Source organism: Durio zibethinus, chromosome 12, assembly GCF_047325235.1.
Source record: "Durio zibethinus cultivar Kanyao isolate XHJ-2024 chromosome 12, ASM4732523v1, whole genome shotgun sequence".
Lineage (NCBI taxonomy): Eukaryota > Viridiplantae > Streptophyta > Magnoliopsida > Malvales > Malvaceae > Durio > Durio zibethinus.
In genome coordinates this window covers 2,932,352-3,063,593 of record NC_143173.1, presented here as the reverse complement: position 1 = coordinate 3,063,593, position 131,242 = coordinate 2,932,352, and the positions used below count along the sequence as shown (strand labels likewise).

The 131,242-nt window shown below is 29.8% G+C and overlaps 15 protein-coding genes, 1 long non-coding RNA gene and 7 pseudogenes across 31 annotated transcripts; 7 read left to right on the top strand and 16 right to left on the bottom strand.

The window, feature by feature from the left end:
• Nucleotides 1-12,976: 12,976 nt before the first annotated feature.
• On the top strand, nt 12,977-18,403 carry LOC111295901 (5-methyltetrahydropteroyltriglutamate--homocysteine methyltransferase). Of its 2 annotated transcripts, XM_089769065.1 has the most exons (13): nt 12,977-13,419; nt 13,512-13,551; nt 14,330-14,681; nt 14,778-14,865; nt 15,458-15,585; nt 15,671-16,062; nt 16,170-16,333; nt 16,501-16,581; nt 16,699-16,865; nt 16,957-17,062; nt 17,158-17,408; nt 17,523-17,724; nt 17,832-18,403. In XM_089769065.1, exons 3-13 carry the CDS (start codon nt 14,332-14,334, stop codon nt 18,198-18,200), a joined length of 2,298 nt encoding a protein of 765 aa, XP_089625191.1. In that variant the 5' UTR covers nt 12,977-13,419; nt 13,512-13,551; nt 14,330-14,331; the 3' UTR covers nt 18,201-18,403. The 2 variants fall into 2 exon arrangements, with proteins under 2 accessions (XP_089625191.1, XP_022745459.2); XM_022889724.2 differs by lacking the exon at nt 13,512-13,551 and having other exon boundaries at nt 12,977-13,060.
• A 153-nt stretch (nt 18,404-18,556) lies between these two features.
• Nucleotides 18,557-20,502, bottom strand: LOC111295902 (uncharacterized). The gene is made up of 4 exons (XR_002690884.2): nt 20,214-20,502; nt 19,879-19,916; nt 19,665-19,746; nt 18,557-19,506 (listed from the first exon to the last, which is right to left on the bottom strand). It is a non-coding gene; the product is annotated as an uncharacterized LOC111295902 (long non-coding RNA).
• Nucleotides 20,503-23,159: 2,657 nt separating this feature from the next.
• Nucleotides 23,160-25,649, top strand: LOC111296804 (caffeic acid 3-O-methyltransferase-like). Its single transcript, XM_022891273.2, has 4 exons — nt 23,160-23,607; nt 23,832-24,145; nt 24,508-24,572; nt 25,146-25,649. The coding sequence occupies exons 1-4, from the start codon at nt 23,183-23,185 to the stop codon at nt 25,458-25,460; spliced, it is 1,119 nt and encodes a 372-aa protein (XP_022747008.2). The 5' UTR covers nt 23,160-23,182; the 3' UTR covers nt 25,461-25,649.
• Nucleotides 25,650-31,125: 5,476 nt separating this feature from the next.
• Nucleotides 31,126-34,405, top strand: LOC111297033 (caffeic acid 3-O-methyltransferase-like). The gene is made up of 4 exons (XM_022891612.2): nt 31,126-31,896; nt 32,141-32,454; nt 33,230-33,294; nt 33,864-34,405. The coding sequence occupies exons 1-4, from the start codon at nt 31,484-31,486 to the stop codon at nt 34,179-34,181; spliced, it is 1,110 nt and encodes a 369-aa protein (XP_022747347.2). The 5' UTR covers nt 31,126-31,483; the 3' UTR covers nt 34,182-34,405.
• Nucleotides 34,406-34,797: 392 nt separating this feature from the next.
• LOC149515583 (15.7 kDa heat shock protein, peroxisomal-like) lies at nt 34,798-35,343 on the bottom strand (annotated as a pseudogene).
• An 846-nt stretch (nt 35,344-36,189) lies between these two features.
• LOC111297424 (uncharacterized) lies at nt 36,190-37,578 on the bottom strand. The gene is made up of 2 exons (XM_022892163.2): nt 37,337-37,578; nt 36,190-36,790 (listed from the first exon to the last, which is right to left on the bottom strand). The coding sequence occupies exons 1-2, from the start codon at nt 37,419-37,421 to the stop codon at nt 36,258-36,260; spliced, it is 618 nt and encodes a 205-aa protein (XP_022747898.2). The 5' UTR covers nt 37,422-37,578; the 3' UTR covers nt 36,190-36,257.
• A 2,406-nt stretch (nt 37,579-39,984) lies between these two features.
• LOC111297193 (uncharacterized) lies at nt 39,985-41,498 on the bottom strand (annotated as a pseudogene).
• Nucleotides 41,499-43,743: 2,245 nt separating this feature from the next.
• On the bottom strand, nt 43,744-45,068 carry LOC149515582 (uncharacterized). Its single transcript, XM_089741595.1, has 2 exons — nt 44,908-45,068; nt 43,744-44,379 (listed from the first exon to the last, which is right to left on the bottom strand). The coding sequence occupies exons 1-2, from the start codon at nt 44,993-44,995 to the stop codon at nt 43,847-43,849; spliced, it is 621 nt and encodes a 206-aa protein (XP_089597721.1). The 5' UTR covers nt 44,996-45,068; the 3' UTR covers nt 43,744-43,846.
• Nucleotides 45,069-47,484: 2,416 nt separating this feature from the next.
• On the bottom strand, nt 47,485-48,899 carry LOC111297224 (uncharacterized). Its single transcript, XM_022891876.2, has 2 exons — nt 48,673-48,899; nt 47,485-48,147 (listed from the first exon to the last, which is right to left on the bottom strand). Exons 1-2 carry the CDS (start codon nt 48,758-48,760, stop codon nt 47,615-47,617), a joined length of 621 nt encoding a protein of 206 aa, XP_022747611.2. The 5' UTR covers nt 48,761-48,899; the 3' UTR covers nt 47,485-47,614.
• Nucleotides 48,900-51,333: 2,434 nt separating this feature from the next.
• Nucleotides 51,334-53,669, top strand: LOC111296008 (F-box/kelch-repeat protein At1g16250-like). Its single transcript, XM_022889980.2, has 3 exons — nt 51,334-51,540; nt 51,763-52,338; nt 52,764-53,669. Coding segments are annotated over exons 1-3 (1,152 nt in total). The 5' UTR covers nt 51,334-51,538; the 3' UTR covers nt 53,338-53,669.
• A 901-nt stretch (nt 53,670-54,570) lies between these two features.
• Nucleotides 54,571-58,858, top strand: LOC111296009 (uncharacterized). Its single transcript, XM_022889981.2, has 9 exons — nt 54,571-54,902; nt 55,023-55,227; nt 55,501-55,591; nt 55,674-55,819; nt 56,668-56,911; nt 57,014-57,118; nt 57,354-57,536; nt 57,613-57,817; nt 58,211-58,858. The coding sequence occupies exons 1-9, from the start codon at nt 54,674-54,676 to the stop codon at nt 58,720-58,722; spliced, it is 1,920 nt and encodes a 639-aa protein (XP_022745716.2). The 5' UTR covers nt 54,571-54,673; the 3' UTR covers nt 58,723-58,858.
• Nucleotides 58,859-59,475: 617 nt separating this feature from the next.
• Nucleotides 59,476-62,350, bottom strand: LOC111297423 (uncharacterized). Of its 2 annotated transcripts, none has more exons than XM_089769064.1 (2): nt 61,815-62,350; nt 59,476-61,055 (listed from the first exon to the last, which is right to left on the bottom strand). In XM_089769064.1, exon 2 carries the CDS (start codon nt 60,907-60,909, stop codon nt 59,695-59,697), a length of 1,215 nt encoding a protein of 404 aa, XP_089625190.1. In that variant the 5' UTR covers nt 60,910-61,055; nt 61,815-62,350; the 3' UTR covers nt 59,476-59,694. The 2 variants fall into 2 exon arrangements, with proteins under 2 accessions (XP_089625190.1, XP_089625189.1); XM_089769063.1 differs by having other exon boundaries at nt 62,245-62,350.
• An 11,957-nt stretch (nt 62,351-74,307) lies between these two features.
• Nucleotides 74,308-79,417, top strand: LOC111296911 (syntaxin-132-like). The gene is made up of 13 exons (XM_022891389.2): nt 74,308-74,593; nt 75,279-75,383; nt 75,577-75,633; nt 76,227-76,275; nt 76,478-76,566; nt 76,643-76,716; nt 77,511-77,553; nt 77,646-77,706; nt 77,796-77,821; nt 77,904-77,981; nt 78,305-78,385; nt 78,823-78,888; nt 79,028-79,417. The coding sequence occupies exons 1-13, from the start codon at nt 74,576-74,578 to the stop codon at nt 79,199-79,201; spliced, it is 921 nt and encodes a 306-aa protein (XP_022747124.2). The 5' UTR covers nt 74,308-74,575; the 3' UTR covers nt 79,202-79,417.
• Nucleotides 79,418-80,213: 796 nt separating this feature from the next.
• LOC149515581 (protein EMBRYO SAC DEVELOPMENT ARREST 30-like) lies at nt 80,214-81,441 on the bottom strand. Its single transcript, XM_089741727.1, has 4 exons — nt 81,363-81,441; nt 81,135-81,222; nt 80,858-80,938; nt 80,214-80,701 (listed from the first exon to the last, which is right to left on the bottom strand). The coding sequence occupies exons 1-4, from the start codon at nt 81,439-81,441 to the stop codon at nt 80,341-80,343; spliced, it is 609 nt and encodes a 202-aa protein (XP_089597853.1). The 3' UTR covers nt 80,214-80,340.
• A 474-nt stretch (nt 81,442-81,915) lies between these two features.
• LOC111296903 (uncharacterized) lies at nt 81,916-86,019 on the top strand. 2 transcript variants are annotated; one of them, XM_089769062.1, is made up of 5 exons: nt 81,916-83,385; nt 83,909-84,112; nt 85,237-85,341; nt 85,489-85,547; nt 85,696-85,825. In XM_089769062.1, exons 1-4 carry the CDS (start codon nt 82,165-82,167, stop codon nt 85,507-85,509), a joined length of 1,551 nt encoding a protein of 516 aa, XP_089625188.1. In that variant the 5' UTR covers nt 81,916-82,164; the 3' UTR covers nt 85,510-85,547; nt 85,696-85,825. The 2 variants fall into 2 exon arrangements, with proteins under 2 accessions (XP_089625188.1, XP_022747119.2); XM_022891384.2 differs by lacking the exon at nt 85,489-85,547 and having other exon boundaries at nt 85,696-86,019.
• Nucleotides 86,020-87,751: 1,732 nt separating this feature from the next.
• Nucleotides 87,752-88,981, bottom strand: LOC111296906 (uncharacterized; annotated as a pseudogene). Its single transcript, XR_016346822.1, has 2 exons — nt 88,457-88,981; nt 87,752-88,309 (listed from the first exon to the last, which is right to left on the bottom strand). The product of XR_016346822.1 is annotated as an uncharacterized LOC111296906 (transcript).
• Nucleotides 88,247-90,187, bottom strand: LOC149515580 (tubulin alpha-1 chain-like). The gene is made up of 7 exons (XM_089741725.1): nt 90,090-90,187; nt 89,373-89,586; nt 89,280-89,282; nt 89,143-89,211; nt 88,733-88,981; nt 88,474-88,638; nt 88,247-88,309 (listed from the first exon to the last, which is right to left on the bottom strand). Exons 1-7 carry the CDS (start codon nt 90,185-90,187, stop codon nt 88,247-88,249), a joined length of 861 nt encoding a protein of 286 aa, XP_089597851.1.
• On the bottom strand, nt 88,844-92,881 carry LOC111297422 (uncharacterized; annotated as a pseudogene). The gene is made up of 4 exons (XR_016346821.1): nt 90,555-92,881; nt 89,373-89,586; nt 89,085-89,282; nt 88,844-88,981 (listed from the first exon to the last, which is right to left on the bottom strand). The product of XR_016346821.1 is annotated as an uncharacterized LOC111297422 (transcript).
• A 4,370-nt stretch (nt 92,882-97,251) lies between these two features.
• On the bottom strand, nt 97,252-101,000 carry LOC111296907 (tubulin alpha-5 chain-like; annotated as a pseudogene). The gene is made up of 9 exons (XR_016326316.1): nt 100,632-101,000; nt 100,439-100,582; nt 100,109-100,119; nt 99,937-100,022; nt 99,666-99,803; nt 99,015-99,248; nt 98,726-98,924; nt 98,100-98,623; nt 97,252-97,932 (listed from the first exon to the last, which is right to left on the bottom strand). The product of XR_016326316.1 is annotated as a tubulin alpha-5 chain-like (transcript).
• A 1,734-nt stretch (nt 101,001-102,734) lies between these two features.
• On the bottom strand, nt 102,735-105,531 carry LOC111297421 (tubulin alpha-5 chain-like; annotated as a pseudogene). The gene is made up of 7 exons (XR_016326315.1): nt 105,467-105,531; nt 105,209-105,304; nt 105,019-105,108; nt 104,315-104,552; nt 104,025-104,224; nt 103,428-103,921; nt 102,735-103,280 (listed from the first exon to the last, which is right to left on the bottom strand). The product of XR_016326315.1 is annotated as a tubulin alpha-5 chain-like (transcript).
• LOC111296908 (uncharacterized) lies at nt 102,735-107,721 on the bottom strand. Of its 7 annotated transcripts, XM_089769058.1 has the most exons (7): nt 105,467-107,721; nt 105,209-105,304; nt 104,970-105,108; nt 104,315-104,514; nt 104,025-104,224; nt 103,428-103,921; nt 102,735-103,280 (listed from the first exon to the last, which is right to left on the bottom strand). In XM_089769058.1, exon 1 carries the CDS (start codon nt 107,503-107,505, stop codon nt 105,709-105,711), a length of 1,797 nt encoding a protein of 598 aa, XP_089625184.1. In that variant the 5' UTR covers nt 107,506-107,721; the 3' UTR covers nt 102,735-103,280; nt 103,428-103,921; nt 104,025-104,224; nt 104,315-104,514; nt 104,970-105,108; nt 105,209-105,304; nt 105,467-105,708. The 7 variants fall into 7 exon arrangements, with proteins under 7 accessions (XP_089625184.1, XP_089625182.1, XP_089625185.1 ...); XM_089769056.1 differs by having other exon boundaries at nt 104,970-105,304; XM_089769059.1 differs by lacking the exon at nt 104,970-105,108 and having other exon boundaries at nt 105,165-105,304.
• Nucleotides 107,722-119,275: 11,554 nt separating this feature from the next.
• Nucleotides 119,276-121,118, bottom strand: LOC149515579 (tubulin alpha-1 chain-like; annotated as a pseudogene). Its single transcript, XR_016346820.1, has 4 exons — nt 120,869-121,118; nt 120,580-120,778; nt 119,952-120,476; nt 119,276-119,815 (listed from the first exon to the last, which is right to left on the bottom strand). The product of XR_016346820.1 is annotated as a tubulin alpha-1 chain-like (transcript).
• Nucleotides 119,276-124,248, bottom strand: LOC111296905 (uncharacterized). Of its 2 annotated transcripts, XR_016346819.1 has the most exons (5): nt 122,260-124,248; nt 120,869-121,083; nt 120,580-120,778; nt 119,952-120,476; nt 119,276-119,815 (listed from the first exon to the last, which is right to left on the bottom strand). XR_016346819.1 is itself a non-coding variant. In XM_089769054.1 (2 exons), exons 1-2 carry the CDS (start codon nt 123,985-123,987, stop codon nt 122,271-122,273), a joined length of 1,602 nt encoding a protein of 533 aa, XP_089625180.1. In that variant the 5' UTR covers nt 123,988-124,248; the 3' UTR covers nt 121,792-122,270. The 2 variants fall into 2 exon arrangements, 1 of the variants encoding a protein (XP_089625180.1); XM_089769054.1 differs by lacking the exons at nt 119,276-119,815; nt 119,952-120,476; nt 120,580-120,778; nt 120,869-121,083 and having other exon boundaries at nt 121,792-123,861; nt 123,977-124,248.
• Between the last annotated feature and the right edge of the window lie 6,994 nt (nt 124,249-131,242).

Sequence of the window (131,242 nt, the reverse complement as noted above, 5' to 3'; positions counted from 1 at the left end):
ACCTATTTTTAAAAGCAATAAGAAAAAAAATCTAATTTACGCTTGTATATTAGTATATTTTGCTTTATATTAAACTAGCCTATGACCCAAGTAATGTATGTGTGATGCATGCAACTTTATCTATTTATTTAATATTATTTAATTTATATGTATAGTATATCTATAACACATGTAATAGTTAATTTACTACATACATTGACTAAATAGCATATTATAGAGAAAATTTTTTATAATTGTAAATTGATATACTCTTTTTTAAAATTTATTTGCCATAAGATAAAAATAGATTTTGGACTCTCTTTTTTCTTGATTATGCTTGCTTTTTGCCTATAACTATTCTTCTGAACCTTATCTCATATACTAGCTACGGATTTTTCTTTTTTTTGGATCAGGCACTTTATTTTGGTACCCTAACATTGAAATGGCTTGCATACTCCATAAATTTACAATATTATTGATAGTTAAATTAAAATGTATCAATCAATGAAGAAAATGAAGAAAGGTACCAATAAGTGCCATGTATACATATACAACAACAACGACAACAGACTAAACATTATATCCTATAACTCTGGGGTCAAAAAATGAAGAAAAATATCAATACATATCAATATATGCATGTACACATGCTGATAAATTAATAAACAATGCAAATTTACATGATTTTTGTTATCTTACCTCTTTTAACTGCTATCAAATCTATATATGTGTGAGATCCTGCATGTTTTGTTTCATTCTATTTTGTCACTATGCCAAAGTCGCTCAACTTTTGATTGTCATTTTGTGCATGAAAACACTTATTTTTAATGTACTAGACTCATAAAATACCCAAAAGGTGAGCTTTTTAATTATCCTATCTAAAACTAACCTTATCTAGCAAAATGTTTGCTGTTTTAAAATCTTGAAAGATTAGACTTTGTTCATGAAGATGTTGCATTGCTTGAGTTGAGTTTATTACTATTTGCTTAGTTTAAGTCCAATCAAGACCTATTAATAAAGAATATATGCAATCTATTAATTAAGAATACATTCAATTACAACTATTCTTAGGTTATACTACATACTAAATTTAACTATTAAATAATGTTATTCTTTAAAGAATTAACATCAACTAATTTTTAAGATGTAAGGATGGAAAAGTCACCTTTCAATCTTTGGGTCACATAACCATGTTTCATGTGCTCATACACTAAATACATCATCTAGTTCTCTGCTTATCCAATGAGTTTGATGATATTACGATGGCTGATAATTGATAGGTAATATTTTTCTACCTGTTAATTAGATACTTGTCAAATGAAATATATTAACACTAAATGCTGAATGGTAGTTAGTTTAGAGGTGGTTTACCCGCCATTGTTTCCTACTTTCTTATAATAAATCATGTGACATTTTAATGGCCATCATATGAATTATATCACCTTTGGGTCCAACAACCCAGCCCTTGAATACATCACCAAGTCCACCTTAAGAAATCATTTCTGTGAAATTTTTGGTGTAATTTATCATATGTTCAACATTAAACTTTTTTAGGACTACGAAGAAAAAGTTAAAATATGAATGAAACAAAGTTTAGTCTAAGGTGGTGTGATGTGATTTTCATTTAGAGTGAACTTATTTCTTACTAGTGCCATTATATTGATCTTCTCTCATAAAATTAATACCAATCTAGTTGTAATCCATGTTACTTTTATATTTCAAGATAATTTTTTTTGTAAAAACCAAGAATATTGAATTAATAACAAATATTGAATTAGTAATAAATAAGTTGCCAATTAGTAACTCTTGATAAAGGTTGCATAAAGAGACTAGGGATAAGAACTTTTGTTTTGGTACATTTTTTGTTATAATACATTTCTTTAAAGAGTTAACGTTAGATGATTTTGTGAAGTTGCATAATATAATTGTGAAAACATAGTGCTTCATAGTTTTCGGACGTTTGTACTTGGAAATGTCCATAATTTACTTTTTAAGAACAACTAGGTTCTACAAAGCCATATGGCATGAACACAAAATGCAGTATCTTACACCATATGTTTAGGGTTTGCATAAGAAAATTGCAATGTAAATAGGAAGTCATTAATGGAAGATAGGCCATAAAAGTCTCTTTGATCTTCGTATGCAATCTAAAATGCAATGCCTTTGGTAAAAGGTATTCCTAGAGTAATGAAGGTTATAACTTAAAAAGCATTAACTTTGCTATGTATTTTTTTTCAAGTTCTACTCCAATAGTTCACCCAATATCATAACATTTAAATGCTCTTGAAAAAAAGATACATATCGAAGTTAAATGCTTTTTAAGTCATAACCTTAATTACCTAAAAATACCTTTTGCTAAAGGCAATACTTTTGAGATTGAATGTAGAGATCAAAGAGACTTTTTATGGCCCTATCCTCCATTAGGTTATTAAAAAGGTGTTATTGGATTTTGAATTAAGTTTTGAGTAATAAGTTTTTGTGACTATTTTTATTTTAAAAATTTTATAATTGTAAAAATTTATTTGTTAGTAAATTAGGTTTAGAGTAAGTTATTTTGAATGAAGCTAAAACAAATATATTTATATGTTCTTATTATTAATTTAAACTTACTATTTTATGTGTGGGTACTATATGTATCTGTTAATTTTCGAACAGTTTCTACCTACAATTGAATGTTAATTGTTTAAACTTAGAACAAATGAGTCTATAGTTTCTATTATTATCTCTATAATGATGGTTTTGAATGAAGTCGAATTTCTTTTTGCTTCTATTTTTACAAAATAATTCAAAAATGGTAAATGTTGAAATTTCAAATTATATCTATTATAAATAATCTCCTACACATAATTACATTAACAAATCGATTATATATTTTTGTATCAAAATATCCCAATATATTTCCTTAGGTACATGTAAACAAAGAAATTTAAATATAAAATTTAATTCAAATTATTAATATAATATATTTAATGTGACACCTTACATATTTAGAATTTAGAATTTAATTTTTATAATAACAAATAATAATTCAAAGGAGTTTTAATTTCACAAAAATTGTTATACCTTTCAAATCACAAATTGGACACTAGCGTAGCTTGCATTGGGCATTGAAAAAGAAAGAAATAATGAAAGAAAGGGACGGTTTAGTCGTTAGTTTAAACATCAAAAAGTCAAATTAAGGTGGGGGATTTTTCATTAATTTTTTTGCTGAAAATGGATAGGAAAACGTAACAATCAGGGGTTGGTGGTGAGTGGTGACAGACGACTAGGGATGATTCGCCAGCCACGCAAAATGGCCTTCAACAATATTGGGAATTTGGGTTGGTGGTTTAGGTGAGTTTTTTTTTTTTTTTTTTTTTTTTTTTAATTGAAGAAAAATCTTGGTCTAAACCAACTTGCCAATAACTTAGGAAATTTGGAATATCCTTTTCATTTTAAATTAGTCTTCTTACTTGTGTAGCTTACTGATGGCTAAATCAAAACTTGTTTGTTTATAATAGTAAGAGGTTTTTAGGTTTAGCTTAATATATATATTTTTAGGTTGATTCAAATAAATTTATTTATATTAAATTTAATAAATTTATAAAAAGAATTTAATTTTTTATAATTTTTCAATAAATTTAAATTTAAAATAATCAAAAGAAGAATAAATACGTGTTGGTTGGTCTGAGTGGTTAAAAAATTATATTCTTTTTAAGTAAAATTTTGATTTCAAATTTTGTGAATAAAAAAAATAAATATAAATTTTTTTTCTTTTATGGTATTTGATTTAATTTGATTTCGAATTAATTAAGGTTTAAAATAACTACTTAATACTAAAAAATATCAAATAAAAAAAATTTTCTTTTTCAACTCAATTAAAATCTGTTGATACTTACAGGTTACTTACACCACGAGGGAAACAAGTTTTTTTGGGTAACATGGGAGTAGTTTATATTTGCTTGTTCAAAGCCAGTAGTCTCTAGTTAATGATTAAATATTGGTCAAGGGCAACGGGATTAAGAAAAGAAGGTGTTACTTCAAAAAAAAAAAAAAAAAAAAGGGTTTCACCTAATGTGTCTTTTTCTTTTCTTTGATTGTAATACGGATTTAAGGTCAATTCTGCTTTTAACAATGGCATGACTTTTCAACTTTAGCATAAAGAATTGAAATTTTAAGTAAATGTTTAATTAAATGTTTAAGTGATTGTTAAGGTCAATCATGTTGTTTTTTAAGGTAAATTGAACACGAATCTTTTTAAGACTTACCATAACTTACTTTAGAACTCAGATCTTTTAAATTTATATTTTTAATCAAAAATTTAATTTAATTTAATTAATTTAATTATTTTTAAAATTTAAACTTTTATATTTAAAAATTTTTTTATCATAAATATTACAATCTCTTTTATAAAAAAAAAAATTATACTTTTTAATATAACTCATGAATTATTGTAACAAATTGATGATTAAGATCAATTTTTATGAATATCTTATTTTACTCTTATTGTTTAAGTTCCAATGAAGATTTTTAAAAAATGATGTGACCTTGTAACTTTAACAGAGTTAAAATTAAAAGATCAAGGATTATTTGTGTTTTAAAACCTAAAACAATTTAAAAAATTATGGTCAATTAATCTTGTTTTCTTGACTTTCTAAGTGCAATATTTGGCACCTTGATTTAATACCCAAGAAAAGATTTGTAATTTTTGGTTTTGAACAATGACAGCCATTCAATCACCAAATCATGCATAAACATGACAAGATTTGTCATTTGTGGATAAGAAAAAAGCTAAAAAAGTCCATTTAGTTATATATTGTTAGGAGAGAGCAAAAGTTTTGCATAGCAAAAAGAAAATCACCAAGCTAGTGTAAGTTCTTGTGAAATTAATGTTTAAAGTTTAAAATTTAATACTTTTCTCTTTTTTAAATTTATTTGGAATACTACTAAAAAAATAAATTTTAACAGTACTTAACATTGTTGGAAAATATTAAATTATCCTAACAAAAATTAATATATAAATTCAAATAATCTATGGGATGATTTTTTAAAAAAATTTTGGAAATGAGAGATTTAACTTGATTTTTTTGGAAAATATATGTTTTTTAAAATTTTTAAAATGTATCTATGTATTAATTATATATATTTTTTAAAATTTTCAATTGACTTACTTTTTATTTCTAAGTAAATCTTACATTTTATCTTATATAAATATATAAAAATCAAAGCTTTCGATAAAAGAGGAATAAGTCTAATGTGGAATGTTTATTCTTTTGACATGTGGATAATTTTAGACAATCCCCATATGTTTTGCATTTAATAAATATACATTCTCAATTTAACAAATAATTTTTTGAAAAAATTAATTACAATTATTCACTTATAAATAATTAATATTCTTGCTTTCAATAAGTAAATTACTATTAAATACATTAAATCACTATCAATCAAATTAATTATATAAAAAAATTCTTTTAGACTATAATTTCCAATTGGTTACAAATTAAGAAAATTTAAAGTATGTATATATATATATTATGGTAATATGTAATTTTTTTTGAAAAAAAATCCAACAATGAAGGTTAACATTTATTTGATTTTCTAGCTATGGAAATAATTAAATTAATCAAATTTTAAAATTTTAATTTTTCACCCATAATCATAAGAATTTTTCTTTCTTATAAATAGTTTATGTTGCCTATAAATACCCTTATTAAAGTGAACGTAAACATGAATTTTAAATTTTACCGGCTAACTTTTCATTTTTTATTTTTTTATGAAATAATCAATAGGTTTTAAAACAATTTTCTTTTATGTTCTTTTTTTAACAAAATTTAATCTTTGTGCTACTTTAATTTATCGGTTTGTAGTATATTATATAGTATACTTCCTTGGTTTTATATATTTTACGTTTTATTTATTCTTTTTATTATTAGTTTTTACATTATTTTGATTTATTAAGTTATTAGATTATTTATATTATTTTTTGAAACCATACAATTTTTTTGCAAGTCCATTGGTGTGTCTTATTTTTTTATTAACTTATTTTAGTACTTAGTAAGTTTGTTTTATTATTAATGTCTTTATATTAGTAGTATTGTAAATGATTTTATTTTTAAACTTTATTATCTTCTTTTCTTAATATTTTGTATGAATAAATGTTTATAAATAATATCTATTATTTTCCATATATAAGAAAACTTGTATTTTGAAAGAGAATAATACTTTAAAAAAATGTATATTTTTTAAAAGTGGGTAGTTTTTTCTTTCTTTTTTTTAAAATTGAAAATATATACATATGCATATTTAATTGGATGTTTAATATTTTATTTTTTGTAATTCTTTTAATTAAGTCAAAGAGCATTATTATAGATAAAATGCTATTTCAATGTAAAATACTTTTATATAATGTCTTTAATTCAATAAGATTAAATTTCATAAATTTAATTCATAAATTTATTCATAAATTTCTCTATAAAAAAAAGGCATAAATCTATGCCTAATCTTTCTTTTTTTTTTTTTCTTCTTTTTTGTCATTTTTTAAGTGTGTATCATTTATATATAAGTATCTTCTACCTATTTTTGTGCAATCAAACAAAAAAGAGAAAAAGAAGATTTTATATTTATATTTTTTATTAACTATTGTATTTATTACTATATTTAAAAACATTATGTGATGAAGTTTTTGATTATCTAAATTGACATTATTAAATAGTAACTGAAAAAGATATTAAAAACCAAAATCAATTATTCATGGCATAAATTATTTTTGACATTATTTTTATAATATACAAATCTGGGTTTACAACAAAAAATTTTGCTATTATAAAAAAAAAATTGCTATTAATGATATCAAATAAAGTTGTATTATCTTTTATATGAATTTTAGCTGAGAGTAATTTAAGATAAATAATAAAAATAATTTTTATTCAAATTAGTTACAAAAATAAAGGTGGACTATTAACAAAATTAAAACTAATTATACTGAAAATATTTAAATTAGTAGTAATTATTCATATAATGTTTTGTCAACCACTCCATAATAAAGACAAGTAATGGAAATGGAATCAATGAAAATTTTAATATTTATATATATAGTTTTTAAATAATTAAACTATATCCTTTGAAAATTGTTTGGAAATAAATTTTCATTTATATATCCATTTGGATTAATAATTATATGGAAGTAAGATATTATTATAAATCTAACATATAAGTTTATTTTTTAAAAAGAATAAATAACTTATCTTAAATTGAAATAAATATTAATAATACAAAATTAATAAAGCAATCATGAGGTAATCCAATTTTTTTTACAAGATACATTCACTTTCTTTTTTTTAACAATATTGTTCATTGATTATTTTAAAAATTTTATTTACTTAGATATCACTTGGATATATGAATTTATAAAATTTATATTTTTTATTTAGTATATTATTTATATGTATAATTATATATATAATAATTCATGTATTATACGGACAAAAAACTAGTATAAATTAAAAATTAAGCCTCTTGGATGTACTAAGACAATTTTCGATTTTGCAACATAAATCATTTGTACCATGCATGTGCATGTATGATATACATATTAAAAATGTATTTAAAGATTAGCAAATTTCATTTTTCTTTTTTCTTTTTCAGTTATATGACGAAAAAATATAAAGTATCAATAGATCTAATAATTTAAAATATGACATAACATGATATAAAAATGATATGAATAAAAAATATAAAAATAATATGATTTAAAATTTAAAAAATTATAAATAAATTTAATAAAATTAAAAAATTACTTTTTATATTTTTATATCTATATAAATTATAACATATAATTTTTATATAAATTATAATATAAATATAATATTTTACACAATACAATAACATAAATTACCACACCTACAATTATTTATGAGCTAGGGCAACTTGCTTATTGCAGTAGTGCTTGACCTTCTACTTCTGAAAAGAGATTGGTTCGCACGAGTCGTAGAAAGAGCGTGAGACTTTTGCAGTAGAAACGTTTTTTTGCTTTTTGGAGGTGCCAGTTGTAAGGCAAGATCCGCGTTGAAACCGACACCGGCAGAAAGTACGTTCCACAACCCATCCACCGCACTTTCCCATTAAATCTTACGCCTTTTTTGCCTCCCATTTGATTTGCGACTTCTTTACCGACGCCCACCAACCCCGAGTCCACGCGCGCGCACGTGTACTAGTTACTTATTTTTCACTTTCACATTTTTTTTCATTTTTTTAGAGGTAGCTTTTTTTATTTTAACAATATCCAAATTAAAATTTTTAAATTATAATATTAATTGAAACGGTAAGGATCAAATTTATCATTATATTTAAAATAATGGATAAATCTATAACTTATTTTTAAATTGATGCAATTTTATAGTCATTTTATTATTATTTAAAATTTGTTATGAATTTTTTAATTTCACAAAATTAATGTTGTTTTTTATTTTTTTAATATATCTTAAATGATATGTATTATCCTACTAATCTTATTTAAGATTTAAAAATTCTATTAATGTATCAAATAATTTCTCTTATTATCTAAGAAAATTTTCATAGATTAATGCCTTTCTTTTTTATATATTGTTTTCATTTAATTGACAAACAACATTAAATAAGAAAGGCAAAAGTCGTGTGATTTGTTTGGTAAAGTGCTGAATTTTTAGATTTTATTTTGTAAAAATAACGAAAAAATGTGAAGATAAAATATTTGTTAATTTAATAATTAAAATTTATAATAATTTTTTTATTTTATAACTTAATTATTAAATTAATAAAATTTTCATCCTTATCTCTCTTCATCATTCTAATCAAACAAAACCTTAGGATATGCTTCGTTGAGGAAAAACGAAAGGATGGATATGGAATGGTGGAAAAATGGAAAATACATATTTTGAGTAGGCTCTGTAGAAAAAAAAATGAAAGGAAAGAAAATAAGAAAAATTATCATTTTCTAAATTTATTTATAAATACATATCATTCCAAATTGAAAGAAAATAAGAGAAAAAATAAAAAAGGTGTAAATAATTATTGTATATTTATAAGATTGTTTATCATTTTTAGAATTTTCTTTTTATCTTAATTTAAAAGAGATTATAATGGCAAAATTATATAAATTTTAATTTTTTTTCATTTTTAACTTTATCAAGTAATGGACAGAAAAAAAATTACATTTTCTTTAAACTATTTCATTTTTTCAACCAAGCACACTAATGAAAAATTTTGAGTTTGATTTTTTTTTATATAGCAAAAGTTTATTTTATCTTCCACTCTTTGATTAGGTTTTGGTTTCGAACTAAGATTTGATGTTTTAAATATAAATAATTTAAGAAGTTTACGTTAGATGTACTATGAGTATATAAATTTTATATATTGTCAGTGAATCAGATAATATTAATTTATTAATAAAATATTTTTAAAAAATAAGATTTTGTATGTTTATCTTTAAAAAAAATTTACTTGTTCTTAAGATAAATACATAAAATTTTAATTTAAAAAAATTTTCATTAATAAATTGATATTATTCAATTCACTAATATTATAATATAATAAAAATTTTATAATTATAATGTATCAAATATAAACTTTAATTATTGATTAATTCTTAAATCGGTTAATATATTATTAAAATTAATGCTTAAAAATTATAAATTTTAAAAAATTTATATATATAATATTTTTTTTATAAGATAAATAGGAAAATAAGAATTTAAAAATAGACTAAAAACTTTAAAAATATATAAACTCTAATTTAAAATCTTAAATTATTAAAAGATAAAAAAAAAAACCCTACTCAAATGGGGCGAAATACCAGGAAAATGTTGGGAGCAAGGACGCATTACTTGCTCATGAACCATAAATCACAAAAAGCTGACAAAACAAAGCAAAATATTTTACTACAATCGATTTCCACAACGTGAGCAACTCAACTCTCGAAATGGAATATTCTGAATTTTTTTATACCAATTCCTTGAGGAGTGCTATTTTTACTTCTATTCATACAAATCTAAAAAAATTATTAAAATATATAAGCACATCGTCTCTTGGATTTTTTAATAAACAAAGTTATAATTAAAAGAAATTTACAATTAAAAAATAATAAATTACATATAATAAATTTCAACATCAAATTTATTATATTATATTTTGCTTTCATTTTATATGATTCAAAAGTCAATTCATAATTTAGAGGCATTTTTTTAATTTTGTTTTTTAGTATTAAAATCTAATTTGAAAATAAATTCATAAATTTATTCTAAAGTTACATCCAAAATTGTTCGTGGATGCCATCATCCAGCACGTATAAATTTCATTCACTGGACCCACTCTACCTACTCACTCAACAAATCCATGGTTGGCTTCATCGAATTTGTTCAAATAAATGGGTATTTTTGGAATTTTATATTATTAATTTTTTTATTAGTAAACGTAATCTTCCCCGACCATATTGTAAAAGAGTGGACCACCAGCGGTACCCCGACAACTCTCAACCACCAACCCTCTACGTGGCTTCACTGTGACAATTTCACTCTCCAAGGAAAAGAAATAAAATAACATCCAATAAATAAATTTTTATTCTTTTTGACTAGTACGGTGGTTGGGTCTCAGCGTCTCTCGAGGCGCGTGGGATAACGTGTAAGCGCATCTTGCTTAGGAAAGACAACAAACTCTGATTTAATTTATTAATAATTACGTTTGATTTCGTGTATATTTGATATTGAATTATTATTTTTAATATTAATTTGAAATAAATATTTATAATTAAGAATAAAACTAACAAAAAAATGAATTAAAAAATAATTTTAATTAAGAATATTTATATTAATTTGAAATAAATATTTATAAAAAATAAAAAATTTTAATAAAAAATTTATAAAAATTTAATAATTTCATTAATATTATATATATAATATAAAATAAATAAATAATTTATATTTTTATAATATTTTGAAATGGGTTGAAAAATAACACCCTAAACCTACCTCATATCCAACTTTTTTTTTTTTAATTGGCATCCTTTCTATTTAACCTAAATTTTTTTTTTTTAAATCTCATCTTTATTGAATTGGGCTACGTCGAAATTTATTAAATATAAATTATTTTATCACCTATAATTTGGAGGTCTAAACATTCTATTTCTTTTCAAGAGTTTTTACTAATTTTGTTCAATATAATTTTTTTAATAAAAATTCCAAATACATAGAATTTTTAATTTAGATTTAACAATAAAGATAAGCAATTTCTTAATTTTATTTGTTGTGTAGATGCTAACATTTCTAAAATGTAAAATTATTTCTTGTGTGCCTTTACGTTTTGAACGAAAAAAATTAATTTTTTACAAAATGAATTGAACTCGAAATGTAATTCAATTGATCAATTATTCATACAATAATCTTTAGAATAAGTCATCTATAAAATTTAGGATACAAATTTTGATATTTGCAATTCCCTTGTCTTTCTTAAGTTTTGACATTCTTCTTAAAAAATGAATAAATTAATATAAAATTTTCTTTTGATATTTTAATGTGTTTTTTAAATTTTAAATATTTTTTAATATTTGAGATTATTAAAATTTAAATTTTGATCACTATATTTAAAAGTATAATATTTTATCAATAGAATTTAGAATTACTGATACATATTTTCTTTTTTAATTATATCAAAATCAAATTTTTTTAGATAACTTTAAGTATTCGAGATCATAAGAATGATTAAATATAAAACTTACATTCTCTTATATTGCAACTAAAATAATTAAAGAAGGTGTGGCCAAACTGATTTTTGAAGTTTTTATCCATAATTAAGGCCTTGAAATGTCACATATTAGAACCTATTCATCTAAAATAATTAAAAAAAAAAAAAACTCAAACATGAAGGATCAATTCTTCCTATCTACAATCTACAATTTGGTTGATAAAAGAATTTTAGCAACTTTGATATATTGGTTAAGTTTAATTGAAATCCTAAAGTTTGATTTAATTATCAATCTATTTTATAATCAAATAATGCATAGGAAAAAAAAAAAAAACACTAACCATATTTTACTCAAATCCTATTCTTTTGTAAGAAATAAGGTTTCCCTTTCCTGCCAACTTTTTTAACCACAAAGTTATTAGTATTTCCCAACTAACTAATAGTTACAGTTAATGTAACAATAAATACAATGATTAATATTGATGAGAATATAAAATTATTTTCTTTGTTGTTTTTTTAAGAAAAGAAGATAAATTTGTGTTATTTATTAATAATTGTGCTTCAAATGTTTCGAAATAATATTTATTTATATTGTTAAAAATATTTTTTTACCATATTCCTATAATTTGATTATATATATTTGTCTTGCTAAATAGTAACAAATACTAATTTAAAATTTGTGTAAATTTCATTTAATTTTATATTAATATAATTTATTTAATTTATTATATAAATATAAGAAGTGAAATTTTATTCTTTTTTAACTATTAATTTTAATATATCAAAGAGATGAGAGAGGCAAATTAAAAAAAAGACTTAATCTTATTTTTAAATTTATTAAAATTAATGATTAAAAAAATATAATGTATCTTATTTTTTTCATTAAATATAATTATTATTTAAGTTTTTATAAAAGAGAAAATATTATTAAGATTTAAATTTACTAAATTTCATTTTTATGATTATATGAATAAAATTAAATTTAAGAATTAATTCAGACCTAGAAATCTAGAATTATTAAAATAAAAAATATTAATTAAAAAATCTTATTTAAATTTTTTCAACATATTTGACACACCGAATTATACAAAATATAAAATAATAAAAATAGTGAGCCCAACAACCGCATAATTTTCTGTTCCAATATACTGTCAGGCCCACCCACCTACCCACCACCGAGATTTTCCACGCGCGGCGCGTGGGAAAAGTTGATGCGGTTTTCAGATCTGGTTTTTCAGTATTTGATAGCTACTAACTTCCATGTTGGCTATTATAAATTGGCGACTCTCCACTCCTTCAAATTGTGCCGCTTCCTCCACTGCATTTCTCTCTCTCTCTAAGGAACTCTTCTTTAGTTCTCTCTCCGGTTCAACCTCCGTTAATTACGGTACGGTTCGGTTCGTCCTAGCATTGCTCTCCTTCACTCGTTTCTATTTGCTCTTTCCCCATATATCTTCCTTCTCTTCTTTTATTATCCATTAATGGAATCTTACTCGTTTTCTTTCATTCCGTTTCAACTATCTTATTCATGTTCCTTAAAGATTTTAACATTGGTTTTTTTTGTTTGGTCTAAAACATTAAAGATTTCTGTCTCTTTTCACTGAGATCTACTGGAAAGTGTCAGCGTTTCTATTTTCCTGGTGTTTTTCTTTGTGGGTTTCCATTAATATGATTTTGACTTCTCTTTTCTAACTTGGGTTTTTTCATAAACATTACGAAATTGTATTTTTTTATTGAGATCTATTGGTAAGCGTCAGCATTTCAACTATACCAGTTGATTTTCTTTCTGGGTTTTCATTATTATGATTTAAAATTCTAATTTCAACTTGTTTATTTAGAAATCATCAAGTTTTTTCTGGCTAACATCTACTAGAAAGTGTAAGCATTGATCAGTCTTTTTGTTATATATTCAACTTTTTCAGTTGATTTTCTTTCTGGATATTTATTAGTATTTGATTTTTAACTTAAGTTTTTGGAATTATTAAATAATCTGTGTTTTTTGGTGAGATCTATTGGTTGCTGTTAGCATTTGATTAGTTTTTTTTGGCTTGTCTTTTTTGTTTTGTCTGTTTATGAAAGTAATTTAATAGATCCAATTATTTGGGGTTTGGAATTTATAGATCTAGTGTTTAATCACTGGTTTCTCGCTATAGATCTAAGGTGAAGTGGTTTCCGGGATGTTTTTATCTTATGTTAAAGCTTTTAGATCTGCATTTTGTTTGGTTATTTATATAAGGGTGTCTTTATCTGTGATTGTTCTGGACTCCTAGATTACTAAATCATGCGTGCCAATTGAGATCTTGAATTTAAGCGCATTTTGCCTTTTTACTAATTGCAGTTATTGTAAGATCCTTTTCTAGTTAGTTGGCTCAAACTTCAATTTATGTTGATTTTTTTGAAGCCAAGTTTTTTGCTTTCATGTTCACATCTTTTAGGCAAATATATATGGTTATGTTTTTTAGCTCATAACTTCCAAAAACATTAATTCATGTGAGCTTTTGATCTTAATCAATGCTGAATTACTGATACATCATGGATCTTAGTTATGATTCCATTGATTTTCAATTCAGGAATTTAGGACATGCAAAGTTGTTGTCTTTTATATCTGATTTTATATAATGAAGCTGAATTTTGTCTGTTCTTTTATTTGATTCAGAAATGGCTTCCCACATTGTTGGATATCCCCGCATGGGACCCAAGAGGGAGCTTAAGTTTGCTTTGGAATCTTTCTGGGATAAGAAGAGCAGCGCCGAGGACTTGCAGAAGGTTGCAGCTGATCTCAGGTCATCCATCTGGAAACAGATGGCTGATGCTGGGATCAAGTACATTCCCAGCAACACTTTCTCTTACTATGATCAGGTTCTTGATAACACATCAATGCTCGGAGCTGTTCCACCTAGATATGGCTGGAATGGTGGTGAGATTGGATTTGACACTTACTTCTCCATGGCCAGAGGAAATGCCTCTGTGCCTGCCATGGAAATGACCAAGTGGTTTGACACCAACTAGTAAGTTGCCATTCTTGGTCATACTTTATTAGCTTTGTTGTGCATGCTGAGTTTTCTGATTCTAATTCTTATATGCTGTGCAATGTGCTGTTTCAGCCACTTCATTGTTCCTGAACTGGGACCCGATGTTAGCTTTTCTTATGCATCTCACAAGGCAGTGGATGAGTACAAGGAAGCTAAGGCGGTATGTTCTTTGAGTCCAATTTTTCTATATATTATAACAATGTAGATTTTTTTTCTGTCATGAATACTTGTGCTAGTAGCTCAGTTAGGAATTAGAGGTAGGTATCATGATGTATGTTAAGATTATGTAAGTATAGATGTCAAATGAAATTAGAGCAGTGACATGCATATCTTTTCATGACATAGAATTGTGATGGAAATTGTAGGATTTATAAGTTGTTCGAAATGCTTGAAAGTTTATAATGGTCTGAATTTGGGATTGCTTCAAGGCTTTGGACCTAACTGATAAACGTCTTTTAGCGTACTTTCTTCTATGCAATGGCTTAGAACACTTGGTTAACTGGGTCATGGTTCAGGGAATGGTTTCATTTTTGCCATTATTTTGCCTGAGACTTTAGTTACTAGTTTATAGCTCTCTAGAATTGTATTCTTGTACGATCGATTTTTTGAGAATGTCCTGAGTGAGACTTGGAGTACTAATTAGACCCACTTGATTATGGTACCCCATTTTTATCATATGTTTTATGCTTCTCATTTGTTGTTTTTTATTCTTATAATGAAACTTTGAAGCTGATACTCTGTCCCTCATGCAGCTTGGAGTAAACACTGTCCCAGCCCTGATTGGCCCTGTCTCATACTTGTTGCTGTCTAAACCTGCAAAGGGTGTTGATAAGACCTTTTCTCTTCTATCTCTCCTCCCCAAAATCCTTCCTATCTACAAGTAAGAGTTGGTTCTCTTTTTGTCTTTGTGTTTTTATTAATATAACTGCTCTAATTTGCTATTATATAATTGAATCTCTCTACAGGGAGGTTATATCTGAGCTTAAGGCAGCTGGTGCTTCCTGGATTCAGTTCGATGAACCCACCCTTGTGTTGGATCTCGATTCTCACCAATTGCAAGCATTCACTGCTGCTTATGCTGATTTGGAATCTACTCTCTCTGGCTTGAGCGTTCTGATTGAGACCTACTTTGCTGATCTTACTGCTGAGGCATACAAGACCCTCATTGGATTGAAGGGTGTTAGTGCTTATGGTATGGATTTGGTTCGTGGAACCAAGACCATTGATTTGATCAAGAGTAACTTCCCTGAGGGGAAGTACCTCTTTGCTGGAGTTGTTGATGGAAGGAACATTTGGGCCAATGATCTTTCTTCTTCTCTTAGCACCTTGCAGGAGCTTGAAGCTGTTGTGGGCAAAGGTATTCTATTTTCATTTGCATTTTATGGCTTGTAATTGCATGGTGAATATTGCAATTTTGTTATTTATAATAGACTGATATCTGTCAATTAATTTTCTGATGTGTAGACAAACTTGTGGTGTCCACCTCCTGTTCACTTCTCCACACTGCTGTTGATCTAGTAAATGAGACTAAGCTGGATGATGAAATCAAATCCTGGCTTGCATTCGCCGCCCAGAAAGTTGTTGAAGTCAATGCACTTGCCAAGGCATTGGCTGGTCAGAAGGATGAGGTATCTCCTTATAATTTTGCCACTTGGTTTTGCTAGTTTTCTAAGAACTAGGATAGAATCTCTGGATGGGCCTTAAGCCTTCTGGGATGGTCTTTTTTTTGTCTTTGATGCTTTCTCAGGATTAAGATGACATCATTGTCACTTACTAGTTATTCAACTATGTTCAGGCCTTCTTCTCTGCCAATGCTGCTGCTCAGGCTTCAAGGAAGTCCTCCCCACGAGTGACCAATGAGGCTGTTCAAAAGGCTGTAAGTGTTCTAAAAAACTAAAATTCGAATTGTCTTTCAAGTGACTGCTCTGCAGTAATCTTTTCATTGTGAAACTCTTTCTTCGCTTACCATGTTTTACTTTGCTTGCATTCCCAGGCTGCTGCTTTGAAGGGCTCTGACCACCGCCGTGCAACTAATGTCAGTGCTAGACTGGATGCCCAGCAGAAAAAGCTTAACCTACCAATCCTCCCCACCACAACCATTGGATCCTTTCCTCAAACCTTGGAACTCAGGAGAGTTCGTCGTGAATTCAAGGCTAAAAAGTGAGTTAATCCGGGAATTTTCCTTGATATCTTTCTTATAAAATGTCACATTTTACTCTTCTTTTAACTAGTGTGCTCTTATTCCCTTCAGGATCTCTGAGGATGATTATGTTAAAGCCATTAAGGAGGAAATTAAGAAGGTTGTTGACCTTCAGGAAGAGCTTGACATTGATGTCCTGGTTCATGGAGAGCCTGAGGTGAGTGTTCCTTTTTGTTTTGGCCTTTTGCAGTATAAATGGAATATATGGTTAGTTCTTGACAAGCGACTTAACTATTACTTAAAATTGTGCAGAGAAACGATATGGTTGAGTACTTTGGTGAGCAGTTGTCTGGTTTTGCTTTTACTGTTAATGGGTGGGTGCAATCTTACGGATCTCGCTGTGTCAAGCCACCAATCATCTATGGTGATGTTAGCCGCCCGAAGCCAATGACTGTTTTCTGGTCATCTATTGCCCAAAGCATGACTCAACGTCCAATGAAGGGAATGCTAACTGGCCCTGTTACCATCCTCAACTGGTCCTTTGTCAGAAATGATCAGCCGAGGTATGCACGAGAAAACTAATAGGGAAAAAATGGTCAGAAATATTGCATTTCTAGCAGCACTTTTTTACTTTCAAATGTGAATATGTTTTGACATTCTCTGATTGCCATTTCCAGATTTGAGACTTGCTATCAGATTGCCTTGGCCATAAAGGATGAAGTGGAAGATCTTGAGAAGGCTGGTATCAATGTTATCCAAATTGATGAGGCTGCTTTGAGAGAGGGGTTGCCTCTTAGGAAGTCCGAGCATGCCTTCTACTTGAAATGGGCCGTCCACTCCTTTAGGATCACCAACTGTGGTGTACAGGACACTACCCAGGTTTTTATAGTTCCTCCCTTTTCACCTCTCAAAATTTTCTTATTCACGTAATGTTATCTCTATGATCACCATGATTCTCATTGGTCTCATCTTTAAACACCTTACAGATCCACACCCACATGTGCTACTCCAACTTCAATGATATCATTCACTCAATTATTGACATGGATGCCGATGTCATCACTATCGAGAACTCACGTTCAGATGAGAAGCTCCTGTCAGTCTTCCGTGAAGGAGTGAAGTATGGCGCTGGAATTGGCCCTGGTGTCTATGATATCCACTCTCCCAGAATACCATCAACCGAAGAGATTGCCGACAGAATTAACAAGATGCTTGCGGTGCTTGAGACCAACATCTTGTGGGTTAACCCCGACTGTGGTCTCAAGACTCGCAAGTATCCCGAGGTGAAACCAGCCCTCAGCAACATGGTTGCTGCTGCCAAGCTGCTCCGCACCCAACTTGCCAGTGCCAAGTGAGAGGCTCATGAGACATTGGAGATCCCTGCATGATTTATGCCCAAAATGAGAGAAGAAAAATTGAAAGAAATTTCTTTTTTTATTATCATTTGAATAACTGTGTTTCTTGATGAAGTAGTTTTTTTTTTTGGATTTTTTAAAAAATATGTTGTATTTTCGGGAATATATATGCAGCCTTCGATTTATTTTTTAAAGGCACAAAATTTCATGCACTAAAGGTTTAAATCTAACAGCCTAATCAAAGCACCAATACCAGTTTCATCCACTAGTGATCAAACAGATAAATCTAACGGCCTAATTTTTTTTTTTTTTTGTGTGTAAGGCTGTGGATATGGTTTAAATCTATTGCAATAAAATTCAGAAGGCATGATATAGAGAATTGTTATTGAAACAGAGAGCTATAAATAGCTTAGCAGCATACACAATTGTGGCCGTTTCTCCTGTACGTTTGATTCAGACAGCGTATTAAGAAGACCCGGAACATGGTGAAAAATAAGCAGCACGTCAAATTCAGAAAATGAAATGTGAAAATGTTGAAGTTTATCAAAACCAAATATTCATATCTCGAACAGGTCTGCGCATTTGAGTCTGCTCCTTAGATTCATTTCTTGCACGAGATCTCAAGTTAGGAGCTACATATTTTACATTGCCCTCCATTGCAGGTGCCTTGGCTGAAGCTTCTACTAATGCTACCTCTGCATAATGGCTTTCAGAAGGCTGGGATACACCAAGGGCTGTTTCACCAGCCATGTCACCTTCTTGTCCTTGCGGCAAAGACTTTCACTTTCTACACCTCTTTGGTAATGGTGCCTTGGCCGGAATTTCTTCCAATGGTGTCTCTGGATGCTCCTTCAGCTCAGAAGCTTCACTAGTAGAGTCTTCTGTGATATCATCCTCGACCATCATTATCTCCCCTTAATTTACCACCTTTTACCTTTGAGTTTCTATGCAAGTTTCCTCTCCAACTCCAAGTCCTCTTGTGAAACCATGTCAGAATTTGGCATCTTCATTTCAAGAAACTCTTCAAACTTAGTTTTCGATTTTCTTTTCAAATTCTTCTTCGCTTTAACCATCTTTGATTCATTAACATCATGATCTTCCTCTTACTTCAACTCACTAACTCGTTGTACAGCATCGTTTTCTTTAAAAAACTTTGGTGAATTTTCCTTTTTTTTAACTTTAAATCCCCTGATTTTCTCTTCATCCTCCATGATTGCTGTAATCATCAAATTGACATCATATAACAGAAAGAGTGATGCTTCTTGTCACACACTTTTGTCCTCCTAACGATTCTGACTCCTCGATGCTACATATAATTATTGGATAAATTCAATGGCATGGTCCACCAATCCATGGAGGATATTTAACTTCTTAATGAAAATATTTCAATTAAACAAATAAATTATTGCAATTCCAGGCGCAGCAAACACATTTTTCTAACAACAATATAAAATCAAATGTTACCTGGTCTTGAAGCCATGATTGATGTTTTTGCTGAATTTTTGCTAACCAAGATTCTTTTCGCCTTTTACGCGTGACTTACTCTCTGGCAGAATAAGAACAACAAAATAAAAGAAAATTCTTACAATCCTCAAAATAAGAAATAAAAAACCAAATTTACAAAAAAGCAAAAAAAAGTATGAATAATAATGAACTAAACCAAAAAAATCTTGCTTACCCATGATTCTGGTTTAAGCTTAATCAACAGAAAATAAACTGCCAAGACAAGAACAACCAATGTTAGAAGGCATAAACTTTAACAAAGTGGGTTATCAACAAGAAAGTTCAGGAGTCATCAGGATAAAAAGGCAATTATAATTCAGAATAACATTTTTTTTCATTCAAAATCAGAACATGAAATTCAAAGTGGACTAATTAGAATAGTTTACATTACTTATTAATAAAAAAGAGCAACAAAAAATTTAAAGAAAAAAGGAACCTTCTTTTGGGGTTAAATTGCTAAAGCAAGCATTTTTAATCACAGAAATAAACACATAACAAGAGAAAGAGTACCAGGTAGTAAGTGAAGTTGGGATTTTGGATTACAAACCGCCTTGCTTGGTGGGTCTCCAGTGAGGCGGCAAACACGGCGGAGGAGAGCGGAAGAGCGGTGGCTGGATTATAGGGAATCCGATTGGAGAACTCGATTTTCTTCTTTCTTTTAATTTTTATTTTAAAAATTTTTTTTCTTCATTTTTTTTTTAATTGGATTATTTTATTGAAAATCAAGATTGAGTTAGAGACGGATTTCATCTTTTCTTGACTATATATATTAAATTATAGTTTGAAATATTTATTTAATTTAATTTTAATATATATTTTATATTAATAAAATTAGGATTTAATATGTTAATTTATTAAAAATATTATATTTATACATAATTAAGATGTAATCAATCTATTATATAAATTTGATTTATTGATTTTTGTTTAACTTTCATTAATGAAGGTCTGACACGTTATTTTATATATATATATATAATTTTTTTTTTTACTTTTTTATCTTTAATTTAGATAAATTTTATGAAAAAAACATATGTATTTATCCATGTGGCACCTCAATTTACTTTATTTCCTTTCTTTTTTTAATTAAATAAAATTTGAAACCAAATAAACTTATAGATAAAAATAACAAAATAATTCACCTCCTATATAAGTCATTAAATTTATCTTTTTTTAATTAAATAATTACTTTAATTAGAATGTTTACGAAATACTCAATGAGCTTTTTTTTTTTTGTTTGTTATTGTGTTTTTGTCTTTCTTATTAAAGTAATTTTTTGAAAAAAAAAAACTAATAAGGGTATCCACATCTCACCTCATTTGGTTTTTTTTCTTCCGTATTTTTTTTTGTATTTTCTAATTACATAAATTTTGTAATGAAATGTGTCAATTAATAGATATCTTAAAATAATTTGTATCCAATAAATTATAATCTATTTCGATTTGATAAGATATTATTTTTTTAATCAAATTATCTTAAGATGAGTAAAATTCTTAAAAAACAAAAGTCAGATCAAAAGCATATTTATGGTGTTTTGCTTTTAAACATTTCAAAAAATATATATATATAAATATATATTTTATTATTTATTTAATTTCACACATATAAATGTATTGCATTAATTAAGTTTTTTTATCTTAATTTAAAAAATAATTATTTTAAACTGAAAATGATATTTCAATTTAGAATCCTTTGTGAGTTTTTTTTTATTTTTTTATTTTTGTTGTTTGTTTTCTTTTTTCCTATTTTTTACTTTTAAATTTTTTTTTTGTATTTATTCATTTTATTAGATAAATTTAATGAAAAAAAAAACAACAATTAAGATATTGGAATGTCTTTTCTGTTTTTTTTTAGCTTTCCTTTTTTTTAAAATTTTTAATTAGATAAGTTTTATAAAAAAGTTATATGAATAGATATGACGAAACAAAAAATTGTTACCCACAACAACGCGTAAGTATTTTTCTAGTAAAACTTAAAACTACAAGTGATATAAAAAAATAATAACTTCAATGCAAAAATGAAATAATAATTTCAAACTCATAATAATTTTTAAAATCATAAAAAATGAAGATTTTTAGTTAATATAAAATCAATACAAAAATAATTGTATATATTCAAATTTCAACTGTAAATGATATATATACATATATATATATATGTATGTATGTATATATATATATATATTTATTAAATATTTTTTTATTCAATATTTTTCTTTTATATTTTTTATTTTCATACATCTTAGCTAAGATGTTTTAAATACTAATTGATTGAGATGTTTGGTTTAAGGCTGATTTTATTCAACGTTTTCTTTATATTTTTCAACATCTTAGGCAGGGACAGCAATCAAACCCGTCCCCGACGGGTTTCGGTTTGACCCGACCTTATGGGGTCGAATTTTTTTTTTTTTGAATTTTGAGTTTCGGATCGGGTAAAGATAGGGAACAGTCAGGGTTGGATCGGGTTCGGATATGCCTAAAACCCGACCCGACATTATTAAAAAATTATTTTTAATTAATTATTTAATTAATTATTTATATATATATATTTATATAATGATATTTTTAAATATTTATATTAAAAAATAATATTTTATTAATTTCAAGTCGGATCGGGTCGGATACGGTTTACATAATATAAGGTCGATCTAGTATAAAAAAATAAAAAAATCGAATAGGATCAGGTTTGAATTTAATAAATCATAAAATCAAATTGGGTTCGAGGTGAGCAAAACCCGTCCCGAACCCGACTCGATGTCATCCCTAATCTTAGGTAAGATGTTTGAAATATTAATTGATTGTGATGCTTGAGTTAAAGCCGGTTTTTTCCAACATTGTCCTTTTACTTTCATACATCTTAACTAAGATGTTTTAAATAATAATTGATTGTGATGTTTAGGTTAATGTAGGTTTTATTCAACATTTTTCTTTTATTTTCAAACATCTTAGCTAAGATGTTTGAAAAATCAATTGATTGAGATGTTTTGGGTAGTATTTTTGTTTTCAATTTTTTTGGGTCTAAAATGTTGGCTTAAAGGTAAGACCGTTACCGATAGCAAATCTAGGTCAACTATGAATTAAATAAATAGGTATTAATTAGTTACCTCAAGTATCAGTTACTGCTCGAGCCGCGAGAACAAATGAAGCAAGAAAGTATTTGGCACATATATTTTCTTTCTCATTTTGGACGGCATTGTTAGTGACCCAACTATTAATTTATATGATTTTGGAGTTTAGCTCGGTTTCTTTGTATAATTAACCGTGAGATGTGACATTTAATAAATTTAAAATTTAAATTTTAACTTCGACAATCTTTTTTTTTAATCTCCAATTGCAGTTTTAATTGTGAAAATTTTTCTATATAAATCTCTCCCTTGCGGTATTACTATCCCAAAAACATGGTTAATTAAAGATCATTTTTTTTATCAGTTCACTCTTCTTCTTTTTTGATCACATATATCCATACTCAAGAAATTAAGCATGAGTTCAATGCTAGACGATCAAAAGGATATTACATCAAATGAAGAAGAGGAATGGTATCGGGCAACGCAAATAACTACATCTGGAGTTCTTCCTATGGTCTTGAAAGCTGCCATCGATCTTGATTTGTTAGAGATCATTGCAAAAGCTAGCCCTGCAGCTGCCGGTTGCAAGCTCTCACCTACTGAGATTGCCTCTCATCTTCCTACAACGAACCCTGATGCTCCATCAATCATTGACCGCATTCTTCGGGTTCTAGCAAGCCACTCTATCCTAACATGCGATCTTGCCACTAGCAAAGATGGACATGTTCAAAGATTATTTGGTTTAGCACCAATTGGAAGATGTTTCCTTCACAATGATGATGGAATGTCCATTATTCCGGCCCTGAACATTGCCGCCGACAAACGTTTTCATGAATGTTGGTATTATTCTATTATCCCATAAATTTTTTTTTTTTAAGATTTGAATTCGAGACCTTTAAATTAAAATTTTATATTCTTAACTGGTGGAGTATCTTTTAGATCAGGATTCCAAATATATGAGCACTCTATTTGCATCCATGGACGAAATCCTTCTAATATTCTTTTTTTTTTTGTTACAGTTTATTCTTGAATTCAACTTAGATTAAATTTAATTATATATATAGGTACCACTGGAAAGAAACAACATTGGAAGGTGGCGCCACACCCATTGTGAGGGCACATGGGATGCAGTTTTTTGAGCTTGCTGCCAAAAATGATGAAATAAGTCGCAATTTCAACAATTTAATGGGCAACCTCACTGCCAAAGTCATGAAAAAAATTCTGGGAATATATAAGGGGTTTGAAGGCATAAAACAACTGGTAGATGTGGGAGGCGGATTGGGCACAAATCTTAAGCTCATCGTTTCTCAATATCCACAACTTAAGGGCATCAACTTTGATTTGCCTCATGTTATTAAAGATGCGCCCCATTTCCCAGGTAATTAATCAATCCAAAGACATATAAAATTATCCTATCTTGCTATTATTAGAATTTTTTTATTAACAACAGAGTTGATTGAATTGGTAAGAATTAAATATTTTATTTGTAAAAAATTCTTGGTTGGATGATTGCTTAGATATATTGAGAATGATACATTTAATAGTATTAGTACTGATGCAATTATTTTTTTAAGATATTAAAATTTATCGTGAACAATTACAATAATATAGTAATTTATTATTTCAAAATTTTGTTTACAATTTTATATATATTATAAGTTGATACCCTTGAAAATAAATCTTGTATCCATCACTGCTAGTTAGAAAAATAATTTTTCGTTTTCATTTTTTCCATCTTAGGTGTTGACCATGTTGAAGGAGATATGTTCATTGAAGTTCCTCAAGGAGAGGTTATTTTCATGAAGGTTGGTATACATATAATAAAATTACTAATTTGCTTGCTAAAGTTATATTTAAATTAATGCAACAAAAAATAAAAATTATACGTAGTTTCCAACAGCTATGTAGCTTGTTGGTAATAAAAGTGTATGAATCGGATCAAATCAAATACAATATGCACCTATAAATGCCAAGCTTAAGTCAAGATACAACTAAATAAGTTTGATATTATTTTAAAATTATTTTTATGTTAATATTTTAATATTTTAAAATTTATATTTAGAAATTAAATTTTAAAATAGTTTCTTGTGTCAATTGAACCGAACCCAATATTTGAAATTTCTAAGGATCGACTTTAGTCAGGCTCAACCAATGAACCTAACAAGCCGTCAAACTCATGAACAAATTTAGTTAGTAAAATAATATATTTTTTAATTTTAATAAATAAAATTCAATTCTTATAATCTCAAGTATTAATGTATGAGAAGTTATTCCATAAATAGTTCAATATTCAATTAGTCATTGTTTATACTTACAATTTTAACCATAATTTTTGGTCGATTTAATCTAAGAAGTATTTCTAATTCAAAATTTACTAGTGGGTACTTCACGATTGGGACGATGATCGATGCTTGAAGTTGTTAAAAAATTGCTACAATGCTCTGCCAGAGGTTGGTAAAGCGGTAGTGGTGGAATCAATTGTGCCAGAGTTGCCCATGACTGACAATGTGACCAAGAATACCTTGACATTTGACATACTCCTTTTTAACGTTGTTGGTGCAAAGGAGGGGACAGAGGAAGAGTACAAGGCATTGGCAAGAAAAGCTGGATTCACAACTTTTAAACTTGTTTGTTGTGCTTATGGCTATTGGGTGATGGAATTCCACAAGAATGTTGAGAAACATTCATCTTAATTATGATCACCCATGATCATTCTTAGATTACGAATAAATGATTTTGGAGTACGTAATTTCGATGTTCTTGCTGGTTATTATTCTTGCACTTGTTCGTACAAGTTCGAGATGTTATCCTTGATTAATTCATATTGGAATCACCTTCTTTCATTCTAGCATGAGAGATCAGAACAGTTGGTTGCAATGATCAGAAGATAAATAAAAAATAATGAGAGTATGCAAAGTTATCAGTTCAAAGTATTCATGGAACATGGTTCCTTCTTACCAATCTTTCTTGTTCTTCTTTGGTTTTGTGCAACTGACATTTCAGAACATTTGATGGTTAATTTTTGGAAGATTTATATAACACAGAACCATAATTTATTGAAGTTATTAAAGCAAGTACGAGATAATCAAATTGTAAAGGAACCCAGAGGAATATAGAGTTACCAACAGAATTACTAAATCTGTTGGCCAAATTTGGTATGATCTTTGAAACACCAAAAGGCTTACCACCTAAAAGAAGTCACGACCATCGAATTCCCTTAAAAGATGAATCTCAGTCTATTCGAATCAGGCCATATAGATATCCTGCTTTTCAAAAATCTGAAATTGAGAAGTTGATCAGAGAAATGAAGGAAGCAAGTATTATTAGAGATAGCACCATTTCATTCGTAGCTCCTGTTGTTTTGTTTTAAAAAAAAAAAGGATCGTGGCGTCTGTGTGTAGATAACAGAAAATTGAACAAGCTCATCGTTGACGACAAGTGTCCTATTCCTTTGGTGAAGGAGCTGTTGGATGAGCTGTCGGGGGTCAGATGGTTTTCAAATCCAGTCCAATTAACGTAAGTCTATTTTAAATGTTTGTTAAGTCGGTTAATATTTGATTAGTTATAGAGGTGCTAATTAAACGGGTTCTTGGTCATTGCTGAGTCATTATTCTGTTGGTATATGGGTGTATTGGCAAGGATGGAATCAAATTAATGAAATACAATCTATAGAAAATTCTTGATTCTTTCTCTGGATTATTCTTCTTCTTTCTCTTATCAAGCTGTACAGGTATTCTGTTGCAGCTCATCTTCTCCAACACGATTTAGCTCTTATCAAGGAGTTGCAAGGCAAAGGTAATTTTTTTTAGGGATAGTGGTGAGCGGCGGAAGAGCGGTGGCATAAAGGGGCGCTCGCAGTGGTACGGGCTTTTGGCTGATTGGCGATGGTAAAAAAGGGGAGAAAAAGGAAGATAACACTATACTTCAGATTTAGGATGATCGAATGGCAGGGTGAGAGTTGTGGCGGTTTAAAGATTTGGGATTTCGGCTTAGATTTAGAACCCTGGAGGTTGATTTAGGTGAAACCGAAGCTAGAATGGGAAAGAAGAGGTAAAAGGGAGGTTTTGAGTGAAACTTGGGCTTAAAAGGACATCGAACAGCGGTAGTGACCTGCGGCCGGTGCCGACGCCGGCCACCGGAGTATAGGCTTGCGAAGGCTATTGTGTAGATTCATTTAGAGGGAGAAAGAGAGCCTATAGAGTGAATTTTTTCTTTTCTACGAAGGAATGAAAATGACTGAAAAATTTTTTGTTGTTTCATTCCTGAAAAATTTTTTGTTGTTATTTGTAATAGTGCAAAACACACCGTGTACGGAGTAGAAAGGAATGTAGCATTTTGACCTGGTTACCGGTTTGATCCGAGTCGGTTCAATTTAGAGGTATAATCGATTAAATTTGAGTCGATATAGTATTAAATTTGAGTTGAAGTTTGATTTGAAATTTAAAGTTTAAAACTCAGTTCGAATTCAATCGAGTTTTATTTTTTTAATTTGAACTCGATTCAAAATAAAAATTGAACTACTTGAACTCGTTCAATTAGACTTGATTAACATGTAAAAATAAGTTCGATTTTTATATTCGACAAAAGTTTTATTATTTGTACTCGAACTCGAGTTTGAATTATTTTATTAATTAAAATAATAAAAATATATTTAAATATAAAAGATCGATTAAGCTTACGAGCTATTCGAGTCAGATATAAAAATACTCAAATTCGGTTTGATCGATTAATAGAGCTACTCGAGTTCGAGCTCGACTCGATAATAATGGAATCGAATTTGAGTTTTATTTGAATTAAACTCGAATAATTTACGAGCACTAATGTATCATTTACACCTTTAGTTCAATCCAAATTTGATCTAAATCCTGTTTCACTTGGGCCACTTGGCTTTTTGGGCTTCAATTTAAAGTCCACTTGAGGTATTATTTTTATGGCTTTGGGCTTATGTTGTCAATTATTGCATGCATTTTTATTTTTTTTTAAGTATTGATAAATATAGAAATCACTTTAATTTTTTAAAAATTAAAAATTACTTTTTTAATCACTTGATATAAGAATACTTAAATTTGACTCGATCAATTAATAGAGTTACTCAAATTTGAGTTTTATTCGAATTAAACTCGAATAATTTATGAGTACTAATGTATTATTTACACCTTTAATTCAATCTAAACTTGATCTAAATCATGTTTCACTTGGGCCACTTAGCTTTTTGGGCTTCAATTTAAAGTCCAATTGAGGTATTATTTTTATAGCTTTTGGCTTATGTTGTCAATTATTGCATGCATTTTTATTTTTTTAAAAGTATTGATAAATATAGAAATCACTTTAATTTTTTAAAAATTAAAAAATAAGATGATGTTTTAATAAATAAAAAAAATAATTTTGAAAACTCTGCTTAAATATTCGAGGGAATCAAAATCATGTTTTGAATGATTAATTTTCTCAAATTCTGCATAAATATTAGGGAATTAAAGTAAATTTTCCTTTATAAAATAAATAAAAAATAAAATTTATTTCACCCTTAATTTTTTCCAAAAAAATGAAAAAAGATAATGACAAAAAATAGGATTAAATGCATGTAAGATAAGTCAATGTGATTGATGGCTTGTATTTGCATCATTTATTTTATTTTATGTTACATTATATCCTGTAATAAAAAATTTGAATTGGAATTCGATAATTTTGAAAATTAATTTTTTTATTTTCTAAAATAATGGTTAATATGCCTTCGTGAAATAATCTTTGAGACCTTATCTAGATATTGGAGGACTTTTCAATAATTACTTTTCAAAGAGAAATATTAAGTCGGATTTTAAAAAATATCATGAGAATTCTAAGTTAAAAAATATTTTTTTTGAAAATTTACATAGATATTAGAGAATTAAAAAATATTTTGATACTAAAGATTCTCATCTTATTTCTAAATAATTTTTTTTTTTATAAAAATGAATTATGAATAAAATTTAAATATGTTAGATAAAATTAATTGGTCATATGCATTTTAATTTATGTTTATATCATACATTTGCTTCGTATGATATTTGTTTGCATTTTATTGTTTTCAAAAGAATATGAATTAATGAACAGTGATTTTAGAGAATTATTTTAAATAAAAGCTAACATTTCTAAGTAAAAATTTTTTTAAAACATTTCTAAATAAAAGCTTTTTTTTAATGGAGATTTTTGCAAGAAAATAAAATGTGAAAGAATTATTTTTGAATATCAAAATTAAGATTATTTTTATTAATATAAAAAAATAACATATGATTTATTTGTATCGTTTTTAAAACAAGCGATGTAAGAATGCTAATCCTTCCTCACACGTAACCTATTTTCGAACTCAGTTTTATTTTTATAAATCAAAATTATTTTTTTATAAACTTTAAACACGTTTTATCGTTTTATTAAAAGATAAATATTTTAGGTGGTTAGTCACACTAAACAAAAAGGATTGATAACTAATTCCCCTTATTTTGAAATTTTTTAAAAAAATTTTTCATTTAACAATCTCCAAAACCGTTATGACAAATATAAAACAAATTTTATTCAACAATTTTCTTTCATTTCTTTTATTTTCAAACATCTTAGCTGAGATGTTTTAACGATTAATTGATTGAGATGTTTGGGCTAAGATGTTTTAAATAATAATTGATTGTAAGGCAGGTTTTATTCAGCATTTTTTCATTTCTTTTTATTGTCAAACATCTTAATTAAGATGTTTTAAATATTATTGATTGTGATGTTTGGAATAATAATTGATTGTGATGTTTAGGTTTAGGTAGGTTTTATTCAACAAATTTCATTTCTTTTTATTTTCAAACATCTTAATTAAGATGCTTTAAATATTATTGATTGTGATGTTTGAGCTAAGATGTTTAAAATATTAATTGATTGAGGTGCTTGGGTTAGAGTTTTTTCCCCCAACCAAGGAGCTCTTTAATCTTATTTATCAAATTAGAGTAGTTTTAGAGTTAATTCCCAAAACAAGGTACCTTACATACATGGAATCCATGTCACACAAGGCAAAAAAAATAAATAAATAAAAGTTTATATTATTAATTATAACTTTGTAAAGAATTCAAAACTTGAAAAAAAAAATCTCTTTTCTCAAATCTCTATAAGTACAGTCTTTGTTTTACTCTAACATTGTTTAACAAAATCATTTTTAGATGATATTTGTGATCAATGAATTATTTAAAATTTTTTGAATGATTTACTTTTTTTTTTCAAGAACATACCATAATATCAGACAACAAAAATCTTTAATTTATAAACAAAATCATAATTTTGAGAGAGATGTGAAATAAACGGAAGAACACAAGCCAAGGGTTTCTCAATTATCAACAGATATCATCCACTACAAAATGAAGTTGGCATCATGAGAAGTGCAGCAGCAACTAAATCAAGATTTAAATGGCCTTGACTTTTTACAAATCGATTGGCTACTTTTTTTAGTTTTGTTTTGTTGTTTTGTGCTTTCTAGTTTGGACTAACACATTCTCTGAATTTATTGTTGTTTACTTACCTATTCCAATCGTAAAAAGAGAGATTTGAAGAGCTGGGTTGGGGAAGAGATGAGAAATCTCGTGGCACCCCATGCTATTACAAGTTAGGGAGAGAGATAAAGAGGAATCAATAACATAAACAGAAGTAGAAAATAAAGAAATTGAGAAAAAAAAAAGGATATACAATAAAATTTTTTGTGATTCCTTCATCACCATTAAATAAAATCTTGTGAAAGGTAATGATTATGTTGAAATGGTCCAAACGGACATTTTTTTTCACTTCAAAGCTTTCCCTGACCTTTCTAATATACTATGAAGATTGAAGAAAACTCATCCCTTAAGAAAGTAGATGGATTTTAAGGATGGCAGCCATGAGGTCTTTTATTTTTTGGAAAAAATTAAAAAGAGAATATGAAGACTTTATCAGGAAGCAATATGGGTTTTTCGTTTTTCATTTGCAAAGGCTTTATTAAGTTTTATTTTTTATTTTGACAAAAGAAAAAAATATTGAAGAGAGAATATGAAGGTACATATTTACAGAAGAGAAAGAGATGGGGAGAATGGAGAAGGAAAGTGAGTTGGAATTGTCATGCTGATGTGGAATCCAATTATACAATATAACCTGCTGCTTTTCAGAATAAAGTTTAAAGGTACCTTAGTTAAGGAAATAAGATGTTTGAAATGTTAATTGATGGAGATGTTTTGGGTAGTATTTTTGTTTTCATTTTTTTTGGGTCTAAGATAAAATTTACAAATTGAGCCGCGAGCATTAATAAAATCTAGGTCAACTATGAATAAAATAGATAGGCATTAGCTACCTCAAATATCAGCTACCGCTTGAGCCGCGAGAATTAATGAAACAAGAAAGTATTTTCTTTCTCATTGTGGACGTTAATTCAAGGTCCTCTCTGAACAACATTGTTAGTCACCAACCATTAGTTTCTATGATTTTGGAGTTTAGCAGCTGGGTTCCTTCATATAACATTTAGCAAAATCTGATATTTAAATCTTAAAATCGACAATTCCTTTTTTTTTTTTTTTTATCTCCACCTGCAGTTTTCTTTGTGAAAGATCAAAAAATTTCTATATAAATCTCTCCCTTGCAGTAGTACTATCCCAAAAACATAGTTAATTAAAGATCATTTGCTTTTTATCACTTCATTCTTCTTCCTTTTTGATCACATATATCCATACTCAAGATATTAAGCATGGGTTCAATGCTAGACGATCAAAATGATATTACATCAAATGAAGAAGAGGAATGGTATCAGGCAATGCAAGTAGCTACATCTGCAGCTCTTCCTATGGTCTTGAAAGCTGCCATCGATCTTGATTTGTTAGAGATCATTGCAAAAGCCGCCGGTTGCAAGCTCTCACCTACTGAGATTGCCTCTCGTCTTTCTACTACGAACCCTGATGCTCCATCAATCATTGACCGCATTCTTTGTGTTCTAGCAAGTCACTCTATCCTAACATGCGATCTTGCCACTAGCAAAGATGGACATGTTCAAAGATTATTTGGTTTAGCACCAATTGGAAAATATTTCCTTCACAATGATGATGAAATGTCCATTATTCCGGCCCTGACCATTTCCGCCGACAAACGTTTTTATGAATGTTGGTATTATTCTATTATCCCATAAATCTTTTTTTTTTTTTTAAGATTTGAATTCGAGACCTTCAAATTAAAAATTCATATTCTTAGCTGGTGGAGTATCTTTTAGATCAGGATTCCAAATATATGAGCACCCTATTTGCATCCATGGACGAAATCCTTCTAATATACTTTTTTTTTTTGTTACAGTTTATTCTTGAATTCAACTTAGATTAATTTTAATTTGATATATATATTTATTTATTTATAGGTATCACTTGAAAGAAACAACATTGGAAGGTGGCACCATACCCTTTGTGAAGGCAAATGGGATGCATTTGTTTGAGCTTGCTGCCAAAAATGATGAAATAAGACGCAACTTCAACAATTTAATGGGCAACCTCACTGCCATAGTCATGAAAAAAATTCTGGGAATATATAAGGGGTTTGAAGGCATAAAAGAACTGGTAGATGTGGGAGGCGGATTGGGTACAAATCTTAAGCTCATCGTTTCTCAATATCCACAACTTAAGGGCATCAACTTTGATTTGCCTCATGTTATTAAAGATGCGCCCCATTTCCCAGGTAATTAATCAATCCAAAGACATATAAAATTATCCCATCTTGCTATTATTAGAATTTTTTTATTAACGACAGAGTTGATTGAGTTGGTAAGAATTAAATATTTTATTTGTAAAATTTAAATTAAATTATTGTTACCAACAATTTTGTTTGATGGCTGATTTATAAATCCTCTCTAAAATTTAAGGTTTATCTTGACTTGAAAATGGAAAATCTCTCACCTTAAATTTTTATGAAAAGAAAATTTATTTATTGAAGTTTTTTTATTTTAGAACAAAATAAAAAAGTTTTATGCTAGCTCTCAACGTAATTTTGTTTTTCAAACTTTTTCCCCTGCCTTGGCAACCAGTTGGCAATGGCGGATCTATGTTGTTAGGTAGGATGTCTATGTAACCCACAAATATTGAAAAATAAGAAAATTTGAAGAAAAAAAAAATTCTTAGACACTTTCAAAATTTTTTTTTAGACAACCCTTTCCGTCGACATATAATTAATAAATTTGTCAAAATAAAATTTAATAGTATTAGTAATGATTCTTGGTTGAATAGTTGTTTAGATATATTCAGAATGAAGTATTTGATAGTATTAGTAATGATGTAATTATTTTTTTAAGATGTAAAAATTCATCGTGAACAATTGTAATAATATAATAATTTATTATTTCAAATTTTTGCTTATAATTTTATATATATTATAAGTGGACACTTTTAAAAAAATTTTTGAATTTGTCACTGCTAATTGGAAAAATAATTTTTCATTTTTATTTTTCCCATCTTAGGTGTTGACCATGTTGAAGGAGATATGTTCATCGAAGTTCCTCGAGGAGAGGTTATTTTCATAAAGGTTAGTATACATATAATAAAATTACTAATTTACTTGCTTAATTTATATTTAAATTAATGCAAAAAAAATGTTGTACATAATTTCCAATAGCTATGTAGCTTGTCGATAATAAAATATATGAATCGAATCAAATCAAATACGATTGACACCTATAGATGCTAAGCTTAAGTCCGGATACAATTAAATAAGTTTGATATTATTTAAAAGTTGTTTTCATTTTAATATTTTAAAATTTTAAAATTTATATTTAAAAATTAAATTTTAAAATAGTCTCTCAAATCAATTGAACCAATCCCGAGATTTGAAATTTCTATTTAAAAATCGACTTTAGTTAAGCTCAACCAATGAGCTTAATAAGCCATCAAACCCATGAACAAATCTAGTTAGTAAAATAATAAACTTTTAATTTTAATAAACAAAATTCAATTCTTATAACCTCAAGTATTAATATAGGAGAAATTATGCCATCCTGGTTCAATATTCAATTACTCATTGTTTATACTTACAATTATAACCATAAATTTTGGTCGATTTAATCTAAGAAGTATTTTTACTTCGAAATTTGCTAGTGGGTACTTCACGATTGGGACGATGATCGATGCTTGAAGTTGTTAAAAAATTGCTACAATGCTCTACCAGAGGTTGGTAAAGTGGTAGTGGTGGAATCAATTGCGCCGGAGTTACCCATGACTGACAATGTGACTAAGAATACCTTAACATTTGACATATTCCTTCTTAACGTTCTCGATGGTGCAAAGGAGAGGACAGAGGAAGAGTACAAGGCATTGGCAAGAAAAGCTGGATTCACAACTTTTAAACTTGTTTGTTGTGCTTATAGCTATTGGGTGATGGAATTCCACAAGAATGTTGAGAAACATTCATCTTAATTATGATCACCCATGATCATTCTTAGATTACGAATAAATGATTTTGGAGTACGTAATTTCGATGTTCTTGTTGGTTATTATTCTTGCACTTGTTCGTACATGTTCCAGATGTTATCCTTGATTAATTCATATTGGAATCACCTTCTTTCATTCTAGCATGAGAGATCAAAACAGTTTGGTTGCAATGATCATCAGAAAAAAAAAAATAATAATGAGAGTATGCAAAGTTATCAGTTCAAAGTATTCATGGGACATGGTTCCTTCTTAACAATCTTTCTTATTCTTCTTTGGTTTTGTACAACTGATTTTTCAGAACATTTGATGTTTAATTTTTGGAAGATTTATATAACACAAAGCCATAATTTATTGAAGTTATTAGAGCAAATTGGAGATAATCAAATTTGTAAAGAATAAGTCCAACTTATGTATATTTCATTTTCATTTATGTTGAAATTAAAAATTAAGTAAAATTTTTTTGATATAAAGGAAGTCGTAATTTGAGAATAAAGGAAAAGATTTGACCTTCAAACATACTAAATGTCACTTTTTAAAAGTAATTATATGAATTAATTGAGTTAAATTAAGAATTTAAATTAAGTTCAAATTAAGTACAACTTTAGTTTATAAGATGAGAAAGATGGTAATATTTCTGTACATAAGCTCCGACAGCCACTTCCAAGGAAATTGCTGCTATGATTTCCAAAGCTATATATCCTTCTATTCATATTCATTATTGAACTTAGACATGTGCCTCAAGTAACATTCAGGCCAGCACCCGAAATGGTAGAAATTTCTTTAGGCATTACTAGGTAAAGAATGCCGTCTGAGAACTTTGCTTGAATTTGGTTTGGTTGACAATCCTCTGAAACTGGAAATTCTTTCCGGAATCTGCTTTTGTTCGTTTTATCCTCATCCAATTGATGTTCTCCGGTAATGGTTAAGATCCCTGAACTGCTAAATTGAACTTTCTATTGCTGCCTTTTAAATCCTACATTTTTTTAACAGAAATTTAAGTATAAATTAGAGACTAGTTCTTCACTAATTTTCTCATTTGAAGATTGGAAAAAATAATACTACCTAGAAGATGGACTTCAATGGTGTCATTGTTTTGGTCCCTTTTCCATTTGCACAAGGGCTCAAAATCTTCCTAAGAGATTTCCATGGAAGGTTGCATCTTATTTTTGCTTATTTTTTCTTTCAATTATCTTCATAAGGAGTTTTCCTCTTGGAAGAGAATGATTCGTTAATTGCTTTTGGAAGATTGGGTTTCTTTTTGTATTCAATTTATGTTTTCAATCTTTACTTTGTGGAAGGAGAAACTAAATTGCTTTTTATTCCTGACTTTTTCTTCATCCTTAGGGTACTTTTTATTTTTGAAAAAAGTTGTGTGATTGTTAATAAAATATTTGATGACACGGATCAGAGGTTAGCTGACACAGGATCGAATTGATTATTTGATGTTTTACTTGAGAGAGATCATCAATTCATTATTCGAGGGTTTCTTTTTTTTCTTTCCTTGAGATGTTCTGCTTTGGATCTGTTGTATTTGTTTCATGGTGTCAGATTTTGTTTACCTTTGCTTTCTTATTGAAAAATTTTGCTGCTAAAACAATTACAAAAAGGTTAATCGTATGGAACTTCTCCAAAATGCTCATCGGTACAGTGGCTATGGCTATACTTCTTTCCCAAGCAGTTCATCATTGTTTCATGCATGTTTATCTAACAAATTCTTGTGCTATGGCTTTGAACGGTACATCATCTCTTCGGACCAATCTAAGTCTTCGACTTAATAAATTCATAAAAAAGTTATCTTTTTCATAACCTGCTCATAACGGATACAAACCTGAACAACAAAGAAAAGAGCAAAATATTTTTATCTTGTGCCAACTGGTTTTGACCTTTTCACTTCGACCACTTTAAGTGACTTTTTTTTTTTATTATTTGGTCTAATGCAATGAAATCCATTAAATTTTAATTCATTCAATTATTTTACGTTGTAATCCTGAGGATCATTAACATTTCAGCATAAAAAACATCGTTCATGATCATTTTTTTTCATGAGTTTTTTATGCAACATTACACATGCATAATCATGGGAGCATAATATTGGAATATATAAAATAGCACAGTGAACAGCAGTGACAGCACCGCGACACTTGCCACAACCTTCACTGCTTTCTTTCTCCCCATTTTAAGCCTTGAATTGAAAGATTTAGGGCCAGCCATGGGTAATGTATCGTTTTCAGTTGGCGTATTCATCACATCTCCACCATCCGATGATGATTGTGTAGCTGTAGAAGTCTCATCAACCTCTTTCTTTTGACTGCTCTCTTGATTTAGTTTGCCTTCGCCTTGAATTGGCGATGAGGCTTGTTGCATTGGAGTAAGTGCATCCTGTTGAGAAATCTGCGGAGCAATTTTTTTAGGTATTTTTATATAAAGAATACCAGATCTCAACCTTACGCGAATATCATTTGCTTTGCACTCTTTAGGAGCGTTGAATTCCTTGCGGAATCGGATCCATCTAGTTCTCCCCGAGGGTCGTTCACCACAAACTGTTAGGACCCCGTTACTGCTTAATTGAACTTTCAGCTGTTCCTTTCTAAAATCTAAAAAAAATAGAATTGGAACAATTTGCATGGATCAATGTAAGTGCACAACAACCAGCATCAATCATCTTCATTTTTGGCTTACAAAAGTATAAAATTGTCTCAGCTTTATTAGCAAAAAACATTTTATTTCCATAAAAAGTACTATTGGGTTCCAAATTCAATCCCCTTCATTTTCATGAACTTAATGTTAGAACAAGAAAAAGAATCTTGTTTTCCATTCCCTTTAACGTTTTTGGATGCTCATTTAGATGAATCTGGAGATTATAAACCATTGAAAGTAAAATGATTGTTTGCTTTTTTTAAATTACAATAAAACATTTTCTACTCACTCTTTCCATCAATGAGAAAAGTAAAATACGGTTTTTTTTTTTTAATTTTTACAAAGGAAATTGCAACATAGGGATAAAAGAATGGATAGTGCTGGGACTTTAACCCAAAACCTGCATAACAGCATCTCTTAAGGCTAACTGCATAAATTGCAAAGGATCATTAAGAGCAAGAAACCCTTTCTATTTCTAACAAGAAGGGTGCAATATTTATTACCTTTCACTTGAAACTCAATAATGTCATGAGCTTCTTCTTCTCTATACTGGTAATCAGGTTCAAAATCTATGTAGGAACGGTCCATTATCGAAGGAAAAAAATATATTATGGAAATCTTGCATAGGTTTATTTTATCGAAGGAGCCAGCTTATATTTGAAAGAGGCTGGGTGTAGTTAAAGAGGTTGCTTTTGGGTTTCCTAGGCCAAAGAAATTAATTCCTTTTCCAAATCCTAAGCATTTGGTTTAGTTTGGTACTTGGACAATCTTCCTTCACATTATACGGATGTTGTCCTCCCTTCATAGGTAATCCCTTCTTTTCTTTACAGGTTTCCTCGGTCTTTGGCATGTGACAAACTAAGACAAAAGAAGTGATTTATCCTTGTGTGTTCAGAAAAAAAGAAGTGGTTTATCCTTGTATAAGAACTATTCCATATTATTTTGCAGTTTGATACCTATGACAGTTACACGGTCAATTCATGTTTTTCATTGTTTTGGAGTCGGAAATTTGACAGGTATAGATTAATAAAAATACCTTGGTGTGGGTAATGGTTTAATTTAGATAATTGTTACTGTATTATGCTATGCAAGTTTTTTATGCTTTGTTTAGAAGAAAGTAAAAACTCAGCAAATGATCAAATCTGCTCAAAAAGTAGAAAGAAAATTGAATGGAAAGGAATTGGATAAGTTGCAGAAGTACAATTTTCCCCATGTTCATTTTGCAAATTTATTATAAGGGATTGCAAATAACTCTTAAAAGTGACAGCATGAACCAATTAAACTAAATTTTATGTTCAAATTTTTTCTTTCTTAGCTCTTGAGCTTTGCAGAAGTAACTCACGCTTAAGCTTTCTGGTCTATTACAAATCTGATCAACTTTGGAATTTGACCATTTAAATATACAGTATTAAATCAGTTTTTTGTTCATTAAGAGAGATTTATAATAGCTGAAATGTGCAAATTTAAGGGTATCAAGCTTGTTTAACTCTATCAAGCTCATCCTATACTGTTGTATAAAATGACAAATTCAGAATAGGAAAATTTGGCATGGACCAAATAATAGCAGGGTGGATTAAGGACAGAATTGAATGAAAATGATTTTGTTGGTCCCTTCAAGAGATCAAAAACCAAACTAATAAGCAATTAAAATTTACTATTACCTAGAAGATGGACTTCAATGGAGTCATTGTTTTGGTCCCTTTTCCATTTGCACAAGGGCTCAAAAACTTCATAAGAGATTTCCATGGAAGGCTGCATCTAATTTTTGCTTATTTTTTCTTTCAATTATCTTCATAAGGAGTTTTCCTTTGTGTTTCCTCTTAGAAGAGAATGATTCGTTAATTCTTTACTTTGTGGAAGGAGAAACTAAATTGTTTTTTATTCCTGACTTTTTCTTAATCCTTGGGGTACTTTTATTTTTGGCAAAAGTTGTATGAATGTTAGTAAAATATTAAAATTTTAATTTTGGTAATCAACTCAAGCACAAAATGTACCTTTTTATTTTTTTTATTAAAAAAAAATTTTCATTCACGTCCATTCATCAATGGAGTTTATTTTATAACACCTTAAATTCAAACATCAATACTGACCCAACAATTTTTTAATACAAAAAAATCACAATCTAAAAAAAAAAAAAAAAAAAAGATTTGAGGTATTGGGTTTGAACTCTAGCCGATAATCCTTAAAAACTCATATAGATTAAATACGCCAATTCATTAACTTTTCTTTCAAAACCAAAAACCCAATAAAAAGATGTTATTTCTTCTTCAGAAGTAAGATTTCAATGAATTCAAACTTGTTTTTTTTTTTTGTTTATGATACTTGAAGATCCCATTCACACATGGGATATGAAAGATTTGAATCTAATAGAATCAGCTAGGGTCGTCTCCAACATGTTATATTTTTATCAACGTGTGACATACTTGTTGAACTAGCCATCTTTTTTTTAGCTTCTAAGTTCATTTTAAACATTAAAACAAGAATGGTATCTCATTTAGAAATGTAAAAGATCAGAGGTTAACTGACACAGGATCGAATTGATTATTTAGTGTTTTATTGAGAGAGATCATCAATTCATTATGCGAGGGTTTCTTTTTTTTTTTTTTCTTTGCCTTGAGATGTTCTGCTTCGGATCTGTTTTATTTGTTTCATGGTGTCAGATTGTTTACCTTTCCTTTCTTAATGAAAAATTTTGCTGCTAAAACGATTACAAAAGGGTTAATCCAATGAAACTTCTCCAAAATGCTCATTGATACAGTGGTTATGGCCATTTTTCTTTCCCAAGCAGTTCATCATTGTGTCATACATGTTTATCTAACAAATTCTCGTGCTATGGCTTTGTCCAAAACCTAATCTCTTCGGGCCAATCTAAGCAAGTTTTCGACTTAATAAATTTATGAAAAATTATATTTTCATAACTTGCTTTTAACGGATTTGAACCTAAACAACGAAGAAAAAAGGACAATATTTTACCACTTGGGTCCACTTGAGCCAATCATATGGTAAAAAAATTCTTGTGCCAATTGGTTTTGAGCTTTTCACTTTGACCACTTTAAGTGACTTTTTTATTATTATTATTTGGTCTAATACAATGAATTCCATTAAATTTTAAGTCATTCAATTATTTTACATTGTAATGCAACCTAATTAATCTGAGTATAATAATCACTTCAGGGTCCAAAACATCGTTCATGATCATTTTTTTCATAAGTTTTTTATGCAACATTACACATGCATAATCATGGGATCATAATATTTGAATATATAAAATAGCACAGTGAACAGCAGTGACAGCACCGCAACACTTGCCACAACCTTCACTGCTTTCTTTCTCCCTATTTTAAGCCTTGAATTGAAAGATTTAGGACCAGCCATGGGTAATGTATCATTTTCAGTTGGCGTATTCATCATATCTCCAGCACCTGATGATGGTTGTGAAGTTGTAGAAATCTCATCAACCTCTTTCTTTTGACTGCTCTCTTGATTTAGTTTTCCTTCGTCTTGAATTGGCGATGACGGTTGTTGCATTGGCGTAAGTGGATCCTGTAGAGAAATCTGCGGAGCAATTTTTTTAGGTATTGTTATATAAAGAATACCAGATCTCAACCTTACGTGAATGTCATTTGCTTTGCACTCCTTAGGAGCTTTGAATTCCTTGTGGAATCGGATCCATCTAGTTCCCCCCGGGGACGTTCACCGGAAACTGCTAGGACCCCATTACTGCCTAATTGAACTTTCAGCTGTTTCTTCTTAAAATCTAAAAAAAAAGAATAGAATTGGAACAATTTGCATGGATCAATGTAAGTGCACAACAACCAGCATCAATCATCTTCATTTTTGGCTTAGAAAATTATAAAATTGTCTCAGCTTTATTAACAAAAATCATTTTATTTCCATAAAAAGTACTATTGGGTTCCAAATTCAATCCCCTTTTCATGAACTTAATGTTAGAACAAGAAAAAGAATCTTATTTTCCATTCCCTTAACATTTTTGGATGCTCATTCAGATGAAACTGGAGATTATAAACCATTGAAGGTAAAATGATTTTTTTTTTAATTACAATAAAACATTTTCTACTCACTCTTTCCATTAATGAGAAAAGTAAAATAAGTTTTTTTTTTTTTTTATTTACAAAAAAACAATAACATAGGGATAGGAGGTGCTGGGACTTTAACCCAAAGCCTTCATGGTACCATCTCTTAAGGCTAACTACATGAATTGCAGAGGATTATTAAGAGCAAGAAAACCTTACTATTTCCAACAAGAAGGGTGTAATATATATTACCTTTCACTTGAAACTCAATAACGTCATGAGCTTCTTCTTCTCTGTAATGGTAATCAGGCTCAAAATCTAGGTAGGAACGGTCCATCATGGAAGGAAAAAATGTATTATGGAAATCTTGGATAGGTTTATTTTATCGAAGGAGCATGCTTATATTTGAAAGAGGCTTGGTGTAGTTAAACAGGTTGCTTTTGGGTTTCCTAGGCAAAAGAGATTAATTCCTTTTCCAAATCCTAAGCATTTGGTTTGGTTTGGTACTTTGGACTATCTTCCTTCACATTATACGGATGTTGTCCTCCCTTCATAGGTAATCCCTTCTTTTCTTTATAGGTTTCCTCGGTCTTTGGCATGTGACAAACTAATACAAAAGAAGTGGTTTATCCTTGTGTGTTCAGAAAAAAAGAAGTGGTTTATCCTTGTATAAGAACTATTTCATATTATTTTGCAGTTTGATACCTATTACAGTTACACGGTCAATTCTTGTTTGTCATTGTTTTGGAGTCGGAAATTTGACAGGTATAGATTAATAAAAATACCTTGGTGTGGGTAATGGTTTAATTTAGATAATTGTTACTGTATTATGCTATGCAAGTTTTTTATGCTTTGTTTAGAAGAAAGTAAAAACTCAGCAAATGATCAAATCTGCTCAAAAAGTAGAAAGAAAATTGAATGGAAAGGAATTGGATAAGTTGCAGAAGTACAATTTTCCCCATGTTCATTTTGCAAATTTATTATAAGGGATTGCAAATAACTCTTAAAAGTGACAGCATGAACCAATTAAACTAAATTTTATGTTCAAATTTTTTCTTTCTTAGCTCTTGAGCTTTGCAGAAGTAACTCACGCTTAAGCTTTCTGGTCTATTACAAATCTGATCAACTTTGGAATTTGACCATTTAAATATACAGTATTAAATCAGTTTTTTGTTCATTAAGAGAGATTTATAATAGCTGAAATGTGCAAATTTAAGGGTATCAAGCTTGTTTAACTCTATCAAGCTCATCCTATACTGTTGTATAAAATGACAAATTCAGAATAGGAAAATTTGGCATGGACCAAATAATAGCAGGGTGGATTAAGGACAGAATTGAATGAAAATGATTTTGTTGGTCCCTTCAAGAGATCAAAAACCAAACTAATAAGCAATTAAAATTTACTATTACCTAGAAGATGGACTTCAATGGAGTCATTGTTTTGGTCCCTTTTCCATTTGCACAAGGGCTCAAAATCTTCATAAGAGATTTCCATGGAAGGCTGCATCTAATTTTTGCTTATTATTTCTTTCAATTATCTTCATAAGGAGTTTTCCTTTGTGTTTCCTCTTAGAAGAGAATGATTCGTTAATTCTTTACTCTGTGGAAGGAGAAACTAAATTGTTTTTTATTCCTGACTTTTTCTTAATCCTTGGGGTACTTTTATTTTTGGCAAAAGTTGTATGAATGTTAGTAAAATATTAAAATTTTAATTTTGGTAATCAACTCAAGCACAAAATGTACCTTTTTATTTTTTTTATTAAAAAAAATTTTCATTCACGTCCATTCATCAATGGAGTTTATTTTATAACACCTTAAATTCAAACATCAATACTGACCCAACTATTTTTTAATACAAAAAAAATCACAATCTAAAAAAAAAAAAAAAAAAAAGATTTGAGGTATTGGTTTTGAACTCTAGCCGATAATCCTTAAAAACTCATATAGATTAAATACACCAATTCATTAACTTTTCTTTCAAAACCAAAAACCCAATAAAAAGATGTTATTTCTTCTTCAGAAGTAAGATTTCAATGAATTCAAACTTGTTTTTTTTTTTTTTTTGTTTATGATACTTGAAGATCCCATTCACACATGGGATATGAAAGATTTGAATCTAATAGAATCAACTAGGGTCGTCTCCAACATGTTATATTTTTATCAACGTGTGACATACTTGTTGAACTAGCCATCTTTTTTTTAGCTTCTAAGTTCATTTTAAACATTAAAACAAGAATGATATCTCATTTAGAAATGTAAAAGATCAGAGGTTAACTGACACGGGATCGAATTGATTATTTAGTGTTTTATTGAGAGAGATCATCAATTCATTATGCGAGGGTTTCTTTTTTTTTTTTTTCTTTGCCTTGAGATGTTCTGCTTCGGATCTATTTTATTTGTTTCATGGTGTCAGATTGTTTACCTTTCCTTTCTTAATGAAAAAATTTGCTGCTAAAACGATTACAAAAGGGTTAATCCAATGAAACTTCTCCAAAATGCTCATTGATACAGTGGTTATGGCCATTTTTCTTTCCCAAGCAGTTCATCATTGTGTCATACATGTTTATCTAACAAATTCTCGTGCTATGGCTTTGTCCAATACATCATCTATTAGGGCCAATCTAAGCAAGTTTTCGACTTAATAAATTTATGAAAAATTATATTTTCATAACTTGCTTTTAACGGATTTGAACCTAAACAACGAAGAAAAAAAGACAATATTTTACCACTTGGGTCCACCTGAGCCAATCATATGGTAAAAAAATTCTTGTGCCAATTGGTTTTGAGCTTTTCACTTTGACCACTTTAAGTGACTTATTTTTTATTATTATTTGGTCTAATACAATGAATTCCATTAAATTTTAAGTCATTCAATTATTTTACATTGTAATGCAACCTAATTAATCTGAGTATAATAATCACTTCAGGGTCCAAAACATCGTTCATGATCATTTTTTTTCATAAGTATTTTATGCTACATTACACATCCATAATCATGGGATCATAATATTTGAATATATAAAATAGCACAGTGAACAGCAGTGACAGCACCGCAACACTTGCCACAACCTTCACTGCTTTCTTTCTCCCTATTTTAAGCCTTGAATTGAAAGATTTAGGACCAGCCATGGGTAATGTATCATTTTCAGTTGGCGTATTCATCATATCTCCAGCACCTGATGATGGTTGTGTAGTTGTAGAAGTCTCATCAACCTCTTTCTTTTGACTGCTCTCTTGATTTAGTTTTCCTTCGTCTTGAATTGGCCATGACGGTTGTTGCATTGGCGTAAGTGGATCCTGTAGAGAAATCTGCGGAGCAACTTTTTTAGGTATTGTTATATAAAGAATACCAGATCTCAACCTTACGTGAATGTCATTTGCTTTGCACTCCTTAGGAGCTTTGAATTCCTTGTGGAATCGGATCCATCTAGTTCCCCCCGGGGGACGTTCACCGGAAACTGCTAGGACCCCATTACTGCCTAATTGAACTTTCAGCTGTTTCTTCTTAAAATCTGAAAAAAAGAATAGAATTGGAACAATTTGCATGGATCAATGTAAGTGCACAACAACCAGCATCAATCATCTTCATTTTTGGCTTAGAAAATTATAAAATTGTCTCAGCTTTATTAACAAAAATCATTTTATTTCCATAAAAAGTACTATGGGGTTCCAAATTCAATCCCCTTTTCATGAACTTAATGTTAGAACAAGAAAAGAATCTTATTTTCCATTCCCTTAACATTTTTGGATGCTCATTCAGATGAAACTGGAGATTATAAACCATTGAAGGTAAAATGATTTTTTTTTTAATTACAATAAAACATTTTCTACTCACTCTTTCCATCAATGAGAAAAGTAAAATAAGTTTTTTTTTTTTTTTATTTACAAAAAAGACAATAACATAGGGATAGGAGGTGCTGGGACTTTAACCCAAAGCCTTCATGGTACCATCTCTTAAGGCTAACTACATGAATTGCAGAGGATTATTAAGAGCAAGAAAACCTTACTATTTCCAACAAGAAGGGTGTAATATATATTACCTTTCACTTGAAACTCAATAACGTCATGAGCTTCTTCTTCTCTGTAATGGTAATCAGGCTCAAAATCTAGGTAGGAACGGTCCATCATGGAAGGAAAAAATGTATTATGGAAATCTTGGATAGGTTTATTTTATCGAAGGAGCATGCTTATATTTGAAAGAGGCTTGGTGTAGTTAAACAGGTTGCTTTTGGTTTTCCTAGGCAAAAGAAATTAATTCCTTTTCCAAATCCTAAGCATTTGGTTTGGTTTGGTACTTTGGACTATCTTCCTTCACATTATACGGATGTTGTCCTCCCTTCATAGGTAATCCCTTCTTTTCTTTATAGGTTTCCTCGGTCTTTGGCATGTGACAAACTAATACAAAAGAAGTGGTATATCCTTGTGTGTTCAGAAAAAAAGAAGTGGTTTATCCTTGTATAAGAACTATTTCATATTATTTTGCAGTTTGATACCTATTACAGTTACACGGTCAATTCTTGTTTGTCATTGTTTTGGAGTCGGAAATTTGACAGGTATAGATTAATAAAAATACCTCGGTGTGGGTAATGGTTTAATTTAGATAATTGTTACTGTATTATGTTATGCAAGTTTTTTATGCTTTGTTTAGAAGAAAGTAAAAACTCAGCAAATGATCAAATCTGCTCAAAAAGTAGAAAGAAAATTGGATGGAAAGGAATTGGATAAGTTGCTGACGTACAATTTTCCCCATGTTCATTTTGCAAATTTATTATAAGGGATTGTAAATAACTTTTAAAAGTAACAGCATGAACCAATTAAATTAAATTTTATGTTCGAATTTTTTCTTTCTTAGCACTTGAGCTTTACACAAGTAACTCACTCTTGAGCTTCCTAGTTTAATAACAAATCTGATCGACTTTGGAATATGACCATTTAAATATACAGTATTAAATCAGTTTTTTGTTCATTAAGAGAGATTTTTAATAGCTGACAAATTTAAGGGTATCAAGCTTGTTTAACTCTAACAAGCTCATCCTATACTGTTGTATAAAATGACAAATTCAGAATAGGAAAATTTGGCATGGACCAAATAATTGCAGGGTGGATTAAGGACAGAATTGAATGAAAAAGATTTTGTTGGTCCCTTCAAGAGATCAAAAACCAAACTAATAAGCAATTAAAATTTACTTTTACCTAGAAGATGGACTTCAATGGTGTCATTGTTTTGGTCCCTTTTCCATTTGCACAAGGGCTCAAAATCTTCATAAGAGATTTCCATGGAAGGCTGCATCTAATTTTTGCTTATTATTTCTTTCAATTATCTTCATAAGGAGTTTTCCTTTGTGTTTCCTCTTAGAAGAGAATGATTCGTTAATTCTTTACTCTGTGGAAGGAGAAACTAAATTGTTTTTTATTCCTGACTTTTTCTTAATCCTTGGGGTACTTTTATTTTTGGCAAAAGTTGTATGAATGTTAGTAAAATATTAAATTTTTAATTTTGGTAATCAACTCAAGCACAAAATGTACCTTTTTATTTTTTTTTATTAAAAAAAAATTTCATTCACGTCCATTCATCAATGGAGTTTATTTTATAACACCTTAAATTCAAACATCAATACTGACCCAACAATTTTTTAATACAAAAAAAATCACAATCTAAAAAAAAAAAAAAAAAGATTTGAGGTATTGGGTTTGAACTCTAGCCGATAATCCTTAAAAACTCATATAGATTAAATACACCAATTCATTAACTTTTCTTTCAAAACCAAAAACCCAATAAAAAGATGTTATTTCTTCTTCAGAAGTAAGATTTCAATGAATTCAAGCTGGTTTTTTTTTTTTTTTTATGATACTTGAAGATCCCATTCACACATGGGATATGAAAGATTTGAATCTAATTGAATCAACTAGGGTCGTCTCCAACATGTTATTTTTTTATCAAGGTGTGAAATACTTGTTGAACTAGCCATCTTTTTTTTAGCTTCTAAGTTCATTTTAAACATTAAAACAAGAACGGTATCTCATTTAGAAATGTAAAAGATCAGAGGTTAACTGACACGAGATCGTATTGATTATTTAGTGTTTTACTGAGAGAGATCATCAATTCATTATGGGAGGATTTCTTTTTTTTTTTTTTTCTTTGCCTTGAGATGTTCTTCTTCGGATCTGTTTTATTTGTTTCATGGTGTCAGATTGTTTACCTTTCTTTTCTTAATGAAAAATTTTGCTGCTAAAACGATTACAAAAGGGTTAATCCAACGAAACTTCTCCAAAATGCTCATTGATACAGGGGTTATGGCCATTTTTCTTTCCCAAGCAGTTCATCATTGTGTCATACATGTTTATCTAACAAATTCTCGTGCTATGGCTTTGTCCAAAACCTAATCTCTTCGGGCCAATCTAAGCAAGTTTTCGACTTAATAAATTTATGAAAAATTATATTTTCATAACTTGCTTTTAACGGATTTGAACCTAAACAACGAAGAAAAAAGGACAATATTTTACCACTTGAGCCAATCATATGGTAAAAAAATTCTTGTGCCAATTGGTTTTGAGCTTTTCACTTTGACCACTTTAAGTGACTTTTTTATTATTATAATTTGGTCTAATACAATGAATTCCATTAAATTTTAAGTCAGTCAATTATTTTACATTGTAATGCAACCTAATTAATCTGAGTATAATAATCACTTCAGGGTCCAAGACATCGTTCATGATCATTTTTTTTCGTAAGTTTTTTATGCAACATTACACATGCATAATCATGGGATCATAATATTTGAATATATAAAATAGCACAGTGAACAGCAGTGACAGCACCGCAACACTTGCCACAACCTTCACTGCTTTCTTTCTCCCTATTTTAAGCCTTGAATTGAAAGATTTAGGACCAGCCATGGGTAATGTATCATTTTCAGTTGGCGTATTCATCATATCTCCAGCACCTGATGATGGTTGTGTAGTTGTAGAAGTCTCATCAACCTCTTTCTTTTGACTGCTCTCTTGATTTAGTTTTCCTTCGTCTTGAATTGGCGATGACGGTTGTTGCATTGGCGTAAGTGGATCCTGTAGAGAAATCTGCGGAGCAATTTTTTTAGGTATTGTTATATAAAGAATACCAGATCTCAACCTTACGTGAATGTCATTTGCTTTGCACTCCTTAGGAGCTTTGAATTCCTTGCGGAATCGGATCCATCTAGTTCCCTCCGGGGGACGTTCACCGGAAACTGCTAGGACCCCATTACTGCCTAATTGAACTTTCAGCTGTTCCTTTTTAAAATCTAAAAAAAAGAATAGAATTGGAACAATTTGCATGGATCAATGTAAGTGCACAACAACCAGCATCAATCATCTTCATTTTTGGCTTAGAAAATTATAAAATTGTCTCAGCTTTATTAACAAAAATCATTTTATTTCCATAAAGTACTATTGGGTTCCAAATTCAATCCCCTTTTCATGAACTTAATGTTAGAACAAGAAAAAGAATCTTATTTTCCATTCCCTTAACATTCTTGGATGCTCATTCAGATGAAACTGGAGATTATAAACCATTGAAGGTAAAATGATTTTTTTTTTAATTACAATAAAACATTTTCTACTCACTCTTTCCATCAATGAGAAAAATAAAATAAGTTTTTTTTTTTTTATTTACAAAAAAGACAATAACATAGGGATAGGAGGTGCTGGGACTTTAACCCAAAGCCTTCATGGTACCATCTCTTAAGGCTAACTACATGAATTGCAGAGGATTATTAAGAGCAAGAAAACCGTTCTATTTCTAACAAGAAGGGTGTAATATATATTACCTTTCACTTGAAACTCAATAACGTCATGAGCTTCTTCTTCTCTATAATGGTAATCAGGCTCAAAATCTAGGTAGGAACGGTCCATCATGGAAGGAAAAAATGTATTATGGAAATCTTGGATAGGTTTATTTTATCGAAGGAGCATGCTTATATTTGAAAGAGGCTTGGTGTAGTTAAACAGGTTGCTTTTGGGTTTCCTAGGCAAAAGAGATTAATTCCTTTTCCAAATCCTAAGCATTTGGTTTGGTTTGGTACTTTGGACAATCTTCCTTGACATTATACGGATGTTGTCCTCCCTTCATAGGTAATCCCTTCTTTTCTTTATAGGTTTCCTCGGTCTTTGGCACGTGACAAACTAATACAAAAGAAGTGGTTTATCCTTGTGTGTTCAGAAAAAAAGAAGTGGTTTATCCTTGTATAAGAACTATTTCATATTATTTTGCAGTTTGATACCTATTACAATTACACGGTCAATTCATGTTTGTCATTGTTTTGGAGTCGGAAATTTGACAGGTATAGATTAATAAAAATACCTTGGTGTGGGTAATGGTTTAATTTAGATAATTGTTACTGTATTATGTTATGCAAGTTTTTTATGCATTGTTTGGTAGAAAGTAAAAAATCAGCAAATGATCAAATCTGTTAAAAAATTCGACAGAAAATTGGATGGAAAGGAATTTGATGAGTTGCTGAATTACAATTTTACCTATGTTCATTTCGCAAATCTATTACAAATGAATGTAGGATTTTCTTTTACACAAAGGAGGTCACAGTTGGAAGTCCAGACCCTGTTGGATGGCATCTCTTAAAAATGGTAGCATGAACCAATGGAGTTAAGTTTCAGGTTCAGATTTTTTCTTTCTTAACAAATATTTCAATATATCCAGAATTTCCCAAAGAGAATAACAAAAAATGTGCCTGGTGATCGGCTTGAGTGTGCAACTCAACAAGAAGATTTCTTAGCTCTTGAGCTTTCTGGTTTAATAACAAATCTGATCAACTTTGGAATTTGACCATTTCAGACTCAGATGGGGTAGATCTGGATGATAATACTAGCCCTCACAATGATAGTCCTGCTGTCAGAAGGCCACTGAAGACAGACAAGCATCACCACCTTGCATCAAACAGCTTGCAGGAAGTATATGAGAACCTGAATGATAACAAAGGTAAATCAGAATGTTATGACGCCAACTCTGGACCTAATGGAGATGCAGGCGTACGGGAAAATGGAATGAATTGGGAAGAGACAAAGAGCAGATTGGTCTGCATTTGGGATCAGCTCAGTCCAGTTCATCCCAAGAGTGGAATAATGTTGTCTTGAGCGCAATGAGCAGGCACCTAAGGAAACATGGTGGGACATGGAACATAGCAAAAAGTAAAAAAGAAAGCAACTGGATTAGGATGGAAAAACCACAACTGTTAGAGTAAGAGGGAAAGGACAATGTTAATGTTACAGCTAAGTTTAACTTTGTTATAAGTTACTTTCTTTATAGTTTTACCCTTTCTTATTATATTCTTTCACATTTAACAATAAATTTTAATCATTAGATTAATAAAATTTTCATTATTTTTATCAAACAAAATTTAAATGTGACCATATAAACCAAGGGGGTAAATTTAGGATTCATTATATTTGTTTCATGAATAATTATTAGTATTAAAAAAGAATGAACAGCCTCTTTTTGTCTTTATCCCTTTATTTTAGTTTTTACTAGTCTTACTATAGACTGTGCTACCTACACTAAAGTAGTACAATGGTGCATTTATATATCTATTTTATTTTAAAGATTTAAGTGAAAAGTATTAAAAGCTTTATAGATTACAATAGAATTTTAAAAATTTATATCTTATTGGAGTGTAAAATATGTGTATTAGATGAGAGTATATAATTTTTTTTAGTTAATTCATTTAATTATACACGTATTTCATATGTGTATGTGTGTAAACGCATATACTTATGCATGCATAAAGAATAGACGTATGCACTTACGTATGCATAAATATATGTGTACATGTGTAAACGCATGCATTTATGTACACACAAATATATATATAATAAATTTAAAATAAAATCTTAAATAGATTACAATCATCTAAAGATTCATAAACGAAATCTTTTGACAGAAATACAATTATCGAATTTTTTTTTCTTTCATTTCTATCTTTTATTTGTACTAATCTTAATCCTACATATATACATGTGTACATGTATGGTATAAGGAAAATATTACATAATCCTAATATTATTTCAAAGTGGAACCCCAAATATTGGGATGATATAATAAAAATACTAATCTCACTATTAAGAAGACTTAGAAATTTCAATTGATTGTTACTTTATTATTATTGATTTTTTTAATTTATGAAAAATTTATTATAATTTGGAAAAAAAATGAAAACTATATTTAATAAAATTTTAGAAAATTACCAAATTAAAATATTAATTTAGACATTATTATTATTTTTTATTTTTTTATAGATTTTCCTAGTTTTGGTGACCCAAACATGCATATTTTATGGTGGGCCTAAAATCCAAAATTATCACCAATACAAATTGCTTCCAGAAAAGGAAGCCCACCCCAAGTTTCCTTTTATTCTTTTTCTTTCCATTTACCCCTCATTTCTTCCCCTATAAATTTTCAGCATTTTGATCCATTCTTCAGGTAACAAATATAAAAAAATTTTCACTACCCATTGCCCGGAATCCTCATTTCAATACTTTTTCCTTTTGCTTTTCCTTAATCAATTTATAGAAAAAAAAAGGTTTTTTGTGTTTTTTTTTTCACTCTGTTTTGCAGGTGATCGTTTAAAGTTTTTTTTTTTTTTTTTTGTGTTTAGTTGTTTATGTCGGTCGGGTTTTTGAAGCATGTAAGTCTTATTGCTTTGTTATCAATACGGGTTTTTGTTCTTTTTTTTTATTATTATTTTGAATTGAAGTTTGTTTCTTTGATAATTTCAATTTTATTTGTACAAAAAGGGAGAAAATCTGATAGTTTTCATCTGTTGTCCCATAGTTTTTTTTTCTTTTTTTTTTCCTGAAGTGGTTTCTATAGTTTTGTTAAGTTTGTTAACTGTTTCATTTCACTTTAGGGAATCTGTTGAAGAACCTCTTATTCCTGGACTGCCCGATGATTTGGCTTTGAGATGTCTGGCCAAGTTGTCACATGGTTATTATGGAGTGCTTGAAGCTGTCTCAAAGAGGTGGAAAGATTTGGTTCGAAGCAGTGAGTATGCGAGTTATAAAGCTAATAAAGGATGGTGTGGTGATTGGTTATTTGTTGTCACTGAACGTTCCAATAACCAGTGGATTGCCTATGATCGCGACGCTGATCGATGGCATCCCTTGCCAAAGATTCCAACTGACTATGAAGGCTTACAGCATTTTGGATTTTCGTGTGTGTGTGTCCGCAATCGGCTCCTTGTGATTGGTGGCTCTCATGCTCCTCTTAATACTGCTTATCCCCGTCAAACGCCTGAGATAACAAATGCTGTTCTGCAGTTTGATCCATTTAAGAATCAGTGGACCAGATTAACGAGCATGCAAAAACCACGATCTCATTTTGCATGCTGTGTTATGTCTGGGAAGGTTTATGTTGCTGGAGGGCGCAACTTATCTTACCCCCAAGGGCTTTCTCTTGCTGAGGTTTATGATCCAATAAGTGATCGGTAAGCTTCGTTTCTTCATGGATGATATGTTTTTGTTTTCTCGAGACACAGTGGAAGTTGATTACTATTGCAAATGCTTTTCATGTTTTGTGCACTCTGGTAGGTGTAGTCTAGCTTCAGCCACAAGATGCAACAAAGATAAAATCTTAGAGGGATTGATAAAATAGCTAAAACGTTAATGTAACTCTCTGAAGCTTTTGCCCGGTGCTTCATTCATGACATGTGGTGGGTGTTTTAATTGTTGAAAATGTGTTTGGATCTTTGATTCTTACCTTTTTAATCTCACTTTAACCCCTCCTCTCTTGCTATTACTCTCTGGCAAAAAACTGATTATCTAACTAGAAAAATATTTATAAATTATGTACATTTTTTTCTTTTATTTTCAAAATTGCTTGGCTTGGTTTATGACTAAATGGTAGTTGCAGCTGGGAGGAAGTGCCAGAAATGCCCAACCCGCAAATGGACTGCCTAGGTGTATCATACAAAAGTAAATTTCATGTATTAAGTGACCAGGTAGGCTTGGCAGAGCACAATCCATCTGAAATTTTTGATCCATCAAATAAAACATGGTCCACAGTTGACGACATATGGCCTTTCTCAAGGGCAATGCAATTTGCAGTTCAGGTGATGGGGAATGATAAAGTTTATACCGTGGTGGATTGGGGGGAGAGTTTGATTAAAGCAAGAGATTCTAGAAGAGGAGTGTGGTACAATGTTGGTGCTGTTCCTCCAATTGTTTTTCCTGATAACGCCCGAGAACTCGAGGCCTTTGGTTATGGTTTTGCTGCACTGAAAAATGAATTATATGTTCTTGGGGGAAAGGTTCTCAAGTGGGAAGATTCAGGAGCTGGGATGTTTGACGTCGTGAGGTTAGCTGGAGTTAGAGTTTGTGATCCTTTACAGAGGCCATTAAACTGGAGGGAAATCAGGCCCATGTGTAGGCCATCAGCTGGCACTATCCTAGGCTGTGCCTCCATGGAAGAAGAACGCTCTTCTTGATCAGGAAAAATGTACTCATTAGAACCAAACAGTCTTAACCACAGCGCAGGGCATCTGAAATTTGAAGTCTTCTGCAGCAGCATCACATATCTCTCAATGGCAAACTTGCTGTTAGAAAAAGAAAAAAAAGAAAGAAAGAAATCTTATTGGCGACATATATTTCATTAGAACCCCTACAGTTATGTCTCAAGTAACCTATTTCCTTCATAGTACTTGAATAAAAGAAGTTTGTCTATCTCTGCTATATTTTATTAGGTGGATTCGTTATTTTTAATGTTATTTCTAGAGGAAGAATGGAGTTGAAATGCATTAGGAGTGTATTACAATTTTTATTGATCATCTCTTTTTTTTTTTCCAAACTTCCAATTAGTCTGTTGAAGATGGCATGCAAAACTTGTAATCCAGTTATTCATAGCCTGCAAAGCTTGCTCTATGGCTGCCATGGATTTCACAAGGGCAAAAGCCAGCATTACTAGTGCATAACAGATTATTTATAAAAAAAAGAGAAAAAGAAAGAGAAAAAACAGAGACAAGAGGTGGAGAACATGTACGATATGTAGTAAGATGTACTTTGCCAAAGATTTTAAGGTGTCACGTAAATATATGGGCCTACCAATGGTTTTTTTTTTTCAGTTTTATGTGCCAAGACAATTTTACAGGTCACATTTTCACTGGCATGTGGGACACTTTCCAGCATGCAATTTTCTTTTCTTTTTTAATGATTAATCATATTTATTTTTTTTAGTTCAAATGACAAAAACTTTGAACACAGATAATGCATTATTTGTTGAATTAAATGTTTGAATTTTCATTAGAATAAATTTTAATTGATATTATTATAATAATAATAAGTAGGTACTGCTAATTATTATAATATATTATAAAGGAAAGAGAATTTATTGGGAGATTTTCAACCAAGCTCATGAGGCCAAAGAATACATTACTATCAAGGCTATTGTTCACCAGTCACATCTCCAATTTTTCTGCTTTCAATTCTCCTTTTCTTTTCCCCACTTTTTACTTTCTAATGCAAACTCAAAATGGAAAAGAGAACAGAAAAAAGTTATAAAAAATTGGAAAGAAATCTTCTATAAATACCACCTTTAACTTCCTTTCATTTCCAAACTGCTACTGCAAAATTTTTAACAGTGTCTTTTTCTGAGGAACAGAAGCCATTGGGATAACTTTTCTCCTCAAAATGTTTATTACTGTTCATCTGTATATTTCTACTTTTTGCTTAATTGCCTTATGCTTCTCAGAATTATAGTTGAAGGTCAATTCTTTCCTACATCATTATATTCTTCTTTTATATGAAGGCAACTGGAAGAAAATCAAAATGGCAAGAGCAAGAATTCCCATGTTCTTGATGGGGCTCCTGCTTTGGTGTTGCCGCTTGACAGCCTCTGAAAAAGCTGAATATATGAAATACAAATATCCAAAACAGCCACTGCCTGTTCGAATTCAGGACCTGTTGAACAGAATGACATTGGAGGAAAAGATAGGACAAATGGTCCAAACTGACCGTAGCGTTGCTTCAGCTGAGGTGATGAAGAAGCATTTCATTGGTGAGCATCATTTGTCAATCTTCTTTAATAACCCTTCAGATCAAAGAAAATAATTCTATCAAATGTAGCAATGGTGATCAGGAAACCATACTCAAGGGAAAAAGGTTTTTGCTTTGGCAGGAAGCTTATTGAGTGGAGGAGGGAGTGTCCCAGCTCCACAAGCTTCTGCAAAGACTTGGATCGACATGGTCAATGACTTTCAAAAAGGTTGTTTATCTACCCGACTAGGAATTCCAATGATTTATGGGATTGATGCTGTTCATGGCCACAACACTGTTTACAAGGCAACAATTTTTCCTCACAACATTGGTCTAGGTGCTACCAGGCATGTAGATGATGCACTTTGCTCATATTTTCCATTCTCACCAACCATTCTTTATCAGTTTTTCTTTACCTGTTGGGTTTAGTCTCTGGATATAATGCCCCCAATCTCACTTTGACAAATTATGAGACAAAATCGTGATAGCAGACAATGCACTGCAGATTGGATGTGACCGGAGCTTAAGAATCTATTTATAGTTTTGCTAACTTAGTTCCTTGATGTGGTTCTACACTGCTATTCCTGACATCCTTGGTGAAACATTTTTCTTACAACCAGGGACCCTGAACTGGTTAAGAAAATTGGGGCTGCAACAGCACTTGAAGTCAGAGCAACTGGCATTTCCTATGTTTTTGCACCTTGTATAGCGGTAGCCTTCATTTACCTTTCCTTGTTTCATTTTTGGGGATGTCTGAACTTCTTATAAAGGTATAGTTAAGCAATTTGAACAGGTTTGCAGAGATCCAAGATGGGGTCGTTGTTATGAAAGTTACAGCGAAGATCCCCTGATTGTTGAAGCAATGACAGAGATTATACCAGGATTGCAAGGAGACATCCCTGCTACCTCTCCCATGGGCATTCCATTTGTCGCTGGAAAGTAAGCAATTTCAAAAACTACAACTAAAATTCAGATTTAGACTTAATCTTTTCATAATTAATTACAACACAAATTTATGTGTATAACGTTTTGTTCCATCAAATATCATGCAAAAGCACAAAAGGTCAAACTTTTTCATCAATGGTGATGCCCATGAAAATTACAGTATTGGACTTTTTATTTTTGAGTGATGAATTAATGATGTGGACCTGAATAGACAGGTATAATAATGAAAAAGTAAAGAAAAAGAGAACTTGTTTGCCGTTAACCACAATTTGGGTGTCCTAGCATTTATTTCTGAAGGGAGTGAGTGTGGGGAATATAAATAGTTTATTGATGAATTCATTGTACCTGGTGGCTCAGAGATATTAATCAAATCATAGATTGACAATGCCAACATAACAAATCATTTCACCAATTTATCACATTCCATTTCACAAAAGGTTATTATATTTTACTACCAAGAAGAAAATGATGAACAGAATACATTTTAATACCATTTTCCAACTTTTTGATTGCTGAATTTGCGGCTTGTAAAATTTGAAAGATCAATGTTACGAATGGCCTCATAATTACAGTAAAATATTTAATGTGATATATGAATTATAATTATTTCTAATATGATAACTGAATTATAAATCTCTAAATTAACATGGTTAGCATCTTAACATCGTTAGCTTCAAATATGCTTAACAAAAAATTCTCTAAATATCATATTAGTTAATAAATTTATGATTTAGATATAGATATCACATTTAACATTTTATTATAATTTAGAGGTCATTCATAACATTATCCCAATGTGAAACTAATTCCTCTGCCTTTTTCCTACTCTTTTGCTGTTCCAGGAAAAATGTTGCAGCTTGTGCTAAGCACTATGTAGGTGATGGTGGAACAACCGATGGCATAAATGAGGACAACACAGTGATAGACAGGAATGGTTTGCTTAGCATTCATATGCGAGGCTACTATACTTCAATTATTAAAGGTGTTTCAACCATCATGGTCTCCTATTCAAGCTGGAATGGGATTAAAATGCATACTAATCGTGATTTAATCACCAGTTTTCTCAAGAACAAACTTCGTTTTAAGGTATGACTCTTGCTCATAGGATTGAAATCAAGTTTCTGTAGCACTAGATTGGCATACAAAAAGAACCTGAGAACATGATGCAGATTTTGCACATTGTCTCAGGGCTTTGTCATCTCGGATTGGGAAGGTCTCGACAGGATCACTTCTCCACCTCATGCCAACTATTCGTATTCAATTAAAGCTGCAATCCGGGCAGGCATTGACATGGTTAGAGCTTATTAAAATGTTGAATTTTGAATCCGAGCTTAACTTAGTTGGTTTATGTATCTCCTCTAAAGAGTTAGCATCTAGCAGGTCTGATGTTCAAATCCTATCGCCTGCAAGCCCTCCCCTATCCCAAAGTTGTGGCTTCCTTTGTTCCAAAAAGAAAATTTTGAACTTTATGCTTAACTTTTATTTCATCTGTTGTGTTTCATCTTGTAATAATGCTTACTAATTTCAGGTCATGGTTCCATGCAACTATAATGAATTCATAGACGTGCTAACCTTCCAGGTGAAAAATAACATCATCTCCATGAACCGCATTAATCATGCAGTGAAGAGAATTTTGCGAGTTAAGTTTGTAATGGGTCTATTTGAGAATCCACTTGCAGATGACAGCTTGGTCGACCAACTTGGAAGTCAGGTCAGTTTATCAGCTAGGTTTGTCTTTAAACATTAAGATGATTATAGTGTCCTAAATTTTCCAACCAACTCAACAGGAGCATAGAGAGCTGGCTAGAGAAGCAGTGAGAAGATCACTTGTTTTGCTCAAGAATGGACAATCTCCTGATCATCCATTGCTTCCCCTGCCTAAAAGGACACCAAAAATACTAGTTGCTGGTAGTCATGCAGACAATTTGGGTTATCAATGTGGTGGATGGACAATAGAGTGGCAGGGGTTGAGTGGCAACAACCTTACAATTGGTAAACAATTAAACAATTTACACCCGATTCTTCTAGTTTTTTTTTTTTAATTATCCTCATTTACCAAAAAGCAAATTGTCAACTACAGCGCCAACAGCCGGGTAATCTGTTGGTAGAGTGTTGAACTTTTAGTACTAGAGATCAATGTTCAAATCCTAGCATCCTCCAGTATATAAAAAATAGTCAACTACAGCATTGCAAGGAAAAAAAGATGCAAATTAAAGATAACATCTATGCAATCTATATGATAATGAATTCTTCAATTATACATTATTATCCTGTAGTTTCAAAGGACCAATCTATTTCTCTGCATTTTGCAGTTTTTTTCTAGCTTTTGTTTGAGGATCATTGAAACCTAAGCATTAACCCTTAGACGACTTTTCTTATGAACAGGTACAACAATCCTAACTGCCATCAAGAACACAGTCGATTCAAGCACTAATGTCGTTTACAAGGAGAATCCTGGCACTGTATTTGTCAAGTCCAACGATTTCTCCTACGCCATTGCTGTAGTAGGGGAGCATCCATATGCGGAAACAGATGGTGATAGCATGAATTTGACAATTCCAGACCCTGGTCCGAGCACAATCACAAATGTCTGTGGAGCTGTGAAATGTGTTGTTATCATAATATCTGGTCGCCCTGTTGTGATCCAACCATATGTTGACTCTATCGATGCTCTTGTTGCCGCTTGGTTGCCAGGAACTGAGGGTCAAGGTGTTGCTGATGTTCTGTTTGGTGACTATGGTTTTACAGGCAAGCTTCCTCGCACTTGGTTCAGGACTGTTGATCAACTGCCGATGAATGTTGGAGATTCACACTATGATCCCCTCTTCCCATTTGGATTTGGCCTCACTACTGAACCTACTAAAAGCTACGAGGAAACCATTCCTCAGGTTTTCTAATTTTTTGAAGTCATTTTCATCATCATTTACATTTGTTAGAACTGATTTAGCAAATTGTAATCTAATCCTCATCCTTATTTATGAAAAGATATTACAGAATCAAAAAATTACAATAAAAGGATTAAAGTTTTCTTTGTTATCAATGACAAATTTAATCATAAAAAATCTTATATATGTGAGCAAGTGTTTGCTTATCTGCTACATCCCCAATTGTTTATCGCTGTTATTTTCTTGTTCTTTCCCATGTTTTAATGCAAACTAAAAATGCAAGAAAAAAAAATTCCATGAACATCACACGCTTTCCTCCTTTTCCAAGCCGCCTTTTTGGGAAATTTTCAGGATTGAGCATTACATTTTGCCTCCTATCTTTCTTCTTTCGAGTGATCTTAAGATTGCAATAATGGAATTATTAATCAACTTCATTTGATAAGCTGAGGCTCTAAGAGATATAAATCTCCGATATGGTGTATGTAATTGCTCTTGCTCATCGTTGAACTAAAAAGGGAATACAAACCTCGTTGCTGTTTTGTCTCCAACAGGAGCTTGTTGTCAACCATGCTAAGAACTTGTATAATAATTGTAAAATATACAACAAACAACAACAAATTAAACCTTATATCGCACAAACAATTGTAAAATATGCCAACTTAAAAACTCAAAACAATTAAATATTAAAGATATAAATACCATCTGCCTTTTTTTTTTTCTAAAGGATAAATCAAAATGATCATTTTCTGAGCAACAGTATCATCATTGCTAACTGGAAGTCTTCGTTATTATCATTAAAGTAATTATAAAGTTCTACGAATCCTAATAGTGTATACTTTTAGCTATTTTTTTTCACATCAGAGTGATGGATATAAACTGTTGGTGGTGAAAGAAAAGCCTATGATCCCATTATTATTTATTATAACAAAGAAAACATCTACCGCATAGACATAGTGCTATGTCACAACAAGTCCATATCTGCACTTACTCAGCAACTTCACTGCTCTTGTCCTCAGCTTCCTTAATCTGCCTCAGGATTTCTTCCTTTTTCTCAAGTAGGGCTTCTATTTTGCTATTGATTTTCTCTAACTTCTGTTTTAGCTTGCTAAGATCTTTGCTTTTGTCCTTCCCCTCTGGTTTCTTTTTCTTCTCAAATTTCTTGTCTTTTTCTTCCTCTTTGCATTCTTTTGCTTTACCCTTCAGCTTCTTTTCCTCTCCTTCAGCTTCCGGTCCTTTCTCAATATCTACTATTTCAATTTCCCTGGAGGTTATGTCAGTCTCACATTTCATTTCATTTACTCCATCTCCGTGTTTCTTCTTCTCCTTCTCATCTGCTTCTATCTCTTCGTCCTTGTGCTTCGTCTCTTTCTCCTCTTTGTCTTTCTTTTTCTCTTTCTTCTTCTCTTCTTTCTCTTCACCTTCTTCTCCTTCAACCTTGATCATTTTTTCTTTCCTCTTATCCTTCTCCTCCTTATCTTTCTTCTTCTCTTTCTTTTTCTTTTCTTTTTCTTCATCTTCATCATCTTCTACCTCATCCTCTTTATCCCTTTTCTTTTCTTTCTTCTTCTCCTTTGCCTTTTTGTCTTTTTTCTTCTCTTTCTTTTTCTCTTCCTTTTCTTCATCTTCATCTTCATCTCCTTCTACCTCTTCCTCTTTATCCTTCAGCTTCTTTTCCTTCTTCTTCTCTTTGCCACCTTTCTCTTTATTCTTCTCTCCTTTCTCTTCTTCACCCTCTTCTTCTTCATCCGTCATCTTCTTTTCTTTCTTCTTCTCCTTCTCCTCTTTATTTTTCTTATCCTTCTTCTTTACTTCTTTCTCTTCACCATCTTCGACCTCATCCCCCTTATCCTCTTTCTTTTCTTTCTTTTTCTCCTCCTCCTTGGCTTTCTTCTTCTTCTTCTTCTCTACAGTCTCTTCATCTTCATCTTGTTGTGCCTCGTCCTTCTTTTCTTTCTTTTTCTTTTTCTCCTTCTCCTCCTTGTCTTTCCCTTTCTGTTTCGCATCTTTCTCTTCATCTTCTTCTACCTCAACTTCCTTATCCTTGTGCTTTTTTTCTTTTTTCTTTGCTTTCTCCTCATCCTTCTCTTTATGTTTCCCCTCCTTGTCCTCCTTATGCTTTGGCTTTTCCTTCTCTACTGATTTGGTCTTCAGTTCAAGTTCCACCTCGACCTTCTCTCCCTTCTCATGGTCACGCTCCATGTCCTTCGTCTTGACTTTGAAATGCAGTTCTTCCTTCTTCACCTTTTCTTCTCCACCGACAATGGATTCAGATGTATCTTGCTTCTATAGACCCTTTGCCACAAACTCAAACTAGAATATAAGCCCTTCTTGGTTTTTCAAATCCCCTGTAAGAAATGCCAGATCAAAATAAGCAAGGACAAGAAAACAAACAAAATTAATCTCCAACCAACAAAGTGGATGGACTACATATAATCAAGAAAATAAGAATTCATTTAAAAAACACAGCGCCACGGTCGGTATACTACAAATGCTGGTGTTAGACCTAAAGCCATTTGAACAAAAAACCCCCTGTCCCTATTTCATTTCCAAGAAGGGATAAATAGTTAATATAGACAGGGAACAAGCACATGTGGATGAGAAAAGGATTCTAGATATCAGAAACATTTGCAAAATCTTGTGTGACCTTGCACAACTAATAACAGGCATAGAGCAGAAACACTGTCCAATCATCATGACAACTCCCACAACCAAGAGCAAAAAACATCACAACCATCTCCACTACCCTAACACCAAATGAATCCCAATAGACTCAACCTGTATCCCATATTTCTCTCTCTCAATTGATACCATCAAAGTTGGCCTCTCCACAGCTCCACCGCCTAACAGAAATTCAAAATCCCAGCTGAAACATGTTATCGTAGTTGTCATTGTCGCTGCCATATCATTACCATGCTATTTTCTTTTATATGTTGAAAACAACCACCGTAGATACTCGCCAACATGATACTAAACAATCCAGATCTTATTTAATGTATTTTATCAACATGAAAATAGTCTTAAAAGTAAACATGAAAACAACCATGTTAATGCAAAAATTATTCCTGTAACAAGCTTACTTCATTCCCCAATCACCATGAAATTACCTGTGACAGATAACGTTTCCATCGTTGAAACTTATGCCTCTCAAGAAACCACATATTTTCTTATTTTCATGGATGCAACTTAAATATTGTAAGAAGAAAGAAATAAAGAAATTGCGCTAGGTCAACACAGACGAATAGTTATAAATGATATAGAAGGAAAGGAATATATGCTTGCAAAAATGACCAAAAAGAAGGTTTGAATTTGATTTTCTTTCTTGGAGGTTTTTCTCTATATCATTTCACAAACCAAGAAAAAACCCGGATTCAATTTCCCACAGGAAACATTAAAAAACAGATCAAAACATCAAGATATCGATAAAACCAAACCTTTATATAAACAACCATAAAAAAATGGGTATATTAAAAAAAATTCTCGAAGCATCCAAAAGCAAACAAAGAATACAAGAAATCTAGACACGTAAGTATGTACCTGGAATTTGCTTAGATAGGCAGATGCAAAGTTCTGTTTTTTAGGCATTTTTTTTTCTTGGTGACAGAACCGATCAAAGAAAGCTTCGGAGTCAACTAGAATTTGCAGGATGTCTAGCGTCCATCACTTGATTTATATAGCAGAAGTTGGGTATTGCTTGAATCACCCGCAAAAGAGGTAAAGTAGGTGACACGCGAACAACACGGGCTGTGACTTTGAATGTTTAACTGTAAGATGCCACGCGGTGGAAACTTCGGTGCCTCTCTGGCCTCTCTCCTCAGCTTGTTACCTTAACTGTTGGGCACTTGCCCTTTTTTTTATTTTTTATTTTTCTGTTCTTTTATAAATTTTTGGATGATACTATTTTTATCAAATATTTGAATGTTATTAATTTTTACGTAGTTAAAAAAAATTAATTTTAATTTTTAATATTAACTTTTTTAAAAAAATTTATATAATTAAAGTTTTATAATTTTTAATATTAAAAAAATTTAAATATTAAAATAAAAATTTTAAATGTTTAAAAATATATAATTTTAGCATATCATAATCTTAGGAATATGTTTCTAATAGCATATACGTGGAATATTATTAGAAATCGAATTTTAACTCATATTAAAAGCTAAATAATCCTTATTTTTAGATTAGATCCAAACTTTATAGGATACACAAACTATTTTATATTTTTATTATTAATATAATTTCAATTAATTTGGCCAAATATTAAGAAAAAGATTTTAGTATATTTAGATCTCACATTTAAATTTTATTACGTGTGAATTTCATTTATAAATTTATTGTATTTTTCTAATTTTCCACCATATATATGAATATGACAACTTTTGATAACTTGTATGTAGTCAATGGCTTAATCAATCAAAGGGTTTGCATTATTCTTTGATCTCGTTTTCAAAGGCAATCCTTAGCCAAGAAGGAATGAAATTCTAATTTACATATCTATCCTGGTATTTTTTTTAGGTACAAATATATTTTAATATATTTATATATAGAAGTATACATCAACTAAGCTCAAAATTTTTTATTTAAAGCTTTGTTGTAATATGTGCAGATAAGACAAATAATCTCACTCATAAATAACTCTAGTTATATATATTAATATAAAGAGATATGTTAATAAAAGGTTTATAATGAAATACCGATTAAGATTACATTATGTGATGAAAATTTTGTTATTAATGAATTATAATTTGATGAAAACTTTGCATTTAATGAAAAGTATTTTTTTAAAATAATTATTTGATAGAAAAGTTGAAAATAGATAAGAATATAAATTTTGTTAATCTAATGATTAAATTACAAAATGGAAAATGATTATAATTTTTTAATAGATAAATTAACAAGTTTGATATCTTTATCGCTTTCCATTAAATTATTTTGGCTTTTTTTTAATGTAACATGAATCTAATGCTATTTAGATATAGATCAAAATCTTTTAACATTGTGCATCTAAAGAGAACCATATTATAAATATTTTTATGGAATAATTACAATCATCATATTATGTATACAATAATATTTTTTTATTATATGGAATAGAATTTTCTTCTAATTATGTATTTTTTTAGTTTGATTTTTAGTGTCATTTCATCACAAATTATTAAGCAAAAATAAAATTACATACCAAAACCAAAAATCATATACATCAAGTGAAATATCCCATCTGTTTTTTTTTTCTAAAAGATAAATAAAAATAATCATCTTCCAAGCAATAATATCATCAATGTTGACAGAAAGTTTTTATTATTATCATTAAAGTAATTTTGTAGTTCTACTAATCTTATAATGTATATTTGTAGTTATTTTTTTCACATCAGAGTGATGGATATATGAACTGTTTATGGTAAAAGAAAAATCTATGATCATTTTACTATTTATTATAATAAAGAAAATTGGAAGCAAAAAACATCTACCATATAAACATAATGTTATGCTACAACTAGTCCATATATACACTTATTCAGCAATTTCACTACTCTTGTCCTCAGCATTTTTAATTTACCTCAAGATTTCTTTCTTTTTCTCAAATTGGGCTTTTATTATGGTATTTATTTTTTTTAAATTCTGTTTTAGGTTGCTAAGTTCTTTCATTTTAACTTTTTTGATATTTTATTCTTCTCAAATTTCTTGTTTTTTTCTTTCTTTTTGCATTTTTTAGCTTTACCTTTCTTTTTTTTTCTTCATCTTTCGATTTTTTTTCAATGTTTGCTATTTCAATTTTCCTAGAGGTTATGTCAATCTCACACTTTATGTCATTTGCTCCATCTCCATGTTTCTTTTTTTCTTTCCCCTTTGCTTCTTTCTCTTCATCCTTACGCTTCATCTCTTTTTCCTCTTTATCTTTTTTTTTCTTTCTGTTTTTTTTCTCTAACTTCTGTTTTAGTTTGTTAAGAACTTTTCCTTCGTACTTCTCCTGTGGTTTTTTTATTTTTTCAAATTTTTGTTTCTTGTTTTCTCTTTGCATTATTTTGCTTACCCTTTTACTTTTTTTCTTCCCATTCAGCTTTTGATTTTCTCTCAATGTCTACTATTTTAATTTTCTTAAAGGTTATGTCAGTCTCACACTTCATGTCATTTGCTTCTTCTCTTTGTTTATTCTTCTCCTTTTCATTTGCTTCTTCTTTTTGTTTCTTTTTTTTCTTTTCATTTGTTTCTTCTTCTTTGTCTTTGTGCTTTGTTTTTTCCTCTTTTTTTTTTTATCTTTTTTCTTTCTTTCTCTACCTCTTTGTTTAACTTTTGTTTTAGATTGCTAAAAGCTTTCCCTTCATCTTTCTTTTATAATTTTTTCATCTTTTCAAATTTTTTGTTTTTTTGTTTTTCTTTTTTTTTCTCATTTCTTCTCTTCATCTTTCATTTTCTCCTTATCTTATTTATTTTTCTTATCCTTTCTTTTTACTTCTTTATTTTCATCATCTTTAACCTCATCCCCTTTAACTTTTTTTTTCTTTTATTTTTTTTCCTTAGCTTCCTTCTTTTTTTTCTCTATTGTCTCTTTATCTTCATCTCCATCTGCTTTATCCTTATTCTTTTTTTCTTCTTCTTATCTTTTTTTTTTCTTTTTTATTTTTCTTATCATTTTTTTCTATCCTTATTCTTTTTTTTTATTTCTCTTTATCTTTATCTTTCTTATCTTCGTTACGCTTTGGCTTTTTTTTTTTTACTGATTTGGTTTTCAGTTTAAGTTTCACCTCAATCTTGTCTCTTTTTTCATGGCTAGGCTCTATATCTTTCGTCTTGACTTCAAAATGCAATTATTCCTTCTTCACCTTTTTTTTTCACTGATAATGGATTCAAATGTATCTTGCTTCTCTAGACTTTTTGCCATAAACTTAAACTCGAATATAAGCCCTTCTTAGTTCGTCAAATCCCCTGAAAGAAATGCCAAATATAAATAAGCAAAGACAAGAAAACAACCAAAATTAATCTCTAATTAACAAAATGGATGTACTATATATAATCAAGAAAATAAGTTTTAATTTAAAAAACACAGCACCATGGTCAGTATACTGCAAATGCTAGTGTTACACCTAAAGCTATTTGAACATAAAACTCCTTGTCTTTATTTCATTTCCAAGAAAGGATAAATACTTAATATAGATAGGAAACAAGTGCAAGTGAATGAAAAAAAGATTCTAGATATTAAAAACATTTGCAAAATCTTGTGTGACCTTGCACAACTAATAACACACATAAAGCAGAAACATTATCCAGTCATCATGAAAACTCCTATAACCAATAGCACAAGCCATGATAACCCATTTCCATTACCCTCAACACCAAATGAATATCGATAGACTCAACTTTCATCCCCTATTTCTCTTTCTCAATTGTTACCATCAATATTGGCCTCTGCACAGCTCCATCACCTAATAGAAATTCAAAATCCTAAATGAAAAAAGTTATTGTTGTTGTCATTGTCATTGCTATTATCATTACCATTATTATTTTTTTTATGTTGAAAAAAAAAAAACAAAAATAGATAGTCACCAACATGATACTCAACAATCTAAATCTTATTTAATGTATTTATCAACGTGAAGATAGTCTTACAATCTTTATTTCAAAGTGTAAGAAAATTTAAATTATCTTAAAGTAATATTTGGTATCATTTTGAAGATCACTATGGTAATATAATCATCAATGTGATCTTATTACCAAAATGATCATATCATTTGTGAATTGAAATCACTTTATTTGATTAATAATTATTAATTTATAGGAATTAAACATTACTGTATTTGATATTACTAAAAATTAAATATTATTTTATATAAAAGTACAAAAATACCATATATATTGTAATAGTTACACAAGTTAATAATTTTAATGTTGTTCAAAAATAATAATTTAGAAAATATAATAATGTTTGTTTATTTTATAATAAAGTATGATTAAATTCTTAAATTAATAAATATATTTATTTATTAGGCAAATTAAATTTTGTAATATAAATTATGCAAAAGATTTTGATTTAAAAAATAAAAATAATCTATTAAAACCATTAAAAAAAAAGATTATATTATATATAAAACATTATAAAATAAAAAAATATACAAATTAATTTGAACTTGGTGTGAACATTAATTTGAAAATATAAAAATTTTATAATATAAAATAATTACATTTTAAAAATACAAAATTTTAATTTACATATTAAATGAGTAATATTAATTATTACTAATTTTATATATCATTTTACCTCGATGATAAAAATTTCTCTCTCTCTTTTAGATGAGAATTAGATCATTTTGTAAGATAATAATTTAATCACTTTTGGAGATCTAAAATCACTGTTATGTATGCTCATTAAGTGTTTATCAAATATGATAATTTAATCACCATATATAAATTATTATAATTTTTAAAGTGATCATCTTATACTAAACACTACCTCAGAAGATAAACATGTTAAAGCAACAAAAATTATTTCTGTAGCAAGCTTACTTTAAATCCCCCCAAATCACCATGAAATTACCTTTAACGGATAATATTTCTGTTGTTGAAACTTTTGCCTCCCAAGAAACCCCCCATTTCCTTATTTTCAATTTCAAGGATACAACTTGAATATTGTAAGAAGAAAGAAATCAAAAAATTGCTACTAGGCCAACACAAACGAATAGTTATAAATAATATGAAATGAATGGAATATATGCTTGCAAAAAATGACCAAAAAGGAATGTTTGAATTTGATTTTCTTGCTTGGAGGCTTTTTTCTAGATTGTTTCACACATCAAGAAAAAACCCAGATTCAATTTCCCACAGGAAACATTAAAACAGCTCAAAACATCAAGAAATCTAAAAAACCAAACCTTTATATTAACAAACATAAAAAAAAAAAAAAAAAAATCTTGAAGCCTCCAAAAGCAAACAAAGAAAATGAGAAATCTAAACACGTATGTATGTACCTGAAATTTACTAAGATAGTCAAAAACAAAGTTCTATTCTATTTTTTAGGCTTTTTTTCATTTTTCGTGCAGGATGTCAAGTGTCTGTCACTTGCTTTTACATAGCAGATGTTGGGTATTGATTGTGTCACTCGCAAAAGAGGTAACGTGAGACCCAAGCACACTGGCTGTGACTGTGAATGTTTGACTGCAAAATTCCACGCGGTGGGACCTTCTCTGCTTTTCTGGTCTCTCTCCTCAGTTGTTAGTTGTTCTGTCCTCAGTTCTTTTGGATGATTCTATTTTTATACATACCAGATTGATGCGCTCACTCCGTCGAGGGGTTTTTTTTTAAATATTTATAAAATTTTTTAATTAATTTTAAATTATATTATATTAAATAAAATTTATAGAATATTTTATATATATATATATTCAAATATATGTATTGATGTTGGTATAGTCATATTTTGTCAATAATAAAAATTATATAATAAAAATTAATTATTTATAAATTACATAATAAATATGCATTTGAAAATTTATTTTATATGCATTTTAAAAAAATTTTCTATTTTATTTTATATCTTAACAAATATTTTTATTTATGGTATAAAAATATATTAATTTTTATGTTGTCAAGTTTTTTTAACAAAAAAGAGTTTTTCTAAATAGTTTTTTATCATTTATTTTATCTAATAAATTATTATATTTAGTTTTTATTCTTTTTTATTTAAAAATTAATTGATAAATTTAATTCATGTAAAAAAATTAAATAACTGAGAAAAGGGCTTGTAATTATTTAATTAACTTTTGGATTTAGTCTAAACTTTTTAAATACAAATAATAAATGTAAAAAATTTAGGGCATTACTCATAAATAGATAAATCTATGTTTTTAAAACTTTGGTTTTAAATTCCCAGCCCATAAATTTTCTTTAAATGGATCAATTTTACAAAAAATTTTAAAACTTTAATCCAAAAACCATACTCAAAAACTTTTTTTTTTTCAAAATTTCTATGACCAAATGATTGTTTTATAATATTAAATAGCTATTAATTATTTATAATTTTGAAATCGCTTGGTAACTTTCTAAGCCTTTCGAGAGTTGCTGGTTTCTCAGGTTGTGTGTTGCATTGTAATTGATTGCAATAGTTGATTTACTTCTTTAGCATTCATCAATTAGTGGCATGAAAAAGAAGTATTTGATTACTGACAAAGATGTCAATGTAATTCATTATGCAAGTTATGAATACAAAGTAAATGAGTTAACGATTTTACCGATCTTTCTTTCATTCCAATTTTGGGGTTGATTTTAATAATTTCTTTCATAATGTTTATATATTCTTCCTTCGACTCAAAGTTGAAACCTAATATGATGAGTTAAATAGATATCTAACAATTATAAATTTAATGAAATTTGAGATTCGACAAAAATAAGAAAAAATATAAATTTCATCTAAATGAATAAAAAAATTGATGATTTAACGATAAATTGAAGCAAATTGAAATTTGAAGACAACTTATATATTGTTATTGATTTTGCAAAAATAATAATAAATTATAAACTTAAAGAATAAGGAAAGAAATGTTGAAAAATTATTCTTGAACCAATGAAACAAAAGAAAAATTTTTTTCCATAGCTAAGAGATAAGACATGTGTGGGGTCAAATTATAACAGATATGTGCATGCTTTTCAATTGTATAACAGATGTTTTAGAATTGAAGAGATAACCTTTTTATAATTAAATATAATAATATTTAATAAAGTTGATGCGGTGATAATGTGAGTTGATTTAGCTTTGGAAATAAATAGTAAAATCGATGAGTTAATAGGAAATTGAATAAAAATTGAAGATCGTCGAGGTGTTAATTTGGTTTATTTGATTAATTTTAATTTGAATTATCAAAAATTAAATAAATTTAATTATTTTATTTTATTTTTATTAGCCAAATCAAAATAATTAATTTTAAAAATTAACTGATCGAATTTAATTTTTTTGGTTAACCAAATAATAGCTATATTTAAATTAAATTATATTTTAAACTCTTAATTTTTTATATTTTAAATAAATTAAATAAAATTATTCTATAAAATATTTAAATATCAAAATATTATGTTAAAAACTCTAATAAGTTATGAAACAAAATTATTCATTTTATGTGTATTTCATTTCATATTTAGATTTTATTATATTTCGATTAAAATTTTGATTAATTCAATTTTTGAACTGAATTAATTAAAAATTAAAATTTTTTTAAAAATCATTTCGTTAATCGATTGAAATTAATTTAATAATTGATCAATTAATCGAATTAAATTAATTATATTAATTAATTCGATTAAAACCAAATTATGAACACTTTTAAAAAATGAGATAGCTTTTATATATTGTATAAATAGTAGAGCATAGAATGTAGATGCCGCAATACACTTATATTTTGATTATGTTTCAATTTTACAAAATGGCTTTAAATGATTGCTGGGATAGCTTTAATATATCTAGAATACCTTTTAGCCCCTTCATCTTTATTCCCTACCATAACTAACCTCACATTTAAAATTAACTTCCAAAATCACCCCTTAAGTCAAAATTAAAGTCAAATCTGATTTGGCTTAAAATTCCAGACAAAATTTTTAGGGGACTACTTTAATATAATGTATAGATTTTTTTGACACAAATATCATTTATTAATATTACAAAAATAAAAGATTTAATATACATTTGATCTTTAACTATACCAATTCTACCATTTTGATAGAATAAAAATTTGCAATTGAATACACCAAGTTTGCTTTTGTTACATATTTTATACTTTTTAATTAACATTATCTGTTAATTGATTAACATAGTAAAAAAATATATAATAAAATCGTGACATGAGATAAACAAAATTTAAAACATAATAGAGAGAAAAAAAAGAAAAAACTTGAAAAAAAAAGGAACTGCACGATGTCCATTTTATAAATGGATATACAATTTTTTAGTTAATAAAAATAAATTAATAAATTTAAGATTATTTGTCCCCAAACTTTTTCGTCTAGTGGCTAAAGATACTTGAGGAGATATCAATGGTTTAATTTCGAATTAGGCCTCATCTTTTCTTTTTATTTGTACTAGAGTTTTATTTTTCAGATATAATTAGGAGTAAGTAAGTGATAAATTCGATCGGTTCGGTTTGAAAAAATCAATAATCGATTTAATCGATTTTCATTTAACAAATAATTAAACCGATCAAATATTATTAAATAACCGATTATAACTGAACTGACCAAAATCGGTTCGGTTCGGTTGGTTCGGTTAAATAACCGATTTTTTTATCATTTTTTTTCTTATTATGAATAATTATTTAACATAAATTCAATTCAATAAAATTCAAATTCTAGTATCATTCAAATTAAATTACTAAATAATTTAATAATTTCAACAATATTTTACCAAAAAAAAATATTTATCTCAATTTTTTTATTTTTAATTATTAAAAAGTCAGTTAATTCGGTCAGTACGGTTATCAATTTTAAAAACCGAAAACCGACCGAATTAATCAATTTAACCGATTTAAAAAATCGATTATAATTAAAACCGAATAAACCGAATCGATTTAACTAAATTCACTTAGTTTTGATCGATCTAGTCGGTTCAAACCGACTTTTACTCACCCCTAAATATAATCAAAAAAATTTAAAATTATCTATTTCAGTCCGAATTTTCAAGAGCTTCACAAAAACTCTAAGATTTACTTCTTCATCCCCTTCAAGTTTTTACGAGATTGACAATTCTTGTTAATTTTCAAGAGTATATGTATCTTATTTATTTATATAGCACATATCAGGTCTTGAAAATATGCTTTTGATAGCATATATCTGCAACCTTATTTGAAATAAAATTTTAATTCAATTTATATTAAGAATTAAATAATGTTTATTTTTAAAATAGATTTGAACTTTATAAGAGAGACAAATTATTTTATATTTTTATTATTAATATTATTTCAATGAGTTTGGCTTAATTTTAAGAAAAAGATTTTAAAATGTTTAGATCCACATTTAAGTTCCATTATGTGTAAATTTCATTCATAAATTTATTGTGTTTTTTTTAATTTTTCACGAGATTTATAAATATGACAACGATTGATAACTTGCAAGTAGTCAATTGCTTAATTGACCAAAGGGTTTGCATTATTCTTTGATCTCCTTTTTCAAAGGCAATTCTTAACCTAGAAGGAATCAAAGTCTAATTTACATATCTATCTTCGTATTTATTTTTAGGTACAAATCTATTTTAATATATTTATATGTAACATCTTATATAAAGAAGTGTTCATGGATCAAGCACAAAAATTTTGTTATTAATGAATTATCACTTATTGTATTTGATGAAAAACTACATTTAATGAAAAAATAATTTTTAAAATAATTATTTAGTCAAAAAAATGAAAATAAATAAAAATATAAAATTTATTAATCGTTTTCCTTTAAATTATTTTGGCTCTCTTTAAATGTGCAATAAATCCAATGTGATTTAGATATTTTGACGATGGAAATCTTTTGACATTGTGCATCTAAGACAACCATAGTATAAATATTTTTATCCAATAACGACCATCATCATATTATGTAAACGGTAATATATTTTTACTGCATATAATTTTACTCTAACTATGTACTTTTAATTTGATTTTAAGTGTCACTTCATCTCAAATTATTAAGCAAAAATATAAATATATATTTGTTACTGGTATTTTTCGATATTAGCTAGAGGAATATAGTCTGAAAGTCGTGTGAAGGACAGCTAAGACTTGTAGCAAAAAAATACCATCAAGAAATGTAAGAATAAATTTTAAATAAATATAAATTATATTTAATAATTTTAAATAAATTAAAGGTTAATTTTATTTTAAAGTAATGTCTTGATTGATTGTTACTAAAAGTAATTGGATGAATTTTTTTTTAAATAAATTTATTTTATAATGATAAGTTCGGATTTCTATTTATAATGATGCGATAAGTAAACATATCTTAATTTGATGTTAATGGAAGTTGACCTATTGATAGAGTATACAGGCACATCAATACCGAAACCATAACCATAAATCATGTACATTTAAATTAAAAAAAAAACCATATACATTTAATTAGAATAATCAAATATTGTTCAAATTATGTTACTATATTAAATTATTATTATTATACATAAGCCTTGGCACTTAAGGGAGAAAAATAGGCAGAGTGGTAGGCAGGATCCGGTGGAAGTGGGACCCATGCGTCTCTCCAACTAGAAAATGAAAGATTTGTTTTGTTTGACAGTGATACATAATTCTGTTGTACTTTTAATAAAAAAATGTATATTATGAATCAAATTTTTGGAGTTTAAGGAGAAGATGCGGCCCAGCTCAGCTCAGAGGGAAGATCCTCGGATAGACCCGCCTTGGCCGCAACATGCGGCGGAGATTCAGCTGTTGGGATGGGACCCCCACCCCTCTCCCAATTTATCATCTCTTTGCATATTTCTCTATTTCAAGCGACACGATAATTAGACTAGATAACCCTTATTACTAAATATTATTTTTTAAATTATAATGATAATTAAGTATTTATTTATATATAAAAAATTAATAAATTATTAATTAATAAATTAAAATATAACTAAATAATTTTAATATAAAATAAAATAAAATATAAATATAATGAAATTTGAATTTAAAATTTTAAGATTTTTTTATCATTAAACAAATATTTTATTGGCTAGTCTCAATTTATTAATTTTTTATTTCCATAAAATTTTAAAAAGGTGAACGTTTAAAAATATATATTATATTAAATAAATGAAAATATATGAATAATCTTATTTTATTATTTGATATTGTAATTTTATTTGATTTATTTGTATTTCTTTTAATGGAATTGAGGTTACTTGACTTTTAACACTAAACTCGTATTTTATAAATAGTATAGACAAATATCACTAATTTAACATGTATGTAATTGTTTGGATAATTATATATGTAATTTTTATGGTAAGTGATATTTATTATAAATATATTTTGAAAATAAAATTAGAATGCATCAAGTCTATTTTTTTTACAAGAGAAATTGAAGTTTAAAGGATAAAGTTAGATAATTACAAATATTGGAATCAAAATCCATAAGATGAGTGCATCTTTAAAATCACTTAAAAAAATTAAATTTAGACAAATTTGGAAGATATAATATTATAATTATAAAGTTTTAATGAACTTATTTATAATAAAAAAAAATGTTTCATAATATGGAACCAATTTCTCGGTAAAATTAAATTCTCAAAATTTCGTCATTGGCAGAAACACCCTTGGTTTAGCTGTGTCCTTCTTTCTCCAATTGGTATCCCACAACGTGAAGTTTCCAAGGACAAATGTGACCTTTTACAAAAGTTCAGACAATGAAAGCCAAGGTTTCCGGTTTCCAGAACCCGGTCCCAAACAAAAGAACAAAAAAGAAAGTATGCAACTTTTCTCATCTACAACCGTATCTAGTCACACTACTTACAACCTGGAAATAATCGCCGTCAATCACTCATCAAATCGGGGTCCACAAATTCCAACGTACATGATTAAATAATTCTCTACAACAGATCACATTCAATAACCTACCTTAACGTTTGTGTATCTTCATCGCTTTCCTACCGCCCAAACAGCTTTCTCCCTGTAATTTCGCCATTTTCTCTCTTAAAAATCACTGAAGAAAAACTTGAAACCCTGAAAAAGACCTGGTTTTAATTAAAACCAGGTCTTTTTAATAATCAATTTTAATATTAATTAATAACATTTTATATTAGATCTCTTTATAATCTCCTTTTTTAGCTTTCTCAATTTCCTTTTAATTTTGATGAAGTTTCAATTTTTGGTTTCTTCTCTTTCAAGCTTCGTTGAGCCTTATTTATCTTTCCACAATGAACAACCTTCTAACGGTAACGTTTTTATGCTCTATTTTCTTTTTTTTTTTTGTTTTATTTTCAAATTTTTGTTATTTATTTATCTAGTTTTGTTTGTTTGTGTTGGTTTTTGTTTGGATCTGAATTTTTTGATTGCGATAGCGGCATTTTGGAAAATTTATTTGGGTCGTGATTAACGAAGGAAAAGAAAAATTAAAATTTGGAGATTTAATTTTGTTTTTTCTGTTTGGATGCTGTGAAAATAGAGGAAAATTATATGAATTGTGAATTTTGAATGCTGAGTCTTATGATTTAGGACGCTAGAGAGCTGGACTTTTTTTATAAAAAAAATTAATAGAAAATGCTTTAGTTAAGCAGGAATTGGATCAATTTCGAATTTTCATCTAGAAAAATTAATTAATTTATTATTAGTTGTAGGAGTTGAAGACTAGATCACTGGAACTTATAGCTTAAGCTTGTAACATTTCAAATTTTTTTAGAACAACTAAAGCGTAAACTTGTTCAATTATATTACTTTCCCTTTGTGTCAATAGAAATTTGCTTTTATTTATGGTTAGAATATCTTATGATGGCTACCTTTGTGAATTATTGGTTTGCTTAGAATGATCAGGTGATCTTATCTTTCTTGAATTATGCTTAGTAATTATTATCATATTTTGATTGAATTTAGTTGCACTTACTTGTTTTGTATTTGTTACAGGAGTCATTTGAGTTCCCTCGTGATCAAGGATCGCGAGGTGGAGATATCGAGTTGGGAGCTCAAATGAATTCTGGAGAACTGGGCCTTCAAAATTTCTTTAAAAAGGTGCTCTAGACTTCTTGATGTAATAATTGTCCTTTGTAAAATCTGCAGAAGTGTACTTGATGCAGTTGCAAATTTTATTTCTCACATTTGTGTTCCATCTCTTAATATTTATTATGTATGTGGACTTAAATTCTTTGTTATGGTATAATCCAGCCTGAATCACTGCTCTCATACTATGTTTTGTATTTTCCAGGTTCAAGAGATAGATAAACAACATGAGAAGCTGGATAAGCTACTCAAAAAGCTTCAGGTATCTGATTTAATATCTTTCCTCTTCCTTTTATAATAGAAGTGGTGTTTTTGCTTGCTGTCTTGAGTGTTTTTATTTACTAATTAAATTTTAGAAAATGTCCAATATAATTCTTCTCACAACTGACAGAAACCTTGTGGATTCCTCACTTGTTTAGTCCTCCTTATGGAAGTGCTGGACAAATATGGAAGAAAGCTAAAAGATCTTTCTAAAGCTTTGATATAGATGTTCATTTGCCCGTCCAGATTTTAAGTGTGTTAATCTTTAGCTTTAATAGTGTTTCTATGGTTTTCAAAAGTACTACGATGGGAAAGGATTAGGTTCATACTCTTCCTCTTTCAGTATGACCTAAACTGTGAGATTATGAAGGAATCTATTCTAGGTTGTTAAATTCCATTGTAATTTTGCCAAGTATTTCCATTTCTTGTTTTATAAATTCATGCCCAAAACAATTCATTGGTTGATGCTTACAGTTGAAACTTGCCTAACATAATTGTGGGGATGATTTATGAGTGATGAATCTAGCAAGCAACAATATTGAATATTGATCAAAATGTTTTCTGGTGTCATTTTCTTTCAAATCTTGTACACAGGATGCACATGAGGAATCCAAGGCTGTGACTAAGGCTTCTGCCATGAAATGTAAGCAATAGCCTGTTCTATGTTTTTCTTACATTCATAGTTTCACTAGAGCTGCAGGGAAAAAAAATAATGAGACCCGTACTTGAATTTTTTTTATCACTTTGCTAGTGAGAATATGATAAAAGCTTATTCTTCATGTAATTAATTTTTGGTTCATTGTTTTGAACTCAATGCTGATGATTGATGCTATTATCATCTATAGCTATCAAGCAGCGAATGGAGAAAGATGTCGATGAAGTTGGAAAAATTTCTCGTTATATAAAGGGGAAAATTGAGGAATTGGACAGAGACGTAAGGCTGCTTATACTTTTATTTTGGTTATTTGCAGTCCATAGGTTGCTCATGTCATTTTCTTGATGTTTAACAGAACTTAGCCAATAGAAAGAAACCTGGATGCGGGAAAGGAACGGGCATAGATCGGTCAAGGACGGCAACAACTCTGTAATCTACTTTCCATTGTTTATTGTTTTGTATTCCGTTTTAATATATGGTTGAAGCTGTTATGATTAGTAGTAATGTGGATCTCAAATATGCTTAGCAGAAGTCTGTTTATTTTGTTTTTCTTGTGTTGAAAAGTTTTTAGTTTGAAAGAATCTGACACTGGTTTCAAGGAGCCGTGGCTACTACCTTTCTTGATGATACTTCAAAAGAAATGATTGGTTCTAATTTATTGCTAGCTATGTGGGCGACTGGTGGTAGTATACCAAGTGATTTCTGTTTTATTTTGTTAAATTAACTAGAATAATGAACAAAAAACTAAATTGTATTGTATTCATTGATGAAGCTATAATGTCTAAGCTTTCTATAATATTGGAACATGTGTTGTTAGCATATTATATCTAACAGTGTTTTTAAATCTTTGCTTGCAAAGGGCATATGGAGCAAATTTAGGCTTCAAATTAAGGAAGCTTGTTTTTGTAACATGTTTCATTATTATTAAATTGGTCATGATGTTTAAACTAGTTACTAATGTTGGTTAATAATTAGGGCAGTATTAGAAAGAATGGTGACTGTTTTTTAATTCGTAGTTAAGTGTAATTCAATAAATTAATGATTTCAAAACTCCATCCCTACCACCTCAGCCCCTCAAAGGAAAAAAAAGGTTAGGAATGATCTTAAAATTATGTGGCGAATTTTGTTTTGACCTTTATTGAAATGCTTTTTCAAGTTTTTGGGCTTGATATGACTTTATCATATTCTTAACTGTCCTTGTAACAGCCATCTTTTTGTTGCAGTGCTGTGAAAAAGAAGTTGAAAGACAAAATGGCTGAATTTCAGGTCGGTTAGATTAGAAATTTTAGGATTTAGTTTATTTGCTCAGCTGCTACTCTCCTATTTTCTTAACCTTACTATGTTCTTCACTTTTAAAGACTCTGAGGGAAACCATCCATCAAGAGTATCGGGAGGTTGTTGAGAGACGTTTTTTCACAGGTTCAGATGCTCACCTGTTACTTATAATAGCTATAATATTGCATGATAAGGAGCTAATATTTATCTTCACTGGTTATTGTGATTTTCAGTAACGGGCACAAGACCAGATGAAGAGGTATGATTTGCTTCACTCCTGATATTATTTGAGTAATTCTCTATCCTATTTAGCACATATCTGATTGTTCAACAATATACAGACAATTGAAAAATTGATTGACACTGGAGATAGTGAACAAATATTCCAGAAAGCAATTCAGGAGCAGGGACGAGGCCGGGTTTGTCTTAAACTTCCTTATTTCTTTCCTAATACTAATAGTACTATTTTCTTGCTTCTTCTTCAATTTCAGGAAGCTAATATTTTTATTTCATCCCTAAAACCTTCTTTGCTTTGTAGAGTTTATTAGAAGGATATGATATAAACTATTTTAGAGTTTCAAAATTAAACTTTCATTTGACAGCTTGACTGATTTTCAGGAATCTCTTCTATCCCATCTCTTAAGCTGCAGTGTCCTTTTGGACTTTAGTGGGATTGTGATTTGATGGAAGATAAGTGATTAGAAATTGGTTACGGCTAAAATAATGTTTGGTGTGTTTGCAGATAATGGACACTGTGTCCGAAATTCAAGAGCGCCATGAAGCAGTAAGAGATTTGGAGAGAAAGCTCCTTGAGTTACAACAGGTACCTAATCAGTTTGTTGCCTTGAGGAGCACCGATTTAATTAAAATATTAAAATGTAAATTTAGGCTATACCTTTACTTCCAAAAAGTCTTAAAAGCTTACGAATAAGCTTCATTACTTTTGTATGTCACGGTGAAAAGCATATATGCTTAGGCATACAAACTTCAATTGCGTTCATTTTGTTTTGATATCTGCGTCCTATGTGTATACCCAAATTTATTATGAATTGGGGGCATTTAATAGTTGGATATTTTGAATGCTTTGGAGCAAGTGCCCTCCAGAAATGTTTTGAACAAAGAATCATTTCATTTATGTGCATTTGAGCAATATAAGCATATGCATGAAAATACAGATAACCTTAGGAATGAAATTGCATCAAAGATCCTATGGAGAGGACATAATTTTAGACTACATGATAAATAATTTTCCCCATGCAGATATTTTTCGATATGGCGGTGCTGGTTGATGCACAGGGAGACATGCTTGACAACATAGAATCTCAGGTAATTGAACACTTTTATAGAATCTTTGATCAACAATGAAAAAACACCAACTCTATATCTGACAAGCAGTACAGATAGTCCTCAAGGACCCTAAAACCTTGCAATTAAACTGTTTTACTTCATTATTTCAAATTTTCAGGTATCGAGTGCGGTAGATCATGTCCAGTCAGGGAATACTGCCCTTCAAAAGGCGAAGAAGCTACAGAAGAACTCCAGGAAATGGATGTGCATTGCTATCATCATCCTTCTCCTAATTATTGTAATCATTGTCGTTGCTGTGATTAAGCCCTGGAGCAGCAACAAAGGTGCTTAGATTGTGTCATCAATTTGTTATGTATAAAATATATATGAACTTGCTCGATGATCCTTCTCTCTCGGCTGGTTCTGTTTATAATTTTTGAGGTCTACAATACAAGCCCCCTTTTTTCTTGTGTGCCTTTGGTGATTGAATACTGGTATGATTGAAATTTGATAATTGTATTACATTCTTTCGATATAAAATATAATATTATGGTCCTGGTTGATTTTAGACAGATGTAGTTTCAATTTTCATTTTGGTTTAATGAAAATAAACATTGAATTTTTAAGTGATCATTTTGGTTGGTGAAAGCATCAAATACTCGTCTCTTGGTTGGATTTGAATCTGTCAAGAAATTGAGAAGATAATTTCTTATAAATTCATTAGATTTGATTAATTTTTTATAAATTCATTGAATCCGTCGTAGATAACTTTGCTCAAGTTTATATAGAGATGTGATCTTGCTCCCAAGCATTGATTAAAGCATCGAAAATGGTTAAAAGTAATCCTTCCCTTCAACAGTATCTGCCTTACATTGCCAAACAAATAAAATTGCTAAAGAACAAAAACAATTAAAAAAAATTCCAACTAATCACAAGGTAAAAGAATTGTAATAACAAAACTGTCTCTTCCACATCCTTTCTCTATGTAAATTTACACTCTTTCAACAGAAAAAAGCAGTTCAAGAGGCACAACAAGAAAATATTGCACCACCTCAAAGATCACAGCACTGAGTTTCATCCTCCCTCCCGATGCTTTAGCATCTCTGATGAAAAAATATCTTCAGCTCTTAAGGGGAAACAAGAGGCATTTTCATGCTGCAGGCCGTAACTCATCACTGCATCAAATCTTTCCACTGTTCTCATGTTAGAAAACTTTGATGTATATGGCATATAAATAACTCTTTGGTTTCTGTGACTGTAGATTTGCTTGAATCTATTAAAAAAGACAAAAAAAAATTGACTACTGGAACTGTGAAATAAATGAATGGCTTTGGTTGTAACCCTCATGAGTCATGCCCCAAATATTTTCATTCTAGAATAATTCAGTGGAAACTGAATTCCAACGTTTGATGATATTAAGAGGAAACTGTATCATCTGTAAAACCAATTAGTCGTTAGGATCCCACTCTTCGTCACGATCGATCAGTGAAGTTAAGCTACTTGTGACATCAGCACCACATCATTATCATCTTCTGCCGATTCAGAGTCATCATTTCTAACCCCTTCAGTCCCAGCTGCCTGCATCCATTTGGGCCACTCCTGTTCACCTGCATATAAAAATCTGCCATCTTTACCTTTTAGTTGTTTTTTGATTTCAACAGAAGAAATTGTATAAGAGCATTCAGGAAGCGGATGTGACAGAAAAGAGGTTGGTTTCGACAACAGCGATTGCCTGATAAGGCCATCTTTACTCAAACTTCGGTTCAGATGCTCCTTAGCTGATAGTGTCCAATTACGCTTGGGATAGAACATATCATCGCGGGTAACGTTGAAATGTGCAGCAATAGTTTTCCTGTTTGAAGAAACAAAGTCAGACATAAATATAAAGATTAAAGAATTTTATTCAAAGAAATTTAGCTTGAATCTGGTAGCAGGCAAACTACCAACAAAAGGTAAGGGAAGCAAAAAAAAAAAAAGAAAATTGAATTTAGCTTTCAGCATATCAAACCTGTCTGGTCGATTTGTTCTAGAAGAAGCCCTCTCATAAAACCTCTGTCCTATAAGCAAGCCTGAGAAATCTGGCCATCCACTATCATCATTGTTAAAGCAAGCAAAGAATCCATGTGCTTTGTGTCAAACAATTAATTATAATGTCAATACTCATTAAAAAATAAATATATGTAACAGTATTAAAAAAAACTAAACAAAATGAACAACAAAAACTCAAAACTTACATACCACTGAAGCCAAACAGATCACCTAGTCTTGGGGACCATTGGCTCTACTTTGCATAAAAGGCAGTTCTCGGTAGATCAAAAGATAAACCTTCAGCAGTGTTATCGATTGAAAATGGAATTGTCTCTTCTTTGTTAGCTGAAAATCGGATTATCAGATCAAATAAAGAAGAATTTGTTGGAGGTTCTAGGTGAGGACTGGCTTGGGGATTGGTGAATATGTAGATGAAACTAAGAATAAAGCTAGTAAAGAGTTAAACTTTGAAATTGGGGGGATACTGCTACTTGGGGACATCAAATTACTTCCCCATGAAGAGGCAAGGTGCCTAAACAAATCATTAACATTTATTGTTATCATGCTTACATAGTTTATCTCATGGTTTGAGGTATATTGACAGATAGCTACATCAATTACACGCTGAAGATGTTAAGATCTATCAAGAATGCTAAGTAAGGCATGATTTTTTGTTATAAAAAATTTTTAGTGTTGCATTATTCAAGTTTCTCCTGCAATTTCATGCTTACAATAATTCAACGAAGCTTTTATTTGACAAGCACGTCAATTCCTTGAGTTTTCAACAAGAGAGCAACTCCCCTTTGCCACGAATCTTAACAGATTCGCAAAATCAGTTATGTTATCATATGATTTCTTCGCTTCAAATTTCAAAGAATCTCCAGATTTCTTTCTTTCCAATGTTCGAACTCCAAAAGAAATTTCCTTTTTTTTTTCTTTCCATTTTTATGATTCGTATGCATGGTATGACTGGATTTACTTTTGGTTTCTAGATGAGGTGGCGTGCGTGATAAAGACCAAGAACTGGTCTCTCTGGTTGAAGGGGCCCTCAGTCTGAAAGCGACGAAAATTAATTGGTTATTGATGGTAAAACCTTCAAGTTCTGCCCTTTTTGTCACTGTTCCTTAAAAGAAAAGAAGAATTGATCCGTGGCTCTCTCTCTTTCGCACTGTTGCTTAATTTAGTTGGAGCCCTAGCGTCTGTAATTTCATGCTTTCTTTGAAGGAATGAAACTGTTCGATTCTCCAAGGAAGAGAAAGAACAAGTCTAAGCCTTGGGAGAGCCAGCATGTCCACCGATTCCATTTCCACTCAGCGCCGCCTCGAAGAGCTCGACAACATCTTAGACTCTGCCCTGAAACAATTCGACCCTGACCTGGAACCATTCGAAATCCTCATCTGTCAGCTGGATTCCTACCGCGAAGACCAGGTTTCCCGAGCCGAATCTCTCTTCTCTCTCGCAAGAAATTGTCGTCTTGATTCACTCTCCCTCGCTCTCTCCCGACTTCTCTCCTCTCCTCTGCCTGATCTTCGTGCCCAAGCCGCCTTACTTCTCGGCGAACATTTCACCACCGCCTTCTTTGAGCGCCTTAAGAGAACCACACTTGACACCCTCAAGTCGGCTCTTTTATCCGCCTTCAGAAACAAACTGTTTAAATTAGATGTCGATAATCTCTTCCAAACCATCTCCGACTTCCACGCCACTGGCAGTTGGCCGGAGCTATTACCTTTCCTGTTTGAGTGCGTGAATTCTCAAAGTCCCAATCTTCAAGAATACGCGCTTTTGGTTTTTAAGAGGTTGGCTCAAAATTTAGATAGCCATGCCGACTTAATTTTTCATTTAAACACTTTCCAGCAAATATTTAGAGAATGTTTGGATAATTGTTCGAGTTGGGATGTTAAGATTGCTGCTTTGGATGCTTCAATTAGTTTTGTTCAGTTTATTCCAAATCAGAACGATCCTAATAGGTTTGATTATTTATTGCGATTGATGATGAGGACTTTGACTAATGCTCTGAATTCAGGGTCAGAATCAAAGTCTGAGGAATCTTTGCAATTGTTAATCAAATTAGCAAAGACTGACCCAAGGTTTTTTGAGAGGCAGTTAGAGAAGGTATTACAATTGATGTTGAACATCACAGTTGATGATAGTTTAGAGGTAGACATAAAACATTCGGCGATTGAATTCCTGATGGCATTGGTGGAGAGTGATCCAAGAATGATAAGCAAGGAGCCACAATTTATAAAGAGGTTGTTTGATGAGTTAATGTATATGTTATTCGATGTTGAGTATGTGGATGAGGATGAGTATGAGGTTGACAATTTTTGGGGGACAAGTGATTATATATTAGCTAAAAAATGTTTGAGTAAGTTGTCTATTTTGTTGGATGAGAAGATGATCTTTCAGCGGGTTCTACGCTTGTTTTCACATTTGTTGGGTACTTCCATATGGCAGCAGCGGCATGCTACTCTCATTGCTATTCCAAAAATTGCTTTGGGCAGTAATAAGGTTTGAAGTTACATTAGTAATTGATTTGATCATATTTAATGTTCTATAGCAGTTTATTTTAGATCAGCAATTTATTTCACTTATTATTATCATAGAGTTCATGGTATATGTTCTGCTTTTAATTAATTGAATTTAAGACTTGCTTTGTTTGTTAATTATTATTGGTTGGATGAGAGAGTTTATTTTGATAAGATTGTTAACAAGTTTTATTTACTTCAAAGGTTTGAAACTGCCATAATTAATTTGATTAGATTTGATAATGTTTGATACATAAATACAATATATATATATATATATATATATATGCACGCGCACATATATACAATATATATTGTTTATTCTAGATGAGCATTTATGCATTTCTTGTATTTGATGTAAAATAGTTTCTCTATTGTTAATCTAATAAAGAATTCCTTTAGACATGCTTATTGGTTTGGAGGTAGAGCTAATTATGAGAAGATTGCTCTTATGTTTCATTTACTTCCAAATGAGTTTCGCTTATATTTTTACCTTGTTTGTGCAGATGATGCTAAAAAATATGGAAGAGGTAGTGCCAATGATTTTGGAGTCAGTAAATGATCCACATCCTTGGGTTCAATTGGCAGCTATTAATGCTATTAAACAATTGTCTGTGTGCTTATGTCCGATGTTCCAAAACCTATATCATGAGATAGTTCTAGTCACATTAGTTGAAGTCATGAATGAAGACCTACGTCCTAAACTACAGGTCTGTGCTCCCATTAGCATTTGATAAGCATTTACCATTGGTGCTACTGAGTTTCCTCTCTGTTATTTTCTTCACTGTTAATTGGTTGGATTTCTATATTTATATATGGTTATCAAATTTCTGCCAGGGGGAAGATGCTTGGTTGTTTTGTTTTATTGTATTTGTCTTCTTTCTGTTATTGCATATGCATTCAATGATAGTTAGATGCTAGCTTTTCATACTTGTCAATTATTCATTTTTCATTCGCACCACTCAGTTGATGCTGTTTGCTTTCTGGCAGTCATGTAATTTGCAAATACATAATCAAGATATTATGTAATAACATTTGGATTTTCTTAAAATTGTTCATGCAATCTTTAAATATTTGAGCCTTTCCTTAGGTTAGGACTTAGGATTCAGCCAGTCAGGGATATTAGATGTAACACATGAAAATAATCAAAGGAAGAGAAATATTTTTTGTTTATGTGTTAGCGTGATGTGGTGTAAAAGATGTGGCTGGTGAAAGTCTCTAAGAGAATAATTATCTTTACAGGCACTGGTTATTTTGCATACATTTTAAGCAAAATTAAGGTGAATTTTCTTTTCCATTCAAGTGTTATGTTCTCAATTGTGCTATCCTAGAATGAATGGTGATAATGTGTATTCACTTCTGACATCACAAGTTAATTATGGGAGTCTCCAACAACTATCCAAGACCAGTAAACATGCCTTACTGGTTAAATACTTGATTCTGTTTTGGTTTTTTCTTCTTTTCATTTTCTAATCAAAATTGTTTAGGATAAGTTAAGCATTGAAATAACCAAATTGGTGAATGTATTAGTTACAGATCTAATAATATAATATGTAAAAAAAAGGTTTAACAGTGTCATAGAAAATATACTACTGAAGTTTGAATTGTTTACTCACCTATTCCCCCGCTTCCCAAAATGAAGAAGAATCAAAATTTCAGTTTTTGGAATCTTTATTGATGCACAATGTTTGGTAAATGTTCTTCATAATTAATTATGTGTTCTAGAAACAATAGCATGGTATCTTATTTTGATTCATCATTTTTATCTTATTTCTTCATTTAGTTGTTTGTAAACTGTATTTTTATAGTCATGTTTGTTGTTTCTGTGACATAGGTCCTTGCTACTTCAGCGGTCCTCCGTTTCATGAGCAATGGCTATGAAGAAATCCAAGTTTTTTATATGCGGACAATTTTGCATGAATTCTGGAAATCCATTAAGGTGTATAATCTTCTACTCGAATATGGCATTTATTTCTGAGAAATTTTTTTTTTTAATTGAGTTATGAAAGAAAATTTTAAACTACGGCATAAGATGCAACTATCATCAAATTTATACTCGAATCATGAGTTGTCCCTTGCACTGCAGACTATACCTTTGTTTTCTTAGTCCAATTACTAGCATTCTTTCTCCTCTTTAACTACTAGGTAAATTCTAAAGCACATCTTCATTTTTATAGCTTTGATGGTATACTTAATATAGAACATGTTTGATTAATATTTGACTTTTGATTTTTTTGCTTTTCTTCTGTTCTTACTTCGCCATCTCATAAGTTGCCTCCATGTCACACTGCAGGCTGGTTACATCATTGGTCCTCTGGAACAACGGATATTGTTATTGGGTATTGTCGGTGAGTGCTTACAGTGTTTAAATGATAAGTACTCACAGTGTCCAGAACTTAAGTTCATACTGTGTGCAGCAGATTTAGCAAAACTGCAAAATTCAATTTTCGACAACCAAATTGAAAATTATATTAATGATCTTAAAAGTTTGCTCGAAGTGGCTCTATGTTATATGTAATAAGTCAGAAAATAAATTAGAATAAAGTATTATGTGTTGGAAATTTAGTTATGGATTACAACAATTTAATGTAAATTTGATAATTTATGATTTTTATTATGTTCGTGTTGCATCAAATATAAAAAATTATTATGTTAAATTTTTATTAAATACATATAATTTTACTAAAATTTTAAGTAGGTTTTTTTATGTTTTTTTTTTTTCATAATGGGTGTCGTGTTTAAAATTATCAAGAATTTTTTTTATTAGCAAATTTACCGGATGAATCTAACGTACATTGATTCAAACTGCAAGGTGAAGATAATGTTCTTCAAATATTATATTTGAAAAGAAAAATACTCTTTCACCCTTTTTATCCAACAGTTGATTAATTAATTTAAATCTTGGTTGGATCGTTTTAATTTACCAAATTGTCATTTGGGTTAATAAATTAAGTATTATAGTCTTTTCAAATGCACACAAATTAATATAATTAATCTTAGTTAATAATGAGTTGCTGCAAACTAGTGAATAAAAAACAATAAAATTTTATGATCCATTAGTAAAATATTTCACCCATATTTGAAAACTTTAAATATTATAAAAATAAAATAAAATTTCTTTAACTACAATGAATTATAATTGACAACATAAATTTTAATTTATTTAAATAATATATAATGTAATATAATTTAATTTTAGTTTCCTCATATAATCATATTACTCATGTATTAAAATTTTATCGTGGATTCTCAAATTAGAATTTATTATCAATATTTTTTAATATTACATTTGACTTTTAAGGGTTTGAATTTTATAATATAAAAAATGATTTAATATAATAATAATTTATACTAACAATAAAAATTATCTTTTTCTTAAATTTAATGCTCAACTCTTAGGGACATAAGTTTTCAAAGTTGAAAAAAAAAAAGCTAAAACTTTTGAAGAGAAAAACTTCCGGAGATTTACATGGATAAAAAAATTTAAAACAAAAAACAATAAAAAAGAAAGGAAGAGGAATCAGCTCACCCACTACATAGAAACTTGTAATTTTAAAAATTATTTCAGGATAATCATTAGCAAAATCATTTTTTATCTAGATAAGTCTGACGATCATTGATCAATAAATATTGTTGCTAATAAAAATTAATTAATATTATTAGACATCATATTTAAAAAAATATTTAGTCAATAATACGATAAAATGTTAAAATTTTAGTTTTAATAATAAAATTTTAATTCTAAACAATCTCAAATGCACAAATATAAGTAAATAATTGATTAATTAGTTTATTTTTGACTTCTTAAAAATTACTCGCAAGTCAATATAACTATTTTTCTATAAAAAATTTTAAATGAAATTTATAAAATTCAATGTTAAAAATGATCTAATAAAACTTTTAAATCTAAGATCTTTTAATTTATGAATTTCAATTTTAGATTAAAATTTTTAATGAATCATTTTTAATATAAAACTTCACAAATTGCAAAAAAAAAATTTATTAAGTCTTATCTCTCTTCGTAATAGAAAAAAAAAATTCTCATCTATTTAAGTTAATTATTTGATGAATAAACAAGGTTTGTAATTACAGTTAAAATTAAAAAAAAAAAAACTCATTAAAAATTTTTTAACAGCAACTTGGACTTTATTCATCAATCCTTTTGTTTTTTCTTTTTTTATTAAATATTGTTTTTCTTAAATGGAAAACATCTGTTTCCAATTACATGCCTCTCAGTTTGTAGCAAAATATTTAATGACCCACCAAACAGAAAATTATTGGGAAATCTTTACTTTCTAGTTGTTTCTGTTATTTTTCTGGGAAATTTTGACTTGCACTATATTAAATCATGGCACAAGGCAGAACCTTTATTAGACATTGAAAGGGGCCACATCTCACAGGACAGAAACTATAGGTTCTCACAAGTACACTTAAACCTACCCACGTTCAGAGCAAAAACATACAAAGGTAGACAAATTCAAGACATGAAGTACACACGGACAAATTTACAACAGTAAGAATAGCTGATGAACTGAAATGAGTTCAGGAACATGATGGGCCATTAGCTGCTGCTTTCATGAAATATAGATCTAGTAATCTTCTGGTTCTTCTTCGTCTTCAGCACCTTCTGCCCCAACTTCCTCATGGTCTTTCCGGAGAGCAGCAAGATCTCCACGGGCTTCTGAGAATTCACTTTCCTCCATTCCTTCACCTACATACCAGTGAACAAATGCTCTCTTGGCATACATGAGATCAAACTTGTGGTCAATTCGGGAGCAAAACCTCTGCCAATCATGCATAGTGGATGGCTGATCATGCATGCTGCACATTGTACCTTTGCGAGATCACCCCCTGGTGCCACAGTGGGTGGCTGAGAGTTGATACCACACTTGAAACCAGTAGGGCACCTGAAATAAAAGATTAATCACAATCATTCAGATAACAAACCAAAGGCAAAATCAATGTTTTCCCCTTGGCGAACTCTATGTAATAATGATAATCAGATTGCTTATACATAATTATTTGGAAATGAAATGTAAGAGATGTCTACCAACCAATATACTAACCGAACGGTCCACTTAGTTTTGATGGTAGCAACAGCAGCATTGACATCCTTAGGTACAACATCTCCACAGTACATTAAACAGCAGGCCATGTACTTCCCATGCCTTAGATCACATTTAGCCATCATGCTTGATGGTTCAAAAACAGAACTTGTAATCTCAGGAACTGATAGCTGCTCATGGTAAGCCTTTGTAGCTGAGATTACTGGGGCATATGATGAAAGCACGAAATGGATACAAGGATACAGCACAAGGTTAGTCTGAAACTCTGCGATATCCAAACTCTGCGATGTCCATGTTTATGGCATCATCAAACCTCAATGAAGTGGTCAAAGAAGAGATAATTTGGGATATCAAGTGGTTCAAGTTTGAATAAGTTGGTCTTTCAATGTCTAAGGATCTTCTACAGATATCGTATATAGCTTCATTGTCAAGAAGCACAGCAACATCATTGTGATCAAGGAGAGAATGAGTTGAGAGCATGCTATTATAAGGTTCCACAACAGCAGTAGAAACCTGCACAATTGGGGATAATTGTTCAGTGAATTGCAAACACATAATAGTTCAAGCATAGGGAAAAAGAAACCTGTACTTTTCCTTGAAGTCTTCAAGAAATTACCTGAGGAGAAGGGTAGATGGAGAAGCCAAGTTTTGACTACTTTCCATAATCTACAGACAAGCGCTCCAAAAGCAACGGCCCAAACCAAAACCAGTTCCACCACCAACAGCATTAAATTCGAAAAATCCTTGAAACCAGTGCAGTTATCAGCCAATTTTCTCACTTAGTCAAGGCAAAGATCCACAATTGCCTGACCAACTGCAGTATACAACATCAAAGAAGTTTAAGCCAGTGATCAAATCTAACAAAATTGCTAGTACTTTGGAAATGCAGAAAAGATGCTTGTACCTGTATAATGTCCTCTAGCAAAGTTATTAGCAGCATCTTCCTTGCCAGAAATAAGTTGCTCCGGGTGAAAGAGTTGTCTATAAGTCCCTCCTCAAACTTCATCAATGACGGTTGACTCTGGATCAACAAATATAGCCTTGGCACATGCTTGCCAGACCCAGTCTCACTAAAGAAGGTATTAAAATCATCGCGGCAAACACCTAAGGTGGTGTCACTGCAAGCAAACACAAATGAGTCTATAGGTTAGGTTATTGAAATGATAGAGGGAAAACCATAATTCAGTGATCCATTTATAAATCCCATTCTATGTTTATGTCCACTTTGATCTGAAATTTATATTAAGAAAAATAAGTAGTTTCTGGCATGCATTTGTTGCTATTAAAGTTGTACTATACATCTGAGTATGATAAGCAAAGAGTAAGGCAAGTCGCACAAAAGAAATGACACCAACCAAAAGGAGAAAATTGCAGGGCAAGAAGTTTAATCAAATTGTTCAAAGTCCCCTACTAGAATCAATAAAGTAGAGGAAAAATTGAGAGGAAAACTATAAGAACATAACTACATAAATTAATATAATAATAAGAATAAAGGAAAACAGAGATGCATTATATTAGAATCATGTCAATTCATAATAGATCCAGGGCAATTTTTTGAATTTCAGTACATACAATTCAACAATGTGATCCTATCCCTGTAAGATGTTCAGTTAGAGCAGACAAGGCAGCTAGCCATGCCAGTTCCCCAAATGGTGGAAGATCAACAGAAATCCTGCACCACCACAGGACATAGCTCTGGTGACTTCGCCATCTAAGCATAGGAAATGCATGTCAAATGGAAATTTATGTTAATAAAAAAGAATTATTTAAATTCTGTACCATTCACTTCAATTCAAACCAAATATCTCATTTCCATAAAACAAAACTCACAACAAAAAACTTTCTAATGCTTCCAGTTCCAAAGAAACACCACCAGGAAAAGACAATATGATTATAAAGTAGGATGAATGAGCATTGACATTTGTTCTGCGAAGGAGAATATTATTCGTTTTGCAAGGTTATCAAAACCAGAATGAATGGCAAACCATTAATAGAGCCCAACACTGCTATGCCTATAGGTGCCCTGGAAGAAAAAAAAAACAAAAAAAAAAAAAAGAGAAGAGAAAAACAGAAGAAAAAAGAGTACCTGCAGGCTGAAAAAATCAAAATCAGCCCTCTTCCTGAATTTAATAGGATATTTGCATGCTGCCTAATGCCTAATCAAGGAGTAAAATACTGCCTTCTATACGAAGTTCATATGATGGAATTAGGGACTGCTTAGATATTTATTACCAACCCCTACAGATTATAAAATTTTTTTGGATTTATTGCACCAATATTGGCTGGGAAGAAATCACTCCATATTAGAACTTTGACAGTCTTCAAATTTTCTGAACTACTGCATGAATATATTCACCCGTTGAATCACTAGGCATCAGATCCACTAGCATGGCTGCTACAGATGCATTTGCAGAAAATCCTTTGTTAACCATTTCACAAAGAATTTGTACTCCCCCAGATATGTCATTGTTTCGAAGAAATACTGTAATCATCACATTATAAGAGCAACTATCTGGCATGCAACCATCCACTTCCATTTTACTAAACAGTTTGTATGCTTCATTCTGCAGCCCTTCTTTACAAAGCCCTCTGATCATTATATTATATATGTAAACATCAGGGTGTATCCCTTTGACTTTGAGTGCACAAAATAATTTCCTTGCAGCTTTAAGTTGCCCAACTTGACACAAGCCATCAATTAAGACAGAATAGTGGACAATGTCAGGTTCTAACCCACTATTCTGCATTACATGAAAAAGTCCCAATGCCTCATGAATATGACCACGCTTGCATAAGCCATCCAACAAAGTACAGTAAGTGATCACATTTGGAACTAGGCCACGAGCACTCATTTCTTTGAAAAGTTCTTGTGCAACTGCAAGTCTCCCAACCTGTGACATGCCACCTATAAGAGTGTTGTAAGTAACAACATCAGGGATTAATCCATTTCGAGTCATTTCATGAAAAAGTTCCATTGCCTCATCAATCCTTTTAGCTTTACAATATCCATTGATAATGATGTTGTAAGTAAATTCATCAGGTACACAACCCTTGTTAGTTATTGAATTGAATAATTTTCTAGCCGCATCCATTTCACCTTGCAAACAATATCCATCAAGCAATGAACTATAGGTGACTATATTAGGCTCAACACCTTGTTGAATCATTCTTTCAAAAATATTTTGAGCCTCTAAATCCCTACCCTCTTTACAAAGGGCATCAACCACAATATTATATGTGATGACATTAGGTTTGCAGTTGTTCGCCATCATTTCATTTAATAATCTTGTAACCTCCTTCCACTGACATGAATTACAGATAGCATGAATTAAGGAATTATAAGTGACAACATCGGGTGGAATGCCTTTACCTCTCATTTCTGAGAAAAGCTTCAAAGCCTCGGTTACATGCTTGTCCTTACAAAGACTGTCGATGATAGTGCTGTATGTTGCACTGTCAGGTGCAAAACCTATTTCTTCCATAGTCCTTAGCAATAGATAGCCCGAGTAGTGTCACCTATTTTACAAAGACCATTTACTATGGTATTATAAGTGATTAAATTAGGCTGATACCCTTCTCGAACCATGTCATCAAACAACCTCACAGCTTGAGCTACTTTACCTCCAATGCAAAGTCCATTGATCAAAGTGGAGAGTGTTATAGTATCTGATTCAATGCCCAACTTCAACATCTTCCCCAAAACCGAAAACCCATAGTCCACACGATGCAAGCGGCAAAAAGAATTTATCAAAATGCTGAAAGTACAAACATTAGGATAAATTCCTAGCAATTCCATTTTTCTCAACAGAGTAACCGCAGTTTCATAATACGTCTTTCTAACAATGGCCCCTAATAATTGATTAAATTCCACAATAGAAGGACGTGGATGCATTTGTAGCATCTGATCATACTTGTTTAAGGCACCATCAATTTGATCAAACACATACTTGGGTTTCTTCTTGCAATGGGTAGTGGAGAAATAAGAGATTTGGGAATAAAAGAGAGAAGTGGCAGATCTAGGGTTACCCGATCCCAATTGTCGAAGATGATCAAAGGCAGAAGAAAAAGAAGAGAGAGAAGAGCTCCTCCAACCCCTCATCATTATCATCATCGTCATTAAAAAAACAAACCGAAAGCTCCAATTCTTCTTCCTTGAGCGGCTTCCTCGTCAGATGAGACAACTACGCACTGGGCTCAAATGATAAATTGCCGTCAAAAGTCCAAAAGTTGATTTCGGACCCACGCCTAATTGATGCGCTCCATTTAAACCATTTACCTGTTTCTAAAGCCGGGATCGGATCTAGCCAATTCAGGGCTACTTCGGATCCATCATTCAAAATCTTGTCTATCCCAACTTGGATATTGAGATTAAATTTGGACAGAGAGTGAAATTACATCTGTTGAGATTGAAAATAATCATAGAGGTGATATTAGGTAACGTAATAGTAGGATTAAAATCAATATTATAATATACGTTTAAATTTAAAAGCAAAGATGTTGGGAAGATAAATTATAATAAAAAATAATTATTAAGGAATTTAATCTAAAAATATAATAATAAATTAATATATATTTTTTAATGTTATTTAATATTTAAAAATTTGAAAATTTATTAAATCAAAATATTGACATATATTAAATTATATTTAAATAGTAATTAAGATCAAATAGAATATATTAGAATAAATAATTCAATGAAATTCTTAGAGCCAACTATATTTCTCAAACCTTTATGTTTACTTTTTCATATTTTGTGATGTATAAAGTTAAAATTTACAAAAACATTTATTTTTCTCATTTATAAGTGTTGATTATATGTTTATAAATTTTAATTTACAAACTTTTACCTTAAATTTGCTTTTTCAATAATCACTTTAATTTCTAAAATAGATTTTATTTTTCATAATACTAATAAAAATGGTAATTGATAACATTTACTTACAAGCTTTAAGTGACGGTATCATATACAATGATACTATCTCACGATTTTACATACACCAATCTTATACAAAGAATGATTGGCAAGTAAATATTTTACTACTCTATTTTAATGCTTATTTGCATCTTTCTTTTTTAAAATATATAGAACTTGTTGTTTCCAATATGTAATACTTTGCATGAGACCTTTCATCACCAGACATTTAGATTAACATTTAGCTACATTCTTTACTTTTAATATAGTATATATTATATATATATATATATGATAATTTTTGAATATGTTATTCTTCTTTAAATATTATTCTTCGTATTTTTAAAATTTATTAAATTTTTAATAAAAAATTTAATTTTATAATGATTTGATATCTTAATGATATTATATATATTTTACGTATATTTTGATATATAAATAATTAAAGAATGTTAATTTACGTGTCTATACACATTTAAATAATTAAAGACAATTATTGTATTACATGAGTTATAAATTAATTTATTATATTTCATTTTTTATATAACTTTTTTTTTCAACTCTAACTACAAAATTCTTTTAAAATTTTATTTTTTATTTTTCATGTTATTAGTATTATCTATACATTTTTTTACAAATATAATGACATGTATATTGCATTTTTTTTTCATGTTTATTATATCTCTAATATCATTATTTTTTTATTATAGTTATTTTTTTAATCTCATCAAATTTTAATATTCAAAATTTCTTTATAAAAATATTTATTCAAGCAATTAATTCACTTTATAACACTTTCATTTTAAATTTTTTAAAAAAATTTTAAGACTTTTGTACAAACTCACACTTAAAAACTTGTATAATTTGATGTTGCATTTAATGTTACATCTTATTTGTCTTGGCTAGCTCAGCTTTTGGCTCGCATGCTTTCTTTCTAGGGAAGTTTTGCCTTAAAAAGATTAAAATCATGCATTATTAGGTTTACATTAATTTACATAAATAATTATTTGTTATATTTGAAATTTACAAAATTTAAGATAATATCATATTAAGATATCAAGATAATTTTTATAAACTTGGTTTAATGGGATACATGAAAATTGGATTAATTACCTTCACTAAACAATTTGTAGTTTAATCACTACCAGAATATATATATATATATATATATATATATATATTGTTTATTCTAGATGAGCATTTATGCATTTCTTGTATTTGATGTAAAATAGTTTCTCTGTTGTTAATCTAATAAAGAATTCCTTTAGACATGCTTATTGGTTTGGAGGTAAAGCTAGTTATGAGAACATTGTTCTTTTGTTTCATTACTTCCAAATGAGTTTCACTTATGTTTTTACCTTGTTTGTGCAGATGATGCTAGAAAATTTGGAAGAGGTGTGCCAATGGTTTTGGAGTCTATAAATGATTCACATCCTTGGGTTCAATTGGCAGCTATTAATGCTATTAAACAGTTGTCTGTGCGCTAATGTCCGCAGTTGCAATACCGATATCATGAGATAGTTTTAATCACATTAGTTGAAGTCATGAATGACGACATAAGTCCCAAACTGAAGGTCTGTGGGCTCATTAACATTTGATAAGCATTTACCATTGGTACTACTGAGTTTTCTCCCTGCTTTTTTCTTCACTGTTAAGTTGTTGCATTTCTATATTTATATATGGTTATCAACTTTTTGCTAGGGGGAAGATGCTTGGTTGTTGTGTTTTATTATATTTGTCTTCTTTATGTTTTGCATATGCATTCAATGATAGTTAGATGCTAGCTTTTCATACTTGTTAATTATTCATTTTTCATTCACTCCACTCGGTTGATGCTATTTATTTTTTGACAATCATGTAATTTACAAATGCATAATCAAGATATTATGCAATAACATTTGGAATTTCTTAAAATTGTTCATGCAATCTTTAAATATTTGAGCCTTTCCTTGGGTTAGGACTTAGGATTTAGCCAATCAAGGATATTAGATGGAACACATGAAAATAAACAAAGAAAAAGAAATATTGTTATTTATATGTTAGTGTGATGTGGTGTAAGAGATGAAGATGGTGAGACGTTAAGAGAATGGGTAGAAACAATGGAAGAAGAGCCGACAATCTATTCACGTGTATCATGAGGAAATGAAAATGTGACTAATGATGATGTTAAAAGTTTGCTCAAAGCGGTTTGATGTAAAATATAATAAGTTTGAAAATAAATTAGAAGAAAGTATTATGTATTGAGAATTTAGTTATTGATTACATCAATTTAATGTAGACTTGATAATTTATACAGATATAGTTATGTTCGTATTGTATCAAATATAAAAAATTATTATGTCAAATTATTATATCAACATATAAAATATAAAATATATTTATTACTAAATATATATAATTTTACAAAAATTTTAAGTTTGTTGTTTTGTGTTTTTTTTTTCTTAATTCTTGGTGTGAAGTGTTCAAAATTATCAAGAAATTTTTTTATTAGCAAATTTGCAGGATGAATCTAATTTACATTGATTCAAATTGCAACATGAAGATAATGTTCTTCAAACATTATATTTTAAAAAAATACCCATACATCGTTTTTATCCAACAATTGATTAATTAATTTAACGTTTGGTTGGATCATTTCAATTTACCAAATTACCATTTGGATTAATAAATTAAGTACTATAGTATTTTCAAATGCACACAAATTAATATAATTCATTTTAGTTAATAATGATTAACGGTGAACTAATGCATAAAAAATAATAAAATTTTATGATCCGTTAGTAAAATGCTTCACCCATACTTGAAAATTTTAAATGTTATAAAAAATAAAATCTCTTTATCTGTAATGAAATAATTGACAACATAAATTTTAATTTGTTTAAATAACTTTATAATGTAGTATAATTTAATTTTGGTTCCATCATTAGTTATGTTATTCACTTATTAAAATTTTATCGTGGATTCAAATTAGATTTTATTATCAATATCTTTTTTAAAATTAATTAAAATATTATTTATAATATTTTTGTATTAAATGTGATATTTGACTGTTAAGGGATATAATTTTATAATAATAATTTATACTAACAATAAAAATTATCTTAAGTTAATGCTCAACTCTAAGGACAAAAGTTTTCAAGGTTGAAAAACAGGCTAAAACTTGAAGATTGACATAGATAAAAAATTATAATAAAAAAATGAATAAAAATAAAAAAGAGAGTAAGAGAGAATCAGCCACCCACTCTATGAAATCTTGTAATTTTAAAAACTATCAATCATTAGCAAAATCCTCTTTTATTTAGTCAAGATTGACAATCATTGATCAATAAATATCATTGTTGATAAAAATTAATTAGTATTATTAGACATTAGATTTTAAAAAAAATTTTAGTCAATAATTTGATAAAATGTTAAAATTTTAGTTTTAATAATAAAATTGTAATTCTAAACATTCTCAAACACAAAAATATAAGTAAATAATTGATTAATTTATTTATTTTTGACCTCTTAAAAAATTACTTACAAGTCAAGATAGCTAACTTTTTTATACAAAATTTGAAATGAAATTTGTGAAATTCAATATTAAAAATAATTTAATAAAACTTTTAATCTAAGATATTTTAATTTATGAATTTCAATTTTAGATTAAAATTTTTAATGAATTACTTTTAATATCGAACTTCACAAATTGCAAATAAAAATTTTATTAAGTCTTGTCTCTCTTTATATTACAAAAAAAAAAAGAAGAAAAATTCTCATCTAGTTAAATTATTTATTTGATGAATAAACGAGATTGGTAATTACATAAAAAATAAAAAAACTCATTAAAAATTTTTCAACAACAACTTGGACTTTATTCAGCGATACTTTTTTTTTTTTTAATTAAATATTGTTTTTCTTAAGTGGAAAGCTTCTGTTTCCAATTACATGCCTCTCAGTTTGTAGCAAAATATTTAATGACCCACCAAACAGAAAATTATTGGGAAATCTTTACTTTCTAGTTGTTTCTGTTATTTTTCTGGGAAATTTTGACTTGCATTATATTAAATCATGGCACAAGGCAGAAGCTTTATTAGACATTGAAAGGGGCCACATCTCATAGGACAGAAACTATAGGTTCTCACAACTACACTTAAAACCAATCACTTTCAGAGCAAAGACATACAAAGGTAGACAAATTCAAGACATGAAGTACACATGCACAAATTTACATCAATAAGAATAGCTGATGAACTGAAATGAGTTGAGGAACATGATGGACCATTAGCTGCTGCTTTCATGAAATATAGATCTAGTAAAATATAGATCTAGTAATCTTCTGGTTCTTCTTCGTCTTCGGTACCTTCTGCCCCAACTTCCTCATACCAGTGAACAAATGCTCTCTTGGCATACATGAGATCAAACTTGTGGTCAATTCGGGAGAAAACCTCTGCTAATCATGCATAGTGGATGGCTGGTCATGCATGCTGCATGTTGTACCTTAGTGACATCACCCCCTGGTATGACAGTGGGTGGCTGATAGTTGATACCATACTTGAAACCAATACGGCACCTGAAATAAAAGATGCATCACAATCATTCAGATAACAAACTGAAGGCAAAATCAATATTTTCCCCATGGAGAACTCTATGTAATAATGATAATCAGATTGCTTATACATAATTACTTGGAAATGAAATGTAAGAGATGTCTACTAAATGTAAGAGATGTCTACTAACCAATATACTAACTGAACAGCCGCTTAGTTTTGATGGTAGCAACAGCAGCATTGACATCCTTAGGTACAACATCTCCACAGTACATTAAACAGCATGCCATGTACTTCCCATGCCTTGGATCACATTTCGCCATCATGCTTGATGGTTCAAAAACAGCACTTGTAATCTCAGGAACTGATAGCTGCTCATGGTAAGCCTTTGTAGCTGAGATTAGTGGGGCATATGATGAAGGCATGAAATGGATACAAGGATACAGCACAAGGTTAGTCTGAAACTCTGAAATATCCAAACTCTGTGATGTCCATGTTTATGGCACCATCAAAACTCAACGAAGTGGTCAAAGAAGAGATAATTTGGGACATCATGCGGTTCAAGTTTGAATAAGTTGGTCTTTCAATGTCCAAGGATCTCCTACAGATATCATATGTAGCTTCATTGTCAAGAAGCACAGCAACATCATTGTGTCCAAGAAGAGAATGAGTTGAGAGCATACTATTATAAGGTTCCACAACAGCAGTAGAAACCTGCACAGTTGGGATAATTGTTCAGTGAATTGCACACACATACTAGTTCAAGCATAGGGAAAAAGAAACCTGTACTTTTCCTTGAAATCTTCAAGAAATTACCTGAGGAGAAGGGTAGATGGAGAAGCCAAGTTTTGACTTCTTTCCATAATCTACAGACAAGCACTCCAAAAGCAACGAGCCCAAACCAAAACCAGTTCCACTGCCAACAGCATTAAATTCAAAAAATGCTTGAAATTAATGCAGTTATCAGCCAATTTTCTCACTTGGTCAAGGCAAAGATCCACAACTACCCAACCAACTGCAGTATACAACATCAAAGAAGTTTAAGCCAGTGATCAAATCTAACAAAATTGCTAGTACTTTGGAAATGCAGAAAAGATGCTTGTACCTGTATAATGTCCTCTAGCAAAGTTATTAGCAGCATCTTCCTTGCCAGAAATAAGTTGCTCTGGATGAAAGACTTGTCTATAAGTCCCTCCTCCAACTTCATCAATGACAGTGGGCTCTAGATCAACAAATATAGCTCTTGGCACATGCTTGCCAGATCCAGTCTCACTAAAGAAGGTATTAAAATCATCGTAGCAAACACCTAAGGTGGTGTCACTGCAAGCAAACACAAATGAGTTTTATAGGTTCAGATCATGTAATGATAGAGGGAAAACCATAAATCAGTGATACATTTACATATCCCATTCTATGTTTATGTCCACTTTGATCTGAAATTTATATTAAGAAAAATAAGTAGTTTCTGGCAGGCATTTGTTGCTATTTGTACTATACATCTGAGAATGATAAGCAAAGAGTAAGGCAAGTAGCACAAAAGAAAAGACGAAATTTGCAGGGCAAGAAGTTTAATCAAATTGTTCAAAGTCCCTTACTAGGAACAATAAAGTAGAGGAAAAATCGAGAGGAAAACTATAAGAACATAACTACATAAATTTATATAACAAGGAGAATAAAGGAAAACAGAGACACATTATATTAGAATCATGTCAATTCATAATAGATCCAGGAAAATTTTTTGAATTTCAATACATACAATTCAACAATGTGATCCTATCCCTGTAAGATGTTCGGTTAGAGCAGACAAGGCAGCTAGTCATGCCAGTTCCCCAATGGTGGAAGATCAACAGAAATCCTGCACCACCACAGGAGATAGCTCTGGTGACTTCGCCATCTGAGCATAGGAAATGCATGTCAAATGGAAATTTATGTTAATAAAAATGAATTATATAAATTCTATACCATTCACTTCAATTCAAACCAAATATTAATCTCATTTCCATGAAACAAAACTCACAACAAAAAACTTTCTAATGCTTCCAGTTCCAAAGAAACGCCACCAGGAAAAGACAATATGATTATAAAGAAGGATGAACGAGCATTGACATTTGTTCTGCAAAGGAGAATATTATACGTTTTGCAAGGTTATCAGAACTAGAATGAACGGTAAACCATTAATAGAGCCCAACACTGCTATACCTATAGGTGCCCTAGAAGGAAAAAAAGACAAAAAAAAAAAAAAAAAGAGAAGAGAAAAACAGAAGAAAAAAGAGTACCTGCGGGCTGAAAAATTAAAAATCAGCCCTCTTCATGAATTTAATAGGATACTTGCATGCTGCCTAATGCCTAATCAAGGAGTAAAATACTGCCTTTTGTATGAAGTTCATATGATGGAATTACGGACTGCTTAGATATTTATTAGCAACCCCTACAGATTATAAAACTTGTTTGGATTCATTGGACCAATATTGGCTGGGAAGAAATCACTTCATATTAGAACTTTGATAGTCTTCAAAGTTTCTGAACTACCGCACGAATATTTTCACCCATTGAATCACTAGACATTAGATCCACTAGCATGGCTGCTACAGATGCATTTGCAGAAAAATCCTTTGTTAACCATTTCACAAAGAATTTGTACTCCCCTTGATATGTCATTGTTTCGAAGAAATCCTGTAATCATCACATTATAAGAGCAACTATCTGGCATGCAACCATCCACTTCCATTTTACTAAACAGTTTGTATGCTTCATTCTGCAGCCCTTCTTTACAAAGTCCTCTGATCATTATATTATATGTGTAAACATTAGGGTGTAGCCCTTTGACTTTGAGTGCACAAAATAATTTCCTTGCAACTTTAAGTTGCCCAGCTTGACACAAGCCATCGATTAAGATAGAATAGAGGACAATGTCAGGTTCTAACCCACTATTCTGCATTACACGAAAAAGTTCCAATGCCCCATGAATATGACCATGCTTGCATAAGCCATCCAACAAAGTAGAGTAAGTGATCAAGTTTGGAACTAGGCCACGAGCACTCATTTCTTTGAAAAGTTCTTGTGCAACTGCAAGTCTCCCAACCTTTGACATGCCACCTATAAGAGTGCCATAAGTAACAACATCAGGGATTAGAAATGAAAAAGTTCCATTGACTCATCAATCCTTTTAGCTTTACAGTATCCGTTGATAATGATGCTGTAACTAAATACATCAGGTACACAACCCTTGTTAGTTATTAAGAATTTTTTTATTAGCAAATTTGCATGATGAATCTAATGTACATTGATTCAAACTGCAAGATGAAGATAATTTTCTTCAAACATTATATTTAAAAAAAACACCCTTTCGCCGTTTTTATCCAACAATTGATTAATTAGTTTAACGCTTGGTCGAAATATTTCAATTTACCAAATTGCCATTTGGGTTAGGAAATTAAGTACTATAGTATTTCCAAATGCACACAAATTAATATAATCAATTTTAGTTAATAATGAGTTATGGTGAATTAGTGAATAAAAAATAATAAAATTTTATGATCCGTTACTAAAATATTTTATCCATACTTGGAAACTTTAGATATTAAAAAATATCTTTTTAACTACAATGAGTTATAATTGTTAGCGTAAAATTTAATTTGTTTAAATAACTATATAATATAGTATAATTTAATTTTTTTGTAAATTCAAATTAGATTTTACAATAAATATCTTTTTTAAATTTGTTAAAATATTATTTATAACAATATTTTTATATTAAATGTGATATTTGACTGTTAAGGGTTTGAATTTTATAATGTAAAAAACGATTTAATATAATAATAATTTATACTAACAATAAAAATGATCTTTTTCTTAAAGTTAATGCTTAACTCTAAAGACAAAAGTTTAGGTTGAAAAAAACGCTAGAACTTTTAAAGAAAGAAACTTCTAAAAATTGACATGGATAAAAAAATTTATAATAAAAAAAATAATAAAAAGAGAGGAATATGGAATCAGCCACTCACGCAATCGAAATTTGTAATTTTAAAAACTATCTCAAGATAATTATTAGCAAAATCCTCTTTTATTTAATCAAGTTTGGCAATCAGTGATCAATAAATTTTGTTGTTGATAGAAATTAATTAGTATTATTAGACATTAGATTTTAAAAAAATCTTTAGTCAATAATTTGATAAAATGTTAGAATTTTAATTTTAATAATACATTTTCAATTCTAAACAATCTTAAATATAAAAATATAAGTAAATAGTTGATTAATTAATTTATTTTTGATCTTTTACAAAACTACTCACAAGTCAAGATAGCTATTTTTTATAAAAAAATTTAAATGAAATTTGTGAATTTTAATATTAAAAATGATTTAATAAAAAGTTTACTCTAAGATATTTTAATTTATGAATTTCAATTTTAAATTAAACTTTTGAATGAATCATTTTTAATATCAAACTTCACAAATTGGAAATAAAAATTTCTTTAAGTCTTGTCTCTATTTATAATAGGAAAAAAAATTAAATTCTCATCTAGTTAAGTTATTTATTTGATGAATAAACGAGAGCAGCAATTACATATATTAAAAAATAAAAAAAACTCATTAAAATTTTTTTAACAACATGGACTTTATTTATCAATCCTTATGTTTTTTTTTTTTTTTTTAGATATTGTTTTTCTTAAATGGAAAACTTCTGTTTCTAATTACATGCCTCTCAGTTTGTGGCAAAATATTTAATCACCCACCTAACAGAAAATTGGGAAATCTTTATTTTCTAGTTGTTTCTGTTATTTTTCTGGGAAATTTTGACTTGCATTATATCAAATCATGGCACAATTAGACATTGAAAGGGACCACATCTCATAGGACAGAAACTACAGGTTCTCACAACAACACTTAAAACCACCCACGTTCAGAGCAAAGACATGCAAATACAAATTCAAGACACGAAGTACAAATGCATAAACTTACAACAATAAGAATAGCTGATGAACTGAAATGAGTTGAGGAACATGATGGACTTGAGGAACATGATGGACAATTAGCTGCTGCTTTCATGAAAAATAGATCTAGTAATTTTCTGGTTCTTCGTTTTGGCACCTTCTGCCCCAACTTCCTCATAGTCTTTCTTGAGAGCAGCAAGGTCTTCACGGGCTTCTGAGAATTCACCTTCCCCCATTCCTTCACCTACATACCAGCGAACAAATGCTCTTTTGGCATACATGAGATCAAACTTGTGGTCAATTCGGGAGAAAATCTCTGCTAATCATGCATAGTGGGTGGCTGATCATGCATGCTGCACGTTGTACCTTAGCGAGATCACCCCCTGGTACCACAGTGGGTGGCTGATAGTTGACACCACACTTGAAACCAGTAGGGCACCTGAAATAAAAGACGCATCACAATCATTCAGATAACAAACCAAAGGCAAAATCAATGTTTTCCCCTTGGCGAACTCTATGTAATAATGATAATCAGATTGCTTATACATAATTATTTGGAAATGAAATGTAAGAGATGTCTACTAACCAATCTACTAACTGAACTGTCCGCTTAGTTCTGATGGTAGCAACAGCAGCATTGACATCCTTAGGTACAACATCTCAACGGTACATTAAACAGCATGCTATGTACTTCCCATGCCTTGGATCACATTTAGCCATCATGCTTGATGGTTCAAAAACAGCACTTGTAATCCCAGGAACTGATAGCTGCGGGCATATGATGAGAGCATGATATGGATACAAGGATATGGCACAAGGTTATTCTGAAACTCTAAAATGTCCAAACTTTGCGATGTGCATGTTTATGGCACCATCAAACCTCAATGAAGTGGTCAAAGAAGAGATAATTTGGGATATCAAGCGGTTCAAGTTTGTTTAAGTTGGTCTTTCAATGCCTAAGGATCTCCTACAGATATCGTATATAGCTTCATTGTCAAGAAGCTTAGCAACATCTGTGTGTTCAAGGAGAGAATGAGTTGAGAGCATGCTATTATAAAGTTCCACAACAGCGGTAGAAACCTGCACAATTGAGGATAATTGTTCAGTGAATTGCACAATCATTATAGTTCAAGCATAGGGTAAACGAAACCTGTACTTTTCCTTTAAGTCTTCAAGAAATTACCTGAGGAGAAGGGTAGATGGAGAAGCCAAGTTTTGACTTCTTTCCATAATCTACAGACAAGCACTCCAAAAGCAACGAGCCCAAACCAAAACCATTTTCACTGCCAACAGCATTAAATTCAAAAAATCCTTGCAAACCAGTGCAGTTATCAGCCAATTTTCTCACTTGGTCAAGGCAAAGATCCACAATTGCCCAACCAACTGCAGTATACAACACCAAAGAAGTTTAAGCCAGTGACCAAATCTAACAAAATTGCTAGTACTTTGGAAATGCAGAAAAGATGCTTGTACCTGTATAATGTGCTCTAGCAAAGTTATTAGCAGCATCTTCCTTGCCAGAAACAAGTTGCTCCCGGTGAAAGAGTTGTCTATAAGTCCCTCCTCCAACTTCATCACGACAGTGGGCTCTAGATCAACAAATATAGCTCTTGGCACATGCTTGCCAGACCCAGTCTCACTAAAGAAGGTATTAAAATCATTGTGGCAAACACCTAAGGTGGTGTCACAGCAAGCAAACACAAATGAGTTTTATAGGTTCAGATCATGAAATGATAGAGGGAAAACCATAATTCAGTGATCCATTTATAAATCCCATTCTATGTTTATGTCCACTTTGATCTGAAATTTATATTAAGAAAAATAAGTAGTTTCTGGCATGCATTTGTTGCTATTAAAGTTGTACTATACATCTGAGAATGATAAGCAAAGAGTAAGGCAAGTAGCACAAAAGAAAAGACGAAATTTGCAGGGCAAGAAGTTTAATCAAATTGTTCAAAGTCCCTTACTAGGAACTATAAAGTAGAGGAAAAATCGAGAGGAAAACTATAAGGACATAACTACATAAATTTATAAGATAAGAAGAATAAAGGAAAACAGAGATGCATTATATTAGAATCATGTCAATTCATTATAGATCCAGGGAAATTTTTTGAATTTCAGTACATACAATTCAACAATGTGATCCTATCCCTGTAAGATGTTCAGTTAGAGCAGACAAGGTAGCTAGCCAAGCCAGTTCCCCAAATGGTGGAAGATCAACAGAAATTCTGCACCACCACAGGAGATAGCTCTGGTGACTTCGCCATCTGAGCAAAGGAAATGCATTTCAAATGGAATTTTATGTTAATAAAAAATTCTATACCATTCACTTTAATTGAAACCACATTTCCATGAAACAAAACTCACAACAAAGAACTTTCTAATGCTTCCGGTTCCAAAGAAACACCACCAGGAAAAGCCAGTATGATTATAAAGCGGCATGAATGAGCACTGACATTTGTTCTGCAAAGGAGAATATTGTCCACTTTGCAAGGTTATCAAAACTAGAATGAATGGTAAACCATTAATAGAGCCCAACCCTGCTATGCCTATAGGCGCCCTAGAAGATAAAAAAACAAGAAAAAAAAAAAAAAGAGAAGAGAGAAACAGAAGAAAAAAGAGTACCTGCATGCTGAAAAATTCAAAATCAGCCTTCTTCCTGAATTTAATAGGAAATAGGACACTTGCATGCTGCCTAATGCCTAATCAAATAGTGAAATACTGCCTTCTATATGAAGTTCATATGATGGAATTAGGGACTGCTTAAATAGTTATTAGCAACCCTTACAGATTATAAAACTTGTTTGGATTTATTGCACTAATATTGGCTGGGAAGAAATCACCCCATATTAGAACTTTGATAGTCTTCAAAGTTTCTGAACTACTGCATGAATATATTCACCCGTTGAATCACTAGACATTAAATCCACTAGCATCGCCGCTACAGATGCATTTGCAGAAAATCCTCTGTTAACCATTTCACGAAGAATTTGTACTCCCCTTGATACGTCATTGTTTCGAAGAAATCCCGTAATCATCACATTATAAGTGCAACTATTTGGCATGCAACCATCCAATTCCATTTTACTAAACAGTTTGTATGCTTCATTCTGCAACCCTTCTTTACAAAGTCCTCTGATCATTATACTATATGTGTAAACATTAGGGTGTATCCCTTTAACTTTGAGTGCACAAAATAATTTCCTTGCAACTTTAAGTTGCCCAACTTGACACAAGCCATCAATTAAGATAGAATAGTGGACAATGTCAGGTTCTAACCCACCATTCTGCATTACACGAAAAAGTCCCAATGCCTCATGAATATGACCACACTTGCATAAGCCATCCAGCAAAGTAGAGTAAGTGATCAAGTCTGGAACTAGGCCACGAGTACTCATTTCTTCGAAAAGTTCTTTTGCACCTGCAAGTCTCCCAACCTGCGACATGCCACCTATAAGAGTGTTGTAAGTAACAACATTCGGGATTAATCCATTTCGAGTCATTTCATGAAAAAGTTCCATTGCCTCATCAATCCTTTTAGCTTTACAATATCCATTGATAATGATGCTGTAACTAAATACATCAGGTACACAACCCGTGTTAGTTATTGAATTGAATAACTTTCTAGCTGCACCCATTTCACCTCGCAAACAATATCCATCAAGCAATGAATTATAGGTAACTATATTAGGCTCAACACCTTGTTGAATCATTCTTTCAAAAATATTTTGAGCCTCTAAAACCCTACCCTCTTTACAAAGGGCATCGACCACAATACTATATGTGATGACATTAGGTTTGCAATTGTTCGCCATCATTTCATTGAATAATCTTGTAACCTCCTTCCACTGACATGAGTTACACATAGCTTGAATTAAGGAACTATAAATGACAACATCAGGTGGAATGCCTTTACCTCTCATTTCTGAGAAAAGCTTCAAAGCCTCGGTTACATGCTTGTCCTTACCAAGGCTGTCGATGACATTGCTGTATGTTGCAATGTCAGGTGCAAAACCTATTTCTCCCATAGTCCTTAGCAGTAGAATAGCCCGAGTAGTGTCACCTATTTTACAAAGACCATTTACTATGGTATTATAAGTGATTAAACTAGGCTGATACCCTTCTCGAACCATGTCATCAAACAACCTCACAGCTTGAGCTACTTTACCTCCAATGCAAAGTCCATTGATCAAAGTGGAGAATGTTACAGTATCTAATTCAATGCCCAACTTCAACACCTTCCCCAAAACCGCAAACCCAAAATCCACACGATGCAAGCGGCAAAAAGAATTTAGCAAAATATTGAGGGTATAAACATCAGGATTAATTCCTAGTAATTCCATTTTTCTCAACAAAGTAACCGCAGTTTCATAATACTTCATTCTAACAATGGCCCCTAATAATTGATTAAATTCCACAATAGAAGGACATGGATGCATATGTAGCATCTGATTAAACTTGTTTAAGGCACCATCAATTTGATCAAACACATACTTGGGTTTCTTCTTGCAATGGGTAGTGGAGAAATAAGAGATTTGGGAATAAAAGAGAGAAGTGGCAGATTTAGGGTTACCCGATCCCAATTGTCGAAGATGATCAAAGGCAGAAGAAAAAGAAAAGAGAGAACAGCTTCTCCAACCCCTCATCATTATCATCATCGTCATCAAAAAAACAAACCGAAAGCTCCAATTCTTCTTCCTTCAGCTGCTTCGTTGTCGGATGAGACACACACGCACCGCGCTCAAATGATAAAGTGCTCGCAAAATTCCAAACTTAATTTCGGAACCACGCCCAATTGATGTGCTCCATTTAAACCATTTACCTGTTTCTAAAGCCGGGATCGGATCTGGTCGATTTAGGGCTGCTTAAGATCTATCATTTAAAATCTCGTCTATCCCAACTTGGTTATTTAAATGATGGTTAATTTGGTTAGAGAGTGAAATTATATCTGTTGAGATTGAAAATAATCATAGAGATGATATTAGATAACGTATTAGTAGTAGGATTAAAATCAGTATTAGAATATACATTTAAATTTAAAAGCAATAATGTTAGTAATATAAATTATAGTAAAAAAAATTATTATTAAGAATTTTAATTTAAAAATATAATAGTAAATTAATTTTTATATATATTTTAATGTTATTTAATATTTAAAATCTTAAAAATTTATTGAATTAAAATATTAACATATATTAAATTATATTAAAATAGTAATTAATATAAAATATAACATATTAAAATAAATAATTCACTGAAACCCTTAAAGTCAATTATATTTATCTGTATTTTTTTTTCAATTACTTTTTCTTATCTTGTGAAGTATTAAGTTAGAATTTACAGAAACATTTATTTTTCTCTTTTGTAAGTATCAAGGATATGTTTTTTAACTTCAACTTACAAACATCTACATTAAATTTATTTTTATAGTAATCACTTTAACTTTTAAAATAGGTTTTATGTTTCAAAATGCTAATAGAAATTGTGATTGATAAATTTACTTGCAAGCTTTAAGTGATGGTATCATATGCAATAATACTATGCTATAATTTTACATGCATTAATCTTATACAAAGGATGATTGACAAATAGATATTTTACTATTCTATTTTAATGCTTATTTATATCTTTTTCTTTCGAAATATATAAAACTTATTGTTTCCTAAATGCTAATAGAGAATAGATACATATGTACTATTTTGCATGAGACTTTTTATCAATAGATATCTAAATTTACATTTAACTATATTCTTTATTTTTAATATAATATATTATATATATGATATATTTTAAATTCTTAGTCTTCTTCAAATATTATTTTTCATATTTTTAAAATTTGTTAAATTTTTAATAAAAAAATTTTATTTTATAGTGATTTGATATCTTAATTATATTATATGTGTTTCTCATATATTTCGAATATATAAATAATTAAAAAATATTAATTTATGTGTTTACACGTATTTAAATAATTAAAGACAATTAATGTATTGTAAGTGTAATAAACTAGTTTATTATATTTCATTTTTTATATAATTTTTTTTTTCAACTCTAACTACAAAAAATCTTTTAAAAATTTATTTATTTATTTATTTTCCATGTTATTAGTATTATCTAAACATTTTTTACAAATATAATGACACATATATTGCATTTTTTTTTTTTTTTGTGTTTATTCTATCTCTAATATCATTATTTCTTTATTATAGTTATTTTTTAAATCTCATCAAATTTTAATATTCAAAATTTCTTAATAAAAATATTTCTTCATACAATTAATTCATTTTAGAACACTTTCATTTTAGTTTTTTTAAAAGATTTTAAAACTTTTATACAAACTCACTCATTAAAAACAAATTTTCATATATTGACACTTAGTTATACTGATGGTCAAATTGCATCAGTAAAAAAAAATTTTACTGTCAGATTTTTAATACTGTTAGAATATACTATATTTATATTAATACTTTATTTAATTATCGGTATAAATGAACTTTTTATAACAGTATATGACTATCCGTCAATATAAATATGTTATATACTGACGGTTATTAATGCAACCGTCAGTATAAGCTTAAAACAAAAAAAAAAAACTATTAGTTTTTATTTGAGAAAAAAAATTAGGGGGCGTTTGATTCGCGAAATTATAGATTTCGAAAGAAAGTGTAATTCCTAGAAAAGTACGATACCCAAGGTTTTCTTTTATTTTCAAGGCATTTCGTATTCAGATTCACTCGTTTAGTTTGGAGGAATCCACATATATTAAATCATGAATAATTATTATAATTTCCTTGACATATTGATGGTAATTTAAATAACCCTATTCAATTAATTTTTATAAGGGTATTATTTAAGGTATTTTTAACAAAAAATACCTTGAATAATCTCTTATAAAAAATTGAATGGGGTTATTTAAGGTGTTTCTAGTAAAAAATACTTTGAATAATCTCCAAAACGTTTAAATCATTTTATTTCCCTCCACCTCCCACTAACTCTACATACTTAATCTTCACCTCCTCATAAACTCTTTCCACCCTTTGGTACCTATAGCCTAATCTCCATCTCCCATTAACTCTCTTTGCTTCCCACTGACTCTATAAACTTAAACCTATCATCACTCATTTTGTTTTAGAGCTGAATCAAAGTTAAAGTATCAAGACCCTCGTCATTTCTCAAAGGTATTTTTCATTTTTCGCATTTCAATTTTGTATCATCAAGTATGCCTTTTTTTTTTGTCCTTTTACTAGTGCTGGCTTTGATGATTGAATGTTTTATGAAGAAGTAATAGCTTAGGACGATTGAATGTTTGGGGTTCACTTCAAATAAAACATAATATCTATTTTCTTGGTAGTTTTGGTAATGTATCTTCGTTTTAATGTTTTTTCGTAATTGGTTGACAAAATTTTTTCTATTTGATCAAAATTTGTAAAGGATGGCAGATTATTGCCATGTTAAGGTGTAATCAAACCATTCATATCTGATTAAAATCAATAAAAAGAAATGGAGCAAAGATTCCTTATGCATCGTTTACTAAAAATAGCTTAGAGATGTTTGGTTTCTCAAAAGGTTGCTTACCCATGTTTAGATGAGATGAACTTAACATTTTCTTCAAAAATCTAAGTAAGTAAACTTATTACTATCTTCATAAACTTTGTAATTTGTCTATTTCCTAACATTTAAACAACTAGATGAAGTTTTCTTTTACCTAGATCCAATGCCTTTTACTTCCAACACTAGGTTATGGTCGTTTTTGGCTTAAATGCATTAAATAAGAGGACTGTAGGTCCAGATAGTTCTACCATGGGAGCTTGAAATTCTAGTAATGTTTAATCACTCACTAGATACATTGTCAACTAGGGCTATACCATTCATGGCTGGGAACTTGGTAAAATTTCCCTATCAATATACAGTTTAATTGTGTAGAAAAAAAAATGATAATCTTGCCTTTATTTTTTCATTAGCAAATTGTTTTCCTGTGTTTTTTGGTATCTGAAACAATGAAATTTCTTAAGTAATAATATGGCTGATCAGGAAATGAATTATGTGGCTTTAGCATTGAAATAAAAGTTACAGCATATCTATGTGCATCTAATGTGAACAATCTTCAAAACATTATTTAGAATATATATAAGGGATTTAAGGTTCAACCATTAGTAATAGCACCAAGAGGATTCTTTGATGCAAACTGGTTCACACAATTTGTACAAAAAATACCTAAATCTCTACAAGTAGTGACTCAACATATTTACAACTTTGATGCAGGTACAATAAAATAATAAATTGTATTGTTTAAAAAATATTTCTTGAAATTCAATTATTAAATTACATATTTTTCCTATATGTAGGTAATGATAATCAGGTTATGAACAAAATCCTAGAACCATCTTATCTAAATGGTGGGTAGTCGCTTTTTAGAGACCTTCAAACAATTCTGAAGAATTCAACAAGTTTAGCAGTTAGTTAGGTTGGTGAAACAGGGGGGCCTATAATAGTGGACAAAATCTGGTCAACAATTCATTTGTTTATAGTTTTTAGTATGCTTGACTTGACCTTGGGAACATTTCTTATGTTAATTGACTAGTAAAAACTTAATTTGACATAAAATTCTTTATTGGGTTTTACTAATTAAATAGGTATTTGGACCAACTTGGGATGGCATCATTTTACTTTAGAAAATTGTTTATTTACTTCAAGTATTATATTTGCAAACATTCAATCATAGATATTAATGTTTTTTTTTTTTTGGGATTTGGTACAATGACGATAGTTCTTGACTTATTTTAAATATGTGAATTACAAAACAATTTGGTTGTTATTTTATTTCAAATGTTGTTAAATTTTTTTACTTTTTTGTGTATTTTTACTTTATATGAAACCATATTATATTATGATTATAAATAAGTTAATATTAATAATTGAAAATATAATTCAAAAAAAAGTTTTTATCGATATCTTAAAATTTATATCAACATATTATACTATTGAAATATTTCAAGCTATATTGACAGTCATCATGAACCGTTGATAAAAGTTAAAACACATAAGGCTATACTGATGAGTATTGACCATTGGTAAAAGATATATTAATGCAGAGATTGTTGGTATAAGTTGAAAAAATTAAAACATACAATTCTATACTAATAGGAATAACCGTCGATAAAAGGTATAATGTGAAACATACAATGGTTGCTGTACCAACAGCTATACATATAGTGACGGACTAAAACTATCAATATATCTCTATTATATATTCTGACAGTTTAAAAATCGTCAATATATGGCTGTATCGATAAGGGATATACTAACGATTATAAATTTTTTGAAATAGATATTTTGACTATCAGTATAAGATTTACTGTGTTATACCAACAGATTTTTAAGTTTTATTGACAATTTTTTAAGCGTCAATATAGAGCAGTTTTTTGTAGTGACTTAAGAACTTGTATAGTTTGATGTTTTGTTTAATGTTACATCTTATTTGTCTTGGCTAGCTCACTTTTGGCTCACATGCCTTCTTTTTTAGGGGAGTTTTGCCTTAAAAAGGTCAAAATCTTGCATTATTAGATTTATATTAATTTACATACATAGTTATTTATTATATTTGAAATTTATCAAATTTAGATGATATCATGTTAAGATATCAAGCTAATTTTTATAAACTTGATTTAATAAGGTAAATGAAAATTGGATTAATTAGCTTCACTAAATAGTTTGTAGTTTAATCACTACTAGACTTTTAAGCATTACTAACAAAATTTATAGACAATTTTTCTGTCGATATTTAGCAATGAAATATCGATGAAATTTTACTGATGGATTACCGAATAGATTACCGACAGAATTAAATCCATCGCTAAAAATATGGTGCATATTACGGCCAATTTTACTGATGGATTTTTTTGTCGATAAATTCATCACTAAAAGCTATTGACATATTTACCAATAAAAAATTCAATTGGTAAAAAAATTTGAAAATTTTTTTTGACATTACTAACAAAAATTTAGTTGCTAAAACCATCATAAAAAAATATTTTAAAAAAATTTTAATATTATTGACAGAATTTTTGTCAGTAAAACTATCACTAAGAGTTACAAAATTTCAAATCTCCTATTGGGCAACTTATTTTCCCTCAATTTCTTTCCTAAATCCTTAATTCCTTTTCCCTTTCCTTTTTTACCACCTTATCATCCAAGTGTGCTGACCGACATCAATGTGTCTCCTCTCTCCAGTAAGTTTTTTTTTAATTATTTTATTTTATGTTGTATTTTATGTAGTATATTTATTGAGTTTAAGGTTTAATTTTTTTTTTTTTATGAATTTGTTAAAATTTGTTTAGGTTTTGGTTACCAATGCATTGAGTTTTTGTTAATTATTTATTTGTTGAAATTTATTTAGGTTTTGGTTACCAATTTATTGAGGTTTTTGTTGGTTTTAGATTTGTTGAAATTTATTTGGGTTTTGGTTATATTTTTGTTGAAATTTGTTGGTTATATATTTTTGTTGGATTTTTTATTGAGTATTAATGTTGAGTATTGTTAATGTTTTTGGATTTATTTTTAGTATTGTTAGGGGATTTTTTTATTTGTTGTGTTATTTATTTTTTATTTGTGAAAATTTTGTTGAGATTTGTTAGGTTTTGTTTTAAATTTATTAACTTTTAGATGTTTAAGATTTATATTAGTTAATTTGGATTTAATGTGTATTAAGATTTATATATATTTTGATGGATGTCTTATATTTAATATTTTTTAGATTTTAATAATAATTATAGAAATTAAAATTATTTATGTTGATTTGAGGTTATAATTTATATATTACTAATAGTTATTTCATTTTGAAGTAATTTATATATTATTAAGATTTATATTTATTTTGAAATAATTTATATATTTGATAGTTTAATGAAATTTATATATTACTAATTATTGAAATATTATGATTTTATTGTATTGATCAAACTTAATATAAATTAATTAAATTATTCTATTTTCTTTTTCTTTTTCATAACCTATCCATAAATGTATATTATAAAAATGGGTTTAGATGGATGTATATTTTGTAATGACTATAATTTTTTATTCATTTTTATCATACTAATGTCCTTTATTTTCTATTTCAACTACTTTGAAAGTAAAATAAGTTTTGTACGTAAAAGTGCTTCGATTAGAGAAATTTTCTACAAAACCGACAGAATTATACTAAGAAGGCCAAGATCAAATATAAAATTCTATCATTAAAACTAATAATATTTTGTTGTAAATGTGTTATTTTGTAGTATGTATGATGAATTTTTGCAAAACCTTTTGTGCCATTAACAGATTATTTGTTAAAGTAGACCAATGATAACCTCATACTATCATTTAAATAATTTTGTTTAGTATAACAATAATAGCTCATATGGTCAATTAATAAAAAAAGTTTAACATTTTATATGATTTTAATTGCTCATATTTCAATTCAATTAGGGTTTAATAATGGACAAAAATTGCTCTTGGATGTACTCTTGTGTAGAATTAAAATGATACATAGTTTTGACTATGTTAATTTAGTTTGTAGTTAAAATGATAAAATTTATAAGTTTTAGGCTTGTTTGTTTGAACTTTGTTATTCTTTTTCTCCTTGAAATGTGATTCAAGGCTCTGACTTCTTAGTGATATGTTGGTCGCACTCAATTATGATTCGAAATCTTTTTTCTTTATTTATTTGATTGGATGATTTTATATTGAGATATTTGCACTAAATGCATTTGATAATACATTACAAAGAATTGCTATTATTTTATAGCTCTCTTGTTTCATATTTATGTTTCAGAATTTGATATATTTTAATGAAAGATTAAATTGCTCAATTAGGTTTGATTATTTATTGCGATCGATGATGAAGTCTTTGACTAATGCTCTGAATTCAGGGTCAGAATCAAAGTCAGGAATCTTTGCAGTTGTTAATCAAATTAGCAGAGACTGACCCAAGGTTTTTTTAGAGACAATTAGAGAAGGTACTACAATTGATGTTGAAGATCACAGTTGATGATAGTTTAGAGGTAGACATAAAACATTCGGCGATTGAATTCCTGATTGCATTGGTGGAGAAGGATCCAAGAAGATAAGCAAGGAGCCACAATTTATAAAGAGGTTGTTTGATAGGTTAATGTTTATGTTATATGATATTGAGTATGTGGATGAGGATGAGTACGAGGTTGACAATTTTTGGGGCACGAGTGATTATATATTAGCTAAAAATGTTTGAGTAAGTTGTCTATTTTGTTGGGTGAGAAGACGATCTTTCAGTGGGTTCTACGCTTGTTTTTATATTTGTTGGGTACCTCTATATGGCAGCAGCGGCATGTTGCTCTCATTGTTATTCCAAAAATTGCAGAGGGTTGTTTTAAGGTTTGAAGTTACGTTAGTAATTGATTTAATCGTATTTAATGTTCTATAGCAGTTTATTTTAGATCAGCATTTATTTCGCTTATTATTATCATAGAGTTCATGATATATGTTCTGCTTATAATTAGTTAAATTTAAGACTTGCTTTGTTTGTTAATTATTATTGGTTGGATGAGAGAGTTTATTTTGATAATATTGTTAACATGTTTTATTTACTTCAAAGGTTTGAAACTGCCATAATTAATTTGATTAGATTTGATAATGTTTGATACATAAATACAATAAATATATACACATATATACAATATATATTGTTTATTCTATATGAGCATTTATGCATTTCTTGTATTTGATGTAAAATAGTTTCTCTGTTGTTAATCTAATAAAGAATTCCTTTAGACATGCTTATTGGTTTGAAGGTAGAGCTAATTTTGAGAAGATTGTTCTTATGTTTCATTTACTTCCAAATGAGTTTCACCTATGTTTTTACCTTGTCTGTGCAGATGATGCTAGAAAATCTGGAAGAGGTAGTGCCAATGGTTTTGGAGTCAGTAAATGATTCACATCCTTGGGTTCAATTGGCAGCTATTAATGCTATTAAACAATTGTCTGTGGGCTTATGTCCGAAGTTGCAATACCTATATCATGAGATAGTTGTAATCACATTAGTTGAAGTCATGAATGACGACATAAGTCCTGAACTGCAAGTATGTGCTCCCATTAGCATTTGATAAGCATTTACCATTGTTACTACTGAGTTTCCTCTCTGTTATATTCTTCACTGTTAATTTGTTGCATTTCTATATTTATATATGGTTATCAACTTTTTGCTAGGGGGAAGATGCTTGGTTGTTATGTTTTATTGTATTTGTCTTCTTTCTGTTATTGCATATGCATTCAATGATAGTTAGACGCTAGCTTTTCATACTTGTCAATTATTCATTTTTCACTCGCACCACTCAGTTGATGCTATTTGCTTTCTGACAGTCATGTAATTTGCAAATACATAATCAAGATATTATGCAATAACAATTGGATTTTCTTAAAATTGTTCATGCAATCTTTAAATATTTGAGCCTTTCCTTAGGTTAGGACTTAGGATTCAGGTAGTTAGGGATACTAGATGTAACACATGAAAATAGTCAAAGGAAGAGAAATATTTTTGTTTATGTGTTAGTGTGATGTGGTGTAAGAGATGTAGATGTTGAAAGTCTCTAAGAGAATAATTATCATTACAGGTACTGGTTATTTTGCATACATTTTAAGCAAAATTAAGGTGAATTTTCTTATCCATTGGAGTGTTATGTTCTCAATTGTGCTATTCTAGAATGAATAGTGATAATGTGTATTCACTTCTGACACCACAAGTTAATTATGGGAGTCTCCATCAACTATCCAAGACCAGTAAACATGCCTTATTGGTTAAATACTTGTTTCTGTTTTGGTTTTTCTTCTTTTCATTTTCCAATCAAAATTGTTGAGGATAAGTTGAAGCATTGAAATAACCAAATTGGTGAATGCATTAGTTACAGATCTAATAATATAGTATGTAAAAAAAAAGGTCATAGAAAATATACTACTAAAGTTTGAAGTGTTTACTCACCTATTCCTCTCCTTCCCAAAATGAAGAAGAATCAAATTTTCAGTTTTTGAAATCTTTATTGATGCAGAATGTTTGGTAAATGTTCGTCATAAGTAATTAGTTGTTCTAGAAACAATAGCATGGTATCTTATAGTGATTCTTCATTTTTATCTTATTTCTTCATTTAGTTGTTTGTAATCTTTTACTCGAATATGGCATTTGTTTTTGAGAAATTATTTTGTTAACTGAGTTATAGAAGAAAATTTTAAACTATGATATAAGATGCAACTATCATCAAATTTATACTCGAATCATGAATTGTCTCTTGCACTACAGACTATACCTTTGTTTACTTAATCCAAATACTAGCATTCTTTCTCCTCTTTAACTACTAGATAAATTCTAAAGCACATTTTCAGTTTTGTAGCTTTGATGGTATTATTAGTAGAGAACATATTTGATTAATATCTGAGTTTGATTTTTTTTTTGTTTATTTTCTGTTCTTGCATTGCAATCTCATAAGTTGCCCTCCAAGTCAATCTGCAGGCTTATTACACCAAAAGTCTTCTGAAACCATTGGTGTTGTCATACGGTGTTGATGAGCTCTTACGGTAGCCGGAAGATCTTCAATCGAGTACAGTAAAACGGCTTGAAACAATGGTAGAAAGGAAGAAAATTAATTCACTTTTACAAAATAAAAATAAGATACCACAAATTAAAATTGATATTAATGTTGTATCAAATACAAAAAATATTATGTCAAATTGTTATATCAACATGTGAAATATAAAATACAATGTTTACTAAATATATAATTTTATTAAAATTTTAAGTCTATTGTTTTTGGGGTTTTTTTTCTTAATTCTTGGTGTCAAGTGTTTAAAATTATCAAGAAATTTTCTTATTACCAATTTGCAAGATGAATCTAATGTTTATTGATTCAAACTGCAAGGCGAAGATAATGTTCTTCAAACATTATATTTGAAAGAACATCATTTCGCTGTTCTATCCAATAATTGATTAATTAATTTAACACTTGATCAGATCATCTTAATTTACTAAAATGCCATTTGGGTTAATAAATTAAATACTATAGTATTTTCAAATGCACACATTAATATAATTAATTTTAGTTAATAATGAGTTATGGTGAATCAGTGCATAAAAAATAATAAAATTTTATGATCCATTAGAAAAATGTTTCACCCATACTTGAAAACTGAAAATATTATAAAAAAAAATAAAATCTCTTTAATTGCAATGAATTATAATTGACAACATAAATTTTAATTTGTTTAAATAACTATATAATGTAATATAATTTAATTTTGGTTCTCTCACATAATCATGTTATTCACGTATCAAAATTTTATTGTAAATTCAAATTAGATTTTACTATTAATATCTTTTTTTAAAGTTAATTAAAATATTATTTATAATATTATAATATTATTTGACTGTTAAAGGATAGAATTTTTTAATAATAATTTATACTAACAATAAACATTATCCTAATGCTCAATTCTAAGGATAGAAGTCTTCAAGGTTGAAAAAAAGGCTAAAGCTTTTAAAGAGAGAAACTTGTAAGATTGACATGGATAAAAAAATAATAATAAAAAAAAATAAAAAAGATAGGAAGAGGAATCAACTGCCCACTCTATGAAACTTGTAATTTTAAAAACTACCTCAAGATAATCATTAGCAAAATTCTCTTTTATTTTGTCAAGATTGACAGCCATTGATCAATAAATTTTGTTGTTGATAAAAATTAATTAGAATTATTAGACATTAGATTTTAAAAAAATCTTTAATCAATAATTTGATAAAATGTTAAAATTTTAGCTTTAATAATAAATTTTCAATTCTAAACAATCTCAAATACAAAAATATAAGTAAATAGTTGATTAATTAATTTATTTTTGACCTCTTAAAAAATTACTCAAAAGTCAAGATAGCTATTTTTCCATAAAAATTTTTAAATGAAATTTGTGAAATTCAATATTAAAAATGATTTAATAAAACTTTTAATCTAAGATCCTTTAATTTATGAATTTCAATTTTAGATTAAAATTTTTAATGAATCATTTTTAACATCGATCTTCAAAAATTGCAAATAAAAATTTCATTAAATTCTGTCTCTCTTTATAAGAGGAAATAAAAAAAAATAGTAAAGTTCTCATCTAGTTAAGTTATTTATTTGATGAATAAACGAAATTGGTAATTACATATAAAAGAAAAACACTCATTCAAAATTTTTTGACAAGTCAAAAAAATTTTTTTTTTTAAGTATTGTTTTTCTTGAATGGAAAACTTCTGTTTCCAATTACATACCTCTCAGTTTGTAGCAAAATATTTAATCACCCACCAAATAGAAAATTGGGAAATCTTTACTTTCTAGTTATTTCTGTTATTTTTCTGGGAAATTTTGACTTGCATTATATTACATCATGGCACAAAGCAGAAGCTTTATTAGACATTGAAAGGGGCCACATCTTATAGGACAGAAACTATAGGTTCTCACTACTACACTTAAACCAACCCACGTTCAGAGCAAAGACATTCAAAGGTAGACAAATTCAAGACATGAAGTACACATGCACAAATTTACAACAATAAGAATACCTGATGAACTGAAATGAGTTGAAGAACATGATGGACCATTAGCTGCTGCTTTCATGAAATATAGATCTAGTAATCTTCTGGTTCTTATTCATCTTCGGCACCTTCTACCCCAACTTCCTCATAGTCTTTCTCGAGAGCAGCAAGATCTTTACGGGCTTTTGAGAATTCACTTTCCTCCATTCCTTCACCTACATACCAGTGAACAAATGCTCTCTTGGCATACATGAGATCAAACTTGTGGTCAATTTGGGAGAAAACCTCTGCCAACCATCCATAGTGGGTGGCTGATCATGCATGCTGCACATTGTACCTTAGCGAGATCACCCGCTGGTACCACAGTGGGTGGCTGATAGTTGATACCACACTTGAAACCAGTAGGGCACCTGAAATAAAAGATGCATCACAATCATTCAGATAACAAACCGAAGGCAAACCCCTTGGCGAACTCTATGTAATAATGATAATCAGATTGCTTATACATAATTATTTGGAAATGAAATGTAAAAGATGTCTACTAACCAATATACTAACTGAACAGTCCACTTAGTTTTGATGGTAGCACCAGCAGCATTGACATCCTTAGGTACAACATCTCCATAGTACATTAAACAGCATGCCATGTACTTCCCAGGCCTTGGATCACATTTAGCCATCAAGCTTGATGGTTGAAAAACAGCACTTGTAATCTCAGGAACTGATAGCTGCTCACGGTAAGCCTTTGTAGCTGAGATTACTGGGGCATATGATGAGAGCATGGGATGGATAAAAGGATATGGCACAAGGTTAGTCTGAAACTCTGCAATGTCCAAACTCTGCGATGTCCATGTTTATGGCACCATCAAACTTCAATGAAGTGGTCAAAGAAGAGATAATTTGGGATATCAAGCCGTTCAAGTTTCAATAAGTTTGTCTTTCAATGTCTAAGGATCTCCTACAGATATTGTATATAGCTTCATTGTCAAGAAGCACAGCAGCATCATCGTGTTCAAGTAGAGAATGAGTTGAGAGCATGCTATTATAAGGTTCCACAACAGCAGTAGAAACCTGCACAATTGGGGATAATCGTTCAGTGAATTGCACACACATAATAGTTCAAGCATGGGGAAAAAGAAACCTGTACTTTTCCTTTAAGTCTTCTAGAAATTACCTAAGGAGAAGGGTAGATGGAGAAGCCAAGTTTTGACTTCTTTCCATAATCTACAGACAAGTGCTCCAAAAGCAACGAGCCCAAGCCAAAACTGGTTCCACTGCCAACAGCATTAAATTCAAAAGATCCTTGAAACCAGTGCAGTTATCAGCCAATTTTCTCACTTGGTCAAGGCAAAGATCCACAATTGCCTGACCAACTGCAGTATACAACACCAAAGAAGTTTGAGCCAGTGATCAAATCTAACAAAATTGCTAGTACTTTGGAAATGCAGAAAAGATGCTTGTACCTGTATAATGTCCTCTAGCAAAGTTATTAGCAGCATCTTCCTTGCCAGAAATAAGTTGCTCCAGGTGCAAGATTTGTCTGTAAGTCCCTCCTCCAACTTCATCAATGACAGTGGGCTCTAGATCAACAAATATAGCTCTTGGCACATGCTTGCCAGACCCAGTCTCACTAACGAAGGTATTAAAATCATCATGGTAAACACCTAAGGTGGTGTCACTGCAAGCAAACACAAATGATTTTATAGGTTCAGATCATGAAATGATAGAGGGAAAACCACAATTCAGCGATCCATTTATAAATCCCATCCTATGTTTATGTCCACTTTGATCTGAAATTTATATTAAGAAAAACAAGTAGTTTCTGGCGTGCATTTGTTGCTATTAAAGTTGTACTATAAGTCTGAGTATGATAAGCAAAGAGTAAGGCAAGTAAAACAAAAGAAATGACACTAACCAAAAAGAGAAAAATGCAGGGCAAGAAGTTTAATCAAAATTTTCAAAGTCCCTTACTAGGAACAATAAAGTAGAGGAAAAATTGAAAGGAAAATTATAAGAACATAACTACATAAATTTATATAATTAGGAGAATAAAGGAAAACAGAGATGCGTTATGTTAGAATCATGTCAATTCATAATAGATCCAGGGAAATTTTTTGAATTTCAGTGCATACAATTCAACAATGTCATCCTATCCCTGTAAGATGCTCAGTTAGAGCAGACAAGGCAGCTAGCCATGCCAGTTCCCCAAATGGTGGAATATTAACAGAAATCCTGCACCACCACAGGATATAGCTCTGGTGACTTCGCCATCTGAGTATAGGAAATGCATGTCAAATGGAAATTTATGTTAATAAAAAAGAATTATTTAAATTCTATACCATTCACTTCAATTCAAACCAAATACCTCATTTCCATGAAACAAAACTTACAACAAAAAACTTTCTAATGCTTCCAGTTCCAAAGAAACACCACCAGGAAAAGACAATATGATCATAAAGCAGGATGAATGAGCATTGACATTTGTTCCGCAAAGGAGAATATTATAAGTTTTGCAAGGTTATCAAAACTAAATGAATGGTAAACCATTAATAGAGCCCAACACTGCTATACCTATAGGTGCCCTAGAAGGGAAAAAAAAAAGAGAAGAGAAAAGCAAAAGAAAAAAGAGTAACTGCAGTCTGAAAAATTCAAAATCAGCCCTCTTCCTGAATTTAATAGGATACTTGCATGCTGCCTAATGCCTAATCAAGGAGTAAAATACTGCCTTCTATGAAGTTCATATGATGGAATTAGGGACTGCTTAGATATTTATTAGCAACCCCTACAGATTCTAAAACTTGTTTGGATTTATTGCACCAATATTGGCTGGGAAGAAATCACTCCATATTAGAACCTTGATAGTCTTCAAAGTTTCTGAACTACTGCACGAATATATTCACCCGTTGAATCACTAGACATTAGATCCACTAGCATGACGGCTACAGATGCATTTGCAGAAAATCCTTTGTTAACCATTTCATGAAGAATTTGTACTCCCCTTGATGTTTCATTGTTTCGAAGAAATCCTGTAATCATCACATTATAACAGCAACTATTTGGCATGCAACCATCCAATTCCATTTTGCTAAACAGTTCATATGCTTCATTCTGCAGCCCTTCTTTACAAAGTTCTCTGATCATTATACTATATGTGTAAACACAAGGGTGTATCCCTTTGACTTTGAGTGCACAAAATAATTTCCTTGCAACTTTAAGTTGCCCAACTTGACACAAGCCATCAATTAAGATAGAATAGTGGACAATAGTAGGTTCTAACCCACTATTCTGCATTACATGAAAAAATCCCAATGCCTCATGAATATGACCACACTTGCATAAGCCATCCAACAAAGTAGAGTAAGTGATCACGTTTGGAACTAGGCCACGAGCACTCATTTCTTTGAAAAGTTCTTGTGCAACTGCAAGTCTCCCAACCTTTGACATGCCACCTATAAGAGTGTTGTAAGTAACAACATTCGGGATTAATTCATTTCGAGTCATTTCATGAAAGAGTTCCATTGCCTCATCAATCCTTTTAGCTTTACAATATCCATTGACAATGATGCTGTAAGTAAATTCATCAGGTACACAACCCTTGTTAGTTATTGAATTGAATAATGTTCTAGCCGCATCCATTTCACCTTGCAAACAATATCCATCAAGCAATGAATTATAAGTAACTATATTAGGCTCAACACCTTGTTGAATCATTCTTTTAAAAATATTTTTAGCCTCTACAACCCTACCCTCTTTACAAAGGGCATCAACCACAGTATTATATGTGAAGACATCAGGCTTGCAGTTGTTCGCCAGCATTTCATTCAATAATCTTGTAACCTCCTTCCACTGACATGAATTACACATAGCATGAATTAAGGAATTATAAGTGACAACATTTGGTGGAATGCCTTTACCTCTCATTTCTGAGAAAAGCTTCAAAGCCTCGGTTACATTGTTGTCCTTACAAAGGCCGTCGATGACAGTGTTGTATGTTGCACGGTCAGGTGCAAAACCTATTTCTTCCATAGTCCTTAGCAATAGAATAGCCCGAGTAGTATCACCTATTTTACAAAGACCATTTACTATGATATTATAACTGATTAAATTAGGCTGATACCCTTCTCGAACCATGTCATCAAACAACCTCACAGCTTTAGCTATTTTGCCTCGAATACACAATCCATTGATGAGCGTGCTGAATGTTACAGTATCAGGTTGAAGACCCAGCTTCAACATCTTCCCCAAAACGGAAAACCCAAAATCCACGCGATGCAAGCGGCAAAAAGAATTTATCAAAATGTTGAGAGTATAAACATCAGGATAAATTCCTAGTAATTCCATTTTTCTCAACAGAGTAACCGCAGTTTCATAATACTTCATTCTAACAACGGCCCCTAATAATTGATTAAATTCGACAATAGAGGGACGTGGTTGCATATGTAGCATCTGATCAAACCTGTTTAAGGCACCATCAATTTGATGAAACTCATACTTGGGTTTCTCCTCGCAATGGGTAGTGGAGAAATAAGAGATTTGGGAATAAAAGAGAAAAGTGGCAGATCTAGAGTTACCCGATCCCCATTGTCGAAGATGATCAAAGGCAGAAAAAAAAGAAGAGAGAGAAGAGTTTCTCCAACCCCTCATCCTCATCCTCATCATCATCATCGTCATCAAAAAAACAAACCGAAAGCTCCAATTCTTCTTCCTTCGGCTGCTTACTTGTCGGATGAGACACCTACGCACCGCCTAATTGACGCGCTCCATTTAAATCATTTAATGTTACTATAATGGGTTCGGATCTTACCAATTGAGGGCTGTTTCGAAACTATCATCCAAAATCTTGTCTATCCAATTTGGATATTTAAATCATAGTTCATTTAGATGGATTGTAAAATTATATTTCTTAAGATTGACAATATTAATTAATATAGTAGTAAGATTAAAATTAGTATTACAATATATGTTAAATTTAAAAGCAATAATGTTTGTAAGATAAATTATAAACAGAAAAAATGACTATTAAGATGATTAATTTAAAAATGTAACAATAATTTAATTTTTATGTATATTTTAATATTATTTAACATTTAAAATTTTAAAAATTTATTGAATCAAATCATGGATTATATTAAAATAATAATTAAAATTAAATATTAATATTAAAACAAATAATTCAATAAAACTCTTAAAGCCAAATATATTTCTCTGCATTTATTATCAACCTTTATATATACTTCTTCATATTTTGTGAAGTATAAAGTTACAATTTACAAAAGTATTTATTTTTCTCTTTTATAAGTGCTGATGATATGTTTTTTAACTTTACCTTACAAATATTTACAATAAATTTACTTTTTCGATAATTATTTTAATTTCTAAAATAGGTTTTATGTTTCATAATACTAGTAGAAATGATGATTCATAAATTTACTTGCAAGTTTTAAGTGGCAATACCATTTGCAATGATTTTATGCCACCAAATTTACATGCACCAATCTTATATAAACTATGATCCACAAGTGGATATTTTGCTATTTTGTTTTAATGTGTATTTGTATCTTTCTCTTTTGAAATATGTAAAACTATTTGTTTTTTAGATTAGGTACAAATAGAGAATAAATGCAAATGTAAGTACTTCGTGTGAGACCTTTTATCAACAGAGATCTAAATTAACATTTAGTTGCATTTTTTACTAAAAAAAATTAACTACATTCTTTAATGTTAATATAATATATATTATATCTATGATATTTTTTGAATATTTTATTTTTCTTTGAATTTTATTTTATTCTTTATTATTTTTATTTTTTTAATCTCATCAAATTTTAATATCCAAAATTTATTTATAAAAATATCTATCCAAACAATTAATTCATTTTAGAGCACATTCATTTTAATTTTTTTTAGAATTTTAAAACTTTTCATACAAACCTACACTTGAGAACTTGTATAATTTGATATTGCATTTAATGTTACATCTTACTTACCTTGGCTAACTCGACTTTTGGCTCATATGTCTCTTTTTAAAGAGAGTTTTACCTTTAAAAAAAATCAAAATTTTGCATTATTAGGTTTACATTAATTTACATAAATAGTTATTTATTATACTTGAACTATGCAAAATTTATAATGATATCTTGTCAAGATTTGAAGATAATTTTTATAAACTTGATTTAATGGGCTACATGTTAATTAGATTAATTGACTTCACTAAACAGTTTGTAGTTCAATAAATGAAAGAAAATAATTTAAAAAGATTAATTTTTTTTTAATATTGGAGTTAAAGTCTAAAGTATTTGGATTCAAATTCAACTCTTATGGTATATCACAATGTCTCTTTTAACCGCTAATAAACAACAAACGATTTAAGATAGATTGGACAAAATTATGGAGTACTTGTCTTACTTCTTGAATTATCTTAAAAACTCTTGCACTAATGAATAACTAATTAATTAACAAATTTATGGTGGATAATAATAGTTGAGGTTAGTAAAACATATTATTATTATTATTAATTTAAAGCATATGCTTACTAGTGGTTAGACCATAACTATTAATGTAATTAAGTTATCAATTTCTTCAATTTTAATCATAATTACTTACAATTTTTTTTTTTTAGAAATATGTAGGTGTGCATTATAAGAAGTTATATTTTTTTTGAGTAAAAATATGCCATGTAAAAAAAAATTTGCCTAAAGAAAATAATGTAAAGACAAAAAAATAGTTAATCTGTTGTTTTGTTATGCCATATCATATTTGAGTTTAGTGTTATTTGGCATTGGTATATCTCACATGTAATATGTGATTTGTCATTAAACTTATGTTTTTTTTTTTCTAACATAGCAATCATTTTTAAATAAGAACTCCATGTCGATAATTAAAGTTTTAACACAAGAACTAGATTTAAAGTTCTTTTGATAATGTGGTGAGGGAGATTTTTATTGCACCATGATATCGTTTTATGATTGAATTCTTAAAAGTTCAATCATAAAACATAATTATAATAAGATAGAAGTTTCTTTAACCATGTTACCAAATAAGCTAGAATTGTAATTGACATATGGTGGATCAACTCTAGAAACTTTACTATTGATCATCACACTTTGGCTTGAGTGATAGTTTTGGGAAGTAGTTAGGTATGGCTGTCGTAGTGGTAACATTGCACCAAATCTTGTCATATTTAGCCTTTGAGATAGATATATATGGGGCTGAGTTGGAAACATTTTAATAAGATAGCAGCTGCTTTTGGAAGAACCCATCATAAGCAAAAATTTAGTGAAGAACTGAATATCCTTCTAGCCAGCTGAAAACTAGATGGGTAGGGATGATTTGTATGTGTAAGCTTCATGGCTTTTCACATCTTCTTTTTAGGTCATAAATTGATTTATATTCTTGCTCATTCTTTTTATTTCAAAGGCTTAATTTTTTACCATTCTCATTTGATAATTTCCACTTTCAGCATTTACAAAAAGATAAGATGGGCATTTTTAACCAAAAACTGAATAAATAAATAAATCTAAATAGCTTAGTCTTTACGAATTTTTGGATACATAAATGAGAAAGCTTAAAAAAGAGAATGAGATGAATTCCAATAGTAAATCTTTGTCCTTAAAACAATTCACTATATGTAATTATTAAAATTTATGAAATTAGAATGTTTTGACATACCTTATGCCACTATCTAGATTTTTTATATATATAATGTATATACCTTATTTAGTTAAAGGTCTAAGCTAATTGGACCCAACTTAATTTTAGGCCCAAACATCTAAACTAATTGGGCTTGGATTTGGTTCGAGCCCAATTATTTTTATTTAGTTATATTTTTATTTATTTATATTTTTATATTTCATATCTTTTATTTGCATTGATCCTGTTTATTATTTTGTTCTATTTATTTTTATATATTTTTATTATTTTATCTATTTTTTATTTTATGTTTATTTGTTTTACTTTTTTTTGGTTTGTTATCTTATCCTTAATCCTTAATTTTAATTATCTTATTAAGATAATTGATTATTTCACAATAAAAAAATGAAAAGAAAAATTGAAAGTTGGCTTGTTAATAAGCCAAGAAAACTTGAAGTTGATAATCCTCACTATGAGTTAATCTCAAATTAGGGATGTTAATCCAAACCTAATGGGGAACCCAATATTTTCCCCAAATAGGGATGGGTATAGGTATGAGTATTAAATTTTGGGGATGGGTATGATTTTGAAATACCTGTCAAGTATGAGGATGGGAACAGATAATATAGTACCCACTCCACACCTGTACCAAATATATTTATATATAATTAGTAAGTAAAATTTTTGTTAATATCATAAATTTTTATTTTAAATTAATTAGCTTTTAGGACTACATCTTTTTCACTATTTTATACTTTGATAAAACTAAAGTCGTTTCTTACTTTGCTCTTTTATTTTCTATAGAAATTCTTCTTTAATCTTTATTCTTTGGCTATCTAATAGGCTTCAAAAACTGAATTTGAAAAACTATGTGGCTCCACCTCAACTTGAGGAGAAACCTAAAGAATCCAAAGCTCTTGCAAGTTAAGAGTAAGCTTTCTTGTCACTCCCATTGTGTTTACTTTATATTCTTTATTCCTACTAATAAAATATACTATTTATCTAATCACATGAATTATTACACTTAGACTATTTTTTACCTAAAACATCATTGAAAAGTGATAACTAGTATGGTAACAATAGGAGACTAAAATATATGAGGAAGTCGGGACAAAATTGATGGATTTAACGCCTTTACATATTTGTGCCTGTTTCTACATTTGTTTCATAATGTAATTGAAAATTCCCCACTTTTTGTTACTTATATAATTTTGTATGTTCTAACCATCATGATTCATTAAGCAAAACCTTGGGATATTAATGAAAAAAAATGAAAAAGGTTAAGATCATAAACACAGAAAATATGAAAGACTTGATGTTTCAATGATGGCCAAAGAGGGTGTGGTCAGGTTTCAAGGTTTGAAAATCACTAAATTTTGTAAGCACCAAACAAAAAAAATATTAAAAATATCAAAAATATTATTATTTTTCTCAATGATTGATAATTGGGATGGAATGAATTTTTAAATAAAATTTTCTACTTGCATTACCTTTCTGAATTATGCTATAAAGTAAAAAAAAAAATCAAGTAGTCTTTTTTTTTTTAGTTTTAAAAACTTTTTATATGTACATGCTTTGAACTTTTAATTTTAATCAATTATTTTTTAGTCAATATCTTGTGATGAAGAGAATAATTTGAATTTATTGTGAGTTCAATTTGATCTTATTGAGATATACTAATTTCATAGAATGTAGTGATTTAATATTTTCAATATTTTATTTTTTTAGATACTGCTTTTATTTAGGCTAAAATGGAAAGTAACAGTTCATTAACTCTTATCAACTTGCCTATAGAGTCACCTATTGACGTTGATGATGATAAACCCAAAACTTTTATGTCAAACAAAGAGAAAGGAGATCCAACAATTGGTAAAAAAAAAATTGAAATATGAAGTTTGGCAGCATTTTAAAAAGATCAAAGTTGATGGAATTGATAAAACGGTGTGCAATTATTGCCACAAAAAGGCTTAGAGGAAAAAACACAAATGGAACAAACTACTTGCATCATCATAACAACATTTGTAAACATAGGCCTTATAGAAATGTAAGGCAACAAACATTGGTACAACAACAGTGGAAGGTAGATGAAAAAATGGCTACAAGTAATTACTATTGGGATATGGTTTACATGTGAGTAAAGAATTTCACATCATTAAAAAATCTAAATGAGATGTCCTATATATGCATGAAGGACCTAAGAACCTAATAGCTTAAGCTTTTGAGCTCAAATGATTTCTAACTTGTAGGGCTCTCTACTATGCTCTCATAAATTTCAAGTGTGATTTATCTCCCCAACAAGTATTATCAAAGCCAAAGTTACGTGTTAGAGTTCCATTGGTATTGATAGAGGGAGAATATTGGCAGATCGAATGTTAGATACGTCTATCAACTCTATATGCTTGAATATCGATATTAAAAGGTTTGACTTAGATGCAGCAAGTATATAATAATATGTAAAAAATAGAACACCTAAGTGGGCGATATGTTGAGTTAACCTAGAGTGTAAGTTTGAGGAAGCAATAAGACAACCTAGGTGACAAAGTTGAGTACTATGGCCTAGCCGAAAAAATGCACTAAAGATGTGAGAATGTTTGGCCCAAATAAGGTGTTGATAGAATTTACTCGTACGGAGGAGTTGAGATGGGACTTAATCAAAACTCACAAGTAAACGAGGGAGATTGTTGAAATATGGTTCACATATGAGTAAAGAATCTCGCATCATTAGAAAATTTGAATAAAATGTCCTATATATGCATGAAGGACCAAAGAACCTAATAGCTTAAACTTTTGGGCTCAAGTGGTGTCTAACATATATGTATAGGCTCTCTAGTGTGCTCTTATGAGCTTCAAGTATAGTTTATCTTCCCAACAATTATATATTTGATTAAGAATCTTCGAGAAATAACCTTGCTAGTATGATAATAATGCATGAATATCCAATTTCAATAGTTGAACATTTTGAGTTCAAAAAGTATTTAGCTACTTTTTAACCATTATTCAATATTCCTTTTCAAAATACAGTTAAAAGTGACATTTTGAAGATTTATGAATTTAAAAATCTAAACTATAGAGTTATAAGAGAAAAATTCAAGTATGACTGTAATAATTACGGATATGCAGACAACTTAAAACCAAAAAAAAAAAAGATTCATGATTGTTATGACACACTTCATTGATAACAATTGGGATTTGCAAAGTTTGGTTTTACTATACTTGGCTAAATACAACAATTTATTTTATAAGTATGTTTTGCCTTACTAGTCTTATACTTGTTATATTTGAATTTTAGGGTTATATTTGAATTTTAGGTTTGACTATGTGCTTTCTCCACGTATAGCAGTTGCTCTTTCCAATGAGTTACTAAATTGCTTATTTGATTGGAATATTGCAAAAAATTATCCACATTGACTGTTGATAATTGTTCTACTAATGATGCTATAATTGACATCTTTATGACCAAGCTCAATCCTAATTATCTTTTATTAGATGGAAAATTGTTTCACATGTGTTGTTATGTACATATTTTGAATTTGATTGTCCAAAATGGGTTAAAGGTTATAAGTGATGGAATAGAAATAATTAGGGATAGTGTTGGCTTTTGGATAGCCATACCAAAAAGGAAACAAACTTTTACAGAAAATATGAGACATTTGTACATTGATTCTTCCAAAACATTAGTCATTGATTGTAAGACTCGATAGAACTCCACATATTTAATGCTTAGTGTTGCTTTGATATATAATGATGTCTTTGATCATTTGTTACAATGAGAGCTTTTATATACTATTGTAATAACTAGACAAGATTAGATGCTAGGTAAAGAGATTTGTGAAAGGTTAAAAGTATTTTATAATGCCATTAATGCATTTTCAGGGAAAAAAATCCGACATCCAATGTTTTTTATCCATTGATGTGTGAGATCAAACTTTCTTTAAACACTTAGACTTCATCTCCTATTGAAACTATTAGAAATATGGCCATAAGTATGTTATATAAGTTTGATACATATTAGGAGATAGTTCATTGAATTGTGGGAATGGCTATTGTCTTTGATCCAAGATATAAACTGAAGTTGTTGCAATATTTCTTTCCCCAAAATTATTGAACATCAACTGATTTTGAGATTTAAAGGATTAGAAACCTTTGTTATGACTAGTTGAATGAATATCAAAGGTCTTCAAGACCTAAGAATATGTATTATGGAGATG

Coding starts and splice junctions, on each gene's coding strand:
- LOC111296008 (XM_022889980.2), top strand. Junction 52,339..52,763: donor TATGATCCAATAAGTGATCG/GTAAGCTTCGTT, acceptor TGGTAGTTGCAG/CTGGGAGGAAGTGCCAGAAA.
- LOC149515580 (XM_089741725.1), bottom strand. CDS start 90,187: ATGCTTAGATGGCGAAGTCACCAGAGCTATGTCCTGTGGTGGTGCAGG. Junction 88,982..89,142: donor CCGTTGCTTTTGGAGCGCTT/GTCTGTAGATTA, acceptor CCAATTGTGCAG/GTTTCTACTGCTGTTGTGGA. Junction 88,310..88,473: donor CCATCAAAACTAAGTGGACC/GTTCGGTTAGTA, acceptor CTTTTATTTCAG/GTGCCCTACTGGTTTCAAGT.
- LOC149515581 (XM_089741727.1), bottom strand. CDS start 81,441: ATGATAACAATAAATGTTAATGATTTGTTTAGGCACCTTGCCTCTTCA. Junction 81,223..81,362: donor TTTGATGTCCCCAAGTAGCA/GTATCCCCCCAA, acceptor TCCGATTTTCAG/CTAACAAAGAAGAGACAATT. Junction 80,702..80,857: donor AGAACAAATCGACCAGACAG/GTTTGATATGCT, acceptor TTCTTCAAACAG/GAAAACTATTGCTGCACATT.
- LOC111296911 (XM_022891389.2), top strand. Junction 75,634..76,226: donor AGCTACTCAAAAAGCTTCAG/GTATCTGATTTA, acceptor TCTTGTACACAG/GATGCACATGAGGAATCCAA. Junction 76,717..77,510: donor TCAAGGACGGCAACAACTCT/GTAATCTACTTT, acceptor TTTTTGTTGCAG/TGCTGTGAAAAAGAAGTTGA.
- LOC111296903 (XM_022891384.2), top strand. CDS start 82,165: ATGTCCACCGATTCCATTTCCACTCAGCGCCGCCTCGAAGAGCTCGAC. Junction 84,113..85,236: donor ACCTACGTCCTAAACTACAG/GTCTGTGCTCCC, acceptor TCTGTGACATAG/GTCCTTGCTACTTCAGCGGT. Junction 85,342..85,695: donor AATTCTGGAAATCCATTAAG/GTGTATAATCTT, acceptor GTCACACTGCAG/GCTGGTTACATCATTGGTCC.
- LOC111297033 (XM_022891612.2), top strand. CDS start 31,484: ATGGGTTCAATGCTAGACGATCAAAATGATATTACATCAAATGAAGAA. Junction 31,897..32,140: donor AAACGTTTTTATGAATGTTG/GTATTATTCTAT, acceptor ATTTATTTATAG/GTATCACTTGAAAGAAACAA. Junction 33,295..33,863: donor GAGAGGTTATTTTCATAAAG/GTTAGTATACAT, acceptor GAAATTTGCTAG/TGGGTACTTCACGATTGGGA.
- LOC111295901 (XM_022889724.2), top strand. CDS start 14,332: ATGGCTTCCCACATTGTTGGATATCCCCGCATGGGACCCAAGAGGGAG. Junction 14,866..15,457: donor AGTACAAGGAAGCTAAGGCG/GTATGTTCTTTG, acceptor TCCCTCATGCAG/CTTGGAGTAAACACTGTCCC. Junction 16,866..16,956: donor CGTGAATTCAAGGCTAAAAA/GTGAGTTAATCC, acceptor TATTCCCTTCAG/GATCTCTGAGGATGATTATG.
- LOC111296804 (XM_022891273.2), top strand. CDS start 23,183: ATGAGTTCAATGCTAGACGATCAAAAGGATATTACATCAAATGAAGAA. Junction 23,608..23,831: donor AAACGTTTTCATGAATGTTG/GTATTATTCTAT, acceptor TTATATATATAG/GTACCACTGGAAAGAAACAA. Junction 24,146..24,507: donor AGATGCGCCCCATTTCCCAG/GTAATTAATCAA, acceptor TTTCCATCTTAG/GTGTTGACCATGTTGAAGGA.
- LOC111297423 (XM_089769064.1), bottom strand. CDS start 60,909: ATGGAGCGTGACCATGAGAAGGGAGAGAAGGTCGAGGTGGAACTTGAA.
- LOC111297424 (XM_022892163.2), bottom strand. CDS start 37,421: ATGGACCGTTCCTACATAGATTTTGAACCTGATTACCAGTATAGAGAA. Junction 36,791..37,336: donor TATTGAGTTTCAAGTGAAAG/GTAATAAATATT, acceptor TATTTTTTTTAG/ATTTTAGAAAGGAACAGCTG.
- LOC111297224 (XM_022891876.2), bottom strand. CDS start 48,760: ATGATGGACCGTTCCTACCTAGATTTTGAGCCTGATTACCATTATAGA. Junction 48,148..48,672: donor TATTGAGTTTCAAGTGAAAG/GTAATATATATT, acceptor TCTTTTTTTTAG/ATTTTAAAAAGGAACAGCTG.
- LOC111296908 (XM_089769055.1), bottom strand. CDS start 107,505: ATGACGATGATGATAATGATGAGGGGTTGGAGAAGCTGTTCTCTCTTT.
- LOC149515582 (XM_089741595.1), bottom strand. CDS start 44,995: ATGATGGACCGTTCCTACCTAGATTTTGAGCCTGATTACCATTACAGA. Junction 44,380..44,907: donor TATTGAGTTTCAAGTGAAAG/GTAATATATATT, acceptor TCTTTTTTTCAG/ATTTTAAGAAGAAACAGCTG.
- LOC111296009 (XM_022889981.2), top strand. CDS start 54,674: ATGGCAAGAGCAAGAATTCCCATGTTCTTGATGGGGCTCCTGCTTTGG. Junction 55,592..55,673: donor TTTTTGCACCTTGTATAGCG/GTAGCCTTCATT, acceptor CAATTTGAACAG/GTTTGCAGAGATCCAAGATG. Junction 56,912..57,013: donor AGAACAAACTTCGTTTTAAG/GTATGACTCTTG, acceptor ACATTGTCTCAG/GGCTTTGTCATCTCGGATTG.